Raw genomic sequence first — 144179 nt, forward strand, 5'->3', positions numbered from 1 at the left:
ACCCTATCGACTATAGCCTGCCAGGCTCCTCTGTCCATGGGATTCTCCAGGCAAGAATACTGGAGTGGGTTGCCGTGCCCTCCTCCAGGGAATCTTCCCAACCCAGCGACTGAACCCATGTCTTCTGTGTCTCCTGCACTGCAGGTGGATTCTTTACCCACTGAGCCACCTGGGAAGCCCCAAATGTACCTTCAGATTACCCTAAAAGAAACAGTATTTGGACCAGTAGTTGCAGTTCTTCTGGCATTAACCATGCTCCAATACCTACTCTTCTCTCCAACCTTTTCTCTGCCTAGAACCTTATCATTATGGTTAATGAACACATCTTTCAGACTTTAGCTTAGATATCATCTCCTCTGCAAAGCCTTTGATTCCCCAACAGTAGGTTACATGTCCTTACCTATCATGGCATTTAACTCATCATATTAAAATTGAAATTTACTTGTCTAGCTCCCTGTGCAGGAGATTTAATCCATGTGGGCAAGGACAGGGAGCTGGTATCCTAATACCAGACTCAATACCTGCCATGTAATAGTTTTAAACATGTTTTGGGTTAATAAATCCCATTATAGTTCTCATCAGTCAGACCACATGGTATTAAGTATTCAGTCAAGCAAACTGCTGGTTCCCCACTCAAATCTATCACTTCCCTGCAGGCAGAGCCCCAGTTTTAACCAGTGGTGGTTTTGGCAAGAATGTGATATACTTCAGTAAGGGACATGAGGGCACATCTGATGAGGAATTTCTGAAAAGGAATTTTACTTTTAAGAATAAATAAAGTCACCAGTGTACATTTTTATATTATTTGTGCTTCAATTTCTAAAATGTTCACACAAATGGCCTCTGGGCATATTAAAGAACTGCACAAAAAGTGGATCAAAACAAAATCAAAGCAGAAGCTGACTCAGCAAAATATATTAACAAGACACTGAATTCTGAAGGCAAAAAGTGGGGTAGAGGACTTAATAAGCATGTAAGAATTGTGAAGTATTAACTGGACCCCCACTAAAATTATAGGAAAGGCTTACACATATGATTACAGTTACTCTTAAACATCTGTGCTAATGCAGCAAATATCTACCACTTTTAAAAGATATACTTGGCATTGGCATGTTTTTATACTGAGAATATGGCAATGCCTAAAGTTCTGTAAATTTACAGAAAAAGGAAAATAAAAAGTTGCTTAGCTTGCTCATTCTGTTTCCCTCTTCAGAACTCTTTTGCCTTCCCTTCATAGTTCTAATGCATCATACAGAAAACCTCTTGTTCAACAGCAAGGAATGGAGAAAGTGAAAATAAATCAGAGTGAAGAAAGCACCAAATGATTATCACAATGTTACATACACTATTAAGAATTATGAAGCAAACGTATTGAAGACAAAATGCTAAGATGCCACAATATTATTGTTATGCCAATAAAATTTCTCCAATAGCAGCAAGCTATTGGAAAAGTCCTGACTCACTTTTCCGTAGAAATTGGAATCTTAAGATCCCTACAGATATACTTTTGTGGGCAAATCATTTATGGAAGAACTGACCTTTGCACACTGAGTTGAAGACTGTCCGTTCCCATTTTGTTCCTCAGACTTCAGTTCATATGACACACCAAGTGAATTTCTTGTCATAGATTTCTCTCTTAGTGACGGGAATTCTGTTCAACATTATTTCCTTACACTGGATTTGCTCCCTATGGTTACTTTTAAAAACTTCTGCCCTGATTATACTATGTATATTTTAATTGGAGTTATTTTAAGTATTGTGAAAAGAAATTTGACTTTAATCAGATCCCTAATGCATTTATTTCACCTACATCCTTCAGGGGTAATTTTGATCTCTACTTATTCTTTAGTCATATGCCTTCTTATTTTTGCAATTCTTAAGTCTTGATAGCTCTGATTCAGTATCTTGAGTTTTTTGTTACATCAATAAAACAATTCTCCTAAATGGCTGAGAGAAGGTTAATCACTTCACTGTATAATCCTAACCTCCAAAATGCTCAAGTATATTCCTTCACCTAAACCATCAAATATGTCTTCACATAAAACTGAAGAATTAAAGTCAAGAATGAGAAATTTTACTTACCATTCAATAAAATGAAAATAAAATTTAATGTATAGGTTATTTAGTATCATCTTTTTATTTAAACGGTTTCAAAATCTTTTAAAACCTATTACTCCTCTTGCTGATTCAGTGATACTTTTTCTTCTAAGACCAAAAAACTATCATACAAATGGAAAAAAAGACATTTAGTTGATTTCATATTAATATTTCTTAACATTATTCTCCTAAAAGAGTTTCAAATGCTCAGACCTACCAAAACTACACAGGAGTGTTGGCAACACTTATGCCGAATTTTAATACTGTAACATTAACATGAATTTCCCTCCACTGTACAATGATCCATTGGATAATACCTAATGGTTTCTAAAACAACCACACATACATTTTTGCTTCATATTACCTTAATTTTTGTACTTCTCAAAAAGGCAGCAAATTTTTTTTAAATGTCAAGTATCATAATTTAATGAAATCGGTGTTTTGAAAACATTACTGCTTTAATATTTCTATATATCCTGTATGATTCCAACTTTTCATATTTTATCCTAAAAGGAAATTGAAATACAGCTCAAAAGTTACTCTCTTCAGCATCCCTGGGTACAAGGTCAAATGAGACTGTTCATACCTTAAGAAATAAGGCACAACTGATCCTAGGTAACAATTTCTAAAAATTGAAAACTATTTCGGCCACTACTCTTTTGGCCTTACTTCCATTCTGTTTAGCTAACAGGACTGGCAGATCTCAACAGCCACAACACCATATGCTACAATCAAAGCCAGATGACATTCTGGCACTGGCAGTTGTAATGAAGTGGTGCTAATTTTCAGTTCTGTGATGATTTGTGATAAATTAAGTAGAATTTCAGATTCTCAAAACTCAGAAGAGCGTAATAGAGCAAATTTCTCCATTCTCCATCTTTTTTCTTTCTCTATGGACACAAGGAGTCTGTCACTTTTAATAACTACCACCTCCTACGCTTATGCCTTATGTTTCATGTCCCCTCAATCCAACTGAGAGGAAGAACTCAATACCTGAAAAACATCCTTGATATCTCATCCATTATTTTATTATTTCAACAAATTTATTGAGAACCTACTACTTGCCAGGCACTGTATGAGGCACAAAAAATACAAAGTTGAACAATGACACAAAAACACAATTCCTGTCCTCATGGAGTTTACAATCTGGAGAGTCTACATTAATCAAACAAATATATATAAAATTACAAAGGTGTTCAACATTAAGTAGAGGTCATGTGATAATGTAATTTTTTTCTTACTCTGAAAAAAATTAGGGAATGCTTCCCTGAGGAAGTAGTGAATGAGCTGAGATCTGAAAGACAAATAGGATGCCTTCACATCACAAGAAGTGATGAAGGCATTTCAAGCAAAAGAATAGCATGAACAAAGGTTCCTTTGGTGGAAGAAGCACTTTAATTCTCACTAATTTCAGATATTTAAAATGCAATAAGAGTCAAATACAAAGTAAGTGAAATAAGGAGCACAATGAAACTAAGAAGTAATAATAGCTAACTTCTCTTAAATGCTTTTAAGGTGATGTGCCAGTCACTGCTTTCATGTTTTTGAGGTATTAACTCTTTCAATGTTCAGAATTATAAATAGCAGCCCTAATAATTGATAACATAGGTAACATAAAATATTTTTGTTCCCATCTAGGGTTAGGTGAGTTACCTTGATTAAAATTGCACTTAAAAAAAAAAGAGAGAGAAATCTGCCTGCAGTATAAAAATGAATCAGAAAGGTCAGGGTAGCTTAGGAAGACCAATTAGGAGGCTATAGAAGTAACTGCAGGCAAAAAGTGCTAATGTTAGCTTAGACCAGAAAAGTGGTAAATGAAGAGAAGTAGACAAATTTACTAGGCAAAATGAAAGGATGTGGTAATGAATTGATTGGGGGGGGGCGGTGCATGGTTAGAGAGACAAAGTTCTAGGTTACTAACTTAGGAACCACTGTGATGGTGGAACCTTAGATTGGATACATTAATAAAAACTTAAAGAGGAATATTTAACCCTTGTATTGACAAGTACTGAATAAAAATAACCACAATAAAAACCCAAAAGAAGTTTCTGATTAATTTTGTCATATATTTGCCTGCAATCATATAAAGCTATTCTTACATGGCTTAAATAATAATGTTTCAGTACAACACGGTGATCTTCTGAATTCTACAATGAGAAAAGATAAAAATACAACACCAAGCATATGTTTTTCGCATATATGAAATTTAAAAGAAAAACACTAATATAATTTTCTTCCCCTGATTACTAACATCTCTGCTAGGGATTTAGCAAAGACAAGGCAACTTTAATTTTAATTTGTGGTCATTTAAAAACTCTGATAAGTTTATTACAGGTTGATTCTTATATTTCTCATACAGCAAAAAAGATTGAGACTAACTTAAACAAAATTCTCCCCTTGTTTTTCAAGTAGTTTGTTTTTATATACACACACATCTTTTAAAAGCATTATATTCATCTTAAAAAAAAAAAAAGATAAAAGACCAATAAGTGATTCCTTTCCCTACCTCTGGAAAAATATGTGAAATAAGGAATAAGGTTAAATAAAAACATATAATTGGGATTTCAGTGAAAAGAGCAGGTTATTAATTGTGATTTCAGTCATTTGTTCTTTCTGAGCCATAAGGTCTTTATTAAACTTTTAAAATGTAAATAACACCTACCTCACAGGCTTGTTGTGGGAATTATACAATGTTTTTGGAAATGATTTATGAATTTTAAATCTCTATAAAAATAGTAATCACTATAAATTTTTAAAAATCTAACAAAGCATATAGAATATTCAGCTTCATATTATTTATTATCTCTACTGTTTATATGATTTTCTTGAGATGGCCAAATAAATTGAAAATAAGAAAAACATTCAGGATCTATAACAGTAATTAATTATAATACATCATAAATTTAAAGTTCATATGGAGCAAATATGTCAAATCTGAAAACCACTGCAAGTTCTAGAGAAGTTCATGTACCATCACCTTGCTTTTCTATAACAGAGACTGCTTTTGTTGAATATATACCTATAGATCAAAAGTACTCTACTAAGGATATAAGCTATACATTCAAAATATTTAATTAGACCTTTGCTTTTAATCTAAAACTATACAATAGTTTTAGATTAAAATGGTTTAACATGATTACTAAAATACTCTGAGGTAAAATAATAACAGTTTAACTTGTTCTTTGCTATATCCTTAGCTCGCAAAACACGGCCTGTATTTTTAAATAATGTTAATGAAAATGGACATTAAAGACAAAAAAAAAAAAGGCCAGTACCATTTTCAATAAAATATAAAATCACTCTAACACTTAATGTAAAATGAAACGTATTTCCTTCCAAGTATTTAGATATAGGAATGGCTATGTAAGTCATGCCAACAAGCAAAGCACCATAAAGTATCCTCATGTGGTTGAAAATTTGAAATTTTTCAAGTAACTTAAACAAAGAGCAGTCCAGCTGTTTCAGTTCCATCTTGCATATATTTATGTTTAAGAATGTGAATTTAAAATAGACCCCACTTAGTTTAATTTTACCCGAAATATATTTTAAATTGTTAAAAGCCTCTGTTTCTTAAATACTCATAAACTTTTATTTCATAATGCATGATTGAGACTCTCTCTCATGTTGGTTTCAACCTTAACAACCCTAGAAAATAGAATTCAAAATTTACCAGTTATTCTTTTTTCAATATATAAGTCACATAGAACTTTAATCAAAACTAGCATTATAAATTCAACATGTGCAAACAACCACCTGTTAAGATACTGTAGGAATGGTATGAAATCATTTTATGTATGTGAAAAGAAAATTCTCTGAAAACATTACCCTCCTTAAATAGAGGAAAGATGAAGATAAAGAAATAATATAAACAGTATTAATTAAAATTCTTATAGTTACAAATGCTGCCAAATTTAGCAGGATAGTTAAATTACTCTTTGACATCTAACAATACATGTTTAAAGGAATGTACAAATAATGCTTTTTAAATCAGTTGGCCATATACTCTCATGCTTTGCTTTTTTATAGTTTGTGCTTTTTATTTTAACATTTGTACCATCTTCTTTGTTGAAAACTATAGCTTCAACTTATACAGCATACCCATCACTTAAAATGATTCTTTTTCACATTTTAAAGTTACCTCCTACGTTCCGTAGGGTGATGATTTTCCAGAGTTTTCAAACCTAGCAATTAGATAATTTACTAATTTGATTGGACTTTTTTTTTTACAGTAATAGTTATAGATTTAAGTACATAATTTTAGTAACACTTAAAATGTAAGCCTCCTTTTATTTTACATTAGCCCTAAAAGCATCTGAATCTCTGTAAATAATAGTAAATTATTAACAAAGTGATAAATAAATCCAGCAATCTGTGAGAACACAATAGTTTTTCATTTTTCTTTTTTAAAAATGTCTATAATGTAATATCAAAATTAGGAAATGACATCTTCTATTCATGAGGCATAGAATTCATCTTACAGTATGCATTGACTTCCCTATATCACACCAGTTTAAAAGAGGGTTAAACCCTAAAACACAAAACAACCAAAAGATTGTAATGCCCATACCTAGCATTTTCTAAACTGGTTTTGGAATAGTCACCACTTCATCACATTCTATTTCATTTTATTGTCTTTTCATGAAAAGGAAAGTTTCCCATTAATTGGTAACATCATATTATAAATATAACCTCCACACTCCAAAGCTATAACTTGAGTTTCTGGCTGCCACTCCTGATATTCAACTGATGGAGAAGAGCATCTTTTTCTAAGTGAGCCTCTGCAAGAGCCATTTTAGCTTTAGCCAATTCTTGTTTAAGTGATTCATTCTCTTCCATGAGCTGAAATGATAAATTTGGAAAATAAGAAAATGTAACCATTTTCAGGAAATACAGACTATTTATACAGTATCTAAAGGTGTGACCCACAAGTCAGCAACAGTATCCAATGCTGGTGAGGGTGCACTTAAGCTGAAAATTGCTCTGAGAAGTTATTTGGAAACACATACCAAGCACTTAAAACGTCCTTAAGTTTTGACCCAGCAATTTAAAACACGAATTAACTCTAAGTTCCAAATCTAATAGTGATTTTGTTTAATTTCAATTTCCCTTAAGATGCCGCTGACCTCACCCCTCCTTGCTAAGCCTCTCTCCTCTTTCACCTTTTATGTCACAGGTATTTCTTGTTTACCCCGCTCTACCTATGGACTTTTCATCTTTCCCTCTGATGTTTAAGAACTCTTAAATTTTTTGCATTCTATTAAAGTCCAGAATTGGTTGCCTTCTCTTATCACTTGAGTCACTCTCTTAGACGTTCTCTTCTACTCCTGTGGCTCCCACAATTATGTATAATTTGATATAGGGCAAGTCTCTCTTGAGCTCCAGACCCACATTCTGAAGATCTCACTGGACATTTTCATCTAGATGTCAATAGGTCTTCTCTTATTAAGACTCAGTTCAATCCTCTTAGAACCATTCCCTAATCTCTAATGAAGAAAATGTGATAAAACCTTCTCCACGGGAAAAAGCATTTACACAGATACATTAAAATATATGCATTCAACTTCAAAGAGTTCTCAGATTTCTTTTAGCTGCAGCTTAAGAATGCCTGTCTCACAGACCAAATTGGGTATTTTATCATACTTTCCTAAACTCCAGTACATACAACACATGTATGCTGTGACTACTGTTTACACACTTCTACTTTCCCATTCAATTTTGAGTTTCTCAATAGGGAGTGGTATTCTCTTCCAATTCTATATCCTTAGCTTAGAGCTGACATCTAACAAATCCTGCTAAATAGATGAATAAACTCATTCTGTAGTTTCATCATAGAGAATTAAAACTCTGCTGGATAGAATTTCATAACAGCAAAAAATAAGAAGCAACTCAAATATTAACAAATGTTAAGAGTAACCTTTAGAAATGATAATATAGCCAAGCCCATATTAATCTGCCATTAACAATAAATATGAAGCATTGACTATACTTCAATAAATATAAAATAAAATAGATGAAGCATATGCAGCAATATGGAAAACATTTGTTAAACAACGTTAAGCAAAAAGTACAGTATATATAAGTGTGAAAGTGTTAGTCCATCAGTCATTATCAGACTCTGCGACCCCATGGACTGTAGCCCACCAGGCTCCTCTATCCATGGAGTTCTCCAGGCAAGAATACTGGAGTGGGTTGCCATTTCCTTCTCCAGGGGATCTTCCCAACCCAGGGATTAAACCTGGGTTTCCCTTACTGCAGGCAGATTCTCTACCACCTGAGTCACGAGGGAAGCCCCACAGCATATATACTAGGATAGCAATTGTTTAGAAAAATTATGGAAAGAGACTGAGAGGAAAAATTTTAAAAATACAGCACTATAGGAGGTTACAATATGTCAGAGCTGTTTTAAAATATTTTTCCAAAGTTCTGAAATATTATGATACTTTTGTAACTTAAAAATAAGACATCAAAATGAATATATCCTCCAATTAGCCTTGGCAGATGCCAGAAATGGCACTCTCCCACATTTCCCCCTTTATCTTCTATTAGACTACAACTTCTGTGAAGGCTGGGAATGGCCATACCTTGCTCAACACTGTATCAACTAACTGCCTAATACATAACAAGCACTCAACAAACGTGATTTAAGTAAGTAAATGAATAATGCCTAATAATTACGTTAATTGCTGAACTGAATGAGTATGAACTAGGTTTCCCATTACCTGTTCCCTAGTAAAGTCAAAAGAGCACTCAGGAAAGTTGGCTGACTGCAAAGGCCAAGGAACTTCTGGGCTCGTCTGAGTGGCTTGAGTGACACTGTGTTTTTTCTTCAGATCACACGTTCCACTGGTATGTAGCACTGAATCACTTTTGACATTTTCTTCCAAATCATTTCTAGTGTTAAGTATCTGAGAATCTAATCAAACAAATAAAATATTCAGATAACATTTCTAAATACTTGATAAATCTTAAGTTCTCTTGTGAAAACCTAATTTAAAATGAGTATGTCATAGTAAGAAGACATTATTATGAAACAAAAAACAATAAAGTCAAATAAAGAAAAAGCTCATTCATTGGAAAGATTAACAAACTCAAAATCAAAAGCTCATCTGTTGAAAAGAAGAATAAAATTGAAAAAAACCTTATATAGACCAAAAAATAAAAGATAAAAAGAAAAAAATTAGTAGAATCAGAAATCAAAGAAGGGACATTATTATTGTCCCTTTAACAGAAATAAAAATAATTATATAGGAATACTGTGAAAAATTGTAGACCAATAAATTAGATAACTTAGATGAGGTAGAAAAACTTCTACAAAGACACAAACTACCAAAACAGACTCAATAAGAAACAGACTAAATCAGTAATCAAAAACAAAACAAAAATATATTCAGAGAAAAGCCCAGGCCCAGATATGGCTTCAACAGTAAATTCTACCAAACATTAAAAGAATTAATACCAAATCTTTATAAACTCTTCCAAAAAATAGAAGAGGAGGAGCATTTTTTAACTCACTCTATAAAACCAGTATTACCCTGATTCCAAAACCAAAGAAATCATAAAAAAGTAAACTAAAATCAATATACTTAATATAAATGAATACAAAAACCCTCAATAAACATTAGCAAACTGAACCCAGCAATATAATAAAAATAACTATAGACCATGGCCAAGTGAGATTTACCCCAGGAGTGCAAGATTGATTTAACATTCAAGAAATAAATTAATGTAGTACATCACATTACTGTCATTTTCAATTCACATACAAAAGACTCAGAATGCTTGGTTCACAGTCCATTCATGTTATCATTCAGTGTCCCATGGGCTGTAATGTAGTACATCACATTAACACAACAGGTAGCCACATGGTCATCTCAACAGATGCAGAAAAAAAATATTTGACAAAATCCAGTACTTTCTCATGATAAAAACAGCAAACCAGGAATAGAAGTTCCTCAATCTGTTCAAGGAAATTTTCAAAAATTCCACAGCTAATATCACACTTAATGGTAAAAGACTGGATGTTTTTCCCCTAATATTGGGAATAAGACAAGGACGTTTTCTCTCAATACTTTTACTCAACACTGTCCCAGAGGTCCCACCCAAGGTAATTAGGCAAGAAAAGGAAATAAAAGGCATCCAGATTAGCAAGGAAGAAGTGAAACTATCTCCATTCACAGATGACATGATCTTGTACATAGGAAAAAAAAAAATAAGAGAATCCACTAAAAACTCGCAGAGCTAATGAACAAGCTTAGCAAGTCTGCAGGATATATGATCAATATACAAAAATTAATTGTTTTTCTAAGCACTTGCAATGAATAATTCAAAATTAGATTAAGAAAACAGTTCCATTTAAAATGTTATCCAAAAGACAGGAAATATTTTTACAAATCAACATTTTTTCTAACTTTTTGGATCACAGAGAGTCAGAGCATTTAGGTTCCAAGTGAACAGAAGCCCAAGTCAAACTTGTTTTTAAACGAGGAAATGTATTTGTTTCCATAATTGTAGCATCAAAGTGATGGTGCTTCAGGTATGGACAGATATTGGAATTCATATGATGTCCTCAGGAGTGTCGTTTTAGGAACCTGACTCTATCTACTTCTCAGGTCCACTTCTCTCTTCTTCTGCATTAGTCCAGTCATATGATGGCAAACGTAACCTCTGGTGACCAAACAAGTAAGTTTTACAGCCTGTGACCCCTTCGCTCTCAGTGTCATTTTCAATTCACACACAAAAGACTCAGAATGCTTGGTTCACAGTCCATTCATGTTATCATTCAGCGTCCCATGGGCTGAAATCTTTTGATTGGTCCACCTGGGTCCCTTTCCCACTTTAGGGACAGGGCCATATGATTGTCAGGTTCAACCAAAACCACACTTAACTGTCATGACAGAGAGGTAGTTCATCAAACCAAATTATATTAAGAAGACAGAAGAGTAATATCTGTTCAACATAATTTTTCCCCTTAAAAACATTCCCAGAAGGTGTCAGCTAGGTCAAAGAACAAAAATACTTTTTAAAGCTTTTGTTCATATTGCCAAATTACCCTTCATAATGATTCTAATAATTTTACCCCAATTTTTGATGTATCGAAATAGTTTTATCTACATGGGTAAATGTCACTGAATTGAGTTTTGGTCTGTTCTTGAATTCATATTACAGAAGTCTCAAATCAGAAACTACTTTTTACAATATTGTCCTGTACTGATTATATTTTAAGTAATATTAGTTAGAAAAAATACATAAGAACTGTTGTACTGGGTCAGACTAGCATACCATTCAGCTTGGTAGGGATTATAAGGGAAATCCTGAAGTGCTACGCCATGGCAAAGTCAAATCCTCTACTCTTTCAAACTCAAAAAACTCGTAAGACCCCTAAAATTTGACTTGATTATGAGTTTATCATATACTTTTGGCTTTCAAGCTTAGAAGAGCAAAACCCTTCTTTTAAATGAAATCTGATATAGAATGCTAATATAAAGTGAAAACAAAAAAACAGCCGTTATATAGGCTGTAGTGAGGAAAACAGGGTCCAAAGCTCATTCTATTTAGCCTAAATATCTCACCACTCACGGGATCCTAAGAATAATGAAAAACTACTGACCAAAACAACTCTGAAATCCATTTTATTTCAAATGTTGGGAGGTGAAATGAGGAGAGAAAAGGGGAGGGGAAAGAAAGAAGAGAATAGGAAGAAATATGGAAAGAGGAAAAGAAATGATTTGGAGAAAAAGGGAGGAGAGATTTAGAAAGAGAAGAAAGAATGAGCATGGCAAAAAAGGAGAGGGAGGCAGATGTAACTGGAGATAAAAAGGGAGAGTTAACTGTGAATCTGTTTCTGTTCTGCACATCCATTCACTTGTAGTACCATTTAGATTCCACATGTAAGTTAAATCAGATAGTATTTCTTTTTCTCTGACTTACTTCACTAAGCTTAATATTTTCCAAGTCCACCCATGTTGCTGCAGATAGCAAAATTCATTCATCAGTTGAGCTCAGTTCAGTTCAGTCGCTCAGTCGTGTCCGACTCTTTGTGACCCCATGAATTCATTCACGGGTATATGAAATTACCTGTTTGCTAAATTCAAATTTATATTTACATATATGTGTGTGTGTATATAGATACTGGGTTGGCTAAAAAGTTTATTTGGGTTTTTCCATAACATCTTATACACACACAGAGAGAGAGAGAGGTATGTTAAAGTTTCTCTATGACAGTAGTATCTAAATATGCTATGATTCCATTTTTCTTTATTTCAAACAGCTATCTTTTATACATTTTCAGTTATGCTGTTACATGGATACATACATTTCTTATGACTAAGCTACGTTTTAGGAAATCTTTTATCAATATAAAATTTCTCTCTGAGGCCAATGACTTTAACAGGCACCTCACAAAAGAAAATAAACAGATGGCAAATCAGCATATGAAAAGATGTTGTACATAATATGTCATCAGGGAAATGCAAATTAAAACAACAGCATACCACTACACACCTATTTAGAATGGCCAAAATACAGAACATTGACAACACCAAATGTAAACACAGACAGAGCAACAAGAATTCTCATTTACTGCTGGTGAGAATGTACAATGGTACGGTCACTTTCTTCCAAAACTAAACATCCTCTTGACCATGAGACCCACCAGTCACACTCCTTTGTATTTACTCATAAGGCGCTGAAAACTTATGTCCACACAATTCTTTACAGCAATTTTATTCTGATTGCCAAAATAAGGAACCAATCAAGATGTCCTACAGTAGGTGAAATAAATTGTGTTACATCAGACAATAGAATATTATTCAGCAGTAACAGGAAATGAGCTAGTAAGCCTCAAAAAGATATGGAGAAACCTTAAATTATATTACTTAGTAAAACAAGCCAATCTGAGAAGGCAACATACTGTTATGACTCAGATCTGACTCTGGGTATCTCTTTAAGGTAGAGCTGATAAGATTTTAGGAAGAAACACAAACTGGAATCAAGATTGCTGGGAGAAATATCAATAACCTCAGATATGCAGATGACACCACCCTTATGGCAGAAAGTGAAGAGGAACTAAAAAGCCTCTTGATGAAGGTGAAGGTGGAGAGTGAAAAAGTTGGCTTAAAGCTCAACATTCAGAAAACGAAGATCATGGCTTCTGGTCCCATCACTTCATGGGAAATAGATGGGGAAACAGTGGCTGACTTTATTTTTGGGGGCTCCAAAATCACTGCAGATGGTGACTGCAGCCATGAAATTAAAAGACGCTTACTCCTTGGAAGGAAAGTTATGACCAACCTAGACAGCATATTCAAAAGCAGAGACATTACTTTGCCAACAAAGGTTCGTCTAGTCAAGGCTATGGTTTTTCCTGTGGTCATGTATGGATGTGAGAGTTGGACTGTGAAGAAAGCTGAGCGTCGAAGAATTGATGCTTTTGAACTGTGGTGTTGGAGAAGACTCTTGAGAGTCCCTTGGACTGCAAGGAGATCCCACCAGTCCATTCTGAAGGAGATCAGTCCTGGGATTTCCTTGGAAGGAATGATGCTAAAGCTGAAACTCCAGTACTTTGGCCACCTCATGAGAAGAGTTGACTCATTGGAAAAGACTCTGATGCTGGGAGGGATTGGGGGCAAGAGGAGAAGGGGACGACAGAGGATGAGATGGCTGGATGGCATCACTGACTCGATGGACGTGAGTCTGAGTGAACTCCGGGAGTTGGTGATGGACAGGGAGGCCTGGTGTGCTGCGATTCATGGGGTCGCAAAGAGTCAGACACGACTGAGCAACTGATCTGATCTGATCTGATTATTTTTTACTTCAAAGATGAGGTTTTTAATTTTTAACGATTTCTAAGTAGAGTATGAGGGAGAAGGCAATGGCACCCACTCCAGTACTCTCACTTGGAAAATCCCATGGACAGAGGAGCCTGGTAGGCTGCAGTCCATGGGGTCACAAAGAGTCAGACATGACTGAGCAACTTCACTTTTCACTTTCATGCATTGGAGAAGGAAATGGAAACCCACTCCACTGTGCTTGCCTGGAGAATCCCAGGGACGGGGGAGCCTGGTGGGCTGCCGTCTATGGGGTCGCACAGAGTCGGACGCGACTGAAGTGACTTAGTAGCAGCAAGTACAGTATGAAAAGGCAAAATGATAGGATACTGAAAGAGGAACTCCCCAGTTTGGTAGATGCCCAATATGCTACTGGAGATCAGTGGAGAAATAACTCCAGAAAGAATGAAGGGATGGAGCCAAAGCAAAAACAATACCCAGTTGTGGATGTGACTGGTGATAGAAACAAGGTCCAATGCTGTAAAGAGCAATATTGCATAGGAACCTGGAATGTTAGGTCCATGAATCAAGGCAAACTGGAAGTGGTCAAACAGGAGATGGCAAGAGTCAATGTCTACATTCTAGGAATCATGAACTAAAGAGGACTGGAATGGGAGAATTTAAATCAGACGACCATTATATCTACCACTGTGGGCAGGAAACCCTTAGAAGAAATGGAGTAGCCATCATGGTCAACAAAAGAGTCTGAAATGCAGTACTTGGATGCAATCTCAAAAACAACAGAATCATCTCTGTTCGTTTCCAAGGCAAACCATTCAATATCACAGTAATCCAAGTCTATGCCCCAACAAGTAATGCTGAAGAACCTGAAGTTGAATGGTTCTATGAAGACCTGCAAGACCTTTTAGAACTAACACCCAAAAAAGATGTCCTTTTCATTATAGGGGACCAGAATGCAAAAGCAGGAAGTCAAGAAACACCTGGAGCAACAGGCAAATTTGGCCTTGGAATACAGAATGAAGCAGGGCAAAGACTAATAGAGTTTTGCCAAGAGAACACACTGGTCATAGCAAACACCCTCTTCCAACAACACAAGAGAAGACTCTACACGTGAACGTCACCAGATGGTCAACACCGAAATCAGACTGATTATATTCTTTGCAGACAAAGATGGAGAAGCTCTATACAGTCAGCAAAAACAAGACCGGGAGCTAACTGTGGTTCAGATCATGAACTCCTTATTGCCAAATTCAGACTTACATTGAAGAAAGGAGGGAAAACCACCAGACCATTCAGGTATGACCTAAATCAAATCCCTTATGATTATATAGTGGAAGTGAGACATAGATTTAAGGGACTAGATCTGATAGAGTGCCTGATGAACTATGGACTGAGGTTCGTGACATTGTACAGGAGACAGGGATCAAGACCATTCCCATGGAAAAGAAATGCAAAAAAGCAAAATGGCTGTCTGGGGAGGCCTTACAAATAGCTGTGAAAAGAAGAGAAGCGAAAAGCAAAGGAGAAAAGGAAAGATATAAGCATACGAATGCATAGTTCCAAAGAATAGCAAGAAGAGATAAGAAAGCCTTCCTCAGAGATCAATGCAAAGAAATAGAGGAAAACAACAGAATGGGATAGACTAGAGATCTCTTCAAGAAAATCAGAGATACCAAAGGAACATTTCATGCAAAGATGGGCTCGATAAAGGACAGAAATGGTATGGACCTAACAGAAGCAGAAGATATTAAGAAAAGGTGGCAAGAATACACAGAAGAATGTACAATAAGATTTTCATGACCAAGATAATCACAATGGTGTGATCACTCACCTAGAGCCAGACATCCTGGAATGTGAAGTCAAGTGGGCCTTAGAAAGCATCACTACGAACAAAGCTAGTGGAGGTGATGGAATTCCAGTTGAGCTATTTCAAATCCTGAAAGATGATGCTGTCAAAGTGCTGCACTGAATATGCCAACAAATTTGGAAAACTCAGCAGTGGCCACAGGACTAGAAAAGGTCAGTTTTCAGTCTAATCCCAAAGAAAGGCAATGCCAAAGAATGCTCAAACTGCTGCACAATTGCACTCATCTCACACGCTAGTAAAGTAATGCTCAAAATTCTCCAAGCTAGGCTTCAACAATATGTGAACTGTAAACTTCCAGATGTTCAAGTGGTTTTAGAAAAGGCAGAGGAACCAGAGATCAAATTGCCAATATCCGCTGGATCATCAAAAAAGCAAGAGAGTTCCAGAAAAACATCTATTTCTGCTGTATTGACTATGCCAAAGCCTTTGACTGTGTGGAGCACAATAAACTGTGGAAAATTCTGAAAGAGATGGGAATCCCAGACCACCTGATCTGCCTCTTGAGAAACCGGTATGCAGGTCAGGAAGCAACAGTTAGAACTGGACATGGAACAACAGACTGGTTCCAAATTGGAAAAGGAGTTTGTCAAGGCTGTATACTGTCACCCTGCTTATTTAATTTATATGCAGAGTACATCATGAGAAATGCTGGACTGGAAGAAGCACAAGCTGGAATCAAGATTGCCGGGAGAAATATCAATAACCTCAGATATGCAGATGACACCACCTTTATGGCAGACAGTGAAGAGGAACTAAAAAGCCTCCTGATGAAAGTGAAAGAGAAGAGTGAAAAAGTTGGCTTAAAGCTCAACATTCAGAAAACGAAGGTCATGGCATACGGTCCCATCACTTCATGGGAAATAGATGGGGAAACAGTGGAAACAGTGTCAGACTTTATTTTGGGGGGCTCCAAAATCACTGCAGATGGTGACTGCAACCATGAAATTAGAAGACGCTTACTCCTTGGCAGGAAAGTTATGACCAACCTATATAGCATATGCAATAGCAGAGACATTACTTTACCAACAAAGGTCCATCTAGTCAAGGCTATGGTTTTTCCTGTGGTCATGTATGGATGTGAGAGTTGGACTGTGAAGAAAGCTGAGCACCAAAGAATTGATGCTTTTGAACTGTGGTGTTGGAGAAGACTCTTGAGAGTCCCTTGGACTGCAAGGAGATCCAACCAGTCCATTCTAAAGGAGATCAATCCTGGGATTTCTTTGGAAGGAATGATGCTAAAGCTGAAACTCCAGTACTGTGGCCACCTCAGGCGAAGAGCTGACTCATTGGAAAAGACTCTGATGCTGGGAGGGATTGAGGGTAGGAGGAGAAGGGGACGACAGAGGATGAGATGGCTGGATGGCATCACCGACTCAATGGACGTGAGTTTGAGTGAACTGTGGGAGTTGGTGATGGACAGGGAGGCCTGGCGTGCTGCAATTCATGGGGTCGCAAAGAGTTGGACGCCTTTGAGTGACTGAACTGAAGCAGTTATTTTCCATAAATGCTTTTTCATGTTTAATTTAAAATCCTATCATCTCTTTGAGGATATTAATTATATTTCTTTAAAAGTCTCAACTTTTCTTCAGTACTCTGAAGTACTAGAACACTCTGTTCTGCTTTCTTACAAGATAAGACTTGAAGTTTGGAGATCTTAAAAGTATCTGGGAGCAACAGCCACACAGCAAGCCTATCTTCTCACACCAAAGCTATCTTCGCCTGAGCTTTTATCAGTAATGAGGCTGCCGTTTTAATCTTTTTTGGTATGACTTCTATGTTTGCTGTAGCTGTTCCCCAACTTCAGAGAGGAAGACTCTTCAATCAAGGGTTCCCCAGAAACTGATTCCACCTCAGCAATAGTTGTCTCATGGTTTTTGGCTACAGAGTTTTCTAGTTTGCCTCTTTTCAGTCCCTCACATTTCACCCTCAATTAATAAAGTGAAATTTAGAACACCTAAGTCTACCAATTCAAGCTCTTTCCACACTACCTTATAAGACATAGTCCTTACATTAGAGACCTTAAAAATCTTATTAGGATGGAGATACAGAAGTTAAGCAGAACTAAATACACAGTAATATACTATAAAGTAACTAATGTGTGGCAAATAAGTACTAAAGAATTTTAAGAAGTCACATGAGGTTATGTAGAAGGGTTCACTGAAAAGTAGAAGCATGAATTAACCCAGGAAGGATTTCATTCAAAACACATTTGTAGAATAGATACTAATCAATTGTAGATGAGTTATTTCTGAGGTAGAAGCTCATAGATGGATGATATTTTATCACAAGGTACTAAGTGTCCCTCAATCATCTACTACTACATACATACATAAATATAAAATAGTATATAAAAAGTACAAGTCAAAAAAATAATCAGCATGTAAACAATTTCAAATTTCAGTAGGTGTTCACTTAAACTGTTTTCGTATATACCTCTGATATGAAAAGAGCCATCATCATTTCTCTCTACCACGAGATGATCAATATGAACAGTCACAGGAGCTGGTTCAAGGGATATTGTACTACTACGAGGACTGTCATCCTACGGGAAAGAGAAATAGTATTGGCATGTTGCTACTGAAGTAAAAGATAAAATCAATCATTTTCAATTAATCATTTTCTTAAACACTACTTCTGCCAAAAATATTTTAATGAGTTAGAAATATATCTTTAATATGCTTTAGTTGATAGAGAAAATTCCCCATTCTATTTTGATATTTTCTAATTTCTAAGAAGAATCTCTACACCATCACCACAAGGACCAACAAGTTCATATTGTTAGGCATGAATCAAAGTCCAGTTGGCTAAATGAACATTTATAAAATGAAAATATAAAAATATTTGTTAACATACTTTTAAATTTATTTTTGTGTTAGAAACTTGTATTTTCATGGGCATCACTGTTGCAACTGTTTCATCTTCCAAAAAATGTTGAATATTCATAAGAGAAGACACAAGAAACTCAGTGCTGAAGTTTTCTATATGGCATTGCAGAAATCCATTCTTTTCTGCAAGCAAAGAGTGTATTACAGCACCAGGCCCACTTTCAAATCTCAGAGTAATCTCAGGAGAGGATTTAGAATGAATTACAGCTTTATGGTCTGAACCTATGAAAAAAGAACAAATAAAAATTGTAACTTTGTATTACAACTCAAAAATGTCACTCTCAATTATTTGTCATTAACAGGTCACTGTCACTTTGAATAGTATTAAAGCAATACTAGATTAAAATTTTAATATGTATTCTTAATTTAAATGATATTTACAGTTCATATGTAACACATGGCTTCCCAGGTCACTGAGTGCTAAAGATTCTGCCTGCCAATGCAGGAGCCCCAGGAGATTAGAGTTAGATCCCTGAAAGGGATCAGAAGATCCCCTGGAAGAAAACATGGCGACCCCTACCAACATTCTTGCTGGGATAATTCCATGAACAGAGGAGTCTGGCAGGTTACAGTCCATTTGGGTTGCAAAGAGTTGGATATAACTGAGTAATATAACATATATTCAATCCTAATTTCCCTAATTTCCATTTTTATAGACAATCTTCTACTGCAATAATGCTGTCTATATTTTTTATTTGTTTGTAACATGCAAAAACATGCCACAATATAAATCTGACATGATTCATAACTCAGGTATTTTGAGTGTCTGAGTGTGTACATGTCTATACATTTATAATATAACAGACAATTGCGATGAAGAAATAGTCATGGCATTTAAAGTGACTTAAGCCACTTCTTAAGAAGTGACAAAAGCCTCAAGTTTTGTTTGTTTTTTTTATGAATATCAAGCCCTTAAATAACTGGAAAGGAAAATAGAGAAGACCTCATTAAAATGTTACTGTTGAATTACAATCTTAAAACTACATTTATACCAAAGGAAATACAGATATGTTTATGTTTATATTTATATTTACTTATGCTTTGGCCTTTTTCCCAAAAAGAATTTGAGGTGGATTACACAGCTATAAGGACTCAAGTTCAAAAAATGTTGTTTAATTTCAATAAAACACCCATAGAACAGCTTTAAAAATAAAAGTTCCTAGTGGAACTACTTAAGTGAATCAGCCCTCATGGTAAATAAATATTTTTATTTGACATTATCTAGCTTCAAAAAGAATAAGAGGCAACACACACATGGCACAATCAGAATTAAAAAATAAGCAGGTAATGGAAAAGTAAAGATAGGTGGTACAATTACTAACTCAAAATACATTATTTAAATTTCTGAGCCAAAGATAGACCAAAAATAGCTTTCTAATAGCAAAGGGAAAATACAGTCAGTTTCACAATTCATAGAACCCATGAGATAAAAACAAACTGTTCTGGAAAGGTGAAGCTATTTCATTTATTGAGGTTCCAAGTTATCTGTCCCATGGGCCCATATAAGAAGACCCCACTAATCAAATTCATGATGAAAAGATGTTTATTTTCCCTCAGTATGTATGTGAATACTTTAGTCTTACAGAAGTCAAATGTATACATATTTATGAAAGGGAGAAGGGAGAAAGAAATTAAAGATAGGTATGTTTATGCACCAAGGATAGATCTCCTTACACACAACAAAGTGGAGAGTTGTTTTAAAACTTTTATTTCAGATAAAAAATGACATTTAATTAATGCTAGCACTACTTGCTAAGATTCAAAATAAATAGTATAGATATCAGAAGAGTTCAAAAGGACTCCCAGGGACTTCTCCTGGTGGTCCACTGGATAACACTTGCCAGAGGCCAGGTTCCATCCCAGATCAGAGAATATGAGCCACATGGTGTGGACAAAAAGCAAAAAAAAAAACCTCTCAACAATTAAGAACTCATGTATTTTTAATTTTTTAAAATAGAAGGTAAAAGAAATGGACACAAATTCATAATGGTTAATGTTCTTTCCTGTACCAAGAAAACCAAGAGTTAACTAACTTGTCTATTTAACAGTAAGAACAATTCAAAACAAACAACTTGGTAGTTGTGATTTTATTTTGCCTTTTATCTATCTATATTATAACTACATATGTCTATCTACACACACACACACGGACACACAGATATACTCACTCCAGGGACCTGAGAGCCATAAATCATTTCGAACAAAAAAAGTATTTAGAGCAGAGATAAAACAAAATCACTCCTCCCTACTACCTCTTACGCCATGAAACTTTAAAAAGGCTTCCCATTAAAGGGATCCAAACTCTACACATTATTATAGAAAAACTAAAACAAAACCAAAAAGAACTTTATAATTTTAACTGTTTATGTCAGAGTGACAGTGTATATAAACTGCAGATCAAATTACAATCATTGTTCACATGGTTTATTAATGTCTTAAAAGTTCAAGCTAAACTAGTTTTTTCTCCTTTTCCCTTTATTCTCTTTCCCTTTCCTTTCTTTCTTGTTATTTTATTTTTAAACCAAGACAGCTGTAAAAAATAATAAGGTATTAGATAGCACTGCCTGTATAACCCCTACATACAAGGCATTTCAAAATAATTTCTACAGTTAGAAACAAGGTGAAACAAAGCAAATCAGTTCAGTTCAGTCACTGGAGAGTCTTTTCCAATGAGTCAACTCTTCACATGAGGCGGCCAAGGTACTGGAGTTTCAGCGTTTGCATCATTCCTTCCAAAGAACACCCAGGACTGATCTCCTTTAGAATGGACAGGTTGGATATCCTTGCAGTCCAAGGGACTCTGAAGAGTCTTCTCCAACACCACAGTTCAAAAGCATCAATTCTTCGGCGCTCAGCTTTCTTCACAGTCCAACTCTCACATCCATACATGACTACTGGAAAAACCATAGCCTTTTCTTTGGAAGGAATGATGCTAAAGCTGAAACTTCAGTACTTTGGTCACCTCATGCGAAGAGTTGACTCATTGGAAAAGACTCTGATGCTGGGAGGGATTGGGGGCAAGAGGAGAAGGGGATGACAGAGGATGAGATGGCTGGATGGCATCACTGACTCGATGGACGTGAGTCTGAGTGAACTCCGGGAGTTGGTGATGGACAGGGAGGCCTGGCGTGCTGCGATTCATGGGGTCGCAAAGAGTCAGACACGACTGAGCGACTGATCTGATCTGATCTGACTAGATGGACCTTTGTTGGCAAAGTAATGTCTCTGCTTTTCAATATGCTATCTAGGTTGGTCATAACTTTCCTGCCAAGGAGTAAGCGTCTTCTAATTTCATGGCTGCAATCACCATCTGCAGTGATTTTGAGCCCCAAAAAATAAAGTCTGACACTGTTTCCACTGTTTCCCCATCTATTTCCCATGAAGTGATGGGACCAGATGCCATGATTTTCGTTTTCTGAATGTTGAGCTTTAAGCCAACTTTTTCACTCTTCTCTTTCACTTTCATCAAGAGGTTTTTGAGTTCCTCTTCACTGTCTGCCATAAGGGTGGTGTCATCTGCATATCTGAGGTTATTGATATTTCTCCTGGCAATCTTGATTCCAGCTTGTGCTTCTTCCAGTCCAGCGTTTCTCATGATGTACTCTGCATAGAAGTTAAATAAGTAGGGTGATGATATACAGCCTTGACAAACTCCTTTTCCGATTTGGAACCAGTCTGTTGTTCCATGTCTAGTTCTAACTGTTGCTTCCTGACCTGCATACAGGTTTCTCAAGAGGCAGGTTAGGTAGTCTGGGATTCCCATCTCTTCCAGAATTTTCCACAGTTTATTGTGATCCACACAGTCAAAGGCTTTGGCATAGTCAATAAAGCAGAATTCATGTTTTTCTGGAACTCTCTTGCTTTTTCCATGATCCAGCGGATGCTGGTAACAAGGACATGGTAATAAGTGGGTATAAAGCAAAAAACTGTGCAAAATAGTGTTTGGTTGGGTATAGAACAGGGTTTAGCTTTTGAAATTTTACATTCCATCTTTTTTTGTTGTTTTTTCATCTACTATAAAATCTTTCCAACTATATACATTGAATACTTAGCTTCTTTCATTTTGTATGCTATTGGGATTGACATTTCCTAAAACGAAATTCTTGAATTACGTTTTAGGAAACACATTGTAAACTGCAAGGCCTACAGATAGAAAAAATCAGGAGGTAATTTTCTTCTATGATGCTGGTTTATAGACAAATGGCACATTTACCTACAGTTCCCAGGATGTGAAGTGATAGTATGTTTGTTTGATATCATGCAGGATTGCATGTATTTCAACATGTGTTATATCAGATATAGCATTCTGTATATGTAGCAAAGAAAAATATTATAGCTCAGTGACTTTTCAAAAGATTTAAAAAACTGAACACTGTCATTTAAATTTCTCAGTATAATTGTTTTAATAAATTCATGTCTTTAAATGACTGAAAACTATGAGTGATAATTCCATATAAAGCTTGAAAAAGGAATGATTTAATGTGGTATTCCTCATCATACACTGCATGTTTTATTGCTTATATCCCTCTGTATCTAAGAGAATGTGTTGATCTTAAAATGAAAACCCATAAGAACAGGATACATGATTTTATCAAATATCAAGTACCACACCAAACTCAGGAAATACTTGCTTATAAGCAAGATAATGGAAAATAAAGCAAGATAATTCAACATTCAAAAAACTAAGATCATGGCATCTGGTCCCATCATTTCATGGCAAACAGATGGGGAAACAATGGAAACAGTGGCAGACTTTATTTTCTTGGTGAGAGAGTCATTTCCTAAGCAGGTTGATAAGACAACTAGGGGTCCCCAAGGAGAGAGGGGTCTGGAATTCTCAAGGAGGAAGAAAGGACAAGCCTTTTTTTTCCCCTCTACATTCCTTAGGATTCTGTATCCTGCCTGAGGATAGTCTCTGGATTAAACCTTCTGGCTAATCCTGTTATTTTAAAATGTAAATTATGGGAGTAGGTCTATGTAACAATAATGTATCCTGCCTGAGGACAGTCTCTGGATTAAACCTTCTGGCTAATTCTGTTATCTTAAAATGTAAATTATTGGAGTAGGTCTGGTAAGGTCTTTACAACCTCCAGACTTTCTTTGGATTCATTGGAGAGTATATAACTCCATTGCTAATACTAGCAAGGGGGTACTCTTTCTGCCCCCTTCTGATGCCTATGTCAGAAGCTTTCTCTATCTCCTTTATACTTTAATAAAACTTTATTACACAAAAGCTCTGAGCAATCAAGCCTCATCTCTGGCCCTAGATTGAATTCTTCTCCTCTGGAGGCCAAGAATCCCGACGTCTTTTCGAGGTTCAGCAACAACCTTTCACTGGGCTCCAAAATCACTATGGATGGTGACTGCAGCCATGAAATTAAAAGACACTTGCTCCTTGGAAGAAAAGCTATGACAAACATAGACAGTGCATTGAAAAGCAAACACATTACTTGGCCGACAAAGGTTCATCTAGTCAAAGCTATAGTTTTTCCAGTAGTCAGGTACAGATGTGAGAGTTGGACCACAAAGAAGGCTGAGCACCAAAGAACTGATGCTTTTGAACTGTAGTGTTGGAGAAGACTCTTGAGAGTCCCTTGGACTGCAAGGAGATCCAACCAGTCAATCTTAAAGGAAATCAATCCTAATTATTCATTGGAAGGACTGATGATGAAGCTGAAACTCCAATACTTTGGCCACCTCATGCAAAGAGTTGATTCACTGGAAAAGACCCTGATGCTGGGAGGGATTGGGGGCAGGAGGAGAAGGGGATGACAGAGGATGAGATGGCTGGATGGCATCACCGACTCAATGGACATGAGTTTGGGTGAACTCCGGGAGTTGGTGATGGACAGGGAGGCCTGGCGTGCTGCAATTCATGGGGTCGTAAAGAGTTGGACACGACTGAGCGACTGAACTGAACTGAAGGGGTGGAGTTTGAAATAGTAATCAGGTCTTCCCATGTTAAAAGAATATTTTGATCCTATTCAGATATAACCAGTAGAAAGTCATCATTATCTCCTTGAAAATTTAATCAATATCTACTTGAAATGATGGAGCTCTTGGCTTAAAAAAGAAAACAAGCTTAAATCACACTGAAGTCTTACCTACTGGACGATGACTAAGGTAATGCCGTAGACTGATATTGCCTAACTGATCTGGTATCACTTGGTCCACTTGAAGACAGATTTCCGTATCTTCACCTCGGATGTCAATTTCCGCATTAACACCAGTAATTTTAAATACCACAATTGACATCTAATAAGGATTGCATAAATAATATTAGTATACCAAATAATTCAAAACAGAGTTTAGGGAAAACACAGGAAACTACTATAACCTCTAAAAAATACAACTATGACTAATAAAAATATATTTGTGACCAACTGAAAGCAGTTATTATATTACAGTGATAAACTTCCACTTCCTTTCTTTCTGCTCAGTCAAGAGAATTGTTTTAGGTCACCAAGATTAAATATATGATGGTTTTGTTACATATTTTTCATTAGCTTTTCACTAAAAGCTGAACACATTTTCTAAGGCATCCATAAGAATACTTTATTAGGTGAAGAGGGCTTAAAATAAACCAGTAACATATTTCTTTTGTAGACAGCCCCTCATAAGGACTGACTACCATCCTTACTATCAAACTTTTTCACAGTAGATTTAATCAAATTAAAATAAAGGTCAAAACATAGAGAATGGAAAAAAGATAGAACCTTTCCTCTTCAACACAATTTTTTTTTAAAAATTTAGAAAAATGAAATTCAGAGAATAATAATTCAGTAAGAGTGAAGGAAAAATTTCAAGAGTAGGAAGAGCAAAGTAAATTACCCACAATTTCAATTATTTTTACATATCAATGCTCATAAATGGGTACATATTGAATATGAGATAAAGTTGGTGGCATTTCTCTTCATAGAATGTCTCTGAAAAGATTACCAGGTCATCATGACTTTCTTGAGCACCCTCTGAATTTGTACTGATGGCGTCTGGAGAGGTTTCACCATAATTCTGTAGGTTTGCACTGGCATTTGTCTGACCAGCTGGGCTCTGGTAATTTGTAGTTGAATTCTTTTTAATACCTGAAATAAGATAAAAATAAACTAATAAATTAAAATCAGTTTATACATGATCCGATAATGTTACATTTATCTAACCAAAAGAGACTGTTCCTTCAACTCTGTCTCAAGCATAGTCTTATTTAAGAAGACAAAAAGCAAAGAAAAATTAAATTGCAGTTAGTCAGCAAAAAGTAAGAAATAACTTTCCACAGTAAGGTGTTAGAGATATTAAACCCTAAACTCAGTATGAAAAGAAGTCTACCGCAGTCAACCACAGTCTGTGTTCTTCCCATTGCAGGTGTGGTGCTGGCGTTACTAGCAGTTCCTGGTCAGCCAGCTTTGCCTCCTCTGTTCTATCCAATATTCAGTGATCCCAGTCTGACCACTTCATTTCCCTTTTCAGTATCCTACAGTTCTTCTACATGAAATCAATACTACTATTGTCAATGTGATTGTTTTCCATCCTTACCAACCTGCCTTAATTCCTCAATGTGCTCTTTTTCAATATTTCTCAAACTCCCTGTGATAAAGGATAATTTTTAAAAATTTGTGTTCATAACAAATCAACACTTTTTCGAAATACCATAAAAAAGAATTGTTGAAATGAAAATGAATCTAGAAAAATGAGAAGGGCCAAAGACACAAAACAAAGCCTCACTTTTTTTACTTCAATCATGCCTGGATTCTGACTTTATATTAAAAAAAAAAGAAAAGCTAATAATTCTAAAAATGATTTCAAGGATTAATTCACTGAATGACAAAACAACCAAGTTAGTCATTCTCTAAACCCTTTTGCTTACATGATAGCATTTGACAAAGCTTTACTTTGTTGTTGTTATAAACATCTTGATCATAAGTCTTCATAACATTTCACTAAGTGCATTATAGAATGAGTATCATTTTCATTCACTGAAAGAACATTCTGCTCAATGTAACTTGCAAGAAGCTTGTTAAAAATTTCTTTTTTTCAGATGTACATTATAATTTGACATCTGTGTACACTACAAAGTGCACCATCAAAAGACTAGTTCACCATCCATAATGATAAAATTGATCTCCTTCATCCATTTTGACCATTTCCCCATCCCCTTGCCCTCTGGTAACAACCAATCTGTTTTTGTATCTACAAACTTGTTTTTGCTCTGTTTTCATTTTGGTTTTTAAAAAATATAACCCACAATATGAGTGAAATCATATAGTATTTGTCTTTCTTTGTAATAATTTTTATTATTATATTTACTACTATATATAATCAGGTTCTAACTCAGTGCCTGACAAAGCAAGTAGGTGTTCAACAAATTACCTACTGAATGGATAAATAAAATGATTTTTAGGTCAGAGAAATGCATATAAATAAAATTTAGTATGAATAAATTCCCACATTTCACAGGGAGTTCCTAATACTGCCACAGGTTAAGAAAATTTCACTAATAAAATAATATTTAAGATAAAGTAAAAAGAAAGAAAAGGAATATTTGAGGCACAGGTACAAAGACTGAGGGAATTTGTCATAGTGAAGAGGCTGACAGAAAGACTGATATATACTGTATAGTAAATATTATAGTACAACAAGTTTAGTAAGCACATGGGAAAACAAGAGAAATGTAAGCTGGGGCCAGGTCACATAGAGCATTGTCAGTAACATTTTCTTTTTAAATTAACAGCCTTATAGCAGTTAAAACTTATCAGGACTAAAATGGATATTGACATGATAATATACACTTTTTAAAAGAATATTCTGCCTATAAAATGAAAAAAAACTGGGGAGACTAGATTGAAATTTGTGGTGGGCTGGCAGTCCAGCTATGGGTTTGTTCATTTATAAATATGTATAAATATTCAAAAATACAAATTCACAATATATATGTGTATGTAAATATGTATGTGTATGTGTATGTATATGTATATATGTATGTGTGTGTGTGTGTGTATATATATATATGTATATGTTAGTGTTCATATGTGGAAACATACATGAAAGTGAAGTGAAAGTGTCAGTCACTCAGTCATGTCCAACTTTTTGTGACGCCATGGACTGTAGCCTGCCAGGGTCCTCAGTCCATAGAATTCTCTAGGCAAGTATACTGGAGTGGTTAGCCATTCCCTTCTCCAGGGATCTTCCCAACCCAAGGATCGAACCTGGGTCTCCTACACTCAGGCAGATTCATTATCATCTGAGCCACCAGGAAGCCATATAAACATACAAACATGTATATGAAAACACAAAGAAAAATGTCCAGAATTATATATACCAAAAGTCAATGGTAGCTATTTCCAGGATGGGGAACGGTATCAAGGGCAGAGTAATGGTGGTATTACAGTGATACCTTAAATTTCTACTCTAGATATTTCCATGACATGTGATGTTTTCTTAAATGAGAAAGAACTCATATATTTCTTGTAAAACTAAAATGAAACACAGAAAAAATAAGTCTTTTCCTAATGAAAATAATTATTTTAATAGAAAATTATTACAGTTAAAGAGAACTACAAATACACAGTCATATATCATTTAAGCATTACACATAAAATCAAATGCCCTTGTATTTTTCAAGATCCTAAAAACAGTCTACAGCTAGAATCTATTCTAAGACAGTTATTAGAAATGCAGATAAAAATTTATGAACAATGATACTAATTATAGCATCTTATAGCTGTGGAAAAAACTAAAAACAATCTAAATATTCAGTATCAGGGTAACAATTAAAAAGTCAGGGTCCATTCTTATGACAATTTAATAACTTAATACTGGTAAAAAAACAGGCTGAGAACCATATATAAGGTGTGATACTATATATACATGTATGGAAATATATATATACATTTACAAGATAAATTACAATTGGTATCTCTAGATTGTGGGACTTTTGAGTTATTCTCCAAATTGTAGTAGTTTATATTTTCTAAATTTTCCACATTGAGTGGTAGTCACTTTTATTATTTAATTTTTAGAAATAAGAAAATCACTGATACTTTCTGAGAATAAATGGAAATGTTTTCTACAGGAACACTGTTTTTGAAGCATCATTTGATCACAAAACAGAAATCTTCTATTAAAGTATAATCTTAAGCCATAAAGGGGGCAAGGGAACTAGGAAATAGAGCTATCTGAATCAAGAATACATTTCTATGACCCCTATCAGTACCTCATCTATATTTAACTGGTAGAGTATGCTGGGAAGAAGATTACTGTGAATGGACTACAAAAGGGCTTTTTGTTTACATACAGTAATCATTTTCCAAGTCTGGAGTGCTGGCATAGCATACTGGTTAGTTGAAAGCTTAGGTTCCTGAATCAGACCAATTGAGATCCAAATCTGCCTCTATTACTTCTTATCTGGACATTAATTTCTCCAAGCTTCAGTTTCTAAAGCTATGAGCTTTTCCTAGCCTAAGCCGTTTTCAACTATACCAATAGGTTTTTACTCTTCATATGCAAAGTAATTCATATTTGCCTCTCTTAAACTTTAAGGTCTGTACAGGCAACTATTCTCTGGCTACGGTCCACGGTTTTATTCCTGTTCACAAAGTCCCCAATGTCTTAGTGATGGGGATGTGTCTAATACTAAGTCATTCCTAATGGTCTGTACTAAGGCATTTGTTGCTTCTGAATAAAATAGGGGAATCATGTAGTTCCATCATACACTATCACGTATGAAGGAGAATTCTGGTTATGGGAATCAAAAATCCATTCTGGAAAAATTATAGTCACAGAACCACATAGAATCAACAGATCCATTCTGGAAAAATTACAGTCACAGAACCACAGTCACAGAACAACATAGACTGGAAAAATCACAGTCATAGTTGAGAATTCATCATGCAAATTAAGCCCATCTAATCAAATTCCAAATACAGGGGTCCCTGTGATAGAGGCTAGTAGCATTAATGATCTAAATGACTATATATAAATAACTGCTAAACATCATCCATAAAAAGGAAGGAGTATTTGGTCAAAAGATGCACTAGAACAACTATTAAGAAGTTGGGTACAATGTTCTTTGTATTGTGTGTGTATGTGTGTATAAATAAATCTTTTTAGGCTATGACTGATTACTGAGTATAACTAAAAACACCTTAAATGCCACTTCTAAGATGTGTGTATATAAATTCTTAAATTGAATTGCTTTACCTTTTTCCAAAAATATATGACTATCACTTCCATCACTTTCTAATAACTGTTCTTCCAATATCATGCTGTCAAGTGAAATGGTATCCAGTGAGGTTTGTGAGGGGCTTCTTCTCATGTTCTTATAAGTAGAGACTGGAGCCAAGGTGGGTAGGCAACGTTCCTTAGGCTTTCCGCTGTTAACAAACGAAAGTATCAGAAAATCATCACATAAAAGGAAAAGGATACTTTCTAAAGAATATGTCAAACAAACAAACAAACAAAAAATATATATATATAATATACACAAAGTTTTAAAATTATACTATCTAAGGATAAGCTCAAAGTATTTTTATATTCTGAAAAACTTATTTTTCCATGTGCTAATTTTAATGCCTCATTTATCATGGTTTTCTGTCCAAAGCCAAAAGATACTCATAAGCACATGCACATGCTTGTGTGTTGTGCACACACACACACACACACACACACAATTAAACAAACTCCCAATCCAAATCCAACAGTAAGTCATTACCTTAAGGATGACTGTGATTTAAGTGTTCTGATGGTGGGTGCTTCTTCTTTACTGATTTCCACATTCTCAGAGAGTGAAGCTGTTTCTGGAAGCAAATCTTCAGCCTTAAAGATCGACTCTATGGTTTCACTTCTCTTACTAGTTAAACTATTTGAAAGTATGTTCTGATTACCACCATCATCAAATGACAGTATACTTGAATCTTCTCTGTAGTTTAAGACACTATTTGAATCTGTGTAAGATGAAACCTTTTTGCCACTTGTTTCTGATCCAATTTCTCCTGAGCCACTTTGGCTAACAAGTCCACTACTTTCAACTTCGCTTATTTTCCCTAAATTTTTATCTGATAAATAATTCAGAGAAGAAATATCTTTTTGCAGATTTGTATCACTAGCTGATTTAAAAAGCGAAGAATCCTTCACAGGGACATGGCTAAGGTCAACACTCATAGATCTGTTGTCCGACATATGATTAAGAGTTACACTTCTAATTTGACTTATTCCACTACTAACATGTTTTCTTTTTGAAGGCAAAAATTCTCCATTTTCTGCAGGCAGATAATCTGGAACCATTGGGCTCACACTTTCAGAAACAGGAGACTTAAGAGTATTTGCTTGATCCACAGGATGTAGCAAAAGAGCCACTTCTGCACTTTTAAGTAAAATTCCGATGCAAACAGATGTCTGACTAGCTGGACTGCCAGTCACAGCTTCTACATCTTTCCTTAAATTCTCTGAAAGCAAAATAAGTGACTCATGGAGGAAAAGCAAGAGCAAATACTGGTAGTGATTGATTTGCATACTGACATGTTTACGAACGTGAACCAGGACATGAATATCTGCATCTGATGATGGTGAAGAAAATCTTAAAAATGTATCTGAAGAAGGTTTCTGACCACCACTGGTCAAGGGATCACATTCTGTACTGTAATACTCCTTCAAGAGCTTTTTTCGCTTCCATCGGCCAGTCAGATCACTAGACTCACTTTGTGATGTATTTAGAGAGATTTGATTACAAGTCTGCAGCGACTTTTGTGACACTGCATACCTTTTTGGTTGACAAATCCAGATGGAAAGAGGGAAAGAATCTACAAAATTTATTGGTCGTCCTTTTCCACTTTTCATCCCTTCATAATCTATCCAAAATTGAGAAAAGTACACAGCCCAAACATCTGTGGCAGCAGAGGTTTTAAGAGTGTGTTTATTCAGCTTGGGGGTAACATTGCCTTTATAAACTTCATGCAGTTTGGTATCCTGTTCATGAGCATGTCTCTGGAAGATTGGATGCAGAAGATTAAAATTGTCACCAGATTTGGGGAAACTGGTATATGTTTTACTGAAAAAATCACAATCTTTGAAGTCTTGAAATAAAGCTTCTAAATCAGAATGTCGACAGTTTGGACAGTGTCTTGTATTTGTAGCAATCATTTCAGAACTCTGAATAGAAATTGCACGTGGTTGATCTTGATGACATTCAGATTTCATTTCAGAAGGAATGACAAACTAGAAGAGAAAAAAAAGCTAATCTAGCCTGACTTACAAATCCACACAGCTTGAAGATAAAATAATATGACAGCACAGAAATCCTTTTTGACATTTCTCCCCAAAACACTATTTTTCTATCCTGACATAAAATATTCTCTCCACCCAAATCTTATTAAACCAAATGAAAAGGTTTTAATGATTAACAACTAACAAAAGAACCAAAGGGGGAAAAAACCACAATGAAAAATGTACATAACACACATATTTGTAGACTATCACAAAATAAAAGGGACAAAACTGAATTAAATCAAGTAAATCAATTATTAAATGCTTACTATGCCCTGAGTGTGTGTGTATATATATATGACCTGAGTATATAAGTGCCAAGTTTGGAAAAGAGAATTTTTTGTCATAATATTTTAACTTCAAGTGATCTGGAGGATGACTAGATAAGTAAATGGAATGACTGGATAATTGTCATTTGAGCCACTGATTTGGGAGAACACTATTAAGAAAATAAACATAGGAGTATAGGTCAAACTATTTAGTAAAATTATTTTCTAAGATAATAAAGCCCAGTCTTCAAAATATTTACAACAAAGAGTTCAAACTATACTATTTTTTTAGCTTCCTTGCTTTAAAGTTCAAATATCCATGGAACTCTGATTATCAACTACTTGGCAGCAATAAAAAGGAACTTTCTATTATCTTTACATATTAATAACAGAATAAATGCAACAAATAAAGCCCAGACACAATTTTAAAACTTCACTGTATTATTTACCCTTATTAAAAAAAATTTATCAGCTCTGGTAAAAAGCAGGGCGAAAAAGTGATATTTAGGACTTCCCTGGTGGTATAGTAGCTAAGAATCCACCTGTCAATGCAGGATACACAGGTTCAATTCCTGGTCCAGGAAGATTCTACATGCTGCCAGGCAACTAAGCCCATGTGCCACAAGCACTGAAGCCCACATTCTAGAGCCTGTGAGCGACAACTACTGAGCCCGCACACTGCAACTACCGAAGCCCATGTGCCTACAAACTACCCTCTGGAACAAGAGAAGTCACCACACTGAGAAGCCTGCACACCTCAACTAAGAGCGGACCCTACTCACTGCAGCTAGAGAAAGCCTGGGCACAGCAACGAAGACCCAGTGCAGTCAAAAATAAAACAAATTATAAAGAAAAAGTAACTTATTTCTACTGCTTACCTCCAAATGGATGAGCAGTGGAAAAAATAAAAAAAGAAGAAAAGTAGAGAAAGAAGGAATGGGGAAGAGAGAGGAAGCAGTCCCTTAAAGCTTCTATAATTGAAAACAGATTAAAATTAAGATTGCAATGAAGTTGATTTATATTTGAGTACCCATCTTAAATCCTGGAAATTACAATGCTGGTAACTTTTCTTCTGTAAAAATGGTTTTATTCTCACAGCCACTTGTTTATATGGTACCTTTAGCATTAAGCCATCGACTCGAATATCAACATGCTCATCAGATTTTGAATTGTCATTCAACTTGTACACAGCCATAAATTGATTAAGACTTTGTTTTAAATCCAACACAAACTGATTTAACCATAAAATACTTCTTTCATCCACAGTAAACTGTAGTGCATTCAGCTGGCTATAAAGGTTGGGAGATGGAACTGTGGAGAAAAAAAATTTAGAAAGATTTTTAATAAACCAATAGTTCTAAATCTTCCCTGAGAACAGAAAATACATGTTTAAGCTTTATTCTTTCCACATTAACATTAAAATGTTTTACAATGTTATTTACAAAATTTAAGTGATACTATATGTGGAAGGGGATGGTAGCACATGTCTGGAGAGACAGGAAACATCTTCAATGCTTCACTAATAGAAAACTATACAGTTTGATCTAAATCTGACTGCATAAGTAAGAGGTACTGTTTAGATTTCTTTTCCTAATGTTACAGTCACCAAGAAGCAAACTTCAAAAATTTTACCTTCTTGCTCAAAGTATCAAAGGATCACATCAAAGTTGTGATCCTCAGTCACGTATTTCTACAAGGATTTACTACCTGACTTAATTTGAATTCTCTAAAATGAAAGAACCAAGCCTAATGACTAATTTCTTATGAAAGTGCTAAGTGAGACACAAGTTTTATTCTCCACTTAATCCTAAGCCTAGAACAGTATCTGCTGCTGCTGCTGCTAAGTCACTTCAGTCGTGTCCGACTCTGTGCAACTCCATAGACAGCAGCCCACCAGGCTCCCCCATCCCTGGGATTCTCCAGGCAAGAACACTGGAGTGGGTTGCCATTTCCTTCTCCAATGCATGAAAGTGAAAAGTGAAAGTGAAGTCGCTCAGTTGTGCCCGACTCTTAGCAACCCCATTGACTGCAGCCTACCAGGCTTCTCCATCCATGGGATTCTCCAGGCAAGAGTACTGGAGTGGGGTGCCATTGCCTTCTCTGAACAGTATCTGGTGCCAAGTAAAAAATCATGTATCTCTTGAATAATCAATCAAACAAATACACTCATAGATCCTCCAAATCATTGGACTCTTATGGGTTGAATAAACATTTTAGTGCTAATCTATGTTAAACTAATATTCATAATTAGAGTGTATCACTCCCAGAAATCTGTATCTATTGCTTCATAAAAGCCATTATCATTTTCAGAGTATTCTGGTGAAGATCTTTTATTCCAAAATTTCAGACCTATTCACTTTTACCAAAGCAAACAGTGTGAACATCTAGAACTTTTAAACTATGCTAATTTAAGGAAAATAAACACAAGGTGTGAGATATCAGTAGAGAGATGACATTGTAACAATGTCTTGAAGAGGATTTGTTTTCTTTCATTCATTTACTTTCTTTCAGCAGATTCAAAGAAGCCAACTACATTAACTGTATTGTATTAGGCACAAAGAATATAAAAAAGGTCACAGAACTTTCCTTTAAAAGTTCATGGATGATTACAAGAGACATATACAAAAGTAGAAAAATTAAAGTACAACAGAGACATCTTATTGGGGATGTGGAGGTGCTTATCTTCAAGGATAGTAAGGAGGTGAGCTGCTGAGGCAATCACGTTGAGGGAAAAAAGGAGAGGGAATCTCAAATATAGATTAGTGATAATGGCAGCCATAGAGAGAAACAGAGAGTAAATGTAGTCCAGAAGAATAGAAGAACTCTGACCGCAGATCTGGGACAGAGGAAGAAACTTAGTACACTAAGCAGTAAAAAGATCTATATGCAGTTTCTAACAGGGGTCTACTTATGAAATAGGTTATTACGTAGCTATTAAAGATATTTAAAATAAACGTGTAGAAAACTAGGATCATTAAGGGTAAAGGTCAGAATGTAAATCAAATATGTTAAATGCATACATTCAAAACAGGACTAACAACACTATACTTATTGCTATGGTCTGAAATGCATCCCCTCAAAATAAATATGCTGAAGTTCTAACTTCAAATACCTCAGGAATAAATGTATTTGGAGATAGGCCTTTTAAAAAGTCAATTATGGTCAAAATGAGTTCATAGGGGTGGGCCCTAGTCCAATATGACAGGTGTGATAAGAAGAGATTAGAAAACAGACACACACACACAGGAAAGACATGTGAGGAGACAACCATCTAGAAGCCAAGAAGAAAGGTCTCTGAGGAAACAACCATGCCAACACTTTGACCTAGAATTCCAGCCTCTAGAACTATGAGGATAAATACATTTGTGCTATGTAAACCACTCAGTCTGTAGTATTTTTTTATGGTAGCTTTAGCAAACTGATACACTTTTATTAGCATAAGTTCTCTCTAAATTGTAGGCTCATGGGCATTTTTTTTGGGGGGGGGAGCGTATTTTCTTTACATATAATATATATTGTGAGCATGTTATATTTACAATTATAAAGAAAAGATTATATATTTTTAAAGTTGGAGCACTTAAGAGAAAGAAGAAATGTGAGAACTGCAAATGAATCCCTCCCTGTACGTAGGGATTCAACATGTTATGTTCTTTATTTCTGTATATGTGAAATTTTCCATAATAAAAGTAGTTAAACATAACCAACCAGTTTCACTCTTAAATATTAGGGGGCTAAGATTCAAATTGCTGTGAAGGAATTTTATACTTTTATCAGAAGAAAATGTATAGATTATAGAATATTTTAATTCCCTTGGTGCACTTTAACAAAACTGATAAAAATAAACCTAGATTAGAAGTCAGAAATCTTGGAAACTATAGGCTTTACTCTGAAGAAAAATTACTAGTTCAAAGAATGAGACATTATTTAAGGAAAACAATGGGGGGTGTTGGAAACAAAGGGATTGTCCAATTACAGATAAATGACTGCAAACAACTAGAGGGCAGTGAAATACAATTTGGGGGTGAGGATGGGATGGGGTGGGAAGAATTTTGATTTAGAAAACCTATACTTGAGTTTCAGCTGTGCCACTTTATTCTTTATGAGGTGCTGAGCAAATGCCTTAAACTATCTTAATTTTCACAGTTTCTGTCAAGAAGGTAGAAGAGAAAACACATTTGAAACATACAAAAAGACCACTGAAAAGCATGAAGATGGTGAGGATTAGATCCTAAACAATTTGGTACAAATGAGGATTGAAATAAAATAGCTTGATATTTTTTTTTCAAAGTAATTTCCAGGATATCTTCTTTTTTACAAAAAAGGCATGAGCATCAGAAATTCCCTTTGAAACAAAAAAACCTATATTAAGTGAATAATAAACAAATGGGCTAAGTAGGCCAGAGATTTGGAGTTCCACTTAAAAATTAATCCACTTAAAATTTAAAATAACATAACCCATTTAAACAGCTTTTTTCAACTATGATTTTCAACCAAAATAATGAAAAAGGTACCACATAAACAAGGGCAAATTTTTGTTTGAAGAATCAGATGAACTGAGACAACAGCAAAGAACACAAATGTATAGTCATAAAGTAGCTTACAAATAAAAATTCATGTAATTCAATGTTTCTAACTAAAGACAAGTGCCAAAAGTTGTCCAAGGTATACACCTGGGTATCAAAACCCAGCCTCCCAAATTCTCTATAGCTAAACGGGTAACTTCATCATTCATTTTTGAATGAAATATAGTTTTATATAAATTAAATATAAATGTGTTTTACTAAAGAAAAAACATTGATCTTAATCTACAAATAATCTAACTTTCATTCATTCTTTCATTTAACAACAGCTGCTAAGAACAAAAATGAGTCAAACCTTAGGAATAAAATTAAGCATGAATACTACACAGTTCTTGATATGAAGGATGCTACAAGCTAGTAAGGAAAAAGAACACAGAAACAAATAATAAGTATGTAAAAATGCTATATTAGAGTTATATACAAAACACAATGATTATTAAGGGTAAAGAACAATAGACTTCCGTCTTTCTTTTTTCACATTTATAAAACTCAAAAACTTAGAATGAAAAAAAAAAAACTTCATGAGTAATGAACAAATAAAAACAAAATAGGAAATGCTCTTACTTGGAAAATCCTTCCCATCTGGATAGTAATACTCTGTGAACTCTATATAGACAGCTGACATTTCTTGTGGAAGATACAGGGATTTTTTATTGCAAGAAATCATACTTTTAGGGGAAGATCGACATTGTTCTGCTGTAGAGACCTAAAAAAAGAAATTAAGTTTATTGAAGTAACACTAAACAAAGCCCTTTCCACCAAAGATTTATGCAACACAAACATCACTTCAAATTCTTAAAACTATTTCCAATAATTAACTGCCACTGTAATCTTTATTATATATTTAATTTCACATAAAACTGTTTTAAAATAATACAATTCAACTTATAAAAACATAAACTCTTTGGATTCTCATCAATGACAAACTCAATTCTGTACAAATTTCTTTGCAAATTTACTACTCTGAGGCTTACAACAACAAAATATTTCTGTAAGACAGTACAAATATACAAATGGCAGAGTCAGGACAAGATTCAAGTTTTAAAGACTAGACTACTTCCCAATTACGTACTTCATAATAATTCTTTACTATAATTCATTATTATGAAAAATAACATAACTATATACAGATCTTTAGTTTAGAATAATAAAAAAATTATGGAGATGCACAGTGGTGATAATCACACAATAATGTGAATATACTTAATGTCAATGAACTTTACACTTAAAAATGGCTAAAATGATAAATGTTATGTATATTTTACCACAATAAAAATTTAAAAATAACAGTGCAACTATAAATGCTCCTGTCAAACAGTCCGAGCTTTCTTCCAAAAAAACTATTAGTTTTAAGATTCACGTTACACATCTTTCACTCTCCACAAAACAGCTAATTATAATTACATCAAAAGCATGTATACAACTCTTCAAAGTTCAACAGACAGCATCTTATCAGTTTCATTTATTTATGCTTGCTTAGCAGACCAAGGGATGTATCTCAAAGTTATTTTTTTTCATTCATTCAACAAACATGTATATTTCTCACACAAAGTAGATACTCTCCACTGGTTTGTTTCCTTTTTATAAATTGCTAATCAAACTAAATTTAAGTCAGTCCCTTTTATTATCTGATAAGTTTTTCTATGTACTCATGGAAACAAATTCTTTTCAACTCTAGAGTGTAAAGTTATTTTAGTAGATAATAGTTTTTTTCCTTTTTCTTTTAACAGTTAAAAAGTTTTTCAAATTGGGATAAACATACTATCTTATTTTCTTCCAGTTATTTTTGCTCTGTTTTGGTTCTCTGTGTATGTGGGATTTCTTTATTGTACTTCATCCTTAATCATACAGGATTATGGGTGATCCTCCTTCCCCATTTCCATATGAACTTACTCAAATATAATGCATTACATATAGAATACTAAGAAAGAAACAATTGCACAATAAGAAAATAACTCTTGCATCAATGCATCTCCAAACTGGCATCATTGATATCTGAGGACAGATAATTCTTTGTTTTGGGGGCTGTAGAATGTTCAGCAGCATCACTATCTCTACCCACTAGACATTAGCAGCAACCCCCTCCAGATGTGACTACCTCCCCCAGCTGTGACAACTGTCCTCAGACATCACCAAGTGTCCCCTGAAGGGCATAACTGGCCCCAGTTAAAAATTACTAAGTAAAATGAAAATGTTTCAGATAAAACCAAGTTTCAAAGACATAGACTTATCAAAATATACCAGAATAATTCATAAATGATAATATATACTTGAAATCCTTTATTTAAAAAAAAAAAGGGTCATTTCCCTATTGTGTTGGTCTCAACGATTGGGATGTCAGACCATGTTGTATAATTATAGCCTGAATAAGACTGTTAGTATAAATGGGACAGAGTTCTTAGCTATAAAGTAATGTTCACAGGATAATCAATACTTAGTTTGATTAAGCAAAAACTGTATTTTAGTTTCCTCCATGAAGACCTTTGTGTAATATGGAATCTGGCCTCCAAAGAGAAGTCTGTCTGGTCTTTGTTCCTGCTCCTGGGAGCTAATTCTAAACTCTTGGAATTTCCTATTCATGAAAGACCTCTGAGACCACAACTGATAGTATATGCTTTACAAAATGAATCAGAATGGGACTGACCACACTTGGTAAGTCTTAGTGGTATTTAGAGGGTGAAGGCTCGTGTCATCTGGAATCAAGTCCACCCATAGAGACTGAATTCAACTACACGGGCAATATTTCATGCATATTATTAAATGTTCATCCTGGGAGGCAAAGATGTTCTGAACTTGGAGCCCTCTCAAACTTCACTCTAGGCTCTCTTCCTATTGTCTAATTTATATCCCTCCCCTGTAATAAATGAGACGCTGAGCATAACTGATTTGAGTGTGTTCTGTGAGTTTTTCTAGTGAATTCTCAAATCTGCAGGCCAATCAGGGAAATCCGAAAACCTATGGTTGGAGTCAGAAGTCTTGCGAAGACTTAGCAGTATGGCAAACTCAGCACTTAACCTCACATTTTGCCTAGTTCTGGGTAACCATACAAACAAAAATCAATGAACTGGTATTTTCTACTCTAGTCATTTCACAAAGCTGGTCAAGATATTTATAAATAAAATGGTGGCACAGTTTATAAGAGCTGCTTGCAGGAGATACTAAAGGTGTTTATCAGAAGATTTAATTTAAAAAATAAAACATACCTGGTATATATTGAAATCAGCAAGTCTAACGACAACAGAACTAGACATTAACTTCACTTTGGATTGTTGAGATAACGCTGAAGGCTTTTTAGAAGCCCCTTTCAGAGCTGAATCTTTCTCTGTGGGAAACAAAAATTCCTTTCAATTTAGAGTAAAATTATTTTTAACAGTCACTCTTCTATTGTTAATCAGCTACTAGAAATATAGATGAACCCAAATTTCTCAAACAAGACAACATATGTGGAAACACTTTATATATAAATTGATACAAGAATGTAAGTTGTTATAATGATTACTTTCTTATTTGTGACGACTATTCTTTAAATGGGAATCATATCACACTTAAGAAACTCTCATACAGTAACTTTTGGTAGAACTCTTATTAAAAAGAGAAATCTACCTGTCATTTAGGAGTCTGTAATATTCTACAAGGGTATTACTTTTATTAGTCATATTAATTTATAAAGTCCTTTTATCTATAATCCTATGATCTGTATGAGGTACAGGCGTTTTAGACATTAATTAAACACAACACAACACACAGGGTCGCTAAGAGTCAGACATGACTGAGCGACTTTACTTTCATTTTTCACTTTCATGCATTGGAGAAGGAAATGGTAACCCACTCCAGTGTTCTTGCCTGGAGAATCCCAGGGACGGGGGAGCCTGGTGGGCTGCCGTCTATGGGATCGCACAGAGTCGGACACGACTGAAGTGACTTAGCAGCAGCAGCAGCAGCAAACACAATACTTATTTACAGAAAATATCATATGGTGAACATACACATTCACACATATACACACACACAATTAATACTAGGGGAATGACATAATGTTGTTATAGGTAAAATACCTGTTTGTGTGTGCTGGGGAGAGGCATGTGTTGGGGATTTAGGAGGTGAACCTACATTATGATCCTTTACAGCCTGTTTAAGCATTTCAACGTTGCACTCAAATTCATGTAACAACTCGTTGGCCCATCCATTTTTTGTTTTGGTTGCATCACTAAAATACATCCAATGATTACAACTATCTCCTGTAAAATGAATAACAAGTATTTCACTGAAAAATACACTTTTCACATATTCCATTATAGCAAAGCTTCTGATGCTCAAGCTGAAACTTCAATACTTTGGCCACCTGATGCGAAGAACTGACTCATTGGAAAAGACCCTGATGCTTGGAAAGACTGAAGTTGGGAGAAGGGGATGACAGAGGATGAGATGGTTGGATGGCATCACCGACTCGATGGACATGAGTCTGAGCAAGCTCCGGGAGTTGGTAATGGACAGGGAGCCTGGTGTGCTGCAGTCCATGGGGTCACAAAGAGTCTGAGCAACTGAACTGAACTGAACTGAACCGAAAGCTTCTAGTAATATATTTATTTTCTCAAGGGATTCTTTAATCTTCCAATAAATTTGAAGCTTTCACCGACTACAGACATTAATCTTCCTATAAAATATGAGTAAAATATTTAGAATTGAGAGAGAGTATTAAAAGAAAATAACCTGGGAGGATTTGTATCTATAACCCAGGCTTAGCAGACCATCACTCAAAGTTTCAATAAGAAGCAGCACTGGCAATCAACCTCCATTGAATGCTCACCCACCTGGCATAACCCCATTAGACAGAATCCTGGAAAACACCATAGAGAAAAAAAGGTTCTTCATCAAAGACGTATTGTAAAGTAACTGCCGATATACTGATATATATATGTATCTTTGGAGGAAAAAAGGGTTAAGAAAATAAAATCTACTTTATGACTACAAGTTTTACCTCACAAATAGGAAAGATTTCTATGGTAAAAATTATATTCAATATATGTAAGTAACCAATGAATCAGGACAGACAAAGCAACACAAAGTCCTTCAAACAAAGTCCTTTAAATTCTATCAGGTACTGACACAGAAATGAACAATACTGGAAAACTGAAATTTGTGAAGAGAAAAATTTGATCATATTTTAAAAGTCCTAGAAAACTCTTTATAGCTATCTGTTTTTCCTTATTTGTATGAATTAAAAAATAAGTCACATATCACCAAAATGCAAAAATGGATAAAAGGTCAAATTACTTAATTTGGCCATAAACATACGTATTTTAGTTTTCATTATTTGGGGAGGGGGAGTACCTATCAATATTTGATTATTAAAGAATCTATTAAATCGTACCTATTGATGAAATTTACAAAGTACAGAAAAGTTTCAAAAAAGGTACCTGGAATCCTACAACTTAACTAAAATTGCTGTTACCCTTTTGCATTACTTTCTTTTTTTTATTTTTGAATATACATAATTTAAAATGAAAAATATATTAATAACTTTCTTTTGTCACAGCTAACAAAATAGTACAAATGTAGTCTTCTATATTCTAATCTTTCTCAATTTCTAACAATTATACTTGCTAATAATCTATAGAAACCTCAACATAAGCTACATGAATGTTTTCTATGGCAATTATATTTTCTTCGTAAGATACTGGCCAGGGGAAAAAATATCAAGTGTCTTGATCTCTTTTCTCCTTAAAAAATTAAATAAAAACAAGTGCAATAGACTGGCTATATAATTTTAAAGCAAGATTTACATAATTTAAAGAAACTGTTATACAAACCTGCTTTGTGATAAGGATAATAATCTATAGTTAGCTGTGTAAAAGACAGTTGCATAGCCCCTCCAGTGATACGTCTGTTTGACTCTGGGGAAAGAAAAAAGTGAAATTGAAAGAGAGATAGAGAAAGAAGGATTAAGCAAATATCAGAAACATTTCATTTACCACATTGGCAGTCCAAGCAGTGACAACTATCTCTGTTACCAAGGTTAATACAACAAGGATTTTAAGAAATGCATTCAATCCAGTAAATATTTATTGAGCCCTTATCATATGCAAGTACTAAGCTAAAAGGTAAGGATACAAGAATAGCAGAACTTTAATATTTACTGCCCTAACCAGATGCCAGGCACTGTTTTAAAATTTTTAAGTGTACTTATTTGTTCTTCATGATGAATCTATAAAACAGGTAACATTAATCTATTTACTTAACAAAATTAAATAGGTCAAGGTTGTACAACCAGTAAGTGCAGAGCTGGTTTTGAAACCAGGAAATCTTAACCACTACATTACATCATCTTGCCTCCTATTGAAGAAGCAATTGAATCTACTAGTTTAGGTGGATTATCTAAAGTCACATAGCTACATTAAGACTGGAAGTATCTAAAACTGTTTCTATTTTGTTATGTCTGTTCATATATTTTGTGTTTTAGATTCCACATATACATGAGTTATAGACAGGGTAAGGGAGAAAGGGATAAAGGCAGTCAAAAGGTATAAACTTTCATAGTTACAAGTACTAGGAATATAATGTACAACATGATACATATAATTAACACTGCTGCATGTTATATATGAAAGTTGTTAAGAAAATAAATCCTAGGAATTCTCATCACAAGGCAATATTTTTTTAATTTCTTTAATTTTGTGTCTATATGAGATGATGGATGGGCACTATATTTACTATGATGGTCATTTCATAACGTATGTAAGTCAAATCAATATGTTGTATGCCTTAAACTTATGCAGTGTTACATGACAATTGTATCTTGATAAAACTAGAAAGAAAAAAATTAAAAGGTTAAAAAAAAAATCCAAAGGTAAAGTTAGTATAACTCCAACATAAAAATCAAATATTAAAACAGCCCGGACAGTATTTTCCTAGTGGTACAGTAGATAAGAATCTGTCTGCCAATGCAGAGGACAAGGGTTCGATCCCTGGTCCAGGAAGATTTCACATGCTGCGGAGCAGCTAAGGCCATGCACCACAATTACTGAGCCTATGCTCTACAGCCCGTGAGCCACAACTACCAAGCTCACCTGCTGCAACTTCTGAAATCCATGTGCCTAGAGCCTGTGCTCTACAAGAGAGGCCATGGCAATGAGAAGTCTGTATACCACAGTGGAGACCCAGCACAGGCAAAAATAAAAATAATAAAACACCCAGCATGAACTAAACAAATACAAATTAGTATAAAGCTATGTACATACTCTCTATATAAATTTAACTCCAATTTATCTCACCTGGTAGAATTTCTAGTATAGAACTACAATCCCATATTTAAAACACTTGGAGCCTAACGTTTCAGAATTGCTTCAGATTTTTAGTAAAGTAATATGGTATGTATGTGAGGGTGTATGTGTGTGTTTGTACATACACACAACACGGCCACCAGGTTCTGAGGCAGCACAAAGTAATGCATGCTAAGTCGCTTCAGTCATGTCCTATTCTTTGCGACCCTATAGACCATAGCCCGCCAGGTTCCTCTATCCATGGATTCCCCAGACAAGAATACTGGAGTGGGTTTCCACGTCCTCCTCCAGAGGATCTTCCCAACCCAGGAATTGAATCCATGTCTCTTAATGTCTCCTGCACTGGCAGGAGGGTTCTTTTACCACTAGCACCACCTGAAAAGTCTATACAAAGTAATGAAAGACAGTAATTCTTCAGCAAAACTCAAGTATTTACACTAAGTGGGTAAAATAAAGATGATAAGTAGCAACATGCTCATTAGATAAACTTGTGCCAGAAAATAAACTGTTTACAAACTTATGAAAAAGAATTTCGGGCCCTTCTGGATTTTAGAATAGCAGAGAATTGATTATAGATCTGTATTTTGGCAGAGGGGTTTTCTCTTTAAATAACATCTTCTATATTGTTCTGTAAAGGACCAACCTAGACAGCCTATTAAAAATCAGAGACATTACTTTGCCAACAAAGGTTCTTCTAGTCAAAGCTATGGTTTTTCCAGCGGTCATGTATGGGTGTGAGAGTTGGACTGTGAAGAAAACTGAGTGCCAAAGAATTGATGCTTTTGAACTGTGTGGTGTTGGAGAAGACTCTTGAGAGTCCCTTAGACTGCAAGGAGATCCAACCAGTCCATCCTAAAGGAAATCAGTCCTGAATATTCATTGGAAGAACTGATGCTGAAGCTGAAACTCCAATATTTTGGCCACCTGATGGGAAGAACTGACTCATTTGAAAAGACCCTGATGCTGGGAAAGATTGAAGGCAGGAAGAGAAGGGGATGACAGAGGATGAGATGGTTGGATGGCATCACCAACTCAATGGACATGAGTTGGAGTACAGCTGATGATGGACAGGGAGGCCTGGAGTGCTGCAGTCTATGGGATCGCAAAGAGTTGGACACAATTGAGCGACTAAACTGAACTGAACTGATAAGGGAATATAGAATGAGGAACATAAAAGAGCTTAGAAAACACTTTTCTCTGTTTTTTGGCTTATCACTTAACCTTGACCCCTTATTTTGATATTTTGGTTTAACTTTTTTTGATTTGCCTTTCAAATCACTAAAGCAGAAGATGCCACCTATAAGCCAAACGACACAAAGGTAGACAAACAAAAGACAACAAATCTCTCCAAACTTCAAATCTTCTTTAACCTTTTCTGCTCCATCTTTTTATCTGGCAGCTGATATCTGGTTGCCTGAGAAGGCAGGATAACGTCTATGGCTAAATATCAGGGGTTGGTCTCAGTATTCACTCTCACAGTTATAAAAATCCAGAGCAACAACTTTCATAGACATAGTTTTTGATTCAGGTCTGAGGCCCACAGGTTAGATACCTCCATTTAAAAGAGTTTGAGCTTGGACTTCCCTGGTGGCAGAGCAGACAAGAATCCACCTGCAATGCAGGACACAGGTTCGATCCCTGGTCTGGGAAGACTCCACACGCTGTGAAGCAACTAAGTCCGTGTGCCACAACTACTGAGCATTCTCGACCTACAAGTTGCAACAACTGAAGCCGAGTGCCACAACTACTGAAGCTTGTGCCCTCTAGGGCCCACGAACCGCAACTACTGAGCCCATATGCTGCAACTCCCAAAAGCCCGTGCACCTAGAGCCTGTGCTCCACAAGAGAAGCCACCAAAATGAGAAGCCCATGCACGGTAACCAAGAGTAGCCCCCGCCTGCTGCAACTAGAAAAAGCCCACACAGAGTAATGAAGACTCAACACAGCAAAAAATAAAATAAGCAAAAATCTAACAAATAAAAATAAAAGATTCTCAGCTTGATTCTCATGCTCATCAGGGTTTGAGAACCAATGTCTTAGAAGTAGGACAGTGAAACCTTCTAACAATTATGGGCCAGGGACGCTCTGAAGGATATACAGAAATGCCTAACACTTAGAGTACAGAAACACAGATTTTCAAAGTGACCAAGGGCAGCTCCCTGTTAACCCATTACCTGTGTCCATTAAATAAGGAAAAATAAGAGAAGCTAAAGCTAAAAGAAAACATTTTCCTAATTGGAATTTGGCTTCCTGACCAAATTTAGGGAAGATCTGGAGTAAGGAGACAAAAAAAATTTAGTCACATATTTGTGTTTATATGCACAAAGGGGTAGAAAATAGTAGATAAACCATCATGCTGAAAATACACATGTATCACTTCTCAGCCTCTGAGCTAAAATCAAGTGAAATGCATGTGCAAATAATTATGACTTGAGTATGAACTAAAATTTAATTTATGAACAATTTCAAAATTATGAGAAAGCTAGTTCAAAGCCAAGTCTAATTTTTCACTATCTTCTAAGGACGTCAGTCTTTAAAAAAAAAACAAAAAAACTAATTTTACCATTAGCATTGACAGCCAACAATTAATTATATTGAAGCACTAACTTGTAGCAAAGCAAAATAAAATTTTATACCAATATATAATCCTTAAAATTATACCTTTCATCTATGTATCTCAATGAATGATAAAATTATGATCAGTTATTTTAAGAGTAAGACTACTTATTACATATGAAAAACAATCCAGATGTGCAGTAAATTTTAGAGAAAACCAAAAGAGTTTCAAATAGCAGTGTTTATTACCTTTTTCTTTAGCATGAATATCATCACATATGTGTAGATCTAGATGAGAAACCACTAAATGATGGGAGGTTTCTTTAACATCAAAGTCACTGAACAGTTTCACAATTGCGTCACTTAGATCAGGAGCATTTGAAGTCTGTGGTGTCTTCGCATGCTGGGTAGATGGGGCTACCGCAGAACTCTAAAAGATTTAAAGCTGCCTTGTCACTGCAAGTTAAATATTTGTCATTCCCCACTCAAGAAAACTTAAATATTTTTAATAATAAAGTCATAAAAAATAAGCAAATACATTTTATTTTGCATCAGTAACTAAGTTTCCCTAAAATATTTTCTAAATTATATAGGAATAAAACTAAAACTAGAGAACTATAAACAATCTGAATATGAACCTAATATCTGAATAGCTATATTTACATGTTTATAGCCCTTCCTGTTTGAGAAAATATATTTATTAACTATTAAAGGCAGCTTATTTAAATATTACTAGTTCTATATATTAAAAACGAAAACAAATGTGAGCCCTGTATCCATTAGCTACATACACTATTATATGCCCTGAAGAAATAAATAATTACTTTATAAAACCACTTGTGATATTATTTAGTACTACAGGTGCTATTAAGAGGTGTGGTATATCTTTTGAACTTGAAGAAGCCAGAAAACAGCTGAGGTTTATAACAGTTTTTGAGTTCACATTCTGTGCTCCCCAAAGAGAGAAGTATAAAGACATTTGTGAACGTTCAATAGCTTAAAATAACTCTACATACATAAGTATACTATGAGATGATCTGTATATCTGTTAACCATAAAACTATACATGAAGCTTTCGTAACAATTAAAAGAAGACCAGATTTGTTATTTCAAATATTTTTAAACTTTCTAAGAACAATTTGTTAACAAAAGTATAGTTATTTACAGAAAATTAAAGTACTATATACACAGCCTATATACAACACATACCTTCTTCATAGTAAGAACTATAATCATACTGTAAAAAGAATTTCAAAGTGTACTCAGTAAATGAGAATCTCGATGAAAATGACTGGGGCCACATTATTTAAAGGAAAACAAAGATGAAACAGTTGTGAAGCCTTAAATTCTAGGGATTCAAGTAAGCTTTTTTACTAATTATTAAACTGATTTTCATCAGAAAAATCACTTTTTCTTACGTTTTCCCCCATCCACTTTTAAAGCTTTCAGTTCAGTTCAGTCACTAAGTCGTGTCCGACTCTTTGCAACCCCATGAATCACAGCATGCCAGGCCTCCCTATCCATCACCAACTCCCGGAGTTCACTCAGACTCACGTCCATCGAGTCAGTGATGCCATCCAGCCATCTCATCCTCTGTTGTCCCCTTCTCCTCCTGCCCCCAATCCCTCCCAGCATCAGAGTCTTTTCCAATGAGTCAACTCTTCGCGTGAAGTGGCCAAAGTACTGGAGTTTCAGCTTTAGCATCATTCCTTCCAAAGAAATCCCAGGATTGATCTTTAGAATGGACCGGTTGGATCTCCTTGCAGTCCAAGGGACTCTCAAGAGTCTTCTCCAACACCACAGTTCAAAAGCAGCAATTCTTCGGCGCTCACCTTTCTTCACAGTTCAACTCTCACATCCATACATGACCACTGGAAAAATCATAGCCTTGACTAGACGGACCTTTGTTGGCAAAGTAATGTCTCTGCTTTTGAATATGCTATCTAGGTTGGTCATAACTTTCCTTCCAAGGAGTAAGCATCTTTTGATTTCATGGCTGCAGTCACCATCTGCATGATTTTGGAGCCCAGAAAAATAAAGTCTGACACTGTTTCCACTGTTTCCCCATCTATTTCCCATGAAGTGATGGGACCGGATGCCATGATCTTCGTTTTCTGAATGTTGAGCTTTAAGCCAACTTTTTCACTCTTCTCTTTCACTTTCATCAAGAGGCTTTTTAGTTTCTCTTCACTTTCTGCCATAAGGGTAGTGTCATCTGCATATCTGAGGTTATTGATATTTCTCCCAGCAATCTTGATTCCAGCTTGTGCTTCTTTCAGCCCAGCGTTTCTCATGATGTACTCTGCATATAAGTTAAATAAGCAGGGTGACAATATACAACCTTGATGTACTCCTTTTCCTATTTGGTACCAGTCTGTTGCTCCATGTCCAGTTCTAACTGTTGCTTCCTGACCTGCATACAGGTTTCTCAAGAGGCAGGTCAAGTGGTCTGCTATTCCCATCTCTTTCAGAATTTTCCACAGTTTATTGTGGTCCACACAGTCAAAGGCTTTGGCATAGTCAATAAAGCAGAAATAGATGTTTTTCTGGAACTCTCTTGCTTTTGCCACGATCCAGCGGATGTTGGCAATTTGATCTCTGGTTCCTCTGCCTTTTCTAAATCCAGCTTGAACATCTGGAAGTTCACAGTTCACGTATTGCTGAAGCCTGGCTTGGAGAACTTTGAGCATTACTTTACTAGCATGTGAGATAAGTGCAATTGTGCAGTAGTTTGAGCATTCTTTGGCATTGCCTTTCTTTGGGATTAGAATGAAAAACTGACCTTTTCCAGTCCTGTGGCCACTGCTGAGTTTTCCAAATTTGCTGGCATATTGAGTGCAGCACTTTCACACCATCATCTTTCAGGATTTGAAATAGCTCAACTGGAATTCCATCACCTCCACTAGCTTTGTTCATAGTGATGCTTTCTAAGGCCCACTTGACTTCACATTCCAGGATGCCTGGCTCTAAGTGAGTGACCACACCATTGTGATTATCTTGGTCATGAAGATCTTTTTTGTACAGTTCTTCTGTGTATTTTTGCCACCTCTTCTTAATATCTTCTGCTTCTGTTACAGACTATTATTTATGTCTATGATGGTAATATTTTGAAAGAAAACACTCTCTGGTATTGCTTTAATTATGTTTCCTGTCTTTCATCAAGACAAATACTGATACAAATAAAAACATAAGCATTAATCTCCCTACAAACTCTTTTCTTCGTACTAAGGTACATTCAGGCTTTTGGATGCTATCTGTAGGGGGGAACGTGGGCCACTATAAACTCTTGACTCATGAATAATCTTTAAAAAATTCTTAATTTTCAAGTTCGCAAAGCTCTCAAGTTCTAAATTGAGCAAAGGAACACAACTACTTCACTCTCTAATGCACACTCTTGGTATTTTAAATGATACCTAAAATAGTGATGTGACAACTACCACTGAAGAAACTCCACAGCAATGTCAATGGCTAAGTCTAACTACTATAAAATATTAAGGAATGACAAAAAAGACTAAGTAAATACTAATGACATGGAAGAAAACTATAGCCATTTGCTACTACATCCTTTCTAAACTATGAAATAATGCAGATTATTAGGCAAAAAAAAACCTGTAAGGAAATAACCTCAAAATGCTAACAATGGTTTTGTCATGGTAGTAGCATTATAGAATTTTGTCCCTGTTTCTCATTTCCTAAGCTGTATCTTTATATAGCTTTCTAATCTATATTCTATTTTATATAAAGACATCTATCTACATATTGCATAAATAAGTTATAGTAACATCAACACTTTGTCTATTGATCTTTCATTTCAATTATCATCTCTGTTAATGACATCCTAAATTATAATACATGAATCGTCATTGCAAGCTTTAACAGGCTAGTGTTATGATGGTAATACTGCAAAATATTACCTCCTGTACTTCCTAAATTATTTTTTTCCACTCCAAAATGGAACTCATTATTACCTTTTCTTAGCCTTACATCCCCTAATCAAACCTGCTTCCTTCTGTACTTATTCTTCTGGTTAATGGAATTACTAATTATTCAAGAAGTTTTCAACTTTTCTCTCTTCTCTATCCTCAACTGATAAAACACTCAAATATCTTTCCCCAGTTTGGCTTGTTTTTTCTTCTTTCAAACCATTACTAGAGATCCAAGTCTACCCCTTCCCTAGAGTGGCAGCCTTCCTACTCTTCAATCTACCCTCTTATAATACCACCATGTCATACTTAACTTTTGTTTCCTATTTAAAAACTTCCATTGACTTCTGTATGCCCATGGGAAAAGTAAACATATAATGCCCATCATGTCTAGTGGCCACTTTTGCTTAAACTCAGGCTACTTCCCTAGGAAAACCCTATTCTATGCTATGATCCAGTACTCAGTTCATCAAACTTTTAAAATTAGGTTCCCACACAGAATTATATATGAAGACATCTTATTGGATAAATATTAATTATTTGGTAGCATGATAAAGGATTCACCATCAATTTAGCTTAAAGCTCTGGGAAATTTTGTTCACATCAATAGGTAGGCTGGAATTAAATCAACTTTATTTTAGCAAAGCAACATGATCCTTTGAACTCTTTCAAGTTACATGCCAGGATTCACATAGTGATCTACTGTAAAAAGATTATTTTTAATAGTGTAGCAACAGACATTTATTAAATCTTCCTTCAAACATGTTGAAAGCAAAGAAGTGGAAATCATCTAATGTGTTAGTTTGTCACTGGTCATTCACATCCAACATGGACAGCAATATTTCAAATTGCCTGTCATTTCCCAGAGATTTTTTAGTCAAAACCCTCCTGCCTGCCTCACCATCCACCCCTGACAAATCTATTACAGTAAGAACCAGGATGAGTAAGAAGAATGCTTTTCATTTGTAAACTAGGATACTAGGATAGGAGTAATTATGGAACTGGAAAATCAGACTGACATCTTAACACAAGAAAGACTATACATCAAAATGGAAGATGTGAAACAATTTTCTTAAAACTTGGGAAGCTGTCACATATTCACAAGGTATGTGTAATATCACTCTCAAAAATAAAGCTCTAGTAACACTAAACCCCTTATCTTTATCAGATAATGCCATGCTCTCTATCACCATCATACTTTTATAGATTCTATTTCCTCATTTGAAATATCCTTTTTCTCATCTGTGAACTCCTACTCATTTTTCAGACTTAACTTCATTATCCTCTTTGTGAAACCTTTCCAAAGTCCATCCACAAGCAGTTGATTAAAACTTCTCTATCCTTCCATAATCTCCTCATCCCTCTTTTTTTTTGGCTGCTCTGAGACTTCATTGCTGTGTGCAGGCTTTCTCTAGTTGCAGTGAGCAGGGGGCTACTCACTATTGTGGTGTACGGGCTTCTCATTGCAGTGGCTTCTCCTGTTGCAGAGCACAGGCTCCAGGCATGTGTGCTGCAGTAGGTACGGCTCACACGCTCCAAAGCACAGGCTCAGTAGTTGTGGCGCACATGCTCAGTTGCTCCACTGAATGTGGAATCTTCCCAGTTGTTCTTGTTGTTCAGTTGCTCAGCTGTGTCCGACTCTAAAGACTGAAGTCCGCCAGGCTCCTCCATCCATGGGATTTACCAGGCAAGAATACTAGAGTGAGCTGCCATTTCCTCCTGGACCAGAGATCAAACCCACATCTACTGCACTGGCAGGCAAATTCTTATCCACTGTACCACCAGGGAAGTCCCTCATCCCCATTTTTAATTCTGCACTCCAGCATTTATGTTGGACTGCAACATTTGATTGCCCATTACATTCTGAGATCCTTGAGGGCAGGTTCAGACAATATTTATTTTTTCATCAGCAGCATCTAGCCCTGCACCTGATGACAAAGCAGGCAGGCAGTAAACAATGACAGTTTGACAGTCACAATAAAGCCTGAATTACCATGTATCAGCCAGATTACCAACAAAGTACACATCTAAGATGTAATTACTCTATTTCCAATGAAATAATTCATAGAAGTATGATTTCACAATATCCATTAAGTTTTATTGGATAGATATAAAAAGTCAATTGTACTCATAAAATTATCAAAAGACACTACACACTGGGATTTCCAATTTCCCTTCTACAAAAATCTTCATGTTAAATTCTCAGTATTTAGTACTAGGAAAGGTTAGAAAACTTTTTCTTTGTAGGAAAAAAAAACTAGTAATGCTTCTGATTTTAAGAAAGTGATCATTAAATAGCTTCCTTTTTTGTCCCAGCCATCAGACAATTCTAGCTTTGTGTTCACCTTCAGCAATTCCCTAGGGCTTTTATATCAATCCTTCCATTCTCTCCCTTGACTATAATTACCCAGGCTTTTTTCTTTTGAACTTTAGTAATTTTTAATTTGTATTTTTTTTAATTTCCTGAAAATATGTATTTATAACATCAAAATTCTTTTATGTTATCATTAAGTCTAGTGCCAAGCACAGACTTGCAAATAAGATATATACTATATAGACAGAAATATATTTGATATATAAGAAAAATTTTGGACTCAAAGTATTATAATCTATTTCACATAGAGAAAACAACTAACCATTCTGGTTTTTAAACCACTTACATGTAAAGTGAAGTGTTTTTCCTATTAACATTTTATAGCATACCTGTGTAGGTTCAGGAGCCATACTCTTCCTTTGTTCTGTTGATTTTTCTATTGCTTCACTAAGAGATTTTGCATATTGTACCATAGCCTTCAACTGGGAATCCGTTAAAACCCATAATAAGTCATCCAATATTAGAACTAACTTTGTTGCAATGACATTGCAGTCCTTTAACTGTCAGGGAAAAATGATTCATAAAATTAAGCCAAGTAATAAAACTTAGAATGCACTTGTATTTTTAAAAGTTAAAATTTTTTCAATGATTTAAACAAACGCTTCCTTTTTCACCAAATATTTGTTGAATTCCTATAATATGGAAGAAATATTTCCTAGTATTGGAGAAACAGTGGTAAAAAAAAGACTGACAGGTTCCTTTACCTTAACAGGTACATGTTACATAGGTATAAGCATTTATATAATTTAATTCTGCATTTATAGCTAAAATCATGTAATTATCAACATTAATGCAACCCCAACTGACCCCTGAACAATGCAGGAGTTAATGCATATAACTTATAGTTGGCCCTCTGTATCCAAGGTTCCTCCATATCCAGGGTTCCTCTGCATCCTCAGGTCCAGCCAACCTGGACCATGTAGTACTGCAGTATATACTATTGAAAAATATCCACATATAAGTGGACCCATATAGTTCAAAACTGTGTGGTTCAAGGCTTAACTGTAATCTAGTAGAAAAGGAGGCATTAAAATTAATTAAAAACTAAACTGCTATTTTAACCACATTTCACAATATTTGTATTAAGTGTCATACTCTGAAAAATTCTTTCAATTGAGCCATGTTTTTAAAAAAGTGATTACTTTCCCACATTAAATTTCATCAAAGTCTATGGTGGATTTTCAAATGCTGACATCCTTAGGCAGTTATCTTCCATATTTATCTAAGTATCCAGTCACATCTTAATAGCCTTCTAAAACTAGTAGTTTTGGTTACTAATGGTGAAGACTTTACTGTTTACCCACTCCTGAGGAATATTCAATAGGAGACATAAAATTATAAAATAGCTACTATTCAATAAATATTTTGTAACAGAAATCTATTCAATTTATCAAAAATAAAAATACTAATATTAAACCTAATGCTATCATCACAACAGATTTCTTCAAATATTGCTTGAAGCACTATATTTCCTATTATTTTGCACTGTTTTAATATGCCAATGTTTCACCTATAAATAATTTAAAATTTTTCATCAATTCCAATAGTTAGCTCATGAATCAAAAGGTAACTCTGTTGACTTACTCTTCTTTTAAGTGTGACTCTGATTTTTGATTGGTTGGTTATTAATCGAACAGGAGCAAACATAATTTCAAGATGTGAGCTTTGGGTAGCATCTGCCTCTATTCGAATCATCTGCCAATTTATTTCCTTAAAGGTCAAAACCTAAAGGGAAAACAAGAGATTAGCTTCACAAACACAAAATGGAGTAAGAAAAAATGTAGATTTATAAAAACAAAACAAAAAAGTTGTTACAAAAATGTATCTTGTGGGATTTCTCTGGTGGTCCAATTTTAAGAATCCACCTTCTAATTCAGGGCACATGGGTTCGATTCCTAGTCAGGGAACTAAGATCCCATGTGCCATGAAGCAACGCATGTTGCAGAGCAACTAAGCCCCTGAGCCAATTAGAGAGGCCTGTGGGCTGCAATGAGAGAAGACCCTGCGTGTCACAACTTGAGAAAAGCACTCATACTGCAGTGAAGACCAAGTGCAGCCAAAAAAGAAAATGTATCTCTTAACAAATTTTCACATGATATTCTAGATCTATTCATTATGCTTTAACTTTTAATTATACACTTTCAAATTCAGTAACACATCTCCATAATTATATTCATCATCTGTAAAGCTGCTGACACTTTTATTCTAAGTAATTTAATTTTAATATAAAACACAAAGAACATTTGAATTATGTAACCAAAAAGAATTTAACAAAACATATTTTAATTTTGTAAATTTAAAATTCAATTCTGAGTAGCTTAGAAGTTAAAATAGGACTCATTAACTCTATAAGTTGAAAGACTACAGTAAAAACATTAAAAATGTACATTTTATAGTTAAACATAATACAGAGAAAAGTATAGTTTACAGGAAAAAGTAAATCTAGTAGTATGTGAATATAAGCAACAATAAAAAGTAATTATTTTAAATGTACTTTAATATTAATCAATGTTAAAGCATGTTTAAACAAAAAAGAAAAATAGAATCTTTACCTCTCCTCTCTGTGGATCTTGAATACGAGTAAATCTTAAATCTCCATGTTCCCAGTTTGCATTTACACTATAGATTCTTAGCTGGGAAAGTTCAAAGGAGGCATTAAAGGCTTTTGCTCCAATGCGAATGACAATAGAATTTACAGAAACAGTAATTCCTTCAACTACTTTTTCAGCAAAGCCGTATTCACTGGGAAAGCAAAGCAAAATACAATGCATTAAAGCCAAAAATAAATCATTAAAAGTGAAGAAGTTTTCTGTTAATATTCTCACACAAGTACACAAATTGCCATATTACTCATTTTTGTTTAACAAAACAAATTTTTGTTAAAACAATCTCGTCTGGTTACATGTAAGTTACAAAAAAAAAAAAAATGCTATTTCAAAATGCTAAAGGTTTTTAAAATTGGTCTCTCTAAATTATTATAATTGCCATCCAAAGTTGCCTGCTTTAAAAAGCATTAGTGCAGAGAACTGGCGTCAATAAAGTAAATAAGACGGCTAAATTCCTGACACAAAGAAAGCTGTAGAGGCCAACTGGAATATAATCTCATAGTTTAGGGATAAGGCCAGAAAAAGTTCACATTATATAATTCAATTCAGTAAATATTTATGGAGCATCTACTATGTGAACAATGCAAGGACCTAAGAAAACCAAAACAGAGTTGTGGCATTACAGGGCTTGAAAGTTACTTGGGGAGGGAAAAAAAAACATATATCTAGTAACTGAAACATGAGGGAGTTTGTCTTTAGGTGCTTTTTTAAAAGGAATCATTGGTACACTCGGTAGAGGAAGAAACTGTTTATAATTAATGAGAAATATATCCAGAAAAGATGAACTTTTCTCAAGGAGAGATAAGAAGGAAGGAAAATCTTAAAGAGGGAAAAGCATGAGCAAAGACACAGAGAAACAACAAAAGTCATGTTTCAAGAGTAAGTATACATGTATATATATATTTGCTGCTGCTAAGTCACGTCAGTCGTGTCCGACTCTGTGCGACTCCATAGATGGCAACCCACCAGGCTCCCCCGTCCCTGGGATTCTCCAGGCAAGAACACTGGAGTGGGTTGCCATTTCCTTCTCCAATGCATGAAAGTGAAAAGTGAAAGTGAAGTCACTCAGTCGTGTCCGACTCTCAGCAACCCCTTGGACTGCAGCCTACCAGGCTCCTCCATCCACGGGATTTTCCAGGCAAGAGTACCTGAGTGGGGTGCCATTGCCTTCTCCGGTATACATATTTAAGTATACATGTATGGCTGAGTCCCTCTGCTGTCCACCTGAAACTATCATAACATTGTTAATCAGCTGTTGCTGCTGCTGCTAAGTCGCTTCAGTCGTGTCCGACTCTATGCGACCCCATAGACGGCAGCCCACCAGGCTCCCCGTCCCTGGGATTCTCCAGGCAAGAACACTGGAGTGGGTTGCCATTTCCTTCTCCAATGCAGGAAAGTGAAAAGTGAAAGTGAAGTCGCTCAATCGTGTCGGACTCTTAGCGACCCCATGGACTGCAGCCCTCCAGGCTCCTCCATCCATGGGATTTTCCAGGCAAGAGTACTGGAGTGGGGTGCCACTGCCTTCTCCAAATCGGCTGTACTCCAATACAAAAAAAAAAAAAAGTTTTTAAAAATGGTAAGTACAGCAAGACTTAAATACAGACTAGACTATCGATACATTTTTGCAGGGGGGTGGTGAAAGTTTTTGCAAAATTGGCATCTTACTTCAATCATGACCATTATTCCAAAATCTGTATCAGATTTCTTGCTGAAACTTCAGACTGTAAAACTCAAATGTCCATCAGATAGCTCTACTTGGCTGCTTCTCACATATTTCAAAGCCAACATCCATAAAGTGAGGTCATCATTTTTACTGATCATGTACATTGTTCCTCTATACCTGCTATGCTTCTTGACTTACTATCCTAATGAATAAATAAAATTACTTATCTTTCCTAAAATTCAGATGACTTATCTTTTAAATCAGGATATACTTTGTAGCTTACATTTGGACTGTATGAAATAATGCATATGAAGCAAGAAGACCATCCCTGGACTCATGATACTTTAAAAGGTGTAAGTATTATTTATAGTATTATAAATAGTAGTATTATGGTATTATTAATACTATTGGAAGTCTATGAGCCTCAGTTTCCTCACTTGTAAAATGAAAATAATAGCTATTTCAAAAGGTTGCTGTGGTCTTTAAGCAACATGTTATTTGGGAAGAGCTATTATGACCCTAAGAACAAATACTGGTCACTTACAAATACTTCTGGAGTTGGAAGAATATTTTTATAGTATATATCTGAGAATACCCTTTGGAATATTCAAACCCATCTATCTACTCTAATCTATGCACATTAAAAAGTTTTACAATTGTATTGGAGGATTTACCATCAGAAGGGTAAAGGCTGAATCAGTGACTAAAGTCTGCATCTTTCTGATTATATCATCCAATATAAACTAAATTTCAGTTTACAAAAATCTCTTCTGAGTTTGGTTAATCTCCACATAGACATCTATCTCCATGTGAAGTGAAAAATCAAATCCCTGAACCTACAAAGTTTACTACCAGTCTATGGGAGCACTGTTGGCTTACAGGTCCTACAAAGAAGGAAGGGCCAGCCTATTCATTGTTAATTTCCCTCTATTTTAATCTCTTAGCTAAAAACAAAATCAAATGGATCTGTTTTTTCCTAAATTGCATGACTATAAAAAATTGAAGAGATATATTCATATTCTTGACAACCATTCTAGACCTAATGAATCATTAATTTCAAAAAAGAAGCCTAAAAAACCCTATAGATTTTTATAAGCACCCTAAATGACTTACAATTTGGCAAGTGTGGAAAACAAAGAAATAGATTAACACACAAAGCCAAAATTATAAAGCTTGTTGGTACTATAAAAACATGAATCAGGAAATATACTGTCAACTGCTTAGCATACAATAATACCTAATTTGTGCCACACCTAATTAAAATAAATCATTTGTTTATAACAACTTTTCTGATGTACTTTTGCCCTTTTAATAGTCTTAGAAACATCTCAGTTTTTTCTCCAATATTTCTGACTAGGCAATATTAAGATCAACTGCTCCTACCTGGGCTTCCCTGGTGGCTCAGCTGGTAAGCAATTCGCCTGCAATGTAGGAGACCTGGGCCCGATCCCTGGGTTGGGAAGATCCCCTGGAGAAGGGAATGGCTACCCACACCAGTATTCGGGCCTGGAGTTTTCCATGGACTATATAGTCCATGGGGTTGCAAAGAGTCAGACACAACTGAGCAACTTTCACTTTCACCTTTTTCTCCAATATTTCTGACTAGCCAATTTTAAGATCAACTGCTTCAACCTACTTTACCTAACCTGAAATCATAATCTAAACTCTAAATCTCAAATTACTGGAAAATACATAAACTACAAAAATGTTAATGTGAAAGGTCTTTTCCCCATCACTATTACCTATAGTCCAAATATAAACTGTGTATCTGATAAATCTGGCTTTCAGTAAACTCTCAGCAGTGGATGGATCACCATTCGATTCCCATGTGAAAAATCACTGATCAGACTGTAGGTATTCTCACAGAATGCATTAATATAAAGATGGTTCAACCTTGGTAAAAGAGAAGGAAAATGTGAGAGAGAGTATGTGTGTGTACCTGTATGTGCACATTCAGTCTCAAGAAGAGTTTATCACTGGTTCTACACAGCACCTAGAATACTGAAAATGTCCAGGGCTGCCATGTTGTACAACTTGAGGAGGCACTAATCACATTAAAATCTATGTAAACTTTTTACATGAATACCTGTACCACCCAAAAATAGTGCAGAAAATCTGTTTTGAAGAAATTATATATAAAACAAAATTCAAATTTACTGAATGCAAAGATAAATAGGCAAATTTTTAAGTACCTATTTTTTAAGAACCACTCTAACTTCTCAAGATGGCTTTGTGAAATGCTCTCCTTTACTCTGTGAAATGCTCTCCTTTACAGGCTTCTACTTCATTAGCATCTGGTTTTTATCTATCAAAATTCAATCTGTATAAAGTGTGAGTATTCTATATTTAATGAATTTTAGAGTAACCCAAAAGGTCTATACTTTTTTAAGGCATCAACTTAACTCTTAAGAGTCATAAAAGGTCCGCTGATGCACAGAACAAATGTTATGCAGAGAAAGTGTTCAGAGACCAAACAGGAGACTATCTGATTTATAGAATGCCTAAGCTCTTCTTCCATTTTCTGCTGCTGTTCTGCCTTTGACTGATCATTATATCAAGGAAAGCAAGATGAATGAAAGAGGCTAAAAATCAATTCTGCTACTTTTGCAAAATGTTTACTAAAACTATAAAATGTTTGATGGAGAAGTGACTGAAGTAGAGACTGAGGCTAGGAAATTTTATTTTATGTCCTATTACTGCAGATAACAGAGCTGACTATACAATCCCTTTGCCAATCATACATATTAATGGATAGCTTACCTTTGTCCTGAAGCAGTTGCAATTGGTGATGGGCCATTTGGGTTTCGTGGTTCTTCACATGTACTCATTTCCATTATTACTTTATCCAAGGACTAATAAAAATACATTTAAAATATAAACATTAGATATTCTATGTATAAGGATATTATTTAAGACTACTTTCTCATTCATTTCTTTAGGAGCAAAGAAAATAAAGCAGAGTCATTTTAATGTCTCTCTAAAGGTCTAAAAAGAGAAAATGCTCAGTCCTTTCTCAAGGCACTTATTACCTTCTGGAAAAGCTTATTACAGGAGTACAGGAGAAAAAAACTGTAAGTAGTAGCCATATCAGAGAAGGCGATGACACCCCACTCCAGTACTCTTGCCTGGAAAATCCCATGGATGGAGGAGCCTGGTGGGCTGCAGTCCATGGGGTCGCTAAGAGACACAACTGAGCGACTTCACTTTCACTTTTCACTTTCATGCATTGGAGAAGGACATGGCAACCCACTCCAGTGTTCTTGCCTGGAGAATCCCAGGGACAGGGGAGCCTGGTGGGCTGCCTGTTCTATGGGGTCGAACAGTCGGACATGACTGAAGCGACTCAGCAGCAGCAGCAGCAGTAGCCATATACTCCTGAGACCATCAGGTTTCACAGAAGCATAATTGCTAACCTCAGAATGTACATTACTAATTGATAGATTATTTATTTGTAAATAGGACTAAACAACCTCTAAAAGCTTCTCCCAACCTAAAACCTGGAGATTTAAAACATGTAACTATAAAAAATATGAAATATATAAAAATATGAAAAAATAAACACTCTCATAATGAAAAAATTCCTCAGGCTAAGTTTTTCTTGAAGAAAGATCAAATATCCTTAGTAGTCATCACTAACACATCTCCAGTCATCTCTTCATTCTCTATTTAATATCGACCTTGTCTGAAACTGCCTTGTGTTGTTTACTTCTTCACTGTCAGTCTCCTTATAAAAATATATGTTCCCTCAGGGCAGAGGGGAAGCATTCAGTAAGTTTTGGTGGAATGAATGAAATCAGTAAATGACCAAATAATCAACTTTCCTTAAACAGTAAAGTACATTAAAGAATATATTATATATTAGATCAGTAAAAGCAGAAACAGAAAATCTGGATCAAACTTTATTAAAAGAAGAAGCCCACAGTATGTCAATAAAGAGTTAAAAGATACAATAAAATATACTAACTTAAAATATAATATTCTAGACCTGAAGAACTTTAAAGACCCTCTCATTTTAAAGTTTAAATTTCCCATTTAAAGACTGAGAAAACTAAATACTATCAAAATGGAATGAATGCTCACAAAGCCATAAGATTATGTTGCTAAGAAACAAAATATTAACAGAGTACTTACACACAAATATAAATGCTTATTTCTGAGGCAATTCAGAACTTACCAAACAGATGGGATGTGTTTTCAATTTTGTCCATGGTATCTATAAAAGAAAATTTTTCTTTAAAATGAATCATCAAAAAAGTAATTTAAAACAGTAATCAACACAGATGTTTCCTTAACATTGTGATAGACATACCAAATTATATCAGATGACTTAAATTGAACAATTCATTTATATTCTTGAAATCAGCTATACCTATTTTATTTTAAAAAAAATTATTATCCTTATTTTCTTGGTCATCTTTTTAAACAAAAATTTCAGGTTCTACTAACATTAATATTATCTAAAAAATAATATGGTTTTTTCTCAAGTTCTGAAAATACATTTTGATTTTATACTTTGAGAATTCCCAGCAAAGCTTAAACAGTGTTTTGCTCATTTAATAATCTTTTAAATTCTAGAATTCCAGCCAATTTCCTTGTAGATATTCAAGACAAACATAAAAGTGAGACCATTAATGTTAAATGGAAGTAATATCAAATAAATAATGTTCAAATAAATTCTATATTAAGGGTAATACTTTTTGAAGACATTTGGGTTTATGGAAAATAGAACAAAAATTAAAGGTGATCATCAAAGGATACAGCAAACTTTCCACGATCTTTTCTGTATTGCCCAATTTTAATTTTAATTTTCGCATGCAGTATTTTTACTGAGTAGGCTCTCAAACTAAGCCTAATCTTTAAGACAAAGAAGTGATATGATATGATTAGAGTCAAAGGTAATAAAAAAGCTTAAGTTTTAATAAGCAGGAATAATATTTTAAAAAATACTTTAAAATTATCAAAATAAGTAACAAATGGGGAAAAGAGACAAAATTTCAAATAAAAGTATAATATCCAGAATAAGATAACTTATCAGTCCTTATGCCTTCATTTGAAGTAGACTCTACTTACTACAAATTTAAGCTGTCCCATTTGACAACAAATCCTATGAAGAAAACTTTAAGTATGTACCAAATTTTAAAAATTATTTTAATAAACTATCAATATTGCTTAAATATGAATATTAAATTTTCAATAAAATTAATAAATTAGTAAATAATACAGAAAAGAAAATATTTAAACAACAGGGATGAAAAAAATAAAATGAAAACAGAAAATGCCTTGCACAGATATCAAAGTCTCACCCTAATTGACGCTTTATTACAAAAAACTTTGTTGATGGCAAGCCATGTTGGCAAATCCAACATGTTCTGGAGCACCTCTTCATCCAACTCCAAATTCTTTAGTTCACCTTCTCCTTTAAGGGTACTAAGATTTATCTTGTCAGGAGATAAATTTTTGGTAAATCTGAAAGAGAATATATTGACATTTATTTTAGTGTTAGTTACTGTACCGCTGAGTCATTCTTGCATATATACAGAGCATTATGAACGTAATAGTGGATTTCGCTGGTGTCCAGTGATTAAGAATCCGTCTGCCAATGAAGAGGGTGTGGGTTCAATCACTGATCCAGGAAGATTTCACATGATGCAGGGCAACTAAGCCCGTGCGCCACAACTACTGGGCCCTCGCTCTAGAGCCTGTGTGGTGCAGCTACTAAAGCCTGCACACCCAAGCTTGAGCTCTGCAACAAGAGAAGAAGCTGGTACACTGCAATGAAGAGTAGATCCTGCTCACCGCAACCAAAGAAAGCCTGTGAACAATAACAAAGACCCAGCGCAGACAAAAATAAGTAAATAGAAAAAAGAATGTAATAGCAGCATGGGCTTCCCTGGTGGTTCAGCTGTAAAGAATCTGCCTGTGGTGCTGGAGACCTGGGTTCAATCAATGCATTGGGAAGATTCCCAGGAGAAGGAAATGGCAACCGAGTCCAGTATTCTTGCCTGGGAAATCCCATGGACAAAGAAGCCTGGCAGGCTATAGTCCCTGGGGTCACTGAGGTTGCTCGGGTCACAAGGGTAGGACACGACTTAGTGACTAAACCACCATCGTATATTTAAATATCTTAGAACCAGATACATTCAAGCTCTAGTTCTTATTATCTTTCAAACTTATGAATAATTAGTATTTACTATTTTTCATGTATTATGCAAGGATTCGAGCCAGCCTCTACTACATTTTACTTTGCTCTAGATAATATCACAGAAGTGAATATTCTTATTTTACTAACCAATCCACAAGTGAGGTAAGGAAACACTGTCGTTGTTAAGTCACTAAGTCAAGTCCAACTCTTTGCAACCCCATGGACTGCAGCACACCAGGCTTCCCTGTCCTTCACTATCTCCCTTGCTCAAACTCATGTCCATTGAGTCAGTGATGCCATCCAACCAACTCATGCTCTGTCACCCCCTTCTCCTCTTGCCCTCAGTCTTTCCCAGCATCAGGGTCTTTTCCAATAATTCAGCTCTTCGCATCAGGTGGCCAAAGTATCAGAGCTTCAGCTTCAGAATCAGTCTTTTCCATGAATATTCAGGGTTGCTTTCCTTTAGGACTGACTGGTCTAAACGCCTTGCTGTCCAAGGGACTCTGAAGAGTCTTCTCCAGCACCACAGTTCAAAAGCATCAATTCTTCGGCACTCAGCCTTCTAAATTCAACTCTCACATCCATACATGACTACTGGAAAAACCATAGCTTTTTCCATAGACTATATTCACTTTTGTCAGCAAAGTGATGTCTCCATTTTTTAATACACTGTCTATGTTTGTCATTTCTTTTCTTTCAAGGAGCAAGTATCTTTCCATTTCAAGGCCACAGTCACCATCCACAGTGATTCTGGAACCCAAGAAAATAACTGTCACTGTTTCCTCTTTTTCCCCATCCATTTTCCATGAAGTGATGGGACTGGAAGCCATGGCCTTTGTTTTCTGAATGTTGAGTTTTAAGCCAGCTTTTTCCCTCATCTCTTTCATCCTCATCAAGAGGCTCTTTAGCTTCTCTGCTTTCTGCCATTAAAGTGGTATCATCTGCATATCTCAGATTATTGATATTTCTCCTGGCAATCTTGAATCTAGCTTATGAGTCATCTAGTCCAGCATTTTGCATGATATACTCTGTGTAAGTTAAATAAGCAGGGTGAAAATATACAGCCTTGACCTACTCCTTTCCCAATTCTGAACCAGTCTGTTGTTCCATGTCTAACTATTGCTTCTTGTCCTGCATATAGGCTTCTCATGGACATGTAAGGTCGTCTGATATTACCATCTCTTTAAGAATTTTCCACAGTTTGTTGTAATCCACATGGTCAAAGGCTTCTGCTCAGTACAGCAGAAGTAGAAAACTGACCTTTTCCAGTCCTGTGGCCACTGCTGTGTTTTCCAAATTTGCTGGCATATTGAGTGCAGCACTTTAACAGCATCATCTTTTAGGATTTGAAATAGCTTAGCTGGAATTCCATCACAAAGGAAATGAGATATAACTCTTTAGAAGTAGAAGCAGCAGCAGATGCCACCACTGCCATTCATCATGCCAAGTATTTAATGAAAGTGCCAAAAGTCACATTAAAGATTTGACCCTGAATTCTAATTAAAGAACGCAGATTCTCTATAATGATTTAAAAAGGAAAGTTCTTAAACTTAAAAGAAGAGACTTAAAATAATAACAGAATAAAGCCAACATTTTCCAAGGGTTTAATGGTACCAGACTCTTCTCCTTGAGTGTATACATTACTGATTCTCATGATAACCCATTAGAGTCAATACTACTTTTATTCCCACTTTTTACAAGATTAAATATAATGAGAAACCAACTTGTTTGCCCAATGTCACAACCAATAAAGATGATATTAGTAATAACAATAAATTACACATGCATTTTAAAGTACTTTCATATATATTAATTCTCAACATAACCCTAAAAGGTTAAAAAACTGCTAACTTTACCCAGCTTTACTTTTTCAAAAGTGAAACTACTGACAAAGTTAACTACTAGCTAACAAAAAAGTTATTAGCCAGGCTTCTACCTTTTTTTGATATTAAATATTAAAGCAACAAAATGTACTGGGTTATTTACATGCCCCACACACCAATAAGAATCAATACACACATTTTTCTGCATTGACTCAAACCAGAATTTCTTGAGTCAGATCTTATCTGGATTCATATCTTCTTACAAGATGTCAACACATTGACTTTGTCAATATAAAGTTCATATTTAACTCAGAGTTGATCAATAATGCCAAGTCGTTTCAAACTTACCACGAATCACATTTGATTTGAAAATACAGTTTCCTGATAGGCTGCCATTTCTAAGCACATAGGAATGACCTATCATTGCCTCAAGGCAGAATATTAGCGCTTGAAAGGAGCAAATTCATAAGTATTGGGTTGGCCAAAGGAAAAAATCTGAACGAACTTTTTGGCCAACTCAATACTTACTGAATCCTCAATAGTATCCTCACTATTCAGACACATACACTGGCAAGCAGTATACTCAAGGTTCCTGCCTTTGTGAAGTGCTCAGTTTAGTTGGTGAGAGAGATCAAATAGCATGACTAAGAGTGAATACAGCAGGGGTTCTTAATCCAGAGGTTCTTTGAAATAGAGACTTTTGAGCTGATATCTAAAGGATGAGTAGTAGAAGTTAACTAGGCAAGAAAAAGAAGGGGACAGAAAAGTGTTTTCCAAGTAGAGGGAATAAAACATACAAAGGTTCTGAGGCAGGAGACAGTATAAAGTAGAACAGAAAAGAGATCAGCATCTGGAATGTAGCAAGAAGACCAGAGAAAGAGAAGATAACTTTTGATGGACAAAGAGAGGGCTGATTACACATTCATCATTCAATAAAATTTAACCAATATCTACAGTTAAATATATAATAAGTCAGAGTCTGATAACTATGGAGGAAAAAACAAAGCAAAAATAACATAGGAGGTGCAAGCAAAGGATCTTTTCATTTTTAAAAGAGTGGACAGGAAAAGCCTCATTAAAAAGATAACATATGGGCAAAGAGCTGAAGAAAGCCAAGGAGCTAGCTATGCAAATATCTAGAGGAAGAATACTCTAGGCAGAGTTAAAGCTAAGGACAAAAACTTGAGGCAAGAACACACAGGTCTGAGGAATAGCAAAAAAGGCCAAGGTGGCTGGAGGAAATGAACAACGGCAAAATGAAGAGAGATAAAGTTAGAGAAATAACAGGGGCCAGATCATGTGGGGCCTTTTAAGCCACTCTAAGGACTCTGGTTTTTACTGTGAGTAAAAATGAGAATGACTGGAGATGGTTTTGACTAGAATAGGATAAGAGAACAATTTTTTTAAGGATCACTCTATTGAGAAGAGATGAAAGAAGTACATGGACAGAAGCAGTGAGCCCAGACAGGAGACTATTACAATGATACAGGTAACAGAAGATGTTGCCTTGGATCAAGTTGGAAGAGTAGGAAGTGGTAAGAAGGGAACAATTCAAGACATACTCTGAAGTTAAAGCAATAGGATTTAATAATACATACCGAAGGCAAGGATGGCTCCAAGGTTTTTGGTCTGAGGAAAGAGAAGGACAGAGCCACCAATTATTGGGTTAAAGAGAGAGAGGGAGAAGTAAGTTTGGGATAAAGGATCAGAATTTAGGCTTAGAATAGTTTAAGAAATGCTTATCAGATATCCAAGAGAAGATACCAATTAAGTAGCTAGATATTCAAATCTTATTCAGTAGCTACAGATACAAATTTAATAATCACCAGTGTTATATAAGTACATCTACAAGATAGAGACAAAAAAATGAAATGGCTCAAAGACTGTGGTCAAAGACCACTAAGAGGCCAAGGAGCCAACAAAGGCGATTAAGAAGGAAGGGCCAGTGAGGTAGGAGAGAAATCAGTTTTGTTTTTTCAGGTGGGAGAAAATTCAGCAGGCTTGTATGTGGACAATGATGCAGAAAAAAGAAAACTACTGATGGGCAGACAACCGACATAACAAAACCCTTGATTAGAAGACAGCAGACAGAGTACACAAGAAGACAAGCTGGCTTTGAACAGTTTTGATTTTTGAAAAGCATGTTAATATTCTGCATATGTAAAAAACAAAATAAGAAAGAATGTGAAGAGGAAAACAACTAAAACTGAAAGTAACTTGAAAAAAATGAACCTAATTGTATTAAAAAAAAATACTGTAATCATACTGAATGGGAAGATGGGAAGAAAGGACAAATGGACAGATGAACAAAAACTAATCTGAGTAACTCATAAATACCAACATCTGACTATATATCTTTAGTGTTGGGCAGGGAGGAGTCATTAGTAGAGAAATCAGACATCTTAACTGGCTATGGTACAGGAATGTTCGTCTCAATGATATTTACAAAAGGAAAAAAGCACCTAAATATCCATAATAATCCCTTTAATTGCGATATATTATACCTACACATATATCAAATAGTGTGTGTGTGTGTGTGTGTGTGTGTGTGTGTGCGCGCGCGCGCGCACATGCGCATGCACGCAGCTCTGCCATGTCCAACTCTTTGCAATCCCATGGGCAATACAGCCCACCCTGGTCTTCTGTCTGTGGAATTTTCCAGGCAAAAAAACTGTAATGGGTTGCCATTTCCTACTCCAGGGTTCCTTCCCAACCAAGGAATCAAACCCATGTATCTTGTGTCTCTTTCACTGGCAGGCAAATTCTTTACCACTAGCACCATCTGGGAAGATGGTATCAAGTAATATATGTTGCCAATTACATAAAGAAGTAGTTACACTATACTGCCTGATGAAAATTCAAGGTTCAAAATTATATATGTGATTTCAATTATATAAAAAATGCATTATAAAATCTCAAATCAGTAGTACCTATGATTGATGAGATTTTAGATTTCTTCATCTTTATACTTTTCTGTATGGTTTAGTATTTTATAAGGAGTATATATAACTTTGATAAAGACAAAACCTCAACAGAAACCCAAAAAGACAAGCCAAGCAAAAGTAGTAGATGGAATGATTAAAATATGTTATTCACAAGAAATCCTATTTTCAATTTAGTTCATACCAAAGGGACAACACCTGCAAAGAGCACAGACCTTAAAGTCAGACAAACAGATGTGAACTCTAGTTAAGCTACCTGCTGTGGTATCTCTCTGCCTCAAATTGCTCATCTGTAAAGTGGAGAAAATAATACCAACCTCAAAAGATTTTAGTGAGGATTAAAGATAATACATAAACTATTAGGTACAAAACAGACATCCAATTAAGAGTCTTTCTCCTGCCCTGCTTTTCACTGAGGTTAAATTACAAAGGCACTGAAGTTCTCTGGTGGTCCAGTGGTTAAGAATCTGCCTGCCAATGCAGGGGACACAGGTTTGATTCCTCGTCTGGGAAGATTCCACACGCTGTGGGGCAACTAAGCCCATGTGCCACAACTACTGAGCTCTAGAGCCCATGCTCTGCAACAAGAGAAGTCAGTCCAGTGAGAAACCTGAGCACTGCAACTAGAGAGTAGCCCCTACTCACTGCAACTAGAGAAGGCCCGGGCACAGCAAGGGAGATCATGCACAGCCATAAATTAATTCATTTTAAAAATTTGTTTAAATAAAAAAACTTATGAAGACACTGATTATAGCTTTTTAACTGGAGCAATAACAAAGGTTCAAGCTTAGGAACTTCCTGATGGTTCAGTGGTTAGGGTTATGCACCTTCAGCACCGAGGACACAAGAATTTGATCCCTAGCCAGGGAACTACCATGCCACAAGCAACAGGGCCAAAAAATAAAGTTCAAGTTTATCCAAATAGTACATGTTAATATTGCTCATCTATTAAAATATTTTAAAGAGGAAGCTGAAGATATAATGCTGTCACATCCACAGCTATGAGAAAGTTGGTTTCTTATACTGGGTAGGCCACGGACACATCAAATTATTTCCCTGCTATTATTCATATGTAAGGCTTTAATTTACATATGTTTCAGTTTTAAACAAATGTTTCCCAGTCATTTATTAATATAATTATGTTCCTTCCAAAAACAGAGACAGGAGAATGGTTCCTCAGTCACATTTCTTATAACTTAATTGATAGAGGAAAATACACTGTAAGTGTATGCTAGGCAAACAAAGGAACAAAAACCCACAAAATAACATCGAGGCACGGGAGAACTATGCTTCTGCTATGCTTTGTCCAAGTGTTGATATAAGCTCTTTGGACTAAATTGCCATGTGAAGTCTCCAGATAATTGTATTTTTCTACTAAACATTATAATTGAGCAGGGTTATAATACCAGAGCCTGATCCTAAAGAGAATCGATTGTTATCAAAATAAACCTCTTTAGTTCACTAAAGACTCATTTAAAGCTCTAAAAGGTATATAAACATTTTAAACCAAACGTTTTAAAAAATGGTAAAACTCTAAGTCAATGAATTAAATTTCTGAATAATTAATTATTTGGTAGAGATGAGGGAGAGGTGGGAGATTAGAAACACGAAATCTATATAAAACCAAAGTAGATATGTTAAAGACTTAAAGTGAGGGTAAGAAAGAAAACTGATTGACCTGAAAATGTCAAAATCAAAACAAATGCAGAAAAGAACGTCAAAACATAATAAAGATAAAACTGGCACAATTCTTACTGATTTTATTTTTTAAATTAGGAACACACCAGAATGTCCCATTACTATGCATATTATGCCATGTAAAGAGATTTATTTTAAAATAAGCAGGTGTTATTTTAACATTGGTATTATATGAAATAAAATTTAAAGGTGAATGTATATATTTTACTGGTTAATTTTATATTTCTAACAATGTACCAATTTTAAAGTTAATACCTGCAAGCTAACGTCTATTTCATCCAAAATCTTCTTTAATTACATATATTACATGAAAATAAACTTACTAGTTTTTTCATTATTAACAACAAAATAGCTAAGTAAAGGAATAAAATTTCCAGGCAAATGGAAAGGATAGGTTTGATTTATATTATACATTTTATAATCAATACATAATAAGAGTCTAAGTTATGTATAAAGCACTGTGCAAGGTAAATATTTAGGACAAAACAGAGGTATAAATTTTATATCTAATGTTATTGTAAATTTTAGTCATGATTTATTTGAAATTTCATCAGATCCATTTCATAGCTATTCCTAAAAAAAAGATTATAAATTATTTTATTTGCTAAAGCAATCTGAAACAGATTTATGAAATGAATTATCTCTAGGTTAACTATACTATTTGGGGGTAGAATTATAAAATTTTAGTGTTAAAAACAATCTTAGAACATAGTTTATAAAGCCTTTTCTGAACTACTTACCTTCTTCCACAATTATCTCTTCACATTCAGATAACAAATCCTCGGACATTCTTTTAAAACTTCATCAGCTAATACACATTTCTTGAATTATTCACCTTGTCCTGAAAGTTTTTATGGTTCCTATTATAGTATATGTTATTAGAGATTCACATCAATGCCTACTATTTTTCTAAACTTAGGAAGTGGCTATGCTACTTGATAATATTTTTCTCAAATAACAGCTATAATTAGAAATAATCATTTTAATTCTGGTATTCCATGCATGAAAAACTAGATTTTACAGGTAATTTAACAATGCATGTTGAATTGTATAATTTAAAAGTTTAAAGCAGGCACAATCTTAAGTTCTTGGATAGGCTTCAAGGGGGTTTTTGAACACCACAATAGCCAAGAACCATTGCTTTAAAGCAACAGGATTCATTTTAACCATCCAGAAAATAAATGACTTCAATACCATTGTGTTTGATTTAATTAACTTATTTTTAAATTAATTTATTAATAATAAATACCTCCTAGGGTGCCTGCCCAGTTACCAGTGATTCCATCTTCTCAAAGGCTATAAACATAGGGGAAACGTACAGATATAAGACATGTTAACATACATCCTTGGTTATAGCTGATTTGATCTAGAGACTGACAAGGCATTTAGATTCTTTAATCAGATTTCTTCCTTCAGAAATTTAAAACTAAAACACTGCATTAGAACCAAGCTGACAAATAATAAAGATGATGACTGAGAAACACAAATCCAACATTTAAAACTTAAAAGAAACCATAAAGATTCTTCCCCCATCATTATTCCATTCTCTCCAATTGGGCCCAGCTAAAATCCTGAAACAAACTAGTAACTGAAATCACTAACTAGTATCTCAAGACTGTGTGTCCCTACAAAAATTACATTCTCACTGTATATGAAAAGATATTATAAGAACCAAAATCTTTATGTAAGCAATTCTAACAATAGCTTCTGCCTGACTTTACTAAAAATAATATTTCTAGAAGAGTACCTTAAGACCATATGTAAAGTTATACAAGACAGCATGCTATTGGAGCATGCTCCCAAAATCTGATAGTCTGCCAAGTCCTTTGGCTAAGATCATTAAGTTGTTAATCGTCACCTAATTACATCCTTTCACAGACCATGGGCTTCATCAGGCAGCCATAAAGATTTCTCCAATTGGGATTTCCATGGTGGTCCAGTAGCTAAGACTCCACACTCCCAATGCAGGGGGCCTGGGTTCAATTCCTGGTTGGAAAACTAGTTCCCACATGATGCAACTAAAGATACTGCATGTTGCAACAGAGGTCAAAGATCATGTGTGCTGCAACTAAGACCTGGCACAGGCAAATAAATAAATATAAATATTAAAAAAAAAAATTTATCTAATCAAAACTAAGAAATAAATGAGGCTTTTCTAAAGAAATCCCTATTCCGTTTCTGCCTTATGTGCATGCCAAGTCACTTCAGTCTTGTCCAACTCTTTGCAACCCTCTGGACTGTAACCCACACCAGGCTCCTCCATCCATGGGATTCTCCATCAAGAATATTGGAGTGTGTTACCATGCCCTCCTCCAGGGGATCTTCCAAACCCAGGGATCAAACCCATGTTTCTTATGTCTCCTGCACTGGCAGGCAGGTTCTTTAGCACCAGTGCCACCTACCTTACCCAATACCATTTCCTCACCCCAGTTGTACCTCCTTTAATCAGGCACCCTCCTCTTAAGGCCAGTTGCCTTCTTGCCCCACTTTGTGCCTCATCATCTTCAGGCTCAAAAAGTGAATTCACTGTTTTCAAATTTTTGGATATGAACTACAGTACATACATATGAAACAAATTATTTCTCAAAGTTAAGTTTAATATAGCCTGAAATTTTCCATTCTATTTCCTTCTTTTAAAATGGTCATCAACAACACTGACTGCACAAGGCAAACTAAGACCCACAGTTTAACAAACAATATGTAAGAAGTATATACATCATGACCAAGTATTCATTCCAGTAACAAAGGCTGGTTTAACGTTCAAAATCAATTAATATAATTCACCATACGAAAAATAAAATCACATGATCTCAGTAGAGGCATAAAAAGGCATTTGACAAAGTTAACACCATGAGTGCACATATAACTCTCAATAAACTAGGAACTGAAGAGAACTTCCCCAAAACTACAAAGAACTTGTACAAAACCTCTAGAGTTACAATCACACTTTATGATGAGATACTAAAATGCTTTTCCCCTAAGACAGAGACAAGACAAGGAGGTCTGCTCTCAATACTTTTATTCAACTCTGTATTAAAGGTTCTAGCTGACATAGGAAGGCAAAAAAAATAATAATAAATAATTTTAAAATAATAAAAATAAAAGTCATTCAGTTTAGAAATAAAATAAAACTATTTTTTCCCAGATGACATTATCATCTATGTAGAAAATCCTACAAATATTAGGACAAAAACAAACCCAAACTACCAGAGCTAATAAATGAGTTTACCAAGGTTACAAGATAATAAGACTAACATAAAATAAAATGAATTGAAGACACAAGAAAGACTCCCAGTGGCCAAAGCTGGAAAAATCTGGATAACAAAATACAATTTATTGGATTATAACTCAAAGTATAAAGTAAATATACATGAGTCCACATAGATAAAAATGCATGACTGAATAAGTAAATAACTGGAAGAAAATAGATAAACCTCCTGCACAGAAAAATTTTAAATAGCTTATAAGATATTCCAACTTAAGGGAAGTGGAGCAGAACTCCTCACTCATTTTGTGTTAGCTGCATATAGTACTTCCTTCCTTCCTTCCAAAACATATGGTATGAAAGTGAGGAATAGGGTAATTTTATAGTGGATAACCTGACAAACACTGTATCAATCAGGTGATCAATGCAACATCACCAATAAGAGATCTAAAAACATACAGACTGAAGGTGAAGAGAATGAAAGATATTCTATACATGGAAATCAAAAGAAAGCCAGAGTAGTAATAAGTATATCAGAAAAAGTACACTTTAATACAAAGACTGTAACAAGAGACAAAGAAGGAATTACATAGTGATCAAAAAGATCAATCCAAGTTGAAGATGCAACAGTTGTAAATATACATATATACACCCAACATGGGTTTCCCAGGTGGCGCTAGTGGTAAAGAATCCATCTGCCACTGCAGGAATCATAGGAGACACGGATTCAATCCCTGGGTAGGGAAGACCCCCTGGAAAAGGGCATGGCAACCCACTCCAGTATCCTTACCTTGAGAATCCCATGGACAGAGGAGCCTGATGGGCTACAGTACATATGGTCACAAAGAGTTGGACATGACTGAAACAACTTAGCATGCACACCAAACATAGGAAAATCTAAATACGTAAGCAACTATTAACAGACATAGAGGAAGAAACTCATCATAACACAATAACAGAAGGGGATTTTAACACCCTACTTTTATCAATGGACAGATGATTCTGACAGAAAAATCAATAAGAAAACACTGGTCCTAAATGACACATTAGACCACATGAAGTTGATTGATATTTATAGAGCATTCCATCTAAAAGCAGCAGAATATAAATTCTTTTCAAGTACACATGGAACAGAAAGCCAGATCTTTAGGACAGATCACACAATAGATTATAATACAAGTTTCATTAAATTTCAGAAGATTGAAAACATTAAGCATCATTTTCAACCACAACACTATGAGACTAAACATCAACTACAAGGGGAAAAAAAAAGAACAAAAAGCACAAGCTCTAAACAACCAATGAATCACTGAAGAAGTCAAAGAGAAAATTAAAAAATAACCTAGAGACAAATGAAAACACAATGACCCAAAATCTACAGACTCAGCAAAAGCAGTAACAAGAGGGAAGTTGACAGCAATACTAGCTTATGTCAGGAAACGAGGAAAATCGTAAATCTAAAGAAACTAAAAAAAGAACAAACAAAACCCAAAGTTGGTAGAAGGAAAAAAATCATAAAGATCAGAGCAGAAATAAATAGAAAGAAAAGAATAGAAAAGATAAATGAACAAAAAGTTGGTTATTTGAAAATTTAAACAAAACTGACAAACTTCTACTCAGACTCTTCAAGAAAAAAAGAAGGGCCACATCAATAAAATTGGAAATGAAAAAGAAGTTACAACTGACACCACATAAATATAAAAGATCATAAGAGATTACTACCAACAAATATGTCAATAAAATGGACAGCCTAGAAGAAACGACAAATTCTTAGAAATGTATAATTTTCAAAGACTTAATCAGAAAGAAATAGAAAACATGACCAATTACCAATAGTAAAAGTGAATTAAATTATTTCAAAAACTCCCAACAAACAGAAGTCCAGAACCAGAGGGCTTCAAAGGTGAATTAAAAGGTGAAAGAGGAAAAGTTAACACCTATCTCTCTCAAATTATTCCCAAAACACGCAGAGGAAGAAATACTTCCAAACTCATTCTACAAGGCCTGCATCACCCTGATATCAAAACCAGACAAACACATCACAAAAAAAGAAAATTCAAGGCCAAGATCACTGATGAACATAGATGCAATACTCCTCTAGAGAATTATTAGCAAGCCAAATTAAACAATACATTAAAAGTATCACACAGCATGACTGAGTGGCATTTGTCCCAGGGATGCAAGAATGACTCAAAAGCCACAAAACAATCAATGTGATAAACCATATTCAGTTCAGTTCAGTCGCTCAGTGGTGTCCATATTAACTGAAGAATAAAATCATATGATCATCTCAACAGATACAGAGTTTGATAAAATTGAACAATTATTATGATAAAAACTCTCAACAAAGTGGATATAGAAGGAACATAGCTTAACATAATAAAGGCCATACATGACAAATCCACAGCTACATCATACTTAATGGTAAAAGCTGAAAGCATTTCCTCTAAGATCAGGAACAAGACAAGGATTCCCACTCTTGTCACTTTTTTATTCAGTATAGTATTGGAAGCCTTAGGCATAGAAATCAGACAAGAAAAATTAATGAATAAAAGGAACAAAACTGGAAAGGAAGAAGTAAAACTGTCACTGCTTGCAAATGACATGGTACTATACATAAAAATCCCAAAGACACCAAGAAAAAAATACTAGAACTCACTGATGAATTCAGTAAATTTGTAGGATACAAAATAATATACATAAATTATTGTATCCTTATACACTAACAATGAACTGTCAGAATGAGAAATTAAGGAAACAATCCCATTTACCACTGCATTAAAAAAGAATAAAATACTTAGGAATAAACCTATCTGAGGAGGCAAAAGACATGTCCTCTAAAAACTATAAGACAATGACGAAAGAAAGTGAAGACACAAACAAATGTAAAGATATAATGTGTTCTTAAATTAGAAGAATAAATGTTGTTAAAATGACCATACTACACAAAGCAATCTATAGATTCAATGCTACTGCTGCTGCTGCTGCTTCTAAGTCACTTCAGTCGTGTCTGACTCTGTGTGACCCCACAGACGGTAGCCCACCAGGCTCCCCCATCCCTGGGATTCTCCAGGCAAGAACACTGGAGTGGGTTGCCATTTCCTTCTCTAATGCATGAAAGTAAAAAGTGAAAGTGAAGTTGCTCAGTCATGTCTGACCCTCAACACAATCCCTAACAAATTACCAACAGTATTTTTCACAGGACTAGAAACAATTTTAAAATTTATATAAAAACACAAAGACCTCAGAGAGCCAAAATAATCTTGAGAAAGAACAAAGTTGGAAGTATCACACTGCCTGATTTCAAACTACTCTACAAAGCTACAGTAATCGAAACAGTACGGTACTGGCACAAACACAGATACATATATCAATGGAAAAGAACAGAGTTCAGGAATGAGCCGACACTTGTATAGGCAATTAATCTACAACAAAAGAGGCAAGAATATACAACGTGGAAAAGACAGCCTCCTTAATAAATGATGTTGGTAAAACTGGACAGCTGCATGCAAAAGAATCAAATTGTACTAATTTCTCACACCATGCACAAAAATAAATTTAAAATGGATTAATAAAGACAAATGTAAGAATAGAAATCATAGAACTTCTATAATAACACATTTTTTATATAAATATAAATAACACATAAAAAATAAATATAAATAACATACATTTACATATCTCTTCAGGCAAGGGAAACTAAAGCAAAAATAAACAATGAGACTATATCAAACTAAAAAGCTTTTATACAGTGCAGGAAACTATCAACAAATAAAAAGGTCACCTACTGGATGAGAGAAGATATCCGTAAACAATATATCTAACAAAGGGTTAAAACACAAAGAATTCAAACATTTAAAAAAGGTCAGAAGACCTGGATATTTTCCCAAAGAAGGCAGACAGATGATCAAAAGGAATCTGAAAAGATGCTCAACATCAGTAATCATGAGGGAAATGCAAATCAAAACTGCAATGAGATATCACCTCACATCTGTAAGATTGGCTATTATCAGAAAAACCACAAATAATAAGTATTAACGAGGATGTGTAGAAAAGGGAACCCTCATGGACTGTTGGTAGGGCTGTAAATGGGTACAGTCACAATGGAAAACAGTAGGGAGGCTCCTCCAAAAATTAAAAACAGAGTTGCTCAATCGTGTCTGACTTTTTGCAACCCATGGTCTGTAGACGGCCAGGCTCCTCTGCCCATGGAATTCTCTAGGCAAGACTACTGGAATGGGTTGCCATTCCCTCCTCCAGGGAATCTTCCCAACCCAGGGATAGAATCCAAGTCTCCTGCACCGTTGGCAGTCTCTTTACCATCTGAGCCACCAGGAGCTATCACATAATCCAGCAATTCTACTCCTGGATATTTATCCAAAGGAAACTGAAACACTATTTAGAAAAGATATATGTGCCCCTGTGTTCACTGCAGCATTACTTACAATAGCCAAGATATGGAAGCAATCTACATGTTTATCAAAGGAATATTACTCGGCCATAAAACAGATACAGAGAATGAACAAGTGGTTACCAGGGGGGAGACGGACAGAAGAAGAAAAAAATAGGTGAGGGAGATTAAGCAGTACAAAATTCCATTTGTAAAATGAACAAGTCACAGGTGTGAAATCTACAGTGTGGGAAATACAGTCAATAATTATGTAATATCACTGTATGGGAAAAGATGGTCAACTAGACTTATCGTGGTGATCATTAGGAAATATATAGAAATGCTGAATCACTACATTGTGTAACAAGAACTAACATAGTGCTGTAGGTCAATTACACTTCAAAAACAAATAAACTCACAAAAAAGAGATGAGATTTGTGGTTACCAGAGGGCAGAGGGAGGGATAACTAGATGAAGGCAGTCCAAAGGTACAAAAGGAAAATTATGACCAACCTAGACAGCATATTAAAAAGCAGAGACATTACTTTTCCAACAAAGGTCCGTCTAGTCAAGGCTATGGTTTTTCCAGTGGTCATGTATGGATGTGAGAGTTGGACTGTAAAGAAAGCTGAGCTCTGAAGAATTGATGCTTTTGAACTGTGGTGTTGGAGAAGACTCTTGAGAGTCCCTTGGACTACAAGGAGATCCAACCAGTCCATCCTAAATGAGATCAGTCCTGGGTATTCATTGGAAGGACTAATGTTGAAGCTGAAACTCCAATACTCTGGCCACCTGATGTGAAGAGTTGACTCATTTGAAAAGACTCTGATGCTGGGAAAGATTGAGTGCAGGAGGAGAAGGGGACGACAGAGGATGAGATGCTTGGATGGCATCACTGACACAATGGACACGCTGCTGCTGCTGCTAAGTCACTTCAGTTGTGTCCGACTCTGTGCGACCCCATAGATGGCAGCCCACCAGGCTCCCCTGTCCCTGGGATTCTCCAGGCAAGAACACTGGAGTGGCTTGCCATTTCCTTCTCCAATACAGGAAAGTGAAAAAGTGAAAGTGAAGTCGCTCAGTCGAGTCCGACTCTTAGTGACCCCATGGACTGTAGCCCACCAGGCTCTTCCATCCATGGGATTTTCCAGGCAAGAATACTGGAGTGGGGTGCCACTACCTTCTCCACAATGGACGTGAGTCTCAGTGAACTGCGGGAGTTGGTGATGGACAGGGAGGCCTGGTGTGCTGCGGTTCATGGGGTCGCAAAGAGTCAGACACAACTGACTGACTGAACTGACTGGAAGGTACAAACTTCTAGTAATAAGATAAGTAATACTAAGGATGCAATGTAAAACATAATAAATATAATTAACACTGCTGTATATTAATATGAATGTTAAGCCAGTAAATCCTAAAAGTTCTCATCACAAACAAAATTGTTTTCAATTATTTAATTTGGTATACATGTGATATGATTGATGTCCACTAAACTTACTTTGGTCATCATTTCATGATGCATGTACATAAAATAAGTTATTATGCTATAGAACTTAAACATACAATGCTGTATGACTTCAGTATAATTAATTAAATATCTCAATAAAACTGGAAAAAAATAACGATAAAACACACTGATAATATGCACTCAATTTGACAATAAAAATGGCTCTTTACTTTTGTTGTGTTTTTGCCAAAACCCATAACCCATTCTAATTATGAGAAAAAATAGATAAAAAGCCTGTTGGAGAGACACTGAACAAAATATCTGACAAATATTACTCAACTCTCAAGGTCATGAAACACAAGGAAAGTCTGAGAAACAGTCACAGCCTGGAGGGGCCTAAAAAGACATAATGATTAAATATAAGGTAGTATTCACAATGGGTTCCTGGAACAGAAAAAGGATACTAGGCAAAAACTAAGGAAATTTGAATAAAATATTGGCTGTAGTTAATAATAATTTATATAAATATTTACTCATTAATTGTGGTAAATGTACCATACTAATGTAAGATGTTAGTAATACAGGAGATGCGCTAGGGAATGTACGAAAACTCTCTGTATTAGCCTTAGACCTTTTCTATAAATCTAAAAGTATTCTAAAGTAAAAATCTCATTTAAAAAAATCATTGAGCTGCATATGGGAAGTTTATCTCAATAAAAAGTTACTGCAATAAAAGTGTTAATTATGGTTCCATATGCTAGCAACAAACAATCAGAAAATTTTAAAGTATCATTTACATTAGTATAACGAGTTTGAAATTTTTAGAGATAAACCTGACAAAGGGTTATTAGACCTATATACCGAAAACTAGAAGACACTGCTGAGAGAAATTAAACAAGACATAATTATATAGAGAAATAAAACAGGTAGATCAGAAGACAGTATTGTTTAGATGTCAGTTCTCCCCAAACAGAATTATGGCTCCCAAGCAAATATCCAGCAGACTTTTTGGTAGGAATGACAACCTGATTCTAAAATTTACATGAAAATGCAAAAAACCTAGCATGTCAAAATAACTCTGAAAAAGATAAATCATGTTGGAAGCCTTGTTCCACCAATTTCAAGCTTATTTAAAAGTTACAGTAATCAACACAGTCTGATACTGGAGTAAACACAAATAATCAGTGGAACAAAACAGTCCTGAAACAGACCCAAGTTTACAGTCAGCTGATTTTCAACAAAGGTACAATACCAATTCAGTGAGAAAAAGATGGTATTTTCAATAAATTGTGTTAGAGCAACTGTTTAGAAATATGCAAAGAGAAGGAAAAAAGAACTTTGATACTTAATCACATCACAAATAACAAATTAACTCTAAATGGATTGCAGACTAAAATCTAAGAACAGAAACTATAAAACTTCTGTAAGAAAATGCTGGAGAAAGACTGAGCCTGGTAAAGATTTCTATAACCCAACAAAAAATTCACAAACCAAAAAAGAAAAAAATCAACAAATTATACTTCATCAAAATTAAAAACTCTGTGCATCAAAAGATACTATTTCTACAAAACAAGCCACAGACTGGCAGAAAATATTTACAAACATATATCTAAAAAAGGACTTATATCTACAATATATAAGGAACTCTTACAACTCAAAAGTAAGCCACCTCATTAATTAAATAGGTAAAAGATTTAAACAGACTCTCAAACAAAAGAAGGCATGCAGATAGTGTATAAGCACACTAAAAGATGTACATCATCAGTCAATGCTGCTAAGTCACTTCAGTCGTGTCCGACTCTGTGCGACCCCATAGATGGCGGCCCACCAGGCTCCACCATCCCTGGGATTCTCCAGGCAAGAAAACTGGAGTGAGTTGCTATTTCCTTCTCCAATGCATGAAAGTGAAAAGTGAAAGTGAAGTTGCTCAGTCGTGTCCGACCCTCAACGACCCCATGGACTGCAGCCTTCCAGGCTCCTCCGTCCATGGGATTTTCCAAGCAAGAGTACTGGAGTGGGTGGCCATTGCTTTCTCCATCAGTCTAATAGGAAACTGCAAATTAAAAACCACAATCAGATACCACTACTTATCCACTAAACTGGGCAAAATCAAAAGACTAAACTGAATGCTAGTGAAGAATGGAGTAAGTGGAACTGTCACACAATTGCTGGTGAGAATATAAAATACAGACTTTAGAACACATTTATTCAAGAGAAATGAAAAGTATATGTCCTCACAAAGATTTAAACATAAATGTTCACAGGAGCTTTATTTGTAACAGCCCAAAATAGAAAGAACCAAAATGACGATTAACAGGTGAATGGATAAACAATTCCACTGTGGAACTGTGGCATACACACAATGGAATATACCCAGCAATATGACATAATGTATAAAAAAACATAGGTTAATTGCAAAATAATTATGCTGAGGGAAAAAGGGCAGGAAAGACGTATACTAAATGATTATATGAAATCCTGGGAAATACAAACTAATGTAAGTGAAATAAAGTAGATCAATAATAATAACAGATAAGGCAGGAAGACAGGATGGAAAAGATTACAAAGGAGTATAAAGAAATGTTTGAGAGCATAAATCAAAATTTCAACAAATTATACACCTTTAGTATGTGCAATTTATTGCACAAAACAATTATATTTCAATAGAAGTGTTTAAATCAGATATTTATATAAGTAATTATATATACCCATATATAAATATATATAAAAATAAAAATTAAAAAAAATATATATATATGGCTTCCCTTGTGGCTCAGCTGGTAAAGAATCCGCATGTAATGCAGGAGACCTTGGTTTGATCCCTGGGTTGGGAAGATCCCCTGAGGCAGGGAAAGGCGGCTTGGAGAATTCCATGGACTGTATAGTCCATGGGGTCACAAAGAATCAAACACGACTGAGGGACTTTCACTTCACTTCATTTTATATATATATATATATATATATATAAAAAACTGGTTATACTAGATTAGTTGATTTTAATTGTATAATACAAAAACAATCAAGCCAAACAAACTGTAAAGCAAATATGTGTGGGTGTGTATCTCTTAATAAAAAAGAATGGACTAGCTAACTTAATAAAATATAAGGAAATGAGAATTACTAAGGTCTTTGAACCATGGCTTTTTGAAAACCACACCATTGCTATTGTCATCTAGAAGTGATTTAGAGCCAAGTAAAATAACTCCGTAGAGCCATAGGAAGTATTTATACAAGCAAAGAATACAAAATAATTTTACAATTTTAGTGCCAGAAAAGTTTCTCTAATTCAAAGTCCTCATTTTACATCAGAGAATGTGAAGCCTAGAGAGGTTAAGTTCATAGTTCAAGGTCTCACTAAGGCAGAGCCAAGACTATAATCAAATTTGTACAATTTTAACTTAAAAGGTATTTTAGGATCAATTACCATTCCATTCCCCTTCATGGATCACAGCCTTGTCATGGCAAAGGGGCTTGCATAACTCAATGAAGCTACAAGCCATGCCATGCAGGGCCACCCAAGACAGACAGGTCATAGTGGAAAGTTCTGACAAAACACGGCCCACTGGAGAAGTGAACGGCAAATCACTCCAGTATTTTTGCCCCAAGAATCCCATGAACAGTATGAAAAGGTAAAATGATACGATGCGAGAAGATGAGTCCCCCAGGTCGGAAGGCGCCCAATATGCCACTGTGGAAGAGTGGAGAAATAGCTCCAGAAGGAATGAAGAGGCTGGGCCAAAGTGGAAACGACACTAGGTTGTAGATGTGTCTGAAAGTACAGTCAGACATGGTGAAAGTAAAGCCTGATGCTGTAAACTGAACAATATTGCATGGGAACCTGGTAGGTTCCTAAATCAAGGATAATTGGACATGGTCAAGCAGGAAAAGGACAGTTTTCATTCCAATCCCAAAGGGCAATGACAAAGAATGTTCAAACTACCACACCACTGCACTCGTTTCACATGCTAGCAAGATTATGCTCAAAATCCTTCAAGCAAGGCTTCAGCAGTATGTGAACCAAGAACTTCTCAATGTATTAGCTGGGTTTAGAAAAGGCAGAGGAGGAACCAGAAATCAAATTGCCAACATCCATTGGGTCATATAAAAAGCAAATGAACTCCAGAAAAACATCTATTTCTGCTTCATCGACTATGTGAAAGTCTTTGACTGTGTGAAGGATCACAACAAACTGTGGAAAATTCACAAAGAGATGGGAATATCAGATGACTTTACTTGTCTCCTGAGAAACCTGTATGTAGGTCAAGAAGCAACAGTTAGAAACAGACATGGAACAACAGACTGGTTCCAAATTGGGAAAGGAGTATTCACCCTGCTTACTTAAAATCATATACGGAGCACATCATATGAAATGCCGGGCTGGATGAATCACAAGCTGGAATCAAGATTGCTAGGAGAAATATCAACAACCTCAGATATGCAGATGATACCACTCTAATGAAAGTGAAGAGAAACTTCAGAGCCTCTTGATGAAGGTGAAAGAGAAAAGTGAAAAAGCTGGCTTAAAACTCAACATTCAAAAAACTAAGATGATGGCATCCAGTCCCATCATTCATGGCAAATAGATGGGGAAAAGTGGAAACAGTGACAAATTTTATCTTCTTGAGCTACAAAATCACTGCAGCCACAAAATTAAGACACTTGCTCCTTGGAAGAAAAGCTATGACAATCCTAGACAGCATATTAAACAGAAGAGATATCACTTGACAGACCAAGGTCTGTATAGTCAAAGCTATGGCTTTCCCAACATGTATGGATGTGAGAGTTGGACCATCAAGAAGGCTGAGTACTAAAGAATTGATGCTTTTGAATTGTGGTGTTGGAAAAGACTCTTGAGAGTCCCCTGGACTGCAGGAGGTCAAACCAGTCAATCCTAAAGGAAATTAACCCTGAATACTCATTGGAAGGACTGTTGCTAAAGCTCCAATACTTTGGCCACCTGATGTGAAGAACTGACACATTGGAAAAGACCCTGATGCTGGGAAAGACTGAGGGCAGGAGGAGGAGGATTGCGGCAACAAAGGATGAGATGGTTGGATGGCATCACCCATTCAGTGGACATGAACTTGGGCAAACTTCAGGGAAGGCTGGCGTGCTGCAGTGCATAGGGTTGCAAAGAGTTGGCCACAACTTGGCGACTGAACAACAACAAATTTAAAAAAAAAAAAAACTACAAGGATGGGACAAGGATCAAGATATGCTCATAGTAAATTCCACCCCCCCGCCTTTTTTTTGAGCATTCACAATTTGCAGAGTTTATTTGGCTTGGTTATTTTTGTAATATGCATGCAAAGAAAATCAACCAATCCTGTCTAACTAGTTTTTCCACAGAAACATTCAAAGAATGGAAAGGCTGCAAACTGGCAACCTATGAGCTGTGTTTTGCCCACAGACATGTTTTGTCTGGCCTGCACAGTGTTTCTAACAACCGGAATATGTGGCTAACATTTAAAATGGGTAGTGAAGTGAAGTGAAGTGAAGTTGCTCAGTCGTGTCCGACTCTTTGCGACCCCATGGACTGTAGCCTACCAGGCTCCTCCGTCCGTGGGATTCTCCAGGCAAGAATACTGGAGTGGGTTGCCATTTCCTTCTCCAGGAGATCTTCCCAACCCAAGGATCGAACCCGGGTCTCCCCTTGCAGGCAGACACTTTACCATCTGAGCCACCAGGAAAACCTGGGTTTCTACATTTTGTTGAAATGTCAGAAAACCTGACACAATTAGGTATACATTCTTCAAGGCAAAAACTGAGCTCTGATTAAGCTCTTGGGTAACTTAGACAAATGAGACAAAATTACTGCTTTCAAAGACCTCATGATTTACTATTAGAAGCAATCACAGGAAGAAATTATTGTAGTGTTTTACAGTCATACTATGTGCCAGGCAATGCGTGACAGATATTGTAATAAAAATGAGACTAGGTTAAGATGGAGGAGGGAAGAGGTCATCAACTTTGTTAAAAAGCCTACTGCTTTGGAAAGGCTTCATGAAGGAGCCATGTCTTTGAGAGTAAGTTTTTGCTAGGTGACCAGGGCAGAGGAGGACATTTCAGATAAGCAGCAGTATGTTCAAGGTTGTAGGATCATATGCAGCCACCACAGATGAAGCACAAGGCTAACAATAAGGTAGTTTGAAAAGCATATGGTAGTTTGATAAGAAATGATATGCTTTGAAAGCATAGCAGCAGCCAGATCGTGAAGAACTCTTGTATCTCATGCCAAGGAACGCAGGTTTCATCCTACACATCAGTATTATTCCCACAGTGCCCCTGAGGAGACTGCTCATGATTAAACCTAGGTGGAACAGAAATAAAAAGGGTAAAGATATGCCAGCTGAACCCTACCCCCAACTGCTGTTTCAACTAGAATGAGCCCTACTACTATTCTACACAGTAAAGTCCCATTTACACTTCTTTGGACAAAAAATTATGTTATAAACCAAAAAAAAAAAAAGAAAAAAAAATTTTAAAGCTTGAACATGAGCTATTGAAAAATATTTACCAAGAAATTTAAATAAGATTAGTATTTTGTCAAGATCTCTCTGGTAACAGTTCCAAGAATGGATAAAGAAGCATGAGAAGGGCTTCCCGGTTAGTCCAGTGGTTAAGAATCCACCTTGCAACGCAGGGGATACCAGTTCGATTCCTGGTCCCTGAAGATCCCACATGCTTCAGGGCAACTAAGCCCATGCACCAGAACTACTGAGCCTGCAATTTGGAGGCCGCAAACTGCAACTACCAAGCCCATGTGCCAAAACTACCGAAGCCCGGATACCAGAGCCCATGCTCCACAACAAGAGAAGCTATTGCAATGAGAAGCCTGCAAACTGCAATGAGAGAAAGCACACAGGCAACAATGAAGAACCAAGAGCAGCCAATAATAAATAAATAAATATTTTTTTAAAAAGCAGCATGAGAAATGAGAATACTTAACCTCAACTGATCCAAGAAATTATGATTTAAATCTGAGTAGTGGCACAGAGTCGGACACGACTGAAGCTACTTAGCAGCAGCAGTGACAGTAGAGATATTCAAATCTTACTGATATCTACTTTGTAGCAAATAGTCTGCTATATGTTTTGTTCAGGATAAAAAAGATAAATTCAAGAATTATTTAAATAAAAAGAGAGAATGACTGATTAAAATGAGAAGGTTAAGAAGAAAAAGGAATTAAGCTTCATAGGTGACTTGAATAAAAGCAGAGACAGATGTGATTTAAGCTTAGACGAAAATCACTATACCTCACCTTCAATAAGCTAAGCACAAACCAGACCAAAAAAGAAATGTTAAGGAGGTGTAATCTAGTCTGAAGCAAAGGTCCCAGAGTATTTGCTAGAGGTATACACAAAATCAGAACCATCCTTGAATGCCACCAGAAACAACAGAAGTTCTTAACTACCAATATCTTAACAATCTCAAAGGTTTTTCTAATGGTCTACTGAAAGATAAAGCCTGGCATTCTTCCTTGGCAATTTGGATAAGATCCGGATAACCAAATGATGATGGAATCAAGAATATTGGAAAGCAAACAAGAATACTGGAAAATAATATTTAAGTCATCACACCTATACAATTGCCAGCTAATATATGGTCAGCAAGTTTATAAACTGTTAATTACACCAAGGATAAGTATGTAACTAGTGGCTCAATTCTGCTCATGACTAGTCTTCAATTATGGATTTCTTAGTAGACTTTTAGAGTTCCAAAGTATTTAAGTGTATAAATTTACCAAGCATGAGAAGCATTCAAATATAAGTTTCTAGGTTTTTCATTGAGTCTAGACTGAAATATTTAGTGCTATTTCCATGAATCTGATTTTATAGCGTAACTATTTTCCCTGATTTTTAAAGGGTAGTGGGAGAGAGAAAAAAAGATTGGAGTGGGAGCCCTTACATTCTTCAAAATGAATCCTATTTTCACAGCTGTTCATGAGAGTCATTCCAACATCTTTGATAAAAATTATAACCAACATTAAATACACAAAACTTTTAAGTTCTTCAGTGAATTGGTCAAAACATTCTCTTTACGAAAAAAGCCTTCATACCTCATTAATTACATTAGACTATAATGCCTAACCCATTAAAGAGCAGATAATGTTAACTACTATTTCCAAGTAGCTAACAATAAGTTATAAAACTCACTCATGCAACATCAGAAAGACCTGGTTATAACTTTAAGTGCATTGCCAAATCTTATATATTAGAAGACATTCTAAGAGAATTGCATGGGCCTATAGCTACATAGTTTAAAAAAAAAAAAAAACACATGAAATTGGTGTCTGACTAAAACAAGAAGAATTAGAAAATATTCTCAAAGTATCTTTATGTGGGCACAGGAAGTGCTTGCATTTACAGAGAGAGAAGAAAAAAAAAATGGGGAATAGAAGAATTACCTGAGGGCAGGAAATTCAGACAAAAGGTCCCTACTCCTGGTGAAAGCAAGTAGTCAGTTGCCAGGGTTTCTTAGACTCCTCTGGGACTCATTTGGGTGATTATGAAATTCACAGCACACCAATCTCCACCACAGCCAGCAGGGATCGCTGCAGGGAATGGGTACACAGGGGACACAGAAGGGAGCAAGTTTAAGGGAAGGAAGAGGAAAGGAATGATATGATAAAAATATTCAGCTGTGAGTCACTTTAAAGAAAATACAGTTGTATTTCACACTGGATTAACTATAGGCAAATGCTGATTAAAATCTAAGATAAATTAATCATTTAGGATTTTCTTCATTCTCTCTACCACTGGTAGCACTACTACTCTATTAAATCAGTATGTTTTTAATTTTATATTAAAAATAATATTTAATAAAAACGAGATAGCTATGCTATACAAACATTACACAAAGACTGAACTAAATAATATTAAATGAAACCAAATAGGATAAGCACTCTAAAAGACAAGCAACCTACAAACTGTCAAAATTTTAACTGCCAGAAGGCCCAGTTAAAACTATAATCCTCATTTCATTTCATAAAGAATACTAAAGAGTAAAGTCACCTATGAAAAATAACTCACAAACATCAAGATTGTAATATCGCTAAAAATGTATCCAGCTTTATAAATACATGGATTTATGACCTATGTGTTCCATGACGGCCGATGTATAAATTTACAATAGTATAAATCTATTTCTCCAGTCAGCTAAAAATGTTTCTGAACAACTACCCTGTACCACAGTACTGTGGCAGATGCTAAAGATACAATGGAGAACCACACAAATACAGTCACTGCCCTCAGAATTCAAAGCCTATCAAGGTTATTCTGCCCTTAAAGAGATGACAGTGTATGGAACTAATAAACAAGAAGCTTTTGTTCTAAAATAAATAAAAAACAGTAGAGGAAAACACCACAATGTTATAATAACAGTGGCAGAAAAGAAGTCACAGATTCCTCTCTTAATGGTACTTTTGGGTAGAAAAAAGAGTACATACAGCTAAAAGTGTCTTAAAGGATAGACTAATATAGAGGTTCAAAATTTTTATACAACATGCTTTTTGGCTGGGAGAAGTCTCAAAATAAGTCAATGAATTATGAGACAGACCAATAACAAGTATAATGCCTAAAAAAAATACATCCTGGATCATATTTGCTCAGCTCTTAATTTTGTTTTAATAATTTTGTCTTGATATGATACCTGCTCATATTTCACTCATGGAAATGGTGTCATAAACCTTGCGAAGTGAAGTGAAAGTTGCTCAGTCATGTCTGACTCTTTGCAACCCCATGGACTATACAGTCCATGAAATTCTCCAGGCCAGAATACCGGAGTGGTCAGCCTTTCCCTTCTCCAGGGGATCTTCCCAACCCAGGGATCAAACCCAGGTCTCCCGCATTGCAGGCAGATTCTTTACCAGCTGAGCCACAAGGGAAGCCCCATAAAGCTTGTAACTTACATCTGAGCTAATTAATATCAACTTGTAAATATCAATATTTAATAGAAATATTAAATTACTCATCTTAAGTAACATAGTATGCAAACTTTAAAACCTAAACTGCTAAGAGATCAACTTACTGAGGAAACATTTAGACTGGAAACTGCAGTATTAAGGCAAACTGTAATACTGCAAAAAAAATTATGCAAGTAAAAAGAAATGAATGGAGAAATTGTCCTTTCCAACTTTAAAGAACTGCTGAGTCAAAAGACTGTGTTTTCCGAGTTTCAAAGGACGGTAAGGTCAAATGATTCCCAAGTAATAAACGAATCTCCTAAGGGATATTGCAACAGGATGATAAAATACCATAAAGGAGTAATACAGGAAATGCTGAAAACTCAAAGAAAAGCGAACTGTTAGGTGCAAACTACAGCCTGAACAGGCAGCATAGAATAATCAAATTATGAAGGTGCTGGATCAGTGACTTAACTACTCAACACTACCTGTTAAATCTTAGCAAAGTCTAAAACTGCACTGTTTTAATAACTTCCTTCTAGGTGACCGGAACAAATACCTTCTGATTCTAGAATAACAGTATTACAATATCCAATAAACCACGCATTCAATCTCCTTTTCACCTGAAGTTCTCAAATCAATCTCCTGAAAGTAACTTTTCCAAGAATCAATATCTGGTTGTAGTTGTAAATTAATGTGAAAGAAACAGGCACCTTGCTCAATTTTAGATGCTTCTATGAAGTGTACTTAATAGAAGAAAAGAAAAATCCACCCCCTAAAATTCAACTCACAATTTACTTTTCTGTAATTATCTATTGGCTAAGCCAAAGGATGACCACACACAAAAAACACTGACATCACTGTTGCCAAACTATAAGAGGCACAGTCTAAATTAGCTTACAAATAAAGGGATCTCCATTTATATACTTAATAGACAACCAAATTAAGGTATCCAGAGCCAAACTCCAGATCTTTTTCCATAAACCTGCTCCTTCTGCATATCTTCTCCAACTTAATTAATAGCAACTCCATCTTCTCAGTTGCTTATGTCAAAGTCATCCATGACTGTTCTCCTTCTCAATCCATATTTTATCTATTGGCAAAACCTGTGGCTCTGCCTTCAAAATACATCCAAAACCTGACTATGTATCTCAACAACTTCACGGCATCCACCTAGCTCCATGCCAGTATTTTTTCTCATCTGGCTAGTTAACATTTTTCACTAGGCCCCTGATTCTTCCCCTGCCCTCCAATTATTTATTTCCCACTTGGCTGCAGAGTGATCAATGGTTCAAAGCCTTCCAGTGGCTTCCAGTCTCACTCAGGGTAAAAGCCAAAGTCACTACAAGGTCCCACAAGATCTGGCCCTTGATTTCTCTTTGATCTTACCTTCCTCTACTCACCTCAGTCCTCATTCCATTTCACCTATATTGGAGGCATTAATGTATTTGCCAAAAAAATGACAAGCTTCCTCTTCTGGATCTTTGCATTAGTTCGCACTCCCAATTTCAGCTCTCTCCTCAAATAACACCTTCTCAATTAAGCCTTCTCCATAACTGGATTTAAAATTGCAAAGTTTGTCCCCCAACCTCCGTGCACTTCCTACTCCCTTTCTCTTAGTTTTTTCAATAGCAGTGTACTTCACATTTAATTTAAATGTGAAAGTTAATTAATCTAATTACTCTCAGCCTTCTCTGATTAAAATGTAAGCTCCACTAAGGGCAAGGAGTTTGCCCCAACATTATGGACTAGTACCTGGTACAGAGAAGCACTCAGTAAATATACTATGAGGTACTCTAATCTCCCTTCATTTTGCCAGTCAGTCACAAGATCCTGCAAACACTCAACCTTTCCTAATCTCCTTAATAAATATTCCAAATAGTTAATCTTCTCAGGCCACTCTCCCTTTCTACTTATTTCTTCCGCTTTGTTTAGGGAGTATGTCTTGTTGAAACTGTCAAGAAGTTTCTTTTACCTCAATCCTTGGAGCTGGCCAGTATCCAGGCCTTTCCCAAGTCTGTTTCTCTAACCTTCTCATAAATTCTGTGGAATACTGATATCTTTCTACATTATTTTTCTACTTAATCTAATCTGAGCACCTCTATAGACTCTATGTTTCCACCCCAGAGAAATGTTCCTGAACCTTGGATTGCAAATCAAACTCATAACCATGTACCTTTCTTTAGTGATCATGTCCCTCTTTAATCAGGAATTCTTTATTAGCAGTCACCTCCTGGAATGAAATTCAATTTCAATTTCCCTAACACGGCAAATGAGGCCCTCCAAAACCTAATTTTGTTAGGTGCCTACTAAAGACACCAAATGGAGCAACAAGCCTGACTCTAAACAGTTCCCCACATGACCACATCTTTGCTATACAACCCCTTGCCATTGCTAATTGACCTGTGGATAAACAGAACTGGATCAAACAGATTCTCTCTCCCAGAAATCCGAAACTTCAACAGGAAAGACCGGACTGGGAGTTGTGAAAGATCAGACAGCACCCTAAAGTAGTGGTTCTCAACTGAGAGTCGTTGTACCTTCCAGGGGACATCTGGCAACATCTGGGGACCTGCTCTCATTGTCAAGGCTGCAGGAGTGCTACTGGCATCTAGTGGGTGGAGACCAAAGGTGCGGCTCAACATCCTACAATGCGCAGAGCAGCCTTTCACAAAAACAATCGTCTGGTTCAAATGTCAATAGTGCTGAAGTTCAAGTACTCTTCCAACTAGGCCCTAGGCACTGGCTGTTCCAGATTCTGTGACCCACACTAACAGCTTTCTATTACATTTCCTCTTTTAGCCTAAGTGAAACAGAGCAGGTTTTTGTTGTTTGCAGACAATATAATCTTTTTTTTTTTTTACAGTTTTTTTTTAATTGGAGTATAATTGCTCTACAATGTTGTGTTAGTTTCTGTTGACCAATGAAGTGAATCAGCTATGTGTGGGTGCTAACGTGCTTCAGTCGTGCCTGACTCTTTGTGACCCCATGGTCTGCAGCCCTCCTGGCTCAGCTGTCCATGGGATCCTCCAAGCAAGAATACTGGAGTAGGTTGCAACCTCTCCTGCACTGGCAGGTGGGTTCTTTACCACTAGCACTACCTGGAATCAGTTACATGTATACACATATCCCCTCCCTCTTGAAACTTCCTCCCACCCCTCCCCTCTTAGTCATTACCTGAGGACCAAGCGAAGCTCCCTGTGCTATACAGTATGTTCCCACTAGCTGCCTATTTAACACATGGTAGTATATTTATGACAGACAATATAATCTTAATTAGCCCAGTATCCTAGTCCAATAATCTGATATACATGTGTATACTTTAAATCAGTTTCTCAACCTCAAAATTATTGACATGTAGGTCAAATAATTCTTTTTCTGAGAGAGCATGCTGTCCACTATAGGATGTTTAGCAGCATTCTTGGCCTCTACCTGCTAGTTACAACCCCAGACCCAACTCTGCCGAGTCATGACAATCAAAACTGTCTCCAGACATTGCCAAATATCCTCTGAGGGGTCAAACACCCGTTTCATAACCACTGCTTAAAACCATACAAAGACTGTATTTAGGTGTAGTGTATGTCTTTGCAACACCCACTTGTACCTCCAGCATAATATGCCTTGAGCCAAAGGGGGAGCATTTGTATCTGAATCTTCCCCATCTCTTTTTATGTCCTGGCTTAAATGTACCCCATCTTCAAGCTTTTACTCCCTGCCCTTCACCTTTGCTGGAGCACATATGTACACATACCACAGTAACAGGTAATGAGGACTTGAGCTGAAAGGTAAGCTCCTGCTTTTATTTTCTTTCTTACACTTGTTCTAACTTTTCTTTAGAGCTTTCCATTTCCTTGTGAAAAAATACTCTCCTAGAGAACTCTCCAAAACATATTCTGTGACAGTTATAGTATAAAAGATCAGGGTAAAATCCCCTTCAAAGGCTTTTCCTGTTTCACTTCTATTAAAGTGTAACTACTTGTAACTAATCTGCACATGTGTGCACACGAACACACACACACTCACTCACTCACTTGTCCTCTTCAGTTTCAGATCTGTTTCAAGTATACAAACTTTTTATTAACAATTAAAGAGATGCTTGGAATACAAACTAAACAACTAGATAGGGAATAAGTATACAGATTTACACTTCTCAAATAGTTCATCATTTGCTTTCAGCATTTGTTAATCTCTAAAGAATAATTCTCTTATCAGTTCAGTTCAGTTCAGTCGCTCAGTCGTGTCCGACTCTTTGCAACCCCATGGACTGCAGTGTGTATGACTCTTTGCAACCCCAAGGACTGTAGCACACCAGGCTTCCTGTTCTTTCACCAACTCCCAGATCTTGCTTAAACTCACGTCCATCGAGTCGGTGATGTCATCCAACCATCTCATCCTCTGTTGTCCCCTTCTCCTCCTGCCTTCAATCTTTCCCAGCATCAGGGTCTTTTCCAAGGAGTCAGTTCTTTACATCAGGTGCCAAATTACAGCTTCAACTTCAGCATCAGTCCTTCCAATGAATATTCAGGACTGATTACATTTAGGATTGACTGGTTTAATCTCCTTGCTGTCCAAGGGACTCTCAAGAGTCTTCTCCAACACCATAGTTCAAAAGCATCAATTCTTCGGTTCTCAGCTTTCTTAAGCCCTTGTATCTGAATAACACTGCTTTTAATCTTACAATTTCACCACACTTCAACCTCCAAGCTCGGAGTAAGCACTCTTTTTCTCCTGTTTGTTCCTACATTGTCTTCTTTATCTCTTAGATAAAGTGTCATTTTCATAGTCCTTTCTTTCCAGGATACCAAAGGTACCATATTTATTCAATTATTCAATTGTCCATTATTTCCTAAAACCACAGGAAAATTGGCCATGCCCAATATCTGTGATAATATTGGTGGCTTAAAAAAAAAAAAAAAAAGCAGTATGAAGCACAGTCAATTCATTGTTGCCATTCATGCATTCATTCAAAAAATAGTCATTGAGTACCTACATTATTCTAGACTCAAAAAAAAAAAAAAAAAAACCTGCTCTCTTGGAGTTTACACTCAGTACAGAAGACAAATGAACTGCAAATAAACAAGTACATCTTATTACAGATGAGAATGAGTGCTACAGAGAAAAGAGTGGTCAGGTAAGCCCTCCATTAACAAACTATCATGAGTTCGATTCACTAGTCATAAGAAATGTCTATTATCAGAAGATAATATGTTCTGAGTATTTCCAATCAAACTGTGTTCCAGATGGTTAGATCAGTATAGTGACATCTTTATTACTGAATAATCTATAAAATTAAGTTTGACCTAGATAATTTCAGAAGTTCATCACTACCTGAGTAACAGTAAATTATCACAACACCCACCTTGTTTCTTCTATTGTCATCCTTTATATTTATAAATAACTGTATTGCTCTTAGGAGATGACAGCAACAGTAAGGTTAATAACAGCAGTAAGGTTAATATCTTAACCAAGAGGATGAATTCGATACTCTTCAGTCACTTGACTTAAGGAAGTTTTGAAACATGAATTAACTGAAAACTTAAGTGCTTCAAAAACACATCTCAAAAAAATCATTAGTTAACAGTGCAGTTATTAGAAATCATACAGATTAAAAAAGTAATCCTCTATATGCATAACTGACTCACTATGTTGTATACCTGAAACTGCTGCTGCTGCTGCTGCTGCTAAGTCACTTCAGTCATGTCCGACTCTGTGCGACCCCATAGACGGCAGCCCACCAGGCTCCCCGTCCCTGGGATTCTCCAGGCAAGAACACTGGAGTGGGTTGCCATTTCCTTCTCCAATGCATGAAAGTGAAAAGTGAAAGTGAAGCTGCTCAGTCCTGTCCGACTCTTAGCGACCCCATGGACTGAAGCCTACCAGGCTCCTCCATCCATGGGATTTTCCAGGGAAGAGTACTGGAGTGGGGTGCCATTGCCTTCTCCGATACCTGAAACTAACACATGGTAAATCTATACTCTATTATAAAAAAAAAAAGAGTAATTCTCAAGATTCAATTCTGAATATGTCTGTTTTGTGAAGTAAACCATTACCTTTACAACTGATTTGTAAGAGTCCTCATCAACGGGAGTTCTATAAGATAATTAAACTCTAATGTCCTAAGGTTCTTAATGACTGAACAAACTTTTCTCCTGTGCATCTAAAATGGAACTAGCTATGTAAATACTGTCATCCTCGGGAGAGTGAGAAAATAGAAATTCAAATCATTTTCTGTAGGTGCAAATTTTCTTGTGAACTGAGTATGAGAAAGGCTGGAGGACATCTGACAAGTCAGATCTTACTTAAATCATACAAAATAATGATAACATCTTCCAAAATGAAGTAATTCATTATTGGATCATATGGACAATTTCAAAAGAAAATTTCCAATTAGTGATACCATTAAGAAATGTATAATCATCAGTGTTTCTATACTTGGTTACTTTAAAAAAATACCTTTATCTTATTCAATGTTATAAGTGAGGAAAATATTTGCTGAATCACAGAAATAATAATTTTGCTCTCCAGCATACTACCTGTGGTATACAACGATTTGGACAACCAAGAGCTCTCTTTACTAGGAAAGTATATCATCACACCCAAGTGTTTTCCTAAAATCAGTTAAAAGTAATCTTTAACTTACAAATAACAGAGGAAAGGGTCATAATCACGCATTCCGAATTCGCTGTTAACAACTTGGAAACAAGATCCTACATTTAGCCTGTGTTTTGAGACAAATATGGAAAAGTCAGGAGCAGTAACAAACTGCCAGCTTTACTGAGTCATGATTCTGACTAAAACCGCCTTATGAAATGGAAAGGCTGACAAGTCTTGGGTTTGTTACCACAGATGTTGACTCCCTGAATTTATGGATCTTAGATTTAAAAAAATAGTAATAAACTCTGTACGAATGATGTGGGGCTAAAACGACTCCAGAAAAAAACTTGCCAAAGTTGGTAACTCTGATTATTTACCTAAAACAAATCCTAACTGTGCAAACAGGCACACCCTCTAATGCACAGACTGGGAACGGCGAGGCAGGGTGAATTCAGAACAATAACAAGGTTAACATTTCAGTGAGAAGACAAGGCTCAGCCCTAAGAGTCCACACTGCGCTAGACGCCCTGGGTTAACGGAACCGCTCATCTCCGAATGGAGGCGAGCAGACACCGAGCACCTGGGCGGCGCCAGACCATCTCCAGTCTCCGCGCAGGACCGCCCGAGAGGGTCCTCCCGACGCCCCCCAGACGCCGCGTCGGGGATGATCCCAGCCATCAGTCTCTCCCTGCCACCCAACACGCTCCTCCGCGAGCCGATCGGGGGAGAAAATCCATCTAGGGGCGCCGTCCAGGGGCGAACCTGTCTGTGGGCGACCCGGACCGGGGACGACCCCATGCAGGCGCTGACTCGCGAGGCCAGCCCTGAGTGCAGGGGCCAAGGGAGATCAGGGGCCGCGACCTCTGCCCCTCTGGAGCAGGGAGTCCAAGGGTCGCCTCCGGCTAGGCTGCCAGTCCCCGCCGCCCCTGAAGCCGCGGGTTGCCTCCGGTACCCTGCTAGGGCGGAGGCGGGCTTGTGCCCACGCTCGAGGCTCTAACCTGGAAAGGTGCTTCAGGATCTGTTTCTTGATGAGCCCAGCCATGGTGCCGAGGCGGGAGGCGCCGCGCTCTCTCTCCGTTCTTCACTGCCTCCTCTCCTCGAGGCCGTCTCCTCTTTGTCCGGATTCACCCGGCCGGAGGAGAGGCTCCTGAGCACTCACGCCCGGGACAGACCCGAGGCCCCGGCCGAGGCCACAGCCGCCACCGCTGCCGCCAAGGACCCGAAGCATTGCGCTCAGGCAGCCGCGGCCGCCGCCGGCGCCATCTTGGCTGCAACATCACCTAAGAGACCTGGGGGAGGGCCGGGGAGCCGCTGGCGCGAGGCGGGGCGGGGCGGCGCGAGGCGAGGCGGGGCGGGGCAACGCGGGCTCGGGAGGTTTGACGTCCCGCGTCTCTTGCAGGGTCTCGGGTCCGGGGTCCTACCTGTTCCTGACTCTCTTGAATGGTTTGACTCCCAACCCCAGAGCCTTCTGGGTTTTAGACCTCCATCCTCAGGCTCTAGTGTCCTTCACTGAGTGCTTCGTCCATATCTCACTTTTCTTTTTCATTTGCCTGTCAGAATTGACTCCACAAAGTGCTGATTGCTTTGCTTTCTTTACTTACTCAGTTTTCTTGATATTCTTCTTTGCTTAGATATTCTGTGTTACCCTGGCCAAATGCTATAATTTGATGTTTCCTCTAGAAATTCTAAGGAAAGTGAAAGTTGTTACGATGTGTTAATAGAGTCCAGGACCAGGACGTTAGAAGGCTAAATTCTAGTTTTGGCTCTAGTATTTTCTAGTTATATTAACCTGGAGAAAATAATTTCTTACTTTTAGCCTCAGTTTAATTATCTATACAATAGGTTAATATCAGCCTTACCCAACTCACTAGTTTGCTGTATCTAGAGAAATAAAGGTGTAAAATTTCACTTTAAAATTTCTATGAAAAGGAAGGAAATAGTTGAAATCAGGGAGAACTATTACAGCTCTGCACCTTCACTCGACCCAGCCCCAAACCAACACTTTAAGAGATGAAAATGACCATCCAGTGACATCTGAAAGGGGGCGGGGGGAATTACACTACCTCTGAGGGATGTATCAGAAAAGTCTGTGGGAGTGTATGGGAATGGCAAGGGGATAGTTTACATATAGTCCTGACCCTTTTAAAGCAAGGGAAAGCAGATATTTGTGGATTGACTTTACTCAATTTACTCATTTATAATGCACTAAAAATAAGGGACTATTCAAGTAACTAGGTAGCCTGAACGAAAACAAACTTTTCCTGTCATCAAGAAGTTAATTAACAGCCTCAGATGAAAGATAAATTCCTATGCTAAGACCTTGAGCTCTGTAATTAGACTCTTGTTCAAAGGCTGACTTGGCCACTTTGTAGGCAGAGTGTAAACTTGAGCACCTTATTTCAATCTCAGCCTCAGTACCTCATCTATTGGAGATAAAAGTATCTCACAATTTTGTGAGGATTAAATGCATATACAGTGTTCAACAAAGTACCTAGCATATGTCAAGCTCTTAATGCTATTATTATCCTTGCCATATTGGAAACAGAAGAAAAAGGTCATGAAAACACAAAGGATGGAGTGATTCTATCTTGTTTAGTCAGAGATGGGATTTTAGTGGAGATGGTATTTCAAGGGTGAGAATGTCAGCTTAATGTTAAATGAACTGGCTCCAAAGTCAGACTTGGATTTGAAACTTCACTCTATCAGCTGAGCCACAAGGGAAGCCCAAGAATACTGGAGTGGGTAGCCTTTCCCTTCTCCAGTGGATCTTCCCAACCCAGGAACCAAACCAGGATCTCCTGCATTGCAGGCAGATTCTTTACTGACTGAGCTATCAGGGAAGCCCTAACATTAAATGAATGGGCTCCAAAGTCAGCCTTGTATTTGAAACTTCACTCTGTGGATTTTTAGCTTTGTAATGGTAGGGAAAGTACTGAACTTCTCCAGCCCTGTGGTATTATTTACCTTCATGAGGTTGTTGTGAGGATTAACTAAGCTAATGCAGGTTAAATACTTAGAGAGTGCCAGACACAACAGAATGTTGGCTATCATTACTAACTCACTAGGATGTTTCAAGTAGGTGGAACATAATTATGAAAAAGGACAGAAGTGTCAAAGTCCATGACTTCTAAATGGCAAGTAATCTAATATGCTAGAACAACATGAGAATTCCTTTTCAAAGTAAGAACTATTAAAGAATACTTCAGGTTCATAAATGCAGTTACAATATCTTTTTCTTTAGAAAACACATGGCAGTAATTTCAACTTGAATCTCCTTTAACTGAGAGAACACCTATCATAAACCCACCATAAATTCTATGGTTTATATTTATGTTTTTGTTCATTGCTACTTAATTTTCAAAAAGTTAAAAACATGACTGTCATATAAATATATAATAAATGTGCATCAAAAATTTAACTCACATTAATGCAGGAACCAGCAAGATAGGATATAAAGTTAGTTCACTCATTAATGCAACTGAAATATTTGCACATGTTCCATATGTATATCAGAGTGATATTTTTAACCCTTTTAAAATTACACACTGCCAAAATACACATGTATTTGATGTGTAATACATGTGAAAAGTAATAGTCACAGGCTTGAGATTATGTGTACTAAAACCTGGAGGGGTGGGAAGAGAGATCGCATGGTGTGAAGGTGAGTGCAGTCAGAGCTTTTACTGAACAGTCTGTGCTGAAGTTGGCTCAACTTCATACCCAGCCAGTTCATACTGGCTCATGAACCAGTTGTGCACGTCTCTTTCCAACTGTGTGTTCCAGTGTTTGGTAACTTCAGGAAAGCTTGTAATCAGCCATTGTAACAGTATTTTCATTGTATAAAATGGTAAACACTAAAATCAGGACTTTTTCCCCTGGAGATCCAGTTGTTAAATATTTACCAGCAGACAATGTAGGATGGGTGGAAGGGAGATGAGATTGCAAATGCTTGGACATTATTTCATAGTCAGTGTCAAGCCTTAGAAAACTATGGTGATTGAATTTGGGAAATATGATAAGATCTCTGATATAGAAAAATATTTCTGATAATCATACTGGCAGTATAGAGGACAGAACATATTGAGAAGAGAATGGAAATAGGAACCTTGAGAAGCTTGTAACATTACTATTTCTGGTGAAAGATGAAGCAGTATCAGTAGAGGCAAACAAACAACCAGAAAAAAAAAAAAGTCAAGGAAAAATTCCAGGATTAAGTGAAGGATTGCAGTTGAAGGTAATTGAGGCTTCTAGTTTGAGGCACTAGGTAGATACTGGGACATACCACTAATTGAGACAAGTAATAGAGGTGGAACAAGCAGTTTTGAAGATAAAATTGTTTTGAATGTTACCTTTAAGGTTATTTCACGCTGTCTGGATAGAAACATTCAGGTTGCAATTTGGGGTGGAAGTTCTTCTTTAGGATTTATTCAAGGATAGCTGAAGCCAAGAACAAAAATAATCTTGATCCGGGATCAGAGAAAAATGAAGGAAAGCAAAAAGAAAAGCTTAAGTGAGAAAGGGCTTAAAACCAGTAGAGATAGAATGGAAAGAGCCTATTTTAAAAGATGAGAGGTGAATAGAAATGGTGACCACTCTATAATGTAAGATTGATAAAATATTTTTTACATGAGGGAGGCTATAGATTTAATATTGTTAGAAAATTGATTACTAAAATTGGATACAACTAAATTTGAAGTTTCAATGACTTTTTTTACAAAGAATTATAGACACCTGTAGAGTGCCTGAGGTGTTGGAGAAGACTTCTCAGAGTCCCTTGGACTGCAAGGAGATCCAACCAGTCCATCCTAAAGGAGATCAATCCTGGGTGTTCATTGGAGGGACTGACTTTGAAGCTGAAACTCCAATACTTTGGCCACCTGATGAGAAAAGCTGACTCATTTGAAAAGACCCGGATGCTGGCAAAGATTGAGGGCAGGAGGAGAAGGGGACGACAGAAGATGAGATGGTTGGATGGCATCACCGACTCGATGAACATGGGTTTGGGTGGACTCCGGGAGTTGGTGATGGACAGGGAGGCCTGGCTGCTGCGGTTCATGGAGTCACAAAGAGTCGGACACGACTGAGCGACTGAACTGAACTGAGAGTGCCTGACTTTGAAAAGTTTGCCATGGCAAAGGCAATAGGATGATCATAAAATAAAAGGATAATGATGGCAATGACAATGATGATTACTACTACCAGGTACTTGACTTTTATCATTTACTCTTCATAAAACAATTCTGCAAGGGGAAATTATTATAGTACTCCATTTTACAGATGAGGAAAATAAGGTGTAGAGAGGTTAACTAACCTGTCCAACACATGTAGTGGCAGAATGAGGATTTGACCCAAGAGTTTGAAAGAAGAAACAGCACTCTTAACCACTATCTTTGATTTCAGTAATAGGACCTACTTCAAAAGATTAAATTAAGATTAAAGATTAAATTAACTTCAAGATTAAGAAATACACCCAAAACCCAAAATTTAACCACATGCATTAAATGTTGTGTAAGTATTAACCCTTATCTTCATCACCCAAGGTTACACAGCCATTTTGTGGCAGGGTCCGGATTCCAATTTAAAATTAATTCTCTTAACCAATACGATACTGTGGAGTGAGCTCAAGTCATCACGGGAACACACAGGAGGAATACCGAATTTTAGGAAGGGGAACGGGGAGGGAGTGTGTCAGGTGTCGAGAAGCTTTTTTCGGTAAGACACAAAGCTCGGTCCAGAAAAGCAAGCGGAGAGGGAAGAGTGTGAGTAAAACAACGAGGCGGTTGACGGAACAGCGTATTTGTAACAAGGTGACTGGCTCCAACACTCGGAAGCAGTGGCGCATGATGAAGCTGAAGAGTCTTCATACCCAATTCCATGCTGCGTACGGGTTTGCAATGTATTCTTCAAAAGACGTCACTGAATAATACTATTCGAACACACAACCTTTCCTCCCAACCCTCCCACAGAGATGGTTCGTTACAGGCGTTATAAGAAACTTCCAAAAGCAACTCAAATCTACAAAAGTAAAGAACAATCACGCATTGAAAGAAAAAAAACTTTAGCATTTTCTCTCTTATTGGATCTGGCCAAGAAATAAAAACGGTAGGATAGGAAGGAAGTACGGCATGACTCCTGCGAGCAGGTAGGGCGGCTGTGCTAGCTCTGGTTTCCGGCGTCCTCGGTTGCTAAGGGAGACCGGAAGCGCCCGTGTGCTCCGTGGATGCAACCATAGAGTGCCGGAAGCAGTAACAACAGAGTGCTGGGAAAAGCGTGAGCAGAGGGGTCGGAAAAGAAGGCTGCGGAGACTTGGTTTACGCTGAGATGACGACGTTAGTGCTGGATAACGGAGCTTACAACGCCAAAATCGGTTACAGCCATGAAACTGTCTCGTAAGTGTTCGCTGCCCGCGAGGGACAAAGCATATATGCTTAGTAGTTACATGTGCTACGCTTCATTTTGGGACCTCTGTAAACTGCAAACGCCGCCGCGCAGCTCATACTCTGTTTGAGGGATGCTCGGCTTGGAACTGGGTAGCTGGGAAGCTTTGAAGTGGGGCTTGGGTTACTAATTTTGGAATTTGTGGCCCGGAAGTGGGATGTGTGTTTAGTTTCGTAACAGGAAATAGCAAAGTAGGCTTCTAAGAAAGAGGTTCCCGAATGAGGGACCTGTACACAAGGTTTCTGAGCCGTCAGGAATCGTGGGCAACATTTTGCGTGTATATGCATTTTTGCTGGGAAGCAGTTATGGCTTCCGTCAAATCCTCCACGGGTTTAATGCCCTCCGCCCCCACCCCAGGTGTAAAAACCACTGTGTCAGTGACTGAAGACTTTGAAGGCTTTGTATTCAAGCCCTTCTAAGTGCTCTCTGACTGGCTTGGTTGATTTAGACTCATTTAAACAAAGCATCACTACGAACAAAGCTAGTGGAGGTGATGGAATTCCAGTTGAGCTAGTTCAAATCCTGAAAGATGATGCTGTGAAAGTGCTGCACTCAATATGCCAGCAAATTTGGAAAACTCAGCAGTGGCCACAGGACTGGAAAGGTCAGTTTTAATTCCAATCCCAAAGAAAGGCAATGCCAAAGAATGCTCAAACTACCGCACAATTGCACTCATCTCACACGCTAGTAAAGTAATGCTCAAAATTCTCCAAGCCAGGCTTCAGCAGTACGTGAACTGTGAACTTCCAGATGTTCAAGCTGGTTTTAGAAAAGGCAGAAGAACCAGAGATCAAATTGCCAACATGTGCTGGATCATCGAAAGAGCAAGAGAGTTCCAGAAAAACATCTATTTCTGCTTTATTAACTATGCCAAAGCCTTTGACTGTGTGGACCACGATAAACTGTGGAAAATTCTGAAAGAGATGGGAATACCAGACCACCTGACCTGCCTCTTGAGAAACCTTGTATGCAGGTCAGGAAGCAACAGTTAGAACTGGACATGGAGCAACAGACTGGTTCCAAATAGGAAAAGGAGTACGTCAAGGCTGTATATTGTCACCCTGTTTATTTAACTTATATGCAGAGTACATCATGAGAAACCCCGGGCTGGAAGAAGCACAAGCTGGAATCAGGATTGCTGGGAGAAATATCAATAACCACAGATATGCAGATGACACCACCCGTATGGCAGAAAGTGAAGAGGAACTCAAAAGCCTCTTGATGAAAGTGAAAGAGGAGAGTGAAAAAGTTGGCTTAAAGCTCAACATTCAGAAAACGAAAATCATGGCATCTGGTCCCATCACTTCATGTCAGATAGATGGGGAAACAGTGGAAACAGTGTCAGACTTTATTTTTGGAGCTCCAAAATCAGTGCAGATGGTGATTGCAGCCATGAAATTAAAAGACGCTTACTCCTTAGAAGGAACGTTGTGACCAACCAAGATGGCATATTGAAAAGCAGAGATATTACTTTGCCAACAAAGGTCTGTCTAGTCAAGGCTATGGTTTTTGCAGTGGTCATGTATGGATGTGAGAGTTGGACTGTGAAGAAAGCTGAGCGCCGAAGAATTGATGCTTTTGAACTGTGGTGTTGGAGAAGACTCCTGAGAGTCCCTTGGACTGCAAGTCCATCCTAAGGGAGATCATTCCCGGGTGTTCATTGGAGGACTGATGCTGAAGCTGAAACTCCAATTCTTTGGCCACTTCGTGTAAAGAGTTGACTCGTTGGAAAAAACTCTGATGCAGGAAGGGTTTGGGGGCAGGAGGAGAAGGGGACGACAGAGGATGAGGTGGCTGGATGGCATCACCGACTTGATGGACATGAATTTGGGTAAAGTCCAGGAGTTGGTGATGGAGAGGGAGGCCTGGCGTGCTGCGATTCACAGGGCCGCAAAGAGTCAGACTCGGCTCAGCGACTGAACTGAACTGAAACAAACAATACACTGGCATTCATAAACTACGTTTGAGTAAAGACTAAGCAAATTTAAAGACTCGCTTTTCCTGTAGCGTATTCACAGGGGACCCGGGGACTTTTTTTACTTCTCCTTTGCTTTTTTTTTTTTTAAACTGAGTAAAAATGTAAAATGTCGCAGTCTATTTCTGCAGTGTGTATTATTGTACTTACCTTTTAACAGCAAGTCTCTTATCATTTGCTTAAGGACTACTTTAAAAGTCTTGATAAAAGTAGGTGCAGAATACTCAGACTTCTCTGGGGCTCAGACATTAAAGCATCTGCCTGCAATGAGGGAGACCTGGGTTGGATCCCTGGGTCAGGAAGGTCCCCTGGAGAAGGAAATGGCAATCCACTGCAGTACTCTTGCCTGGAAAGTCCCGTGGGCCAAGGAGCCTCAGTATAGTGACAAAAGGGGTGGGGGAAGAAGGAAGCTAATAATCAAGGATAGTACATTGACTAAAATAATATTATAGCCATAAGATTGACTACAATGCAGGGTTTAAAAATCATGTCCTGAAAGATTATACACTTTCACTCTATTATCTCAATTAATGCAAGGATTTTGATTGCCTTTAGTGCAAAGTAATCATCAGGCCATAGTGGCATATTTGAGGGTGGCAAATTCTGCTCCTCCTCACTTTCTCTCTATTCCCTCTCTCTCTCTCTCTCTCTCTATATATATATATATATATATATATATATATATATATGTATATGCGCACACAGACGCATACATACATATATGTGTAGATATGTATGATGGATAATGGCTCTAGTTTGTCTTCCTAACCAGATTGTAAGCTCATTGTGGGCAGCAACTATATTTAAAACTACCTCCTACTTCTGTACCCTATAGTATCTTGCAACTGAAGATCTTTGACTCCATGGAAACTTAGTTTTATGGTCAGATTTTTGAACTTGCTTTTTTTTTTTAAACTAGAATGGTATTAAGAGTTTTTTCCAGAAACTTTAACTTTACTTCAGCCCCTCTTCACCTGTGTGCAGTGGCCGAATCAATGCCCACCTGTAATAATATCTTGAGGATTATTTGAGGAAGATAATGGGTCCAGTGCAGAACCTGATATATGGTGAAAGTGAAAGTCCCTCATTTCTGTCTGACTCTTTGCCTCCCCATGGACTATACAATCCATGGAATTCTCCAGGCCAGAATACTGGAGTGGGTAGCTGTTCTTTTCTCCAGGGGATCTTCCCAACCCAGGGATCCAACCCAGGTCTCCTGCATTGCAGGCAGGTGCTCTACCTGCTGAGCCACAAGGAAAGCCCAAGAATACTGGAGTGGGTAGCCTATCCCTTCTCCAGCGGATCTTTCTGATGGAGGAATGGGAACCGGAGTCTCCTGCATTGCAGGCAGATTTTTTACCAACTGAGCTATCAGGGAAGCCCTGGTATGTGGTAGAACATTTTTTAAAAAAAGTCATTTTTAAATATTTTGAAGACAGAATGAGAAACACTGGTTCGGAAATTTTCATGTTCTTTCTTTTAGAAAGTAAAAGTGGTTGTTATGTAATTATATTTTTAAGAACTAAGTATTTAGGGAATAATTACATTATTTGTTTCTTTGTAGAGTTATTCCAAACTGTCAGTTCAGATCAAAAACAGCACGTCTTAAAACCTTTACTGCTAACCAGATAGATGAAATAAAGGACCCTTCTGGACTCTTTTATATTCTTCCTTTTCAAAAGGTAATCCAACTCTATGACATTTCTAGCATTAAGGACCTACATTTAAAGATAATTTGAAATGTATTGTAAGATTTTGTGTGTTTGAAAATATTTTTAGATCTCTGAGAAAGCGTTATTTAAAGTTGAATTAAGAGCTTATTAAAACCAAAAATTGAATTTAAATTGTCATGTTAAAAAATAGCCATGAATAATTATACCTCTATGAAAAAGAATCAACTATACTTCAATAAATAAAAATAAATGACCATAATTTAGTTACTGATTGTGGGTACTGAATTTTACTTGTTTATGTTAAAGCTAAATGAAATACAAACATTAAAGAAAATAAATATAGAGGGGCATCCCTACATATTGATGTGTCTTTTGAGCCCTTTGATGTTTTGGTTATTGTTAATTTGTAATGTTTTGAATTTTTAAAAGAAGAAAAACATACCAATGTAATAGCTTTGAGATTCAACTAGTATTAGACTGGTAAAGAGAGAGTAATTAAGAGATAGTAATCAGTGATTTATAATGTATTGATCTGATTTTTTTTTAATTCTACAAATATTTTTGATAGTTAATTCATAAAACAAATTTTTTAGGGCTACTTGGTGAACTGGGATGTTCAAAGACAAGTTTGGGATTACCTTTTTGGAAAAGAAATGTATCAGGTAACAAGTTGGAGTATGTATTCAAATTTCTATTTCCATGTCTCATTCAAGTGAAAAATTAGAAGTTATATTTTAAGATTTATAAATTTTTGAATATTTCTTACAGTATTTAAGTCACTTAACCTACCGTGCTTAGCTTTGATTTTTTAAATAAGTGCAAGTGCATAGAATTTCTATTGTGAAGTAGAATTTGAGGTTGAGAAGAGCTAATCTATATGAAACTTAAGATTAAAATTTTACTTAGATATCTACTATTCTTAGACCACTTTATAGTCTCATTTTCACAATAAAATTATTTTGCTCATATATCTGAATGTGTGAATGATGCAATGTTAGAATTTTGTGCTCTTAATATCTTTAGTGTGACTTTAGGTATCCTGAGAGAATGTTCAAATTTTAATGCTTCTTTAAGAGTATGTAGGAGAGAATTGTGTAAACATTAAATATCCCAAAGCTTCTCACCTTTTACCTTTTATTTTATACCTTTTAACTTTTAAAAACAAAATACCAGTTCCAGTGCTTGTAGTTGTATCATTCATTACTTTTGCATAATTATCTTTAAACAATTTGATGGTACCATTTTATCAGTGCTACCATTAAGAGAGTTAAATAATAGTCGAAGACCATGAATGCTGTAACCAGACTTCCCAAGTTCAGTCCTAAGTTTGTCATTAGTTATATGACCCTCGGTAACTCACTCAGCTCTTCTGTGTCTCAGTTTGCTCACCTTTCAAAAGGGGATAATATTAAGACATGTCTACTAGGGCTATTGTGAGAATTAAATAGATTTATGTACATAAAGCAGATGTTTACAATTATAACTATAAAGCTACAAAACTGGGAATTTTTTTCCTCTTATAGGTTGACTTTTTAGACACTAATATTATTATCACAGAACCATATTTTAACTTCACTTCAATTCAAGAATCAATGAATGAAATCTTATTTGAAGAATACCAGTTTCAAGCAGTATTAAGAGTAAATGGTGAGTTAAAGTTCTGATTGAAATTGAGTTGTGTGAATATGAATAAATACTTTAAATCCAAGACTATTGAGTGACATTCTTTTAGATTTGATGAAATTTAAAACTAGATGAAGCCCTTGAGCTTATTAGTCTGACTTCTCTCGCTGTATCTTTTTAATATGGTATTTCTCCCTAATGAAGTTAACTAGCAACGTATTTCTAATCTCTGAAAGTTTATTTTTTCTGAGATAGTTGTCTTTTCTATCACTGATGTGTTTGCTATTCTTATTATTGTTTGAAATAATGTTAATAGCTCAGACTGCCAATATGAGGAAAAACAATCTATAAATACCATCTAGAAGTTAGTTTTTTAAAGGCTAGAATTAAATGACTGTACAAAGAAAGTATTCACCTGTTTAGCATGTAGCATTGAAGTCTGTATAAACAACAATATACTGTAATGGTTAGGAACATAATCTCTAGAACAGTGTTCTCAACCAAGAGTGATATTGCTCCTGGGGACGTTTAACAATGTCTGGAGACATTTTTCATTGTCACAACTGGGACGGTACTTCTTGCATCTAATGTGTAGAGGACCAAGATGCTGCTAAACAGTGCACAGTAAAGCCCCCAACGCTGGGCAAGTATCTGACCCACAATGTCAGTAGTGCTGAAGTTGAGAAAAACCGCTGTAGAGTCATACTGCTTACGTTTGATTCCTGGCTCTGTTATTTTCTAATCATGTGACCTTGGGCACATTATTAACGTCTCTGCTTCAGTTTCTACATCTGTAAAAATGGTATTGTTGTGAGGATTAAAACATACATACTCATGGAGTTTAGAATAGTGCCCAGCATGTAATAAATGCTCAGCAAAATTATTTGCTATTAAAATAATTACTATAAGTTGTGAAGTGAATATTTACCTTCAAAGTTGATCACAAAGTTTTTATCATTTTCCACAAAAATATCATGTTTTAATGTTTAAATATCTGACAGAATTAGTAATGTTATTTTAGATTAACTTTTTTTTTTTACAAAGGAAAATTTCTGTCTTTCTGTTTGCTTTAGTTTGCTGCTTTTCTTTACTTCTTGTTTTAAATTAGTTGTACTTTTATTCAGTGTGTTTATTTTTTCTTTATCTTTTGTTTTCTTAATAGCTGGGGCTCTCAGCGCACACAGGTATTTCCGAGATAATCCTTCCGAGTTATGCTGTATCATTGTAGATAGTGGATATTCCTTTACACATATTGTTCCTTACTGTAGAAGTAAGAAGAAAAAAGAAGCAATTATTCGGTGAGTTGCATTCAATTTTCATCTTATTTCTTATAATAAAACTGGATGAAATTTGTGATAAACTGAACTAAATTTGAATTCTTCCTTTTTAGGATAAATGTGGGAGGAAAACTCCTAACCAATCATCTAAAAGAAATCATATCTTACAGGTAATACTTAGCTTTGATTCTATGGGAAGATGAGATGCTGGGGGTGAAATTTTTAAAGTAATTTAAAATTATTCCTTGCCTTTAGTTCTAATTTCAGGTGACAGTTCTGAATTATTGCTTTAAAGACTGTATTACGTAGATACTAGGTTGGCCAAAAAGTTCATTTGGGTTTTTCTGTAACACCTTATGGAAGAACTTACATGAGCTTTTTTTTTTTTTTTAACTTTACAATATTGTATTGGTTTTGCCAAATATCGAAATGAGTCCTCCACAGGTATACATGTGTTCCCCATCCTGAACCCTCCACCCTCTTCCCTCCCCATACCATCCCTCTGGGTTGTCCCAGTGCACCAGCCCCAAGCATCCAGTATAGTGCATCGAACCTGGACTGGCAACTCATTTCATATATGATATTATACGTATTTCAATGCCATTCTCCCATATCATCCCACCCTCTCCGTCTCCCACAGAGTCCAAAAGACTGTTCTATACATCAGTGTCTCTTTTGCTGTCTCGTATACAGGGTTATTGTTACCATCTTTCTAAATTCCATATATATGCGTTAGTATACTATATTGGTGTTTTTCTTTCTGGCTTCCTTCACTCTGTATAATAGGCTCCAGTTTCATTCACTTCATTAGAACTAATTCAAGTGTATTCTTTTTAATGGCTGAGTAATACTCTATTGTGTATATATACCACAGCTTTCTTATCCATTCATCTGCTGATGGACATCTAGGTTGCTTCCATGTCCTGGCTATTGTAAACAGTGCTGCGATGAACATTGGGGTACATGTATCTCTTTCAATTCTGCTTTCCTCAGTGTGTATGCCCAGCAGTGGGATTGCTGGATCATAAGGCAGTTCTATTTCCAGTTTTTTAAGGAATCTCCACACTGTTCTCCATAGTGGCTGTACTAGTTTGCCTTCCCACCAATAGTGTAAGAGGGTTCCCTTTTCTCCATAGCCTCTCCAGCAAGAACTTACATGAACTTTTTGACCAATTCAGTAAATACCAATGATGTTTAAGTTAAAAAGCTTTCTGACATATGAAATGGTAGTGTCCACAAAAAAGACACTTCCAATTTCTCGGGAGTTTAATACATTAATAATATTTTAAAATTGCAAATGTACGTATACCTTGTAAAACATTTTACAGTGCATATAAGGATATAAGGGTCTAAAAAGAAAATAAATCTCTGCTTCCCTTTTCCACTTCTCTTGTCAGTTCTCCATACACAGTACAATACTTGAACTTTATTTATCTTTTATCCTTTTTTAATCTCTAAAAGCCTTAATAATGTGCACTGCCATGTATAAAACAATAGCTAGTAGGAATACTTTATAGTACAGGGAGCTCAGCTCAGTGCTCTGTAATGACCTAGAGGGACAGGATGTTGGGGTGGGTGTGGGAGGGAGGTCCAGGGGGGAGGGTCTATATGTATACATATAGCTGGTTCACTTTGTCATATAACAGAAACTAACACAACATTGTAAAGCAACCATACTCCCCCTGCCCCAAAGAAAAATATATAGATAGATACGTTTCTGGATTAGCTGGTATTAGTTGACTGTCCACTATTAAAAGATTAGAATTAGTGTACTTAATCACCTCCCAAGGAGGGCATAGCAACCCACTCCAGTATTCTTGCCTGGAGAATACCCATGGACAGAGGAGATCGGTGGGCTACCGTCCATGGGATTGCAAAGAGTTAGACATGACTGAGTGACTAAGCACAACTTAAATAAGATAATGGAATGGGTATTCCATAAAGTTAAAAATATTTTACACATTCAAAAATTTAATACTTTTTAAAGATCAGTTACCTGGACATTTAATTCCAAAAAAATACTTTCAATGATAAGTTGCATGTAAATTTTTTTCATTTTACATTACCATTTTTATTTCTGTTTAGGCAGTTACACGTTATGGATGAAACACATGTGATTAATCAAGTGAAAGAAGATGTATGCTATGTGTCTCAGGATTTTTATAGAGACATGGATATTGCCAAGTATGTATAACGGTAGCCTAAGAATTGGAAAGTTGATTCTTTAATGTTAAGCATAGTTAAAATACTTCATAAGTCTCTATTTTGTTTTCCAGGTTGAAAGGAGAAGAAAATATAGTAATGGTAGACTATGTTTTGCCTGACTTTAGTACAATTAAAAAGGGCTTTTGTAAGGTAATTTTTAAAAAAATTTTGTATTAGCATGAAGTTAATTTATAATGTATTCGTTTCAGGTGTATAATAAGTGATTCAGTTATACATTATTCTTTTTAAGTGTTTGCTCTCTGTTATTACAGAATATAAAGTAGAGTTCCCTGTGCTATACAGTAGGTTCTTATTATTTATTTTATATATATTGTGCATGGATGTATACTTAGTTGCTTCATTTATGTCCAACTCTTTGCGACCCCAGGACTGTAGCCTCCTAGATTCCTCTGTCCTTGGGATTCTCCAGGCAAGACTACTCGGATGGGTAGCCATTCCCTTTTCCAAGGGATTTCCCTGACCCAGTGATTGAACCCGAGTGTCCTGCGTTGCAGGCAAACTGTATACTGTCTAAGCCACCAGGGAAGCCCGTAGTAACTCCATGGACTGTAGCCCGCCAGGCTCCTCTGTTCATGGAATTTTCTAGGGAAGAGTATTGGAGTGGATAGCCGTTCCCTTCTCCAGGGGATCTTCCTGACCCAGGGATTGAACCTGAATCTTACGTTGCAGGTGGATTCTTGACCATCTGAGCCACCTATAGAAGTGTATGTTAATTCCAATGTCCTAATTTATCCTTCTCCCCACCTTTGTCTTTTGATAACCATAAGTTTGTTTTCTAAATCTATAATGTAAGGTAATTTTTAAGTTTTTCTTCAAGCGACCACTGAGGTTTGATGGAATGTCAGAGTTGTTGATGATAGCCTTCTTGCCTGTTGGCCATTTCTGTAGACACCAGAGTATGAATGATTAATTAATATTTGTATTAAATTTATTTAGAAAAAGAACTATCCACTGTGATAGCTTATGGGACAAATTTGGAGATAAACTAACTTTACCTATATTATGGTTTACCCATTTCTGTTTTCTTAAGAATTAGTGTAAGTCCAGTTAAAAGTAGATTATTTGCCTGTTGTGAATGTTATTGACACAGCAGACCCAGGGCTGTGGTATCAGATTGTAGTTGAAAAGGTCAAAATCCAGTGCACTTTGAAAATGTTGAGTAGGGTTTATCTTGGATGTCAAAACAATATAATCTCTCCCTATCTTTGATCAGCTCAGTTTTATGTTTGGGTAAATGTGAAGTTTGCCCTTACAGTTACTGGTTTGGTGAGGACTTTTAGAAGTTAAAAGTCTTTGGTCAGAAACCTAAGCACGTAGAAATATTTTCACGAGACATTTATGGTAATATTCATTGCAGTATACATTGAGTGAAAAATTGGAAAGAGCCTAAATACTCACTAATGGAAGAAGAATACATTTTTATTTATTCATATTATAAGTGAAAGTGTGAAGTCACTCAGTCGTGTCCGACTCTGCGACCCCATGGACTGTATGTAGCCTACCAGGTTCCACCATCCATGGGATTTTCCAGGCAAGAATACTGGAGTTGTTTGCCATTTCCTTCTCCAGGAGATCTTCCCGACCCAGGGATTGAACCTGGGTCTCCCACATGGTAGGCATTGTAGGCAGACACTTTACTGTCTGAGCCACCAGGGAAGATCCTCATGTTATAAAATAAGCAGTAAAAGTATAATAAGAGGTATGTGATCATCATGGATAAATCTCAGAAATGTATTTCTGTTTAGAAGACTATATACCATTTCAGGATATGTAGAATAATTCTTTATATGTGGGCATTTATAAAAATGAAGTAAAAGTATAAAAACTGTGTGTGTGAATGATAACACCACATTTAAAATGGGAGTGTTAACTGTGAAGTTACGTTAAACTGACTGATGGATACATATAAAAATTATACAATTTTTATACTTATTTTTATGCCTGAAATTTAAAAAATAATTTTTTTGGCCAGATTTTTAAGGTGAAATACAAATCAGAATTCATAGAAGGCTACCCAAGTCCTTATAAAATCAGTATCATCCTATAATGTCCTTAGAAATAGATCCTTGTGGAAGGACCGAGGCTGACTTTAAGAAGTGAGAATTATGACAGATTATGAAATCTAGTTATCTAGACATGAACTGGGAAGAGGAACTGGAAGCCTGAATCCCACAAAGAATATGGAAGATGTATTTATTCTTTATAAGACAAGGAAAACTGCCCCAAACATATAGATAGCAGGCCTCTTTCTCATCAGGCATGTTTGATCATCCTCATACAACTATAGCTGTTTAAAGCAGTCCAGTGATAAACACCTTATAGAGAATTTACAGCACTCTGAATTTAAGATGATAAAGTAATCGATGTTTCTACCAGGATGGACCCTGAACAATGGACCCTATGTCTCTAAACCTGACTGAAAATCACCTGGGCCACTTGAAGAACAATTGATATCCATGTTCTTTGTTCCTGTACCTGGAAATATTTAGTATCTAAGTTCGGAAACTTAAACTCTAAAAGAGAAAAAAGTCTCTTCCAGGTGATTGGACTATTAGCTAGGCTTGGAAATCTTTCTCTTCTGTAAAACGTAGTTCTCTCCTGCCCTACAAATGACAGCTTACCAGTTTATTGGACATTATCTGCTGAACTCTGCCAGTTTCCTTCCCAAATCATAAGCCTTGATTTCTCGGCACTGCAGCGTACATAGCAAGCTAGTAGAGGTGTGTTGGTTCCATCAATTGACTGTTGTATTGCTTCTCATCAGAGGAAAAAGGCAAAAGCCGCATTGTACTGTTTGCTGCTCTTTTATTGACTTTTGGCCTTGTGATCAGAATCTTGGTATGACTGCACTTCCATGGACTCCTTGTTACATGTACACTTTAATATCAATTGAGTGGACATAGTTGGACTGAACTTTTACCAGATGATGGAATGTTACCTCAAATGTCTGTTTAAAAAATAAGTTTAATTTCTACTTTGCCAATTAATATTAAAATGTATATTTCACTACACGTTAAATTGTGTACATCGTAATAATTTTTAAGGTTTGGAAATGACTATATTCTGTATATGTTAGGATTACTCCTAAAATGTATCTTTGTAAATTTAATACTTGATTAACTTTTTTTCATTATTGCCTGAAAATCAAAATCTTTGATGAAAACTGATAAAATATGTTTGAAATTAGAAAAGCCATACCGTATAAAATGAAAGAGAATTTGTTTCAGAGTCTTTATACTTAGAATGTTGTTAAAACTTAGACCTTGATTGTCGATTCAAGAATATGTTTAAATACTCAGGAAAAAGTTACAACCTTGATTTTCTAGTGTTGACGACAGTAATAATGATGAGGTCTGTAACATTGTTACTGATTACAGCTGATAGAAATTCCAGTTTTATTCTTTAACAGAAAGAGAATGCCTATTAAAGTGTAATGAATGCTTTACTGACCTTAATTGAAAAAATTAACAGTTACTTAATAGTTACCAGTTGCCACTTTTAAACATTTTTTTCATGCTACCAGAATGAAATTTATAAGGACCGTACAATCAATCATGGCCTGCATTAACTAAAATAGCAACGCCTAGCAGCCCTTTTAAATTTCTTCATCTATGTCTAAAACAAAAATCATTTTGGAATTGTACTCTTAGAAACAGAAACTGCTTGTAGTTCCAGATTACATATTAACAATGACTTCAGAGCTAACATTCAGCAAGGATTTCTACTTCTGGCTCTTTCCCCTAGTTAGTTATTTGACCCTAGGTCAGTCATTTGATCTTCTGTAAAATTAGGAGTGTGGACTAGAAAACTTCTTTTTTGTCAAATGAAATTCTCCATATCTGTATCTGTCTCAAATTATTTTGAGTGTTGACAAGATGAGTTATATCCTGTACACTCAAACCAATATCATTTTTAAATGAATTTGTAAATTTATAAGAAGTATTTTCCATTCTTCAGATAAAGAATGCGTTATCTGTGAAGAAATAATATTCTTCTCTTTGCCAGTGCAGCAGTAGTTTAACTGGGTAAAAAATGATGTGTAATTTTCCTTGTTCTTCCTAGAGTATTGTGAATTTATTGTAGTTTTTAGGACATTTTTATTTAAAAATAATGTTTCAAATGAGAAATTTCCAAATGATAGCAATCAGAATCATTCACATCCAGGTTAGGAGTAGCAGTGTAGTGCATGCATGCTAAGTTGCTTCAGTTGTGTCCGACTCTTTGCAACCCCATGGACTGTAGCCTGCCAGGCTCCTCTGTCCATGGGATTCTTCAGGCAAGAATACTGGAGTGGGTTGCCATGCCCTCCTCCAGGAGATCTTCCTGACCCAGGGATTGAACCTGGTCTCTTATGGAATGTAGTAGGAGGAAATACTGTCTGTTTTGGGGTTATTAGGTGAATGATCTTGAGCAAGTCACATAACCTTGCCTAGCCCAGTTGGATCATTAATAAAAGGAAAATATGCCTGCCTTACTGGGTTATATGAGAATTCAGAGTGATAATGTATGAAAAACACCTAAAGAAAATTCCACATTGTTGGCTTGCATGCTATACTGGGTAGCGAATTTGTGATGGTGAACAATATGGACAACAAAGGATAATAGAGGATGATTACTGGAAGGACCTTTTATTTGGGAGGCAGAAAAAGCGTCTCTGAGGAAGCTGAAACCTGAACAGAGAATGGATGACTGATTACATTGAGGAATCTGTTACAGTCTTTATATACTTTACTGTCCAACAGCAAATTAATATTTCTCTTCATACATTTTAAATAATTTTATATTTATGTAAAGGAATTGGATATAGTCAGTTACAGGTAAAAATGCATATATGAGTCAAATGAAGTTTATGTCTTTAACCATCTAGAAGAGCTGATGATTCTTAGTACAGTTGAGAGGAACCATTATTTTAATGATGTAGAATGTTATAAAAGGAAATTATTTTTTTCCTGGGCCCTTCAGGAATTACAGCTCACAGAGTTGAATGGGTTAGCAGAAAATAAATAACAGAAGAATTTCAGTGATAAAGTCCATTTATTTGCCTAAATCATTTGGTAACTGATTTTTGAATAGAGATTGAATGCATAATAAAAAAAATTTTATGTATGTTCTTCTTTAGAAAGTGGATTCACTCTGCTATTACAGATAGATTATGAAATTCCTTCTGCTCTATTATCCTTTTCTTTCTTTGTTTTAAAATGTGTGGAATAAAGCCAGCACATCTTTGGGGGAATAGCTGCATTAAGAGTAAATAATCACTTAATTGTGTGGTTTAGGTAACAGGAAAAAAGACCGCATTTTTCTAACTTTGGAGACTCCTGAAACTTCCAAGAATATGGTTAATATATTGGTATTTCATAGTATTAAGATTACTAAATGTTATTTCTTATATGAGCTAGATAATGTAGCGTACTTTTCATCTTATTTTTCTTTAAGCCAAGAGAAGAGATGGTGTTAAGTGGAAAATACAAATCTGGGGAACAAATTCTTCGTTTGGCCAATGAGAGATTCGCTGTTCCAGAAATACTCTTCAATCCTTCTGATATAGGCATTCAAGAAATGGGGATTCCAGAAGCTATTGTCTATTCAATTCAGAACTTACCTGAAGGTACATTAATAAATTAATGAGGAATAATGATATCCTTGTTGCTCAGCTGGTAAAGAATCCGCCTGCAGTGCGGGAGACCTGGGTTCGATCCCTGAGTTGGGAAGATCCCCTGGAGAACGGAAAGGCTACCCACTCCAGTATTGTGGCCTAGAGAATTCCACGGACTATACATATAGTCCATGGGGTTGCAAAGAGTCAGACACAACTGAGTGACTTTCGTACAATGATATTTTTTAAAAATTATAAGCTCTCTGAATCCTAAGAAGTCAACTGTTTCTTTTGAATAATTTGAACAAATGGCTACTTTATTTGCAGAGACTTGAGATCCAGTAATGTACTTGAATGATTCTTTATTGGTCCCAGATGATAAATTTGATATAAGTATTTATGGTCTATTTAAACTTAAAGTAATTCATCTCTTTAAGAGTATTAAATTGCTATATCCCTTTTAGAAAAGTTTTAAGCCAAATTTGCACAGAACAGAAATTTATAATTTAACAATTTAATGGTTTTTAGTTTTTGATGAGAGTGGTTTATTCGTTCTGTTATATTTAGATTAATATACTGGAAGTTAGGGGGTTTTTTTTTTTGGAAGTTAGTTTTATTGAAATTAAAGTATGGTGCTTCACAGAGTTGTCTGGGTTCTCTTGAAGCATGATTTAATGAAATGATGTTCTAGAGTTTTGGAGTACTTTTATACTTTGAAAATGTCTCCCTTCTTCTTAAGGAACAATTTAGGCATTGTAAAAAATCTTGCACGTGCAATGCCCTTTCCTCTCATTAAAAAAAAAGAAGAAGAAAAAGAAAGATAATGCCATTACCTTAATATAGCTTCTCCAGTATATCTTTTCAACCCAGGGATCAAACCCAGGTCCCCCACATTGCAGACAGATTTTTTACCATCTGAGCCATAAATAGCCAGTTGTTTTAATACAGCTATTTTACAGCTGCTGCTGCTGCTGCTAAGTCGCTTCAGTCGTGTCCGACTCTATGCGACCCCATAGATGACAGCCCACCAGGCTCCCCCGTCCCTGGGATTCTCCAGGCAAGAACACAGGAGTGGGTTGCCATTTCCTTCTCCAATGCATGAAAGTGAAAGGTGAAAGTGAAGTCACTCAGTCATGTCCGACTCTTAGCGACCCCGTGGACTGAAGCCTACCAGGCTCCTCCATCCATGGGATTTTCCAGGCAAGAGTACTGGAGTGGTGTGCCATTGCCTTCTCCGATTTTACAGCTATTTTCATATTAATATTTCATCATGTTGATTTCTCATTTTATATAAACAGTATTTTTCACTATCATTTGTATTACACAGTAAGTATGTGTATCTCAGTGAGATAACATGGAAACTTGAATTCTCAAGTTAAAAATGGACCTCCCTTTTATCTTTACACCAGCTAACCATCTCAGCCTACATAAAGACCTCTTCGATTTTATGGAAGAACAGTTGTAATTTTCATATGTCTGGTACTAGAATTTTACTCATTTACATAAAGCTTATGTGTATATGTAATAAATTGCTAGTAGTTCAACCTCTTCACTTTTGCCTTTTAAAGATTTATGAGGTCATATTTCTGTTTAATGTATTTATTTGTATAAATGATAATCTCATTACAACATCTTATAATTTATATGGTGGTTAAAAAAAAAAGTGGTTTCCCAACTAGTAACTTGAATTCCTAATTGCTTTTACCTAAGCCCACTTCCCTGTTTCTCCAGAAAGATAAGTAAACAGATTTTCTAATGTCTCTTTTCTCTCTCTTTTTTTATCTCTTTTAAAAGAAATGCAGCCACATTTTTTTAAGAACATCGTTTTGACAGGAGGAAATTCCCTTTTCCCAGGATTTAGGGATCGAGTTTACTCGGAAGTTCGATGTCTCACTCCAACAGATTACGATGTTTCTGTTGTGCTGCCTGAAAAGTAAGTCTTGGCTTATATAGAAACAAATCCTGGAAGTTAGTTTGTAGATAAAAGAGGTCTACAGGCAGACTTTAGTTTAAAGCCTACTACTTCTACCATGTTGGTAGGTTTATTTCACCTTTGGGATGCTCATTTTTCTTTTCTCAAAAATTGAAATGACAAACCTTACATTTAAGTGGATTAAAATGGGGTGAAATATGTAAAGTGCTGACCATCATGTTTAGTAAATAACAGGTGCTCAGTTAATAGAAGATCATTTCCCTGTGTCAGTCCTCATTCCTAAGAAATTTTTATAGACAAAGCAGTTAGGTTATTATCTATTCGATTTCTCTGAGCTGTCATTTTTTGAGAGTTTCTATCAAGAATACAAATACGAGGATTTAACCAATAAGATAAATTATGTCAACTGATAAGTTGTTTTAGAATAATTTAAAATATTTAAAATAAACTTTTATATTTAAGTAGTCTTTTTTTTTAAAAATTCAAAGCTATTTCACATGTACCCCGTATCCTGATTTATGAGAAAAAGCAGATAATTAAGGTAGAATTTTAGAGCTGTCAGAAAGGCTTACAGATCTGTCTAGTTCTATGTACTTACTTTCTAAATAAACAAGGGCTGGTGAGTTAACAAAGGCCTTGAAAGTGAGAGTGAAGTCCCTCAGTCGTGTCCAACTCTTTGCGAACCCATGGACTGTAGCCTATCAGGCTTCTCCGTCCATGGGATTTTCCAGGCAAGAATGCTGGAGTGGGGTGCCATTTCCTTCTCCAGGGGATCTTCCCAACCCAGGAATCGAACCCAGGTCTCCCACATTGCAGGCAGACTCTTGACCATCTGAGCCACCAGGGAAGTTAATTGCAGTAGCCAGACTAAAATTTAGTTCTCTTTAATTGGAGGCAGGAGTTCTCACCAAATTCCAGTAATCCCCACTCACTGCTCCACTGTAGCAGAGTTGAAAACAAGACCCCACACACCTGATGTGGGCCGCAAGGCACGTGGGATCTTAGTTTTCCAACCAGGGATTGAACCCCCATCCCCTGCATCATCGCAGAGAATCTTAACCACTGGACTGCCAGGGAAGTCCCCCACATACCTGATTTTTAATTTTAGAATTTTATTTTAAAGCTAAAGTGGAGTTTTTTTAAAATCAGTAGCAGTTAATAGAAGGCCCTCATCTGGTCACTTAATTTGATAGCCATCAGATAAAAGAATAAACAACCATTAGATGTTGGAATGATTTTTATCAGCATTAATGTTCATATACTCTTTTGATTATGAAGTATATTGACTTTTTATCCTGAATTTTAAAATGCAAGTCATGAACACACATTATGGATATGAAAAGAGAAATAGTTTTTATTCTTTTATCCATCACATCTTTTTTGCACATCTTTACAGATAGATCTAGATACAGATTTAGTTTTTTTAAGGTTAGGAAATTCAGTAAATACAATAAGGGAAATTTTCTGTATCATTTTTCAGATTTAAAATTGAACTAGGGGAGAGGAATGGTAGAATTACACAAAGTGTAACCAGTATAATCTTGGTTGTACATAAATTGAAAGTCTGATGTGCTATGTTTACTTGGTGCCCTTCCCAGCCGTGTAACAGGTTTGTCCTGCACCGTGCTTACTTTTTTTCTTTTCTTCCTCTTATTACCCCCTCCCCTGTACTGCACTGTGTTTTCTAAATGTCTCATTTATTAGAGGGAACAAAGTATAGGAGCAAAAGCACAGACTGTGAAAACAACTCCAAGTTGAATCCTTGTTTCAGTCTTAAGCTCTTTGAACCTCATTTTCCAGATATATAAAGTGAGTTTATAATAGCAGTTCGTCAGTTGTAGGGTGAATTGATGAGATGATATATCTTTGCCTCATATAAAAGTTAGACTCAGATATATTCCAGTTTTTCTTTTTATGCATTTTTGATCTTTTGTTTGTATTCTTGATTTTTCTTAGAAGATCTGTAAATTCAGAGCACAGGGAAAAATTAAGGAAGATCTATTTGTAGTGGTAACCAAGTTTCCTTTCTTTATGAGTTTCTTTACTTCTTTGAAAGTGAAAAGTGAAAGTTAATCACTGTTTGCAACCTGATGGACTATATAGCCCTCCAGGCTTCCCTGTTCACAGAATTTTCCAGGCAAGAGTACTGGAGTGGGTTGCTATTTCCTTCTCCAGGGGATTTTCTTCTCCAAGATATTGGACTGAACCCAATCTCCTGCATTGCAGGCAGATTCTTTACCATTTGAGCCACCAGGGAAGCCCCTCCTCTGAAGTTTATACCTGTTTTCACACTTGAAATGATTTTCTGTTAAATCAAGTTGGGTAAAGATTGCCACATTTTAGTTACTGATTAATGTTTCTGGCGTTTCAGTTCTGTAAAATCATCTGAGTTCATTTATTTTACCTTTATTTTTAGCCCTATTACTTATGCCTGGGAAGGTGGAAAATTGATATCAGAGAATGATGATTTTGAAGATATGGTGGTAACAAGAGAAGATTATGAAGAAAATGGACATAGCATCTGTGAAGAGAAATTTGATATTTAAGAAACATTTCTGAAAGTTCTGACTTACTATGACAAAGGTTTAATTTTCAGCGTTCTTTTTAAAGGAAGTTAAGGACCTGTGTTAGCTTTCATCCTGAGATAACATCTTGAACTTATGTAAATACTTTGATCCATGGCTAATTTTCAAAGGTTTCTTAGCTAGGTTAGTAAGTAAACTGTAACTCACCCCATATTTTCATTTAGGAGCTAGTCTTATTCTAACAATGCTTATGCTGTTTCTGAGAGTAAGTTATCTTTCATTAAAAGATGAAAAAGTGAGTGTAATTTAAGTTTAATTCTTTATAGCCAAAAACACAAACTTAACTGTCTCACTACTCAGGTTTCCTTAGAAGATAGTTTTGTGTGACGGACTCAGAATTGACCAGTGTGTGTTCATCATTTCCCTTCCCCAGTGGAGATACAATTTCTCTCTTTTAGAAAAGTATTTTATTTTTAACTTGTCATTTTTATTTATATATACTAAAGTTGGAAAAACTAATCTATGTTTGTATCATGTTTATTTTTTACTTGGCGTTAGTATGAAAAGATGACAATATAAACCAATTTAGTCGAGTGTTTTTGATCACTACCATGTTTCAGAAGTGTACTATTTCACTCATAAAAACACTATACCATTTTTTGTTTATTTTTCTCATATACCATTTTTCAGGATGAAATTCTTATGTCATTGGGCTCCTGAATCAAATTCCTACCAGTCTGTCTACCTTAGCTAAAATCTTGTGCCTACCCCATGGCTTCAGGGATTTTAACAGCCTAGAGTGAAAGAAGATAATTTTTCAAAGGAAAATTAAGATAAAGAGACAGATGCTGGGCAGGGTGAAAGAACTGTCCACTACAATTACACTTGGATTATATGGATGGTCCCTGACTCAACAGAAGGTTCGACTTAATGATTTTTTGACTCTACAATGGTGCAAAAGCAGTATGCATTTAGTAGAGACTGTTCTTCAAATTTTGCAGATTTATTTATTTATTTTTGGCTGTACTGGGTCTTTGTTGCTTTATGTGGGCTCTTTCTGATTTTGGCAAGCAGGAGCTACTCTTCACTGCAGTGCATGGACCTCTGATTGCTGTGGCTTCTCTTGTTGCAGAGCACAGGCTCTAGGCGCACAGGTTACAGAAGTGTGACAGTTGGACTCAGTAGTTGTGGCACTCAGCTTTAGTTGCTCTGCACATGTGGGATCTCGCTGGGCCAGGGTTTGAAGCTGTGCCCTCTGCATTAGCAGATAGGTTCTTAACCACTAGACCACCAGGAAGGCCCCTGTTCTTCGAATTTTGGATTTTGATCTTTTCCCGACCTAGTGATATGTGGTATGTTACTTTCTTGTGATGCTGGGCAGCATTTGGGCACATGAGTATTCATTATATTAGAATCTTATCTCATAGTTTTCAAGTCTCTGATCCACTAGTTCAAACTTGAGCCGTCATCGCCAGCCGTATCTTCATGCAAATTGAACAACCAGAAATGTTGCTGTCAGTTCTGCTCTGGCGTCATTTCCCTTCCCCAGTGCAGGTTAGGCTTGTTCAGTGGCATGCCGTGTCAAGTGGAAGTGCTCTATACAGGACTGGACTCCGGATGGACAAGTTAATCACAAGAGCTCACACTTAGAGCATTTATTCTTACTATACTGTTTACCTTTCTCTCAACCCACATCTGACCAAAGAGAAAAAATTAGGCCTATTTTAAGAGTGGATTATGCATGATGTGGCTGGCAGTAGCCAGAAGTGGAGTGCTGGCAAAGATTAAAAGTTGAACTATCACACCCACAAATAAAGAGTTGCCTCATAGTATCACTGGTCACAGAGTTAAGTGACAGAGTTGATCTGCAACAGCAGCTTTTTGGTTTTTATGTTCAAAAACCTTTTTAGCACATAAGCAATTAGACAGAAAAGAGGTCTCAAGAATGGCTTTCACATTAAAAAGAATGAAATGCCATTTGCAGCAACATATATGAACCTAGAGATTATCATACTGAGTTGAACTAAATTGGACAGAGAAGGAGAAATGTAGTGTGACATCCTTTATATGTGGAATCTAAAAAGAAATGATACAAATGAACTCACAAAGCAAACAGACTCAGAGAGGGAACTTACAGTTGCGGATTTGGGGGAAGGGATAGTTTGAGAGTTTGGGATGGACATGTACACACTGCTATATTTAAAATGGATAACCAACAAAGACCTACTGTATAGCACATGGAACTCTTCTCAGTGTTACGTGGCAGCCTCAGTGGGAGGAGAGTTTAGGGAGAATGGATACATGGACATACGTGGCTGAGCCCCTTTGCTGTTCACCTGAAACTATCACAACATTGTTAATCAGCTATACCCTAATACAAAATAAATACAAAATTTAGAAAGGAATGGTTTTCAGTCTTGAACATTCTTTTTAATTAATTAATTTTTTATTTTTAGCTGCGCTGGGTCTTTATTGCTGTACATGGGCTTTCTCTAGTTGTGGCAAGCAGGGGCTACTCTCTAGTTGCAGTGTGTGAACTTCTCATTGTGGTGGCTTCTCTTTTTTCTTTTTCTAATTTATTTTAAATTGGTGGATAACTGCTCTACAGAGCTTCTCTTGCTGCAGAGCACAAGCTGTACGGTGCATGGGCTTCAGCAGTTGTGGTTCACAGGCTTAACTTCCTCGCCACACGTGGAATCTTCCCAGACCAGGGATCGAAACCATGTTCCCTACACTGGCAGGCAGATTCTTAACCACTGGACTGCCAGGGAAGTCCACTGAACATTCTTTATGTATGTAAATTCTGTGAGATAGAATTTTTATCTCAACATTTATTTCTCCAAGTTAAATAATATTTACCTGAATAGGACCTAAAAATGTGAATAAGAAGTCTAAGAAGTGTTAAGCAGGATGAATCATGATGTTAATTGTCATGAACTTAACTTACTGAATATTCTAATAGGAGACAAGCTTTTCAGTGATTGGAAATAGACTTTATTTATACAGGGAAGAAAAACTTTGTCCCTACATTGCTCAAAAAGGTTTAGCCTAAAATTGAATGACAGTACCCTTGGGAATTTGCTTTAAGCCTGATAAACTGTATGGAGCTGACACTAGGTGGAGTAGCTGGGATAGGAATTTCTCTTTAGGAATTAATGCCCCAGAACCTTCAAAACCATTCAGTAAAAATCATTTTACTTTGTAAACAAGTTTAATTGAACAGTAGTATATTCAAAATAGTCTCCATTAGGGAATGCTATAGGATATGTCATTCAAATTAAACATCTCAAGCACTAGTGATTCTGCTATTTCTAAATTGGATTTTATCTCAACCCGGGGTTCTCACTTGCTAACATTTTCCCTTAAGAACCCAAATAGGTCAGGTAGTAAATCCAGATCTCTGACCCCAAAGCACAGACCCTTGTTCCCTACCACACTGTCTCAGACCTTTGATATTTCTGGTCCGGTCTTATAAACACAAGTTATGCATGTATATTTTTATTCTAGAGATTAAAAACAAAACAAGGCTCAGAAGGAAGATATCTGTTCAAGGTTATAAATAATCTGAGCAGCAGATCCAAGGACACAGTAGTATCTTTAACACATTTTTTCAAAGTGCCATCCATTCTTAGTGGTAGCTAGCAATTCTCCACCTGATTAACACGCAACATTAAAATGGAGACTCCTAATAAGGAGACGTTCCCCCTGCACCCCGACTAATAATGAGGGTTGGGCTGCATGTTTCCACTTTTTTCCTGTCTAGAATCACCCTCTCAGCTCTTGCACTGGAGGTATACTAATTTCCTCCCCAATTCAAAATAACCATATACATGAGGACAGTTAACATCTAATGTCAGAATTGTTCTACTTTGTTTTTGTTTTTCTTTTAAAGTCACAGGAATTTAGAATTCATCTAGCTAATGCTCTGATTTTTAACCTAACACTTTAACATTTAGACCAATAGTTTATCCACAAAGTAAGAGCAAAATTTGGAAAATATATAAATATAGGTCATTAAGGGCCTTAAGTATATTCTCTGAAGACAGAATAAATAATGATTCTCTAACCCAGTTGTTCTTAATGTGCTTCACTTATAATTCCCTTGGAGAATCTGGTGGAAAGCTACGAATCTTCTTCCTAGAAAAATAAGCACATTCACACACAAAGTCGCATATAATCCCAGAAAGTACACTGTACTTCAGCTCTCTGAAACCTGTTCATAGACTCTTAGTTGAGAACGTTGACTAAGCATTCAAATTCAACCCAACTGGTACAGTTTTTACACAAAAAGACAAAACTGATGACATTAGTTATATATGTTTCAAGTACTTAACGGTACACACTTCTCTCCCCTGTGATCAAGGCCACAGAATGTACTTTTGGGTAAGCTGCAACAGACTGAATCCTCAACCTGTGTCACATTGAGAGAATGATCCCGTAAAGTAAACTAATCAATTTAAAAACAGGGAGAAAAGAAGAAAACCATAAATTCCTTGATGGACTAAAAAAGAATCAGAAGGCAAAATCATGGTTTTAGATATTCATGAATTTTAAATTTGTGGCTTTTAGTCTTCTGCTTAATAAGTCTTTTCCTTCTTAGATGATTCACATTTAAGTTACAGTAGCCTAAAGGGGTAGCTTAAGAGTAGTATATACTAAGGAAAATACATGCTTTCTTTGTAGAACTCATATATGAAATGTTATTTTTCTATGGAAAAAAATTCTAAGGAAATTAACTGTATCAGATCCCTAATAATAGCACCACATTTAATAAGCAGTATAGTAATTAAATGAATCAGCATACAAGAATTTAACTTACATTCCCTTTTAAAGATTAAAAAACATCCTTTACAGTTTTTTAAAGATCTACTCTCTTAGCAACTTTCAAATACTAAATAGAATATTGTTAACTATAGTTGCTATGCTATACATTACATCCCAGGACTAATGTATTTTATGTCTGGACATGTGTACCTTTAGACTCTTCCTTAACAAAGTTTAAGCATAATTACACTTTAAATGCTTATAGGCTATCTTTCTCTGTAGTGTGGGTATTGGCAGTTTGAGAAAACCACCAGAGGAGTTCTTTATATTAACAAATTATAGTTTCTTCTCCCAGAAACATTAGTGCAAAACTTCTGGATGGTGTTTTTGGAATTCTTTATTTTTTCATTTCAAAGAGATACTAGGGTTACTATTAATCTCAAGAGCCAACTGGTGAAGATACTGGCTTGTCCTTCCTTTTGTTTTTCAAGCTCCTTGTATGTCAAGCATTGGCAAGATGTGAAACCTAAAAAAAAAAAAAAAATACAATTGGAAAAGCAAGTTAAAAAAAGAAAATCATGAAAATGTACCTATTCAAACTGGTGTTATGCTGGACTTTTTTCCTCAAATATGGTAGATGACATTACATATATTTTCTTTGCTTCAGAGTAATACTGTTTCTTTACATATGCTCTATACTTTAGCAAAACATACCTTGTCTTATTTTACATACATTGTTTGATTTTATTTCCAAAATAAGTCCATGAAGTAGGAGAACCAATGTACTACTATTCTAGTTTCAAGTAGAACACACTGGAATTTAAGTGACATGACTCACAGATTGAAGGTGAAGAGGAGGAAAAAGTTTTCCTTGACTTTCTTAGGGTCCCTGGCTAGGTCTGAGAAGTAAACCGATAAATACAAAAACTGGAGAAAAAGCACACAATGTATTTAATAAGTTTCATGTGACATAGGAGCCTTCATAAGGAAATGAAGACTCAAAGAAACAGACCTATATACTTTATGCTAGGTTTGATGAAGAATTGGAGAAGGAAATGGCAACCCACTCCTGTACCCTGCCCTGGAAAATCCCATGGCTACAGTCCATGGGGTCGCAAAGAGTCAGACATGACTGAGTGACTTTACTTTCTTTTCTTTGATGAAGAATACACAGTCCCAGAAGAATGTTGCAAGGTAAGGTATGAGGTAATTGTAATAAACTGGGAAAAGTTAGCAAAGCCTGTTTGTTCAGATTCTTCTTGACTTCCCTTTGCCTTGGGAGATAAGGATAGTCCTTTACTCCTGGTGTAGAGAGGGCATCTTTCATATGAAGGTGTTACAGCCTATTTCAGGGAGAAATGGCAAGAGGGGAGTAGGTCAGAACAACTCTCCTGCTTCTGCCATTTTTTCAAACTCTTTCAGCTTAAAATATTGAATGTCATGTGCCATGTTTTGGGGTAGTGTGTCCTGAACCATCAGAAGCATGTACAAAACATGAACAAAGAATTTCATGAACGTGAACAGTCTTTTTTGCATGGCCCTGTGAGCTGTCTTAGCATGTATAGTCAACTAAGCCTTTCTGTATGCTGATCTACAGATGGGGACACCTTAGTCTCCAGACACAGCAAAGCAATTCTCGATAACGGTAACTTCTGAAATCCTACAGCCCATTAATATTAGGTGTTTTTTTTTTTTTTTTCTATTTTCCCTATAATGGCCTTTGCTTAAACACACGTGGTGACACCCTGGAATTACATTGCCTCTGAAAACTTAAAATCCTACACCTAACTCTCTGTTCAGAATCTACTGCCCTTAATAATATAATAATAGCTTACAATGAATGTTTACATATATCAAACTTTTTCTCACTAAATCTTCAATGTTATAAGGTGTAGAGTTGTTGGCATTATTATTAGCCCTGCCTTATCAATAAAGAAACAGAAGCTTGGACCACATGGCTGAGCTAAGGTCTGAACCTGGGATCACCCCACTCGCAGGGTTTGAAGTCTCTTTACTATACCATACTGCCTTTAGCCCTGTCACAACTTACATTGATCTCAGAACACTAAAACCTGCCATGCCATTTTTCTTTGTTCATCATCTTTTTTCCATCCTTAGACACATATCTGATCATCTGAACTACTGTCTCAGTCAGTTGATTTTAAATGTTTCTGATATCAAATATTTATCCCTGTCTTTATAATCAAGACAGCACAGGTAAAGCCCTATAATAGGAAAAAGCTTGGTTTGTTTGGGATTCCCTATTATAAATACCCCATCTGGAAGCAGCAATGAGATACAGAAAGTATTTACCTTCTTAGAAGAAAAGGTAATCAAACAGAGGGCTTCCAAAAAGAACTAGAGAAGAACTTACTCTAGAGATATTTAAAAATAACCTTAATGTAACCACCTTTTATAGCATTATACATTTATTACATACTCACCCTTGGTTCCCTTCCAACTTATGTGACTATAACAGTCACTTAATGATATAGAAAGAATAAGTCTGAGTCAATACCTGATATGGCATCTGAATCTTCTCCATGCAGAAGCTTCTTAAATTTCTTACTAACCAGATCCAATAAAGTAACTGGTGTCTACATGAGTGAGTGAGTGAGTGAGTGAAGTCGCTCAGTTATGTCCGACTCTGCGACTCTTTGCAACCCCGTGGACTGTAGGCCTTCAGTCCATGGGATTCCATGGGAATCCATGGGATTCTCCAGGCAAGAATACTGGAGTGGTTTGCCATTTCCTTCTCTAGGGGATCTTCCCAACCCAGGGATCAAACCTGGGTCTCCCATATTGGAGGCAGACACTTTAATCTATGAGCCACCAGGGAAGTTCTACAGTAACTTCTGATTTTATATCTAAATAAAAACAGATATTTTCAAGTTTCTAATATGAATTTTTCTAGCCAGTAATCTACTATAGGGGGCTTAATCTAATATAGGGGGCTTCCCTGGTGGCTCAGACGGTAAAGAATCAGCCTGCAATGCAAAAGACCCAGGTTTGATCCTTGGGTCAGGAAGATACCCTGGAGAAGAGAATGGCAAAAAAAAAATCTCAGTTTTTTTGACCAATGCATAGGGGAAGAGGATTACAGATGGGGAAAGGGGGCGGGCAGCAGAAAGCCTCTGAATTATAAAGGGTATATAAATACTTGAAACTTTTTTAGAATTCTTAAAATTCTATTTTCTACTTCCACATATGTGGTATATCTGAAACTAGGTTAACCAATCATTAGTACAGTGTTCTACTATAATAAAAATTATTTGTACTTCCATTAAAGCGTCTGTCTGCAATGCAGGAGACCTGGGTTCCATCCCTGGGTCAGGAAGATCCCCTGGAGAAGGAAATGGCAACCCACTCCAGTATTCTTGCCTGGAGAATCCCATGGACTGAGGAGCCTGGTGGGCTACAGTCCACAGGGCTGCAGAGTCGGACACAACTGAGCGACTTCACTTTCACTTTAACAGCACTGGACTACATAATCTTGCACTGTAATCACATGATCTATATGTAAATAGTAGCTCTAAAATACATAATAATATCATTATCTTAAAATAGATATATACTCTTTTTCCAGTCTTAGTTATTACACAAAGGAAATCCCAGATTACAACATGTATCTGGAGAAAAAATTCCTCAGCTAACATTGTTATAGAGGGTAGACCTACCAACGTTGAACCTCATATCCACATAACTCCTTCATCTTGAGCCCCAAGGTAGGTACCTTTCCATTAGCTTCTATTGTCCTGAAAATTTACAAACATGAAGCCATCCCCATCAATTCATTCTGTCATGCAATAAAAATTTAGTGAGTGATTTCTAGGACAGTTCTAGGTGATAAATAGGCACATCAAGTCTGAACTCACGGAATTTGCATTCTCAGACATGACAGCACATGAGATAGACAATTTCAAAAATCAGCAAATATATAACTTCAAGTAGTGATAAGTGCCATTAAGAAAACATAAAGCAGGATACAAAGCTAGAGTGAAGAAGATGGGTAGCTATCTTAGAGCAGATAGAAAGATACCCCTCTTAGTTACTGAGAGACTATCATTTTGAGCAGAGGCCTGAAGTGATGTGAAAGAGTGAGGCCATAAAAAGACTAAAGAGAAAATATCCCAGACATAACCAAGACAGCACAAGTAAAGCCCTGTAACAGGGAAAAGCTTGGTTTGCTTGAGATCCTGTATTATAAATACCCCCATCTCAATTTCCTTGAAATACTTCATCCCCTAATCTCCAGAAACCAGTCACTGGAGTCACTTCTCCCTGCTTCCTGAATTCCATACCAGCACATCCTCCAGCCCATGTCAAGTTCCTTCTCCCTTTCAGTCCTGCTACAAAATTTGAACCAGTATCTTTCTTTATGACATTGCTAGTTCTAACATGAGGGGGAGGTAAAAAATCCTTTCTAACTTCTCAACCATCTGTAGCGAAGAGGAGAATTCATTTACCTCAAGGAGGAGGCAGAGTGAGAAGAAAGTGGAGATGCTAAGTGGTAAGGAAGAGGAGGAGAGAAAACATTCTAAATTCCTGGTTGGATCTTTTTATAAGTAAGGAATAAACATGAATTATGGTTTAGTGACTATGGAATTAAACATTTATGTAACCACTTCCCTAATCTCTATTTATTATATTTTATGATGAAAAATGAGGTGCAGAATAACAACTGATTTTTAAATGACCTTCAGAATATATTTCATTCAAAAGTCATAAAAGAGGACTGCTTGCATTGTATATACTTAGTACCACCTTTTTCTGTTCTGTTTTGTTGAAGTAATGAAGTCTAGATAAGTGGCCAAAGCTTGGGTTCCACTGTTCTCCGTTTCCATCCAAGAAACATGGCCTGTATGTTTCCCCTGGCGGTTGTTTCTACTCTGGTGTTTTGTGCCCATGAGTGCGGAGTGGAGTTCTGGGATTTGGCTGCTCCTTAATAGTGAGTATGTTGAAGAACACTATACAGAGTCTGCCCTGATGTAATGTGTGCTGTTTTTGGTCATTGAACTTTCTCATTCTAGAGATGTCTATAAATTAGGGCTTACCTTCTCAACGAAGTTCTCTGTGACTGTTGACTGAAATGTGTCTGGATTAAGGCGTGGCTGGAATGTTAAGATTGTGTTCACACTGTCCAGAAATATTGAGAGCATGGAGGCAGTAGAAGAACAGATTTAGGGGCAGTGGGAATAGCAAAGTTTAATTTCTTCCTAAGAACTTCTTTTACTCGTTTATTGTATAGGATAATGTTCAAATCTGCAATGAGTAATACTGACAAAGTATGTCATAGATCTCATTTTTCTCATAGCAGTGATTTTTAAATTTAAAAGAACAAACAATAGCAAAGGGATGGAGGTGGCATCAGATTTCCTTTTTTTAAAAAAAGGAGATGTTTGTTGAAACCACAGAAGATAAAAACAGAATTAGAAGTGTTTGGGTATAAGAAAAGTTTGAAGAGAGGATGGGCCTGAAACCCACTTTGAAAACCACTCTCTTACTATGTGTTTGATTTGAAATCTCTCAGGAAGCTGAATTTTACCTTTAGAGAAACATTTTAATCCAGATTTTATACTTTGCTTTCATTTGGCTGCACAATTTTGATTTGTCAAGGAGTTAATACTTTCCGAATGTTTAGCTTTCTCTCCCTAAGCTGTATCTAAGTAAACCTTTGTTTAAAAATCATGAGTCTGGCTGATTTCTCAGACTGAAATGCCCAGATGAAGAGTCCACCAGTTTCGTGTAGGACAGGGAACAGTCAGGCCTGGTGCAACTCCAGGGAGCTGCCTTGTCGCTGCTTGGTTTTTCATACCTTCTCAAGTTCTCATGACCTTTGTGCTGTTTTTGTACTCATTTAATTTCCTGTGATTTTTTACATCATCCCTTCTTTGGCTGTATTATCCCCTTAATGTATGATCCCTTTTGGAGAGTTAAAAACATGGAAAACAAGCCTGAATCTTCTGCAGTTGTTACATCATAGTTGCCAGTTTTCAATTCTTAGGACATGTTGCAGTCCTTTCGTCCATACACAGAATTTCTTCCTGGTAAACTTTTATATTGCTGCTCTAAATGTGGATGCAAGTTCTGTTAACTCTGTAATAGACAGAAAAAGTAACCTGATTTGTGTGATATAATTTGTTAATAAAGAAATGCTGTATAAAAAAAAATAAAATAAAAAATAAAAAAAAAAGTCATAAAAGAGGACTGCTTGCATTGTATATACTTAGTACCACCTTTTTCTCTGAAATAATGGAAAAGAAACTTCAGTTAAGGGTGAGAGAACTGCCACAAAATTCAAACCAATGTGTTTCTAATGACATGAGATACATTTTTTACATGCAAAAAAATTGAGAAGGGAACAGTTTGTTTTAAATGTATCTACACTCCCCCAAACTCCCCTTTTATCCAGTTGAGAAGGGAATATTTCTTTATAGAGGCTTTGGAAAAATAATGCCACTAAAACTGCCAGTGTCTGGTACTAAAATATAGTGAGGCTAAAAGGTTAAAAGGTAATCTTTTTCTAAGATTACCTTGGAAAAAGGTAATCTTTTTTCTTATGTTAGGAGAAAAATATTTTTCTAAGATCTTTTTCCAAATATATCAAGAATTTGACAATGGCTCACTAACTCTATTGCTACTCCTTTGTTTCAAATCACTACATTTCTTGCCCAGATTATTACAATCGCCTCCTAAAAGATTTTTCTGCTTCTTTCCTTCCCCCTTTATAATCTGTCCACAACACAAAAGCCAGTTATCTTCATAAGTATCAGTCAGATGAGCCCACTGTTGTGCTCAAAACCTCTCACGATTCCCCACTCTATTCCAAGGACAGGCGAGGTCTCTCCAATGGTCTACAAGGGCCACCTCCACTCCGACCTCATCTCACACTACTCTCCCCTCTGCTCACTGCTTCCTTTCTCTTGTTCCTCAGCACCCAGACAAGCATCACCTCCAAGGCCTCTGCTCTAGCAACCATTTTTTCTGCCCCAAACCAACCCCCCAACCCTCATGGCCATTTACTTGACTGTCCTCATTCCACTATCTGTTCAAATCTCACTTTCTCAGTGACCCCAACCTTGGCCACACCATTTAATACCATAAGCTCCTACTAAACCCCACCCTGGCACTTCAAAATTCCCTTAAACTGCTCTTTTTTTTTCCTATTGCATTTGTTGCTTTCCATCAAACTATATGATAGTAACTTATTGGGTATGTTTTTATTTTTGTCTGCACCACTCAGCCTGTGGAATCCTGGTTCCCTGACCAGGGATCAAACCTGGGTCCCTAAAGCAAAAGTGAAAAAGGGCCTGCATCTTTGTGTTTCGCTTGCTAATGTGTTCCAAGTACCTAAGACAGTGTCTGGCACGTAGTAATGCACCAGAAATAGGTTGAAGAAACTAATCAGTATACTTGTAAATATCAACTAAATACCAACATTGTTTTGAATCTGCTTCCTTCTCTTTAGTGGGTGTGGGGAGAGAGCATTCCTTCAATCTTTGCCCATTATAGGTACTCAGTAAATCATTTATTAAGTGAATGCTTTGCTTTTTCACCTGACACAAATAGTAATAAGTGTGTCCAGGCAAAATGCCAGACATACCTTGAAGAGCTCATAGTGGAGCTCCAGTAGGAACAAGACTAGTTGTCCTGCCTTTACTTTTAATAGTGACTTGATTGCAAAACTGCTTTGGCAAGAGTTTTCAGGACCACCATTTTGTTATCAAACTGTAAACAAAAAGATTCATTAGCATAAATTGGTTTTAAACGAAATAAATGGAAGGTTTTAAAACTGTTGCAATTTTTTTCACCTTTTTTGTAACTTGTTGGCATTAGCTTCTGATGCAATTGCCATGAAAATAAGTAGCCATCATAATTCTTCTCTAATGTTGGACAACAACAATCTTAGATATAGTTGTGTTGCTTCAAGTGCTTCTGTTCTTTTTTCATTTTCTGTTACATGGGTTTACAAAGAAGACAAAGCAAGGGAAAAAAATAAATGCAGATTATACTACTTAGCAGTCAATTAAAATGCTGTGATGCTGTATTTGATTTGCAGATTCATTTTTACATTCAAAAAGTTTTTATTATAAAATATTTCAAACATATAGGAAATTATCTATATAATATGCCAAACACATGCATAATTATATCCAGCACTGTCAAACATTAATTAATTTCTTTTTTCTGGCTGCATGCCACAGCCTGTGGGATTTTAGTTCCCCGACCAGAAATCAAACCCGCACCCTCTGCACTAGAAGCCCAGAGTCTTAATCACTGGACCAGCAGAGAAGTCCCCTTAATTTGTTTTTCATGTGAAATTATATGGCCACCTACATAGCTAAAAAAAGACATGATATGTCACTCAACTTTTATTTTACTAAAAGATCACTAAATTAGTACATCAGAAATTAATATTTACAGATACCTCAATTCTCTAGTCCTGTGAAAATGAAAAGTGAAAGTGAAAGTTGCTCAGTCGTGTCCAACTCTTTGTGACTGTATAGTCCATGGAAGTCTCCAGCCCAGAATACTGGAGTGGGTAGCCTTTCCCTTCTCCAGGGGATCTTCCCAACCCAGGGATCGAACCCAGGTCTCCAGCATTGAAAGTGGATTCTTTACCAGCTGAGCCACAAGGGAAGCCCCTCTCTAGTTCTGTAGTGTATCAAAATATTTCTTAGACTGTCCCTATGAGAGAATTACCTTAGATCTAATTCCTATACTACATTATTACATTTGACATTATAATTTACGTGACAGGCAAAAAGTAGTGAAAAAAAAAAAGTGAAAAAAGAACTCTATGAGGGAATTTGCTGGTGATCTAGTTGTTAGGACTCGGCTCTTTCACTGACAGGTCCCTTGGTTTCGTCTGTGGTGGGGGAACTAAGATTCCATAAGCCATGGTCTTTGGCAAAAAAAGAAAATAAGACTCCATGAAGTAATTTGACACCATAGAAAAACATATTAAAATGCAACATTCAGGGAATTCCATGGAGGTCCAGTGGTTAGGAATCCATGCTTCCACTGCAGGGAGCATGGGTTCGATCCCTTCTTGGGGAACTAAGATCCTACCTGCTGCAGAGCACAGCTGAAAAAATCAATACTCATATAATACATTTCCATCAACTTGTATCTTCAGGTTTTATTATTACGCAAGAAAACTGAAGTTTAAACATCACTTAACTAAAAGTTCAATAATTCCTGAATAAATACCAATATACTCATCAGTTAATAAGCAGCCTCTCTCCTGATTTGGAAAACTCAGCAGTGGCCACAGGACTGGAAAAGGTCAGTGTTCATTCCAATCCCAAAGAAAGGCAATGCCAAAGAATGCTCAAACTACTGCACAATTGCACTCATCTCACACGCTAGTAAAGTAATGCTCAAAATTCTCCAAGCCAGGCTTCAACAATACATGAACTGTGAACTTCCAGATGTTCAAGCTGGTTTTAGAAAAGGCAGAGGAACCAGAGATCAAATTGCCAACATCTGCTGGATCATGGAAAAAGCAAGAGAGTTCCAGAAAAACATCTATTTCTGCTTTATTGACTATACCAAAGCCTTTGACTGTGTGGATCACAATAAACTGTGGAAAATTCTGAAAGAGATGGGAATACCAGACCACCTGACCTGCCTCTTGAGAAACCTGTATGCAGGTTGCAGGAAGCAACAGTTAGAACTGGACATGGAACAACAGACTGGTTCCAAACAGGAAAAGAAGTACATCAAGGCTGCATATTGTCACCCTGCTTATTTAACTTATATGCAGAGTACATCATGAGAAACGCTGGGCTGGAGGAAGTACAAGCTGGAATCAAGATTGCTGGGAGAAATATCAATAACCTCAGATATGTAGATGACACCACCCTTATGGCAGAAAGTGAAGAAGAACTAAAGAGCCTCTTGATGAAAGTAAAAGAGGAGAGTGAAAAAGTTGGCTTAAAGCTAAACATTCAGAAAACTAAGATCATAGCATCCAGTCCCATCACTTCATGGCAGATAGATGGGGAAATAGTGGAAACAGTAGCTGACTATTTTGGGGGGCTCCAAAATCACTGCAGATGGTGATTGCAGCCATGAAATTAAAAGACACTTACTCCTTGGAAGGAAAGTTATGACCAACCTAGACAACATATTAAAAAGCAGAGACATTACTTTGTCAACAAAGGTCTGCCTAGTCAAGGCTATGGTTTTTCCAGTGGTCATATATGGATGTGAGAGTTGGACTATAAAGAAAGTTGAGCGCCGAAGAATTGATGCTTTTGAACTGTGGTGTTGGAGAAGATTCTTGAGAGTCCCTTGGACTGCAAGGAGATCCAACCAGTCTATTCTAAAGGAGATCAGTCCTGGGTGTTCATTGGAAGGACTGATATTGAAGCTGAAACTCCAATACTTTGGCCACCTGATGGGAAGAGCTGACTCATTTGAAAAGACCCTGATGCTGGGAAAGATTGAGGGCAGGAGGAGAAGGGGATGATAGAGGATGAGATGGTTGGATGGCATCACCGACTCAAGGGACATGAGTTTGGGTAGACAATGGGAGTTGGTGATGGACAGGGAGGTCTGGAGTGCTGCGGTTCATAGGGTTGCAAAGAGTTGGTCATGACTGAGCGACTGAACTGAACTGAACTCCTGATTATAATATTTTACTATGACATCAAAGAGTAACTTCTTCTGTGTATTCAGTCTTGTCTCTTCATTTCTTTGTTGTACTAACTGCTGGCCAACAGTAACTATTAACTGACCAGGGAAATATTCCAAGCATTCAATTGCTGCATTAATTAAGCCAGTTATCAATCCTGGAGGCAAAAAACAAAATAAATCAATGGTTGACGTTTACATTTATCTACCTAAAACATTCTTTGATAAAGCATAATGAAATCTAGCTTATAATTAACAATCTAAGAATAAACAACTAGAAAATCTTTTCAGTAATTATTTTTGGATGACTGAGGGAGTAAATGCGAAGGAATAGATTTTTCCTTACTAGATACCACCATACTTTTCTCTACCTTGACTTTCAGGGAATTATAATATCTGCGAGCCACTGTTTCATTATTTGTTTCTACCTTTGTTAGATGTTGTGGAGAAGAGTTCATCTGTACCGTTCTATTCCATTGGTGGTTCCTCTCTCATTTCCCACTCTGATCATTAGGTGCATTTGGTTGTATTATTATTTGAAAATAAGATACTAAATGCTTTCCCATCAAGATGCACTGTTTAAATCCCACTGCACACTCTTTTCCCCTTTTTATCTCCCAACCCCAATAGATAAGAAATTTAGGGGACTTCGGTGATGGTCCAGTGGCTAAGATTCTTCACTTCCAATGCAGGGGGACTGCTTTTGATCCCTGGTCAGGGAACTAGATCCCACATGCCGCAACTAAAGATCGTGCATGCTGCAAGAAATATCAAACATCCCTTGTGCTGCAGCTAAGATCCTGCACAGCCATGAATATGTATTTAAAAGTCTCTGAATTCAGTATTTCTTTATAAAATAAAAGAAATTTAAGATTCTTTCACTCCTCCCTCCCTTCAGTGACGACTTTGGAAGGCCTATAATTCCCCCTTCTCCACATCTGCCACCTTCCTAACCCCAGATTTTAGTGAGATAGGTTAGTATTTATTATAATTTCCCTTAATACTATGTACCTTCTTTGTTGACATCATATTTAGTACTTACACTTTGTACATTCTCACACAGTTTTATCTTATCAACTTGGAATTTATGTGTGTATGTGTGTCTGTATGCAGGCATATATGTTTGTGCCAATGCATGTATGTTTCTATGCATGCACATATGTGGGTTCAAAATTAGGAAGAAGAGAAAACAGAGCACCCAGACCAAAGTTCATTGCTTACCAATATTTCCTCCTTCTTCACCTGTCTCCATCTTGGGGTTCTGGCTATTTCTTTGTAAACAGATTAAAATGTATCTTTGAATATTTTCTTAGGATGGGGTTCCTAAGTGATACATGCTATGAATTCTTGATGATCCTGAAATATCGTTCCTTCTTCCCTTCCTTTCCTTTTCCTTCCTTCCTTCTCTTCCCTCCCCTCTACCCCCGAGGTAAATGGAACATATTGCTTAAATGTGTAACTCATTATTTTTCAGCTCCTAGTGTTGCAGGTGAAAAGATTAAGGGTAGTTGGATTGCATTTTTCTTGCAGGTAGCCTACCTTTTCTGCATAGAAACTCATAAAGGCTGACCGGCTGCTGTCTGATTCCTGCAGAGGCTTCTAAAGAAATCGTGTTTCTTTGTTGGTGTCCCTGTATTCTTTCTGACTCAGGGGCTGGGGAAGTCTCAGCCACTTGTTGGGTCGTTCTTGGCCTATTGTAAATTAGGAGCAAGCATGTCATGTGCAAGGGGCTTCCCAAGTAGCACTAGTGGTAAAGAGCCTGCCTGCCAATGGAGGAGACATAAGAGACACAAGTTTGATCCCTGGGTCAGGAAGATCCCCTGGAGGAGGGCACAGCAACCCACTCCAATATTCTTGCCCAGAGAATCCCTTGGACAGAGAAGACTGGTGGCCTATGATCCATAGGGTCACAAAGAGCCGGACACAGCTGAAGTGACTTAGCACACGCACACACACACGCATGTCATGTGCAAACAGGACCATGGTTGATTTAGATGGTTCACAGGTCTCTGATCACCAAGCTCTTCCTAGGATCTGAAGCTTTCTGGTTCCCAGGCTTGGAGTCTGATGTTCTTTTCTTGTTTGGCCCACGTGGGAGAAAGCATCATATTGTTCTCTCTGCCTGAATCCCAGAAGTACCCAAGGTCATATGCCTATGGTTCCTAGCAACTGGTTTACCAGGAGTGACAAATACCTTGGAGTTGGGAGTGTAAGAGAAGGGACCTCATTCAGGTTACAGGGGTCCTGGAACATCTCCACAAATGAGGCTGCTTTTATGATAGGCCTTACTTCATTGTACTGTAACGTTTTGTTTCATGAACATCTCCCCTACTAGACTGTGGCTTCTTTTAATGCAGGGATGAATAAACCAGTAAAAACCGTCATGCTTGTTATTTATGGTTATAAAATGGAAATAATAGAACTGTGGAAAAACACTCAGGGCTGGTGCAGGGAAAGAAGATTGACATATCATGACTGAGGTCAAATGAATGAAACCACTAAGATATCCAGTCATCTTCTCACAGGTCATAACCAGGGACTTTCTATTTTAGATCAAAGGAGAATTCAGTGATTAATTTCTAAATCAAAGCTGGTGTTTGCTCAAATATATGAATATGTTCTCATACATTAAAAAAAAACAAGGATAATCCTATTTATTTTATATATACTTTCCTACAAACACTGTATAAATTTAGAGGGAAGTATGCCTGATACAGTTTTCAAAGAAAGAAAATCCATTCTCCTTGGAAAAAAATCCAGATTGGTCACGAGAAGATTCTGATGAATGAGATCAGTTAATGAGATCAGGAATGACTGGAATCTCCCAAAGAGGGTATGATAAGGGGCACTGTGAAATGCCCAAAGACATGCTTAAATAACTGAGGATAAGGATTCATACGTGAAGACTATCTATGGTGTTTTCAAACTCTCAAAAGAGGTAGAGTTTGGTTTAGTTACTTTGTGTCAGAAAATTCCCAATGAAATAAACACCTTGAAATTTAAAAACAAAACAAAAACCAAGGATAAAAGATGTGAAAGAACATTTTAGTTATAAATTGACAATAAAAATGGTCACCTAAAGCTAAGATCATGGCATCCGGTCCCATATGGCAAATAGATGGGGAAACATTGGAAACAGTGGCTGACTTTATTTTTCTGGGCTCCAAAATCACTGCAGATGATGATTGCAGCCATGAAATTAAAAGACACTTACTCCTTGGAAGGAAAGTTATGAGCAACCTAGACAGCATATTCAAAAGCAGAGACATTACTTTGCCAACAAAGGTCCATCTAGTCAAGGCTATGGATTTTCCAGTGGTCATGTATGGATGTGAGAGTTGGACAGTGAAGAAAGCTGAGTGCCGAAGAATTGATTCTTTTGAACTGTGGTGTTGGAGAAGACTCTTGAGAATCCCTTGGACTGCAAGGAGATCCAACCAGTCCATTCTAAAGGAGATCAGTCCTGGGTGTTCATTGGAAGGACTGATATTGAAGCTGAAACTCCAATACTTTGGCCACCTGATGGGAAGAGCTGACTCATTTGAAAAGACCCTGATGCTGGGAAAGATTGAGGGCAGGAGGAGAAGGGGATGATAGAGGATGAGATGGTTGGATGGCATCACCGACTCAATGGACATGGGTTTGGGTGGACTCCAGGAGTTGGTGATGGACAGGGAGGCCTGGTGTGCTGTGGTTCATGGGGTCACCAAGAGTTGGACACGACTGAGCGATTGAACTGAACTGACTCAGGTAGACGTAAGTTTGGAATCACCTCTCTGTCTATTTAAGTGTTTGCGATACAAGATCTTCCTCTCTATTTAATTGAAGAATTTGTGTTTTAACTAGGGGTTCCGAAATACTTTCCAAGAATGGAAGGTGAATCAGTTGAAGAATACATAACAATGTTTGTTGTTTTCCAACATCTTCCACAGCTTAGAAAGAAAAATAATACAACTATCAGACTAATAAATAACACTTCAACCAGTATTATAAAATTCTATTTCCAGCAATACAAAAGCATTAACATAATGGATGAATTTAATACTGGGATAATTAAATTGGCTAAATTACAGTTTTTCTTTTCAAGATTGACCTTTAAATAGACATCAGGGTTATGAGTCATATTACTTTTATTTTCTGGTTATGTTAATTATAAAGTGATATCATCTAGCTTTTAAGGGGTACTATCAATAGGTTAATTCCAGATATAAAAAGCTATTGGTCCTGCTTATAAATTAAGATTACTAATTATTTACAATTTTATTCAAAGCAGGTATAGTTGTAGTTAAATTGTTTTTAAATTCAAATATAGTATTAGGTTAATTTTAACTTGGGTTTCTGGTCATTTATGTTAAGAGTTAATGAAGTTTTTTTTATTATTCTAAGCACTGAATCATCATTAATATTATGTTTTTCTTTAAATGAAAGAAAATTACAGAAGCTAAAGCTACAGTAAATCTCTTGCAGAGCTTTACTGCCAATCATTGTTGTTCAGTCAGTAAGTCGTGTCTGACTCTTTGCAACCACATGGTTGCCCTCTGTTCTTCCCAGTAGCATACTGGACATCTCCCAACCTGGGGGGTTCATCTTCCAGTGCCATATCTCTTTGCTTTTTCATACTGTTCATGGGGTTCTTGTGGCAAGAATACTGGAGTGGTTTGCCATTTCCTCCTCCATTGGACCATGTTTTGTCAGAACTCTTCACTATGACCTGTCCATCCTGAGTGGCCCTGCATAGCATGGCTCATAGCTTCATTGAGTTATGTAAGCCCTTTCACCATGACAAGGCTGTTATCTATAAAGGGGTACTGCCAATAGCCTATGCATTAAATTTGGATCATAGCCATGACTTGCCTGGTTATTTTAAATAGAATTTTGAATATAGTATTTTGAACAGAATTAATTTGTTTAAAAATGGGAGATTTCATATAAAATTCTCGGTTTCTAGCTTCTCTTTTAAAGTATCATAAAATGGGAGAAGCACAAGCTGGAATCAAGATTGCTGGGAGAAATATCAATAACCTCAGATATGCAGATGACACCACCCTTATGGCAGAAAATGAAGAGGAACTAAAAAGCCTCTTGATGAAAGTGAAAGAGGAGAGTGAAAAAGTTGGCTTAAAGCTCAACATTCAGAAAACGAAGATCATGGCATCTGGTCCCATCACTTCATGGGAAAATAGATGGGGAAACAGTGGAAACAGTGCCAGACTTTATTTTTTGGGGCTCCAAAATCAGTACGGATGGTGATTGCAGCCATGAAATTAAAAGACACTTACTCCTTGGAAGAAAAGTTATGACCAACCTAGGTAGCATATTGAAAAGCAGAGACATTACTTTGTCAACAAAGGTCCGTCCAGACAAGGCTATGGTTTTTCCAGTAGTCATGTATGGATGTGACATTTGGACTGTGAAGAAGGCTGAGCACCAAAGAATTGATGCTTTGGAACTGTGGTGTTGGAGAAGACTCTTGAGAGTCCCTTGGACAGCAAGGAGATCCAACCAGTCCGTTCTAAAGGAGATCAGTCCTGGGATTTCTTTGGAAGGAATGATGCTAAAGCTGAAACTCCAGTACTTTGGCCACCTGATGCAAAGAGCTGACTCATTGGAAAAGACTCTGATGCTGGGAGGGATTGGAGGCAGGAGGAGAAGGGGATGACAGAGGATGAGATGGCTGGAGTTTGAGTGAACTGTGGGAGTTGGTGATGGACAGGGAGGCCTGGCGTGCTGCAATTCATGGGGTTGCAAAGAGTCGGACACGACTGAACGACTGAACTGAACTAAACTGAAGATCTCATAACACTGGGCTTGAATTCATGTCTGACCAAAACTAGCTGATATAAGTTAGTGGCTACCCTATTTGCACTGACATGTCATTTCCAGCTCACCACAAACCCCACCACTTCCTACTGTTTCCCAAACAGTGAAGTTGACTGTCAGCTACCATTTTCATGGTATCATGCTATTGGTTTTGCTACAGTAGAAATTAATTTCCCTAGAGTTATATCTCTGTCTTAAGCAGGAAAAGGAAAAACAACCAATGGGGCCATTGCTTGGCAAATCCCATGGACAGAGGAGCCTGGTGGGGTCACAAAGGAGTCAGACACAACTTAGAGACTAAACAACAAGGGTCATGCATTTCAAGCAAAACAACAGCATATATTTTTCCTACATGTTTGAAAATGAAATCCTCACATGCTGTCTGATCTGCCTGGCTCCTAAAGGCATCTGAGTTTGCTACTGCTGAGTTACTGACAAAAAATAAATCAACAATCTTTTAGTAAAGACCTGAGATCATTTGTTATTGTTCAGTCTGTAAGTCGTGTCTGATTCTTTGCGACCCCATGAAGTGCAGCACTCCAGGCTTCCCCGTCCTTCACTATTCTCCCAGAGTTTGCTCAAACTCATGTCCACTGAATCAGTGATGCCATCCAACCATCTCATCTTCTGTTGCCACCTTCTCCTCTTGCCCTCAATCTTTCCTAGCATCAAGGTCTTTTCCAGTGAGCCAGCTTTTTGCATCAGGTGGCCAAAGTATTGGCACTTCAACTTCAGCAACTGTCCTTCCAATGAATATTCAAGGTTTTATTTCTTTTAGAATGGACTGGTTTGATCTCCTTGCTGTCCAAAGGACTCTCAAGAGTCTTCTCCAGCACCACAGTTGGAAAGTATCAATTTGTCAGTGCTCAGCCTTTTTTATGGTACAACTCTCACATCCATATATGACTACTGGAAAATCTATAGTTTTGACTAGACAGACCTTTGTCAGCAAAATGATGTCTCTGCTTTTTAATACACTGTCTAGGTTTGTCATAGCTATTCTTCCAAGGAGCAAGAATTTTTTAATTTCATGGCTATAGTCACTGTCTGCATTGATTTTGGAGCCCAAGAGAATGAAAACTGACACTGTTTCCACAATTTCCCCATCTACTTGCCATGAAGTGATAGGACCAGATGCCAGATCTTAGTTTTTTGAATGTTGAGTTTCAAGCCAGCTTTCTCACTCTCCTCTTTCACCTTCATCAAGAGGCTCTTTACTTGCTCTTCACTTTCTGCCATTAAAGTGGTATCATCTGCATATCTCAGGTTGTTGATATTTCTCCTGGCCATCTTGAGTCCAGCTTATGATTCATTCAGCCCAGCATTTCGCATGATGTACTCTGCATATAAATTAAGTAAGCAGGGTGACAACATACAGCCTTGATGTACTCCTTTCCCAATTTTGAACCAGTCTGTTGTTCCATATCTAGTTCTAACTGCTGCTTCTTGTCCTGCATACAGGTTTCTCAGGAGAAAAATAGCCTCTAGTCAATCAGTCCATATTTGTTAATACCAACCTTTGGGCATAGCACTGAATCAAGTGCTAGAAAAAGATATATATAACAGTAATGACCCTTCAGCAGCCATCCATAGGTGAGGAGGAAAGGATAGCCACACATGAAATGGATGAAGGCAAATTTTATCAAGTCACCAAGAAGCATGAATAGATTCTTACGAATAAATCCAAAAGTAGAAAAAAGACTATTCAGCAATAGCATCAAGACAGAATATTCATTTACTCAACAAGTATTTTGAGACCTATTTTATATTAGACAATGTTCTAGGTTCCAGGGGCATAGTGGTAACCAAAACAGGCAAAATTCTTGCCTTAATGGAGCTTATAGTCTACGGAGAAGAGGGAGGCAGACAATAAATAACAAAAAGTGAAATATGTCTGTGTCAGTTTGTATTAAGTTCTCTGGATAGAAATGAAGGGAAAAAAGGAGATCAGACTACACTATGGGATTAGTGTTGTGATTTTAAATAAGATGTGTGGGAATTATCATCAGGAAAATGATATTTGAGCGAAGACCTGAAGGAGAGGGAGCAGAGAAACGTGCATGTCTAGACATACTAGCCAAGTGTAGAGCTGATAAACAGAATAGCTAGCTCCTTGTGAGGAAATTAAGAATCAAGAAGGATGTTGTGACAACACATACAGTCACCACCGTATTCTTAATGGAGCATTTCTTATCCAATCATCTCTGTGCTGGGTTAAGGGAATACAAGGGGATATACTTTGCATTTGAAGAGCATACAATCCATCCAGCGTTTAGGATAGCCTAAACACAAATATATGTACAGATGAGTATATGTGTATATGCTGCTGCTGCTGCTAAGTCATGTCAGTCGTGTCCGACTCTGCGCAACCCCATAGACGGCAGCCCACCAGGCTCCCCTGTC

General features: G+C 36.5%; 2 protein-coding genes across 5 annotated transcripts; one reads left to right on the forward strand and one right to left on the reverse strand.

Moving 5' to 3' along the window:
- Positions 1 to 3103: 3103 nt before the first annotated feature.
- Positions 3104 to 96575, reverse strand: BLTP3B (bridge-like lipid transfer protein family member 3B). 3 transcript variants are annotated; one of them, XM_061417017.1, is made up of 22 exons: positions 96284 to 96574; positions 87195 to 87341; positions 62444 to 62606; positions 61315 to 61353; positions 59901 to 59992; positions 55424 to 55613; positions 54456 to 54596; positions 53201 to 53371; positions 46824 to 47004; positions 42549 to 42632; positions 40794 to 40976; positions 39942 to 40060; positions 37303 to 37444; positions 33276 to 33469; positions 30340 to 31841; positions 29829 to 30001; positions 25575 to 25717; positions 24740 to 24890; positions 18604 to 18857; positions 18184 to 18292; positions 8817 to 9010; positions 3104 to 6936 (listed from the first exon to the last, which is right to left on the reverse strand). In XM_061417017.1, exons 3-22 carry the CDS (start codon positions 62504 to 62506, stop codon positions 6802 to 6804), a joined length of 4260 nt encoding a protein of 1419 aa, XP_061273001.1. In that variant the 5' UTR covers positions 62507 to 62606; positions 87195 to 87341; positions 96284 to 96574; the 3' UTR covers positions 3104 to 6801. The 3 variants fall into 3 exon arrangements, with proteins under 3 accessions (XP_061273001.1, XP_061272999.1, XP_061272998.1); XM_061417015.1 differs by lacking the exon at positions 87195 to 87341 and having other exon boundaries at positions 96284 to 96575; XM_061417014.1 differs by lacking the exon at positions 87195 to 87341 and having other exon boundaries at positions 33189 to 33469; positions 96284 to 96575.
- Positions 96576 to 101477: 4902 nt separating this feature from the next.
- Positions 101478 to 122956, forward strand: ACTR6 (actin related protein 6). Of its 2 annotated transcripts, XM_061417021.1 has the most exons (11): positions 101479 to 101674; positions 105263 to 105380; positions 105965 to 106033; positions 106895 to 107018; positions 108157 to 108292; positions 108385 to 108441; positions 110357 to 110455; positions 110548 to 110626; positions 115934 to 116105; positions 117888 to 118026; positions 120443 to 122956. In XM_061417021.1, the coding sequence occupies exons 1-11, from the start codon at positions 101607 to 101609 to the stop codon at positions 120570 to 120572; spliced, it is 1191 nt and encodes a 396-aa protein (XP_061273005.1). In that variant the 5' UTR covers positions 101479 to 101606; the 3' UTR covers positions 120573 to 122956. The 2 variants fall into 2 exon arrangements, with proteins under 2 accessions (XP_061273006.1, XP_061273005.1); XM_061417022.1 differs by lacking the exon at positions 105965 to 106033 and having other exon boundaries at positions 101478 to 101674.
- The last annotated feature ends 21223 nt before the right edge of the window (positions 122957 to 144179 follow it).

The sequence above is a fragment of the Bos javanicus genome, chromosome 5 (assembly GCF_032452875.1).
Source record: "Bos javanicus breed banteng chromosome 5, ARS-OSU_banteng_1.0, whole genome shotgun sequence".
Taxonomy (NCBI): Eukaryota; Metazoa; Chordata; class Mammalia; order Artiodactyla; family Bovidae; genus Bos; species Bos javanicus.

Coding starts and splice junctions, on each gene's coding strand:
- ACTR6 (XM_061417021.1), top strand. CDS start 101,607: ATGACGACGTTAGTGCTGGATAACGGAGCTTACAACGCCAAAATCGGT. Junction 107,019..108,156: donor AGCAGTATTAAGAGTAAATG/GTGAGTTAAAGT, acceptor TTTTCTTAATAG/CTGGGGCTCTCAGCGCACAC. Junction 108,293..108,384: donor AAAAAAGAAGCAATTATTCG/GTGAGTTGCATT, acceptor CTTCCTTTTTAG/GATAAATGTGGGAGGAAAAC.
- BLTP3B (XM_061417014.1), bottom strand. CDS start 96,327: ATGGCTGGGCTCATCAAGAAACAGATCCTGAAGCACCTTTCCAG. Junction 55,614..59,900: donor GCAACTGCTTCAGGACAAAG/GTAAGCTATCCA, acceptor TTGCTTTCCCAG/TGAATACGGCTTTGCTGAAA. Junction 24,891..25,574: donor AAGAAAGTCATGATGACCTG/GTAATCTTTTCA, acceptor AATCCTTATTAG/ATGTCAATTGTGGTATTTAA.